Source organism: Pseudorasbora parva, chromosome 2, assembly GCF_024679245.1.
Source record: "Pseudorasbora parva isolate DD20220531a chromosome 2, ASM2467924v1, whole genome shotgun sequence".
Taxonomy (NCBI): domain Eukaryota; kingdom Metazoa; phylum Chordata; class Actinopteri; order Cypriniformes; family Gobionidae; genus Pseudorasbora; species Pseudorasbora parva.
Genome location: NC_090173.1, coordinates 635,001 through 747,500, shown reverse-complemented (window position 1 = coordinate 747,500; position 112,500 = coordinate 635,001). Strand labels below are relative to the sequence as shown.

The 112,500-nt window shown below is 42.6% G+C and overlaps 7 protein-coding genes and 2 pseudogenes across 10 annotated transcripts in view; 7 read left to right on the top strand and 2 right to left on the bottom strand.

The window, feature by feature from the left end:
• The window catches only part of LOC137089707 (uncharacterized), a 10,105-nt gene extending 6,431 nt beyond the window's left edge, over positions 1-3,674 (top strand). The window contains exons 5-7 of the mRNA XM_067453273.1: positions 2,269-2,316; positions 2,438-2,518; positions 2,636-3,674. Coding sequence (XP_067309374.1) covers positions 2,269-2,316; positions 2,438-2,518; positions 2,636-2,718 — 212 coding nt within the window. The 3' untranslated portion in view covers positions 2,719-3,674. The remainder of the gene's footprint in view (positions 1-2,268; positions 2,317-2,437; positions 2,519-2,635) is intronic.
• Positions 3,675-15,080: 11,406 nt separating this feature from the next.
• Positions 15,081-22,216, top strand: LOC137049735 (WW domain-binding protein 2-like). Its single transcript, XM_067428357.1, has 8 exons — positions 15,081-15,291; positions 17,123-17,231; positions 20,709-20,847; positions 20,929-21,021; positions 21,117-21,266; positions 21,361-21,441; positions 21,526-21,611; positions 21,753-22,216. The coding sequence occupies exons 1-8, from the start codon at positions 15,233-15,235 to the stop codon at positions 21,804-21,806; spliced, it is 771 nt and encodes a 256-aa protein (XP_067284458.1). The 5' UTR covers positions 15,081-15,232; the 3' UTR covers positions 21,807-22,216.
• Positions 22,217-22,360: 144 nt separating this feature from the next.
• On the bottom strand, positions 22,361-30,643 carry LOC137049725 (heme-binding protein 1-like). The gene is made up of 4 exons (XM_067428347.1): positions 30,398-30,643; positions 29,108-29,246; positions 24,484-24,664; positions 22,361-24,135 (listed from the first exon to the last, which is right to left on the bottom strand). The coding sequence occupies exons 1-4, from the start codon at positions 30,473-30,475 to the stop codon at positions 23,958-23,960; spliced, it is 576 nt and encodes a 191-aa protein (XP_067284448.1). The 5' UTR covers positions 30,476-30,643; the 3' UTR covers positions 22,361-23,957.
• Positions 30,644-35,839: 5,196 nt separating this feature from the next.
• LOC137089699 (protein FMC1 homolog) lies at positions 35,840-41,850 on the bottom strand (annotated as a pseudogene).
• LOC137090038 (zinc-binding protein A33-like) lies at positions 38,281-57,791 on the top strand (annotated as a pseudogene).
• A 1,560-nt stretch (positions 57,792-59,351) lies between these two features.
• LOC137049713 (zinc-binding protein A33-like) lies at positions 59,352-62,416 on the top strand. Its single transcript, XM_067428342.1, has 6 exons — positions 59,352-59,904; positions 60,437-60,532; positions 60,753-60,983; positions 61,061-61,083; positions 61,165-61,283; positions 61,914-62,416. The coding sequence occupies exons 1-6, from the start codon at positions 59,509-59,511 to the stop codon at positions 62,393-62,395; spliced, it is 1,347 nt and encodes a 448-aa protein (XP_067284443.1). The 5' UTR covers positions 59,352-59,508; the 3' UTR covers positions 62,396-62,416.
• A 7,054-nt stretch (positions 62,417-69,470) lies between these two features.
• Positions 69,471-79,547, top strand: LOC137090031 (nuclear factor 7, brain-like). Its single transcript, XM_067453708.1, has 6 exons — positions 69,471-70,120; positions 70,624-70,719; positions 77,366-77,596; positions 77,674-77,696; positions 77,778-77,896; positions 78,005-79,547. Exons 1-6 carry the CDS (start codon positions 69,725-69,727, stop codon positions 78,505-78,507), a joined length of 1,368 nt encoding a protein of 455 aa, XP_067309809.1. The 5' UTR covers positions 69,471-69,724; the 3' UTR covers positions 78,508-79,547.
• An 8,618-nt stretch (positions 79,548-88,165) lies between these two features.
• On the top strand, positions 88,166-91,194 carry LOC137049705 (macrophage mannose receptor 1-like). Its single transcript, XM_067428329.1, has 4 exons — positions 88,166-88,230; positions 88,578-88,952; positions 89,378-89,722; positions 90,471-91,194. Exons 1-4 carry the CDS (start codon positions 88,191-88,193, stop codon positions 90,830-90,832), a joined length of 1,122 nt encoding a protein of 373 aa, XP_067284430.1. The 5' UTR covers positions 88,166-88,190; the 3' UTR covers positions 90,833-91,194.
• An 11,274-nt stretch (positions 91,195-102,468) lies between these two features.
• Positions 102,469-112,500, top strand: part of grin2ba (glutamate receptor, ionotropic, N-methyl D-aspartate 2B, genome duplicate a) — a 72,166-nt gene continuing 62,134 nt past the window's right edge. For 2 of the 4 annotated variants that reach the window (XM_067453696.1, XM_067453676.1), the window contains exons 1-2: positions 102,469-102,973; positions 103,305-103,734. The gene's annotated coding sequence lies outside the window, so the exon portion shown is untranslated. The remainder of the gene's footprint in view (positions 102,974-103,304; positions 103,735-112,500) is intronic. The other 2 variants (XM_067453687.1, XM_067453679.1) reach the window with 2 other exon arrangements.

Sequence of the window (112,500 nt, the reverse complement as noted above, 5' to 3'; positions counted from 1 at the left end):
AGCTGGGCCCACAGGCTTTGGTGGTTGTGGGGCTTGATGCTTTTTGGTTGATATCTGGGGGCTCGCAGCAATTGAGTGTGATAGTCTAGTTCCAACAAATATCAGTTCCTCCATTTTCTCTGAGAAGCCCAGATGCAGGGATGCTGGAGAGAGGAATGACATGTCCGGTGAGAGGGGCTGTTGCTCTGGTGTTATCGGAAGCTGAAGTATGTTGTCCTGGCTTCCCTGTCCATTTTCAAGAAAGTCATCTTTGGGTGCTGAATCTTGGAGCAGTTCTTATCCATCATAGTCTGTCTGTGGTGAGCTCTGTAGGCAGGGCTCAGCTGGGAGTGTGTCCATGAGCAATTGTTGTGGCTGCATGGTGTTATCATTGTCCTTTTGGGGTGTGTCAACCGAGTGTCCATTCAGGAGCTGAAATGAAGTCCTGTGGTCATCCATACTCTGTATCAGGTTGAGTGGGTTAAAACACACAGCTGAAGGATGATGAAGGGAAAAATAAATATTGTCCTTTAACACTCTTGCACCAAGTTTGTTGGGATGGAGGCCATTTGATGTAAACAGTTGTCTCTGACTCCAGAAGAGATTGAAGTTATCAATGAAGTTCACTCCATTCATGTTACAGGTTTTTTGCAGCCATGTATTAAGCCCAAGCAACCGTGAGAATCTATTTGTTCCTCTTGCTGGCAGTGGTCCACTGATGAACGGCTGAACTTTCAGTTTGCTAAGTGTTTCAAAAAGTTCATTGAAGTCCGACTTCATGAGTTCTGACTGCTCTCTCTGAATATCGTTCTTCCCCACATGAATGATTAGTCGATTGGCAGTCTTATGTTTTATCAGGATGTTCTGAATTTCCCTGTGTACATCAGAAATGGTTGCTTGTGGAAGGCAGCATGTAGTTGTATCTCTGCTGCTAATGTTTCTGACTGTAGAGTCACCCACTATCAGAGTCCTTGGCTCGGCTGTGCTCTGAGGGCCTCTGTCTGCTCGACCTTGAGCGCCTGTTAGCATTAGTGTTAGCTGTGGGCTGATGCAATCTGTGTTCGATCACATTCATTACGTTTGGGGATTCATCACCCACATTCATTATCATTGATTAGTGTGTTGATCAGTTTCTTGTTTCTCTATCTGTTGAGTAGCACTAAACTTACGGGACTCACCGGCTGTGTGCAGAGGGCGTTCGTGATGAAGCTCTGCTGTGTGATTCGTCCGGTTTGGTGGTTCCGCAAATAACTTTGTTTCAAGAACTGCAATCCTTTATAAAAGTCTGTGGCAGTTTGTGCAGCAAGAAGATTCCTTAGCTAGAGGAGGCATTTTCTTATCCTTTCGATAGTAGGCAGCTGTGTTTTCCCTTCCGGAATGTAAGCTGATGGCAGCGAGAGGCTGGTCGGATGAAATATTCCACTTTTTTGTAGTAATCCAGTCAACAGAGTTTCTAGTTTTATCGTTGAAGTCAAGCTTTGTTGTTAGAGCACTGTGTTGATTTGCTGAAGTTAAAATTATGAGATAAAATATAGAAGCGATAGAGCAAAGCGCGGAGCAGTAAGCAAGAGCGTCCGAACAGTAGCTAAGCAGAAAGTAGCACCGTAACCCAGAAGTAGTGAGCGTTGCAGGAGTAGCAATGGATGAAGTAAAAAGTAAATAATAGATGACAGACTCGTGGAACAGAGGAAGTTCACACAGAGTCCAGCTCATATTCATCATTTCTGTGAAGATCAGCTATAATGTGATGAGAGCAGAGATCACAGCCCGCGCGCTGTGCAGACCGATCGCCGTATTACATCAAAGTACAGCGAGAGTAAACGGCTCCTTATGCTTTTGAATCGCTCATGCGGTATTTTGATATCATACGTGGATCGGTCTGCGTAGCGCAGCGCCGATGCTTCTGGAACAAGCCTGGAGTGTGTGTATTTACCGCTGCCTTTCTAGCATTGCTACACCGCTAGCGGGAAAGATGAGCCGTATACAGTGCCGTAAGACCTATAGCTCTGTGGTGGCTCTCTAGCCTGTGGAAAGCCAAACCAGTTCTTAAAGGCTCTCAAGTCGAACCAACTTAGAACTGACACTAGCACTGGCTCTGAACTAGCACCGCTTCATTCTGGTGGAAAAGGGGTAACAGAGACCAGTACCTATTCCTCATTTCTGTGAAGATCAACTATAATGTGATGATGATGATGATGGTGATGATGATGATGATGATGATGATGATGATGATGATGATGATGATGTGCTGCATTATGTTTGAGCTGAGCTAACACACATGATCCACAGATCCAGGAGAAACTGAAGTCAGTGTGACTGCTGCATTATTAATCAGAGGTACGACACGTTGATTTATTCTGACAGCTTTATATCACTGAAACTATCAGTCAGTCTGTGAATGTTCATAGTTGAATCCCCTTGACTTCAGTTTCTCCTCTTCCTCTCATGTTTCCTGCAGTGATTGTGAGTATTGTTGAGATGGCAGTGTTTGCTGCTCCTACTGTGATTCTTCTTCAGATCATCTGTGCAAGAAGAGCTGGTGAGTTTGAGCCGCACACAATCTGATCATTCACACTCATCTGATCTGGATCAATCTGCAGTCATGATAAAAACACACACCAGAGGTCAGAGGTCAGTCAATGGCTTTATTTTACAGGGAGGAAGGACTCGCAGCGGCCAGAGGAAATAGAGATGCCTACAATATTACAAGAAAATACTGCTGAGCTGGAGCGAGATTAACAGGCCAGATTTATTTTCATTTTATGGGTTTTATGGATATTTGCTTACAGTGTTGAATGTCATTTTCTTGTGCTTCATATGTAAACTGCTTTAAATATAATATTAAATACAGTAACAGACAGACTCAGACTGTGTGTAAAAGCTGATTGAGTGATTTTCATATCATGTCTGCTCATTCCTGTTTTTAGCCTTTTTTATTTTGCATGATTACTACTAGTTGTCTTGCATAACCATGTAAGAAGTGTTTTATCCTGACTAAATACCATGTAAGGAGTGTTCCCTTTCGATACGGTTCACTGTCATTGTGTAAGAGTTTTCTCTCTCTCGCTATGGGGAAACGGCTTTTTGTCCAAATACTGAAGCCTGATTGGTTCACATCTGTGAATTTACTGGTGCCGCCCCCACAAGCTCACCGCTGACTCAGCCAAAGCACAGAAGAGCATTTCTTCTAAAAGAACAGCGACATCGGATGCAACATTTCTGATTGTAGCTGTGCTGTCACTTGCCAGCCATGAACACGATCTCTGATCCAGGACACCTTCTACCAGGCGCCTCTATAGACAAAAGTGGGCCATATTTTCCGGCTGGTGAGCAGCCTGGCTTATAGACCCCATATCCTGTGAGATCGAGTCCATTTTCTCTTTTCTTCAGGAGCTGTTGGATGGCTAAAGTATACATGGTAGCTACTGCAGTGTACCACACACCTATCGCTGGCCAGTCATTTGGGAAACACGACCTGGAGGTCAGATTTCTCAAAGGGGCCAGAAGGCTAAACACGCCTCGTCCCAACTCAGTCCCTTCCTGGGACCTGTCCATTGCCTTGAGAGCACTCAGATGCCCTCGGTTTGAGCCACTCAGACAGCTGACCTTCGACCTCTGTCACTAAAGTCCAGTCTCCTGCTGGCTCTGACATCGGTCAAGTGAGACTGTGACTTTCAGGCTGTCTCAGTGGACTCTTCCTGCCTGCTCAGGGTGAACAGACCCCACTCTGTCCAGTACAGGCCCTTAGGGTGCTCATTGAGGGCTCTAGCCAAATCAGGTAACCAGAGCAGCTGTTTGTGTGCTTCAGAGGCCGTTCTAAAGGGCTGCCAGTTACAAAGCAGAGATTGGCCCATATTGGTTAGTGGATGCGATAGCGCTATCCTACAAGTCTCTGGACTTACAGTGCCCCATTAAAGTGAGGGCTCACTCCACCAGAGGAATGACCTCCTCTTGGGTCTGGTCTAGAGGAATATCCATGGCTGATACCTGTGCAGTGACCGGCTAGTCTTCGCTGTCCATCTTTATCAGGTTCTACAACATCGACATCTGGGTTTTTCTGTTTTCCTTTGGATATTCTGAGTCCTTGACTCTAGAAGCCTGTCCTCGTCACTGAGTGCTCCTGGGCTCCGGCTGCACAGCGTTTTGCAGTCGCTCCCCACAGCGAGAGAGAGAAAGTCTCTCATGTAATACGACTGAACCGTATCAAAGAGGAATGCTCCAGTTACTGACATAACCTTCGTCCTTAAGATAACAGGAACAAGCATATATATCTCACACAATGCTCGTTCAGCCTGAGGTTACGTCAGTAACCGGAGTGTTTTATCTTAACTAATACCATGTAAGGAGTGTTTTCTCTGATTATCAAGAAGCCCTCACCCATCCACTGAGGACGCTGGGCGGCCTATAAATATGAGACTGTGACTTCCCTTTCTTGTCTCATCTTGTACTGCAGATTATGTCTGTATGTCAGAGGGACATTATAGCAAGAATAAAGCGTTTTAAAGACACCTAGTTTGTTTTTCTGAATCAGCCTCATCATGACTTTAACACACTTCACCTTCACTCACAGCCGGGTTACAAGAGCACAGTTATTAGGTTTAGGCTTGTAAGTGCAATTAATTTTAAATGATTTTTAAATGCGTACAGATCTGAGGAAGTTAACAACTACAGGAGGAGCTGATGATGTTAAAGAAAGAGCTGTAACTATATGATAAAGAGAATGAATGACAAACAGAAAATGTCTGATAAGTGTGAGGACACAACAAGACAGAGACAGGCACCCTGTGCTAACTACACGCGACACAACGCCGCGACATGCGATAAAATGTATCTTTTCCATGTTCATTTCGAGTTTTTGTCCTAACCAGCCGCGACGGCGACGCAATGGATCTATTTTAGAAACGGTTTCAATTTTTGTCACACATCGCGGCTGGAACAACAACATAAAACAGGCAATGTTAATCTCAGGTAATGTTTATGTACTTTATTTAATGTTAAAAGTGTGTAATGTTACTTTGAATATCATGTAGCGCTCCCAGCTTTGTCATACTAAAAGCAGCCAAGGATAATTCACCTCAGATCTTGAAATTAAACACATTTGAGTGTTCAAACTGTGAACTAACTGTGAACAATAAAGTATATTCTATGACAACGATTGTTTTAGTAACTCAGTGTGTATTTTTGTAGTTTAAATTGTTTAATAATTGTGAATTTGATTATGTACTTATTAATTTCCTTGCAAAGGTGCCATCAAGATTAATCTCTGGTGCTCTTGCCGCATATAGTTACAGCTCTTTCTTTTAACATCATCAGCTCGTCCTGTGGTTGTGAACTTCCTCTGATCTGACCATCTGAGTGATTAAATCCAGCTAGAGTTGCTATAAAGTGACACTAAAAGTATCTACAGGATATTCTTTAGCCCATGAGAGCATTACTGTTAGTTTCACTTCTTTCTTTTAGCAATTTCCTGCATGCCATTCAAATCTAGAACTAAAATTGTTAAATTATTAGAGATAAAACATATTTGTTATTGAAAAGTTATCCACTGTCCATGACTCCTGAATTTTAACAGTTTTTAAAGGGTACAGTTTCTGCCAATCTCATGTTAATATCGTGCACCTAGAGCAGTATTGCACCAGCCAAAGTCCAATATTAGATGCCTCCTTCCTTCCGGGAACCCAAGGGTGCATTAATACACGAGAGACTCAGAAGTGAAGGTCTGAAGCAGTGTGTGTAGAGTCATTAAAGTCACAGCTAACAAAGACTGTACCGCTAATTGTTCGACATAAGCACTCAAGCCGTCAGCTGCTAATAGCTCAAAAGAGGCATTTAGGTTTAGGGGGGGGGGGGGGGGGGGGGCGCTAGGTACTAGTCCCAATCAGGGGCGGAGCCAGACGATGTAAACATTCGGGGCTTAGCCCAAACCTAGGGGGGTCCGGGGGTATACTCCCCCGGGGATAATTTTTTCCTATTTACATCAGCTAAATGCACTATTTTTCAGGCTGTTTGAGATAATAGAATGCCTAAAATCTATATACTATCTGGGAAAAAAAAAAAAAAAAATTCACCCAGTAGAGCCTACAACCTGTTTTGTATGTAACTGTTCTCCAGTTGTAGTGAATCCAAAACACCAAACATGTTAAAGATGACTCATTTTAACCCCTGGCAAATAAAAAAGCCAACCATTATCTGACTATGTTTAAGTTAGCCTGCATAGGTGAGATTAGGATTTGGTGTAAACATCATTATTAATCTTTAGAGTTCAGTTTGGTTTACTTTGTGCTTAGCTGACAGATTTGCCACATCAGAATCCATGACCAATCAGATGTTGTTTTCGGCTGCAAACTTTCGCGGTTGGTTAGTTCTTCAAAGGAAATGCCCGTATTTGGATTAGACAGCGGTGTGTGTGAGACTGAGAGCTTTATAATGACAACAGGCATGACATGTTTCTGTGAATGGAGACGGCACAGGAGCTCGCGTTAGAATAACTTTGGATGATTTCAGGTAGAAATCTAAAGGCGCACGGTGACAAAATATAATGAAATAACACCCTTAAATGTGTAATGTTGCCTTTTTTTATTGTGACATGAAAGCTTACATGTTAAGGGAGTAAACTGGCCCAAAATCTCAAAATTGACTTTGTTTTCACCTGTCGTGTCTCACCTTAATAAGTAACACCTAACTCTAGCTAGCCAGCAATACAGTCCTGTAACTCAAGTGTTACAACAGCGGATTCACAAACCTGTAACACGCTCGTCTGACGCATAATCTCTCTCTGGCCGGTGAGGTTTAGTGTTCCTTTTAGAAAATGTGTAGTGTCCATGTTAACTATAGTTCACTACGACGCCGGTGAAATACAAAAGCCCGCCAATCCCTGATGACAACAACGAAGAAGAAGATGAATATTCTGAGACTGAGAGGAAATGAAACAATTATTTATTTTTTTTTTTTTACTAAAAGATTCGGGGCTTTTGACAAAACATTCGGGGCTTAAGCCCCATTAATGGATAATATATTAATATAATATTCCATACATTATCAAAGCTTGGCAGACTTATTTTTCTAGATATTAGACCGGTTAATTAATAGATTATAGCCTAATTAATATTATTAATTTATAATTTAGCTATAGGCTATATTAATTATAAATAATCCTGTCATATAAAGTTTGACATTTAAAAAATATTTAGATAAAAATGGGACAAATAATTGCATAATAATATACTCATAATAGTAACTTATTAAAGAAAATTTAATTTAATTTTTGAATTTCAGAACATTTTTGTCAGTAAAGTGGTTACTGGTTCAAAATGACTGCTTAAAGAGACAGTGCACCAAAAAACTAAAAATCTGTCATTTTCCTTTTTAGACCTGTATACATTTCTTTGTTATGTTGTATTCCTACCATGGAAGGCAATGGTCCCCCCAAAGCAGCCTGGTTACAAACTTCCTTCAAAATATCTTCTTTTGTGTTCAGCAGAACAGAGAAACTCACACAGGTGTGGGACGTCATGATGGAGAGTAAATGATGACAGCATTTTTATTTTTGGGTGAGCCATCCCTTTAAAGTGCACCAATATAGGCTACTAAAGAGCTCTTCAGAAATAAATAAAATAATCAAATGTAAAATAATATAAAATGTGTTCTGTTGCAAGCTTGCATAGACCTGCTTGAGTCCATGTTTATTGTTGAGCTGTTGTCATTGTTTAATTGTCACTCTTATCAATACTATCACTCTTTAAATGCCAAGTTCATACATGATTTTCAAAAACTGATTCAAAACTGATTTGGAAAAAAAAACTTACACACAAAATAACTTATTTTCAATATAAAAAGTGATTGGGCATGATTATGTAGCATTATGGCTTTACAATCAGAAATTGTGGTTATAATGGAAGTCAATGGGGCAAAAACAGCCACGAACAGTAAATGAGGGAAAAACAAAAACTGATCCTGTACAAAAACTAACAATGCATCAAATCTAAAGTTGTTACTAATCTTTGACATGCTCAATAATGTGATAAGAGCGAGGTAAAAAAAATATCCAGTCCACAATCATTTTTTAGACTCAACTCCAGGCAGGCTCGGTGGTCCCTTTTTTTCGGACGTTTTGACTTTTCTCTTTCGTACCGCTCGGGTTCTAGGAAACCTGATGCTTTTGTCGTGCGTTTTTGACCGCTCCGAACGCCTGTCTACTCCCGGGTGCATTTTACCTTAGAGACTTAGTCTCCACACTCATATGGGAGGTCAAATCGAAGGTCAAGATGGCCTTAGAGGGGGTAACGCCTCCACCCGGTGGACCACCGAACCGATTATTCGTTCCGGAGGGAGTTCGGTCCGACGTGGTTCGATGGGGTCACTGCTCCAATGTCGCTTGTCATCCGGGGTGTAGGAGCCAAAATATGATGTTCTTGTGTTGACCACAGAGTGGCGCTGTTGGTACACGATTGCTGTGTATATAGGTATGCTTCCTTCATGATGGAGGCAGGTGTTTTGACCCGGAAGGGCAAGAAGGTTTTGACCGCAATAGCGGGGAACGTTTAAGGACACTTTTCTGTATTAAATGGACTGAGTACTCAACGAGACATTTATTCACGGTGTTTGGAGTTGGCGGGACCAATAAAGCGGTGATGTGATGCAACGAAAGAATGGCTTTTCTTGTGTTTATGGATGAACTATAAACAGCGTAACGCCAAGTGAGTCAACCTAGTTTCTCCGGGACCAAAACATCTCAGTAGCTTTAAGTATTAGATTTAGCTTCTACACAGGGGTTAATAGACTACATTTTTGGGTAAGCAATGATTCTGGTGGCCCGGTATGGCTCGTGACATCCGAGATTTTGTTTTGGCCTGTTCAGTCTGTGCCATGGGGAAGACATCTAACCGCCCTCCAGATGGGCTCCTTCAACCGCTGTCCGTCCCTTCGAGACCTTGGTCCCACATCGCTCTAGATTTAATTACCGCCCTCCAGATGGGCTCCTTCAACCGCTGTCCGTCCCTTCGCGACCTTGGTCCCACATCGCTCTAGATTTAATTACCGCCCTCCAGATGGGCTCCTTCAACCGCTGTCCGTCCCTTCGAGACCTTGGTCCCACATCGCTCTAGATTTAATTACCGCCCTCCCAGAGCAAGATGGTTGTTTTAACCGTCATGGACCAATTCTCGAAGGTAGTACATTTTATTCCCTTGGCCAAATTACCTTCTGCCGAGGAGACAGCGGTAACTGTCGTTGTTCACGTCTTGCGTTTACATGGCCTTTCGACAGACGTGGTCTCCGACAGGGGACCCCAATTCATGTCCAAATTTTGGCGAGAGTTTTGTAAATTATTAGGGGCGGCGGTTAGTTTGTCTTCGGGGGTTTCATCCTCAGATCAATGGCCAGACTGAGCGGGCCAACCAGGACCTTGAGAGAGGGTTACGATGTTTGGCCTCCAAGAATCCTTTTCTCCTGGAGCCAACTCATCTCATGGATTGAGTACGCACATAATTCATTAGCAGTGTCAGGTACGGGCCTTTCGCCTTCTGAATGTAGTTTAGAGTTCCAGCCATCTATCTTTCCCAGTCTTGTTTATTGTTGACGCTCTGTCGTCCCCTGAACAATAAACTTGTTATCCTTTCGCTGCTGGATCCTCCTGTCTCTTCTTACAGCCCTGACACACTCATCCCGCCATTTTTGGGAGTGACGAGGATGGTAATATTCCCCCTGTACCTAGGCCTGCTACTGACACTGCAGGGCCGTCTAAGCAAGGTATGCATTGTTTGAAATATAATTCAGATAAAGTCACAAGGTGTTGTTTGGACACTCTTTAGAGCGTTGGTGAGCAGTTTCAGTCTTCATCTAACTTTATGGAGATATGTCATCTGAATAATTATGTCACTTATACTTGCCAGCAACAAGTGTCCCTTGTGAGAGGATTTTTTCAAAGGTTGGAGAAATTATATGTAAAAAAAAGAAGTCGACTAAGTCCTTCAACAGCAGAGCAATTCATATTTCGGATAAAAATGTTATGTAACAACTGTGACACATTGTGGCTGTATTTAATTTATTAATCTTCATTTTTCATGAAAACAAAAACAAAAGTTATTCACAATAAGGAGACTACAGGGGCCTGTTGCACAAAAGTAGAATTAAGACATCCGGGATAAATGACTCAGCTGAGCTCAATAAAGCCAAAACATGTGCGTCCAGGCTTAATTGGTTGCACAAAGACCAAGCCAGGATGAGCAGACACGGATTCATTAAGCCAGGTGAAACCAATCCTGGATAGGTGCGCGCTCACGGCTCACTCAAATAGACCCCGCCACAGATCACAGATTAACTGATTTACCATGGCAACTAGAGCCGCGTACTTTTCCCCGTCGGAAGCACAAATCCTCATGGAGGCATACGAGGAGGTAAAAGATATAATTAAGAAGAAAGGCAACACCGCCACAGTGATAAAGCAAAGAGAAAAAGCGTGGACAAGTATTGCAGACCGCCTGAATGCGTAAGTAGTGCACAATTACACACTCACCGCTCCGCTGAAACATCACAATTACAAATCAAATATTTAATTCACATCTCCAAAAACGCAGTTGTACTGTAATTATGAAATGGTTAAATTTTTTATTGAAATGCACTGCATATATGAGTGAAATTGTGTAACGTAACTGCATCACACTGTATAAAGCTATGATATATTATTATTAAAGCCTTACATTATTATTTTACGTTACTACGCTCAGTATGGTTTAATCTTAGCCGTTGTACTCTGCTTATTATGTTGTCCACCGTTTTTTTGTGTGTTTCCCCTGCTTTTATTAATGTAAAGCAGCTTTGACAGAATGAAACAATTGTGAAAAGTGCTATATAAATACAATTTTCTTGAATACATAGATGAGCTATAATAATAATCACTTTAATTTATATAGCGCCTTTCAAAGGACCCAAGGTTGGTTGCTCACTGCAACCAACCTTGGGTCCTTTCTTACTTAGTATTTTTGTCTTGTTTTCAGTCAAAAAAAAAATATCTAACAAAAATCTTAAATATTTTCTAGAGCAAAATAACCTAGGAAAATCTATCTATCAGTGCCTATCACAAGGTAAGCCACACAACCCCTATTTATAACCATCATGGCTGTGTCCAGAATATCACTGTGTTTATGAGGTAGTAATGATGAGATTTTGTGTTGACAGGTGAATTCTCTGGTGTGTTGCTGGGAGACAGGGGGTATGGCTGCCAGCCTTTTCTCCTGACACCTTTCACAGACCCCCAGGAAGCACAGCAGGCCTACAACCATGCCCATGCCAGGACCAGGGCCAGAGTTGAAATGACCTTTGGCCTCCTGAAGGCACGCTTTCACTGCCTTCACAAATTAAGGGTCAACCCTGTTAGGGCATGTGATATTACTGTGGCTTGTGCTGTCCTCCACAATGTGGCCTGCCTGAGGAAGGAGAGGGCCCCCAGAGTGCCACCAGCCATGGACTGGGACAATCCGGCAATCTTCCCTGATGACGACAGTGGTCGGCTGCTGAGGGACCAATATGTGTTGAATTATTTTAGTTAGTATGTGTGCTTTCAATTTAGGTAAAAAATGTCCTGCTGTGGCAGAGGAAATAGGGTTTTTTTGGGTTGTCTTTTTTACGAATTTAACCTCTTATGATGATTGTGCGGTATACTGTGTGTAATACAAGGCTGCAGGGAGGCTACTGCATCCATTCATTTGTCTGTTCAGGTGATGTGTGTGGATTTGTCCTGCATTTATTTTAGTGTGCAGACATGCAGGGTGTGTTATATACAGACCTTTGAATGTGTATGTATCATTTTGTATAATATGCTTTGATTCTGTGCTTTCCATCTTGTAGAGTCACTGTGACTTCAGTTTCGAAAGGAGCTGATAGTTTACCTGCTTTGTTTTGTCCTTATTTAATAAAGGAACATAATGTTACACATTGTGTTTTTATATTCATATGGAATGTGTATTTGTTTATATGACAGAGTACTAGGGCCCCACTGAGGAAAAAGGATAAAGTCATAAATTTATGAGGCTGGTTCTTTCTGCAGAAAAGCAACAAATTCTTTTTACAGTTTTGATAGTTATGACAATGTGATCCTTCATATTCTGGCACATCAGCATGTCTTTGTTTATGAAACCATACTGAAGTACAATTTCACGAAATGCCCCACATCTGTCATTTTAACAACTGTCCTCCTTTAAAACAGCTGGTTACAATATTATGACTTGTCTTTTTTTCCCTCTGTGGCCCTAATATTCTATCATTTTTATATAGCCTTATAGTCTATTGGAAACTGTAAATTATCTAATGATAGCAACATCATCTAAAAATCATTATTTTTCCGAAATGAATGATCACAAACGTTTAAATAATGACAGTGGGTCTAGTTATATGTGATAACAATGTATAGTGAGCAGTGAAATAACTATTGGTTTCCATTTGTGGCGACTGCTGACTGACATTAGGGATGAGATTAAATAGATCCTGGAATTTAGCCTGGTCTGGAGCAGGCTAGCTCCACAGAATAAATCTCCATGGTAATTTATACCATAACATATCCTCCTGCCCCCTATCCAGCGTTAGTGCAACCGGATTAGGGATCAATTGAGCCAGGATCACCAAGATATCCTGGCTTAATCCCATATCCTACTTTTGTGCAACAGGCCCCAGGTTACAAAACCAAGTAGTTGTCAGACAGATATTAAAAATGTTTTCTTTTTTAACATAGATCACTGTCAAGCTTATTTCAGATCAATACACGCCAGTGTCCACTAGATGGGGTCATGGAGACAGGTGTCGGGTGTTGTTTCAAAGCTTCGGCACATTTGCTTCAGCTGTCTCAGCGCTTCACGAAGCCTCGGTCTGACCAACACTACCAGATTCTCTGAAGCTTTGGATAATATTCTGCACTGTAGATGATGATGACTTCAAACTCGGCATAAATGCTATTTAAATATGAATCCTGCATGTTTTATGCCTCTGTGTGAATGAATTGTGAAGGCGAGCGTTGCGTGTCTTCATTCCATGGACCTGAAGTAGCTGCAGCATTCACAATATACTCTTAATATACACAGTATTTCCTCAAATAACAGGTTCTCGTCCTCCTCAGACAAGGGTTGCAACTTACGGCGAACAAATCGCCCCATTGGGCTCAGTCCAGTTCTGCGTGGATTATTGCCATGTTGAAACGATGCAAAGCCAACGCCGAGAGTTGATGAGTTGCCGATCGTCTGGACACGACTCGCTTGTTAATCAACGCTGGATTTAGCAAAGGGATATAGGCAGATCCCCTTACCGCCTTTATCCAAAGAACAGTCAGCGTTTAGGACGCCACTGCCGTACCCGGGCTGACCTGTAGAAGTGTGGAGGTCCGGTATCTGGGCTTCCACTTGGGTCATGGGCAGGTGAGTCCTCAAACTGACAAAACCGCAGCAGTTGTGACCTGCCCGAGACCCAAGACCAAATAGAGCTGAGGCAGTTCTGTTCCTAATTATTCTGCCCTCGCTAAAGAGGCAGCACCAGACCCGGCCCAGTGCTTTAACCCAGCCCTTAATCGTCCCTCAATTAGGGTTCACGCTTGAGTCCCTTAGGGTCAGACAGACCCCATGAGCGATTGCATAACGCAATATAATTGCTTTACATGGGAAAACTATATATATATTACTGTTTTTATTTACTTTCCAATACATGTATGCTGTGTTGTTGTGGATATTGTGTAGTTTTTTAAAACCTTTTTACTGCACAATTACCTCATGACAAAATGTGCTGTTTTCCCTCTATTTCTGTGTGTGTGTGTGTGTGTGTGTGTGTGTGTGTGTGTGTGTGTGTGTGTGTGTGTGTGTGTGTGTGTGTGTGTGTGTGTGAACATGTTGAATTTGTGCTCTAGTATTAGTCCTTCATTTATGTATGGGCATTTTTCAGACTTATTCCAGTTTTGTTTATTCATTTGTTTGCCAATTTCTATAATAAATGTGGAGAGATCGGTTATAAGCCATGCAGGAGATGAGGACGAGAGAGAGAAGCTGGCGACACACACACACACACACACACACACACACACACACACACACACACACACACACTGCAGAGAGGAACTGCATTAGGAAACCGGAGCACACAGAGAAACTGAGTTTTGATTTGTGCACCTTGTCTTGTTAGTTATTGAGAAAGCCTGCCGACCGCTCGTGTTCGTCCTTAACCACACACACACTTTATTACAGTGGTCAACCAAAGAACACCTCGTCCTGCTCTCCCTCTCAATCAGTGGACCGGTCACTAATACTCACATTACAGATTGGGCAAGCGTAAGGATTTGAGCGAGTTTGGCCAGATTGTGACGGCTAGACGACTGGGTCAGAGCATCTCCAAAACTGCAGCTCTTGTGGGCTGTTCCCGGTCTGCAGTGGTCAGTATCTATCAAAAGTGCTCCAAGGAAGGACCAGTGGAGAACCGGCCACAGGGTCATGGGCGGCCAAGGCTCATTGATGACCGTGGGGAGCGAAGGCTGGCCCGTGGGGTCCGATCAAACAGACGAGCTACTGGAGCTCAAACTGCTCCAGAAGTTAATGCTGGTTCTGATAGAAAGCTGTCAGAATACACAGAGCAGCTCAGTTTCAACAATAATAATAATAATATAATCACATAGATACTCTAAACAATATTACATGTAAAATCTTATATGTGTAATATAAAATACAATCTTATGATCTACATATTTTGAATATATATTATAATGTTTATAGTTTTTTCATGTTTATTTCCATTTGTTTTTCTTGAGTATGTTACACGCATTTGTATCTTGAATAAAATGTATGGGTTATAAGCTGTTGTGTAGTTTATTTTTGATTCATAGCTGCATAAAATAATATTATATGGGATCTAATTATAACTATTCAGTTATGGATAAATCACAATATGACCCGTGGACGAACTAGGACTAAAAAGCACCAGATAAAATATATTATAATATCGCGTCAAAATATACGAATAAAAGGTTTAACGTCCAAACACAATAAAAGTGCCTTTGATGGCTGAGTTTGGTCGACTAGTGTGCGGTCTGGCGATTTAATGTTCCAGGCCTGACGCGTCACAGCAGCACAGGCCACGTGATCAGCGGAGAGGAGTCACGTGGTGCCGGAAATAAAGTGCGCAACTGTTTACCGAAGGGATCGTCAGCGATCGCGCATTAATAACACACTTCTATATCACAGACCATCGATAACTTCTGCTCCAGTGGAGTCCTGATCAGCGGGAGAACATGACACTAAACCAAAACCATCACCCCAACGGAGGAGTGCTGATCCAGGCCGGAGAGAGGTACGACACACACACTCACACACACACCGTCACAACAACACACTCATATCATTACAACAACATATGATCACAATAACACACACACACACACGCCATCACCCCAACGGAGGAGTGCTGATCCAGGCCGGGGAGAGGTACGGGACACACACACACACACACCGTCACAACAACACACTCATATCATTACAACAACATATGATCACAATAACACACACACACACACGCCATCACCCCAACGGAGGAGTGCTGATCCAGGCCGGAGAGAGGTACGGGACACACACACACACACACACCGTCACAACAACACACTCATATCATTACAACAACATATGATCACAATAACACACACACACACACGCCATCACCCCAACGGAGGAGTGCTGATCCAGGCCGGAGAGAGGTACGGGACACACACACACACACACACCGTCACAACAACACACTCATATCATTACAACAACATATGATCACAATAACACACACACACACACACACACACACACGCCATCACCCCAACGGAGGAGTGCTCATCCAGGCCGGAGAGAGGTACGGGACACACACACACACACACACACACCGTCACAACAACACACTCATATCATTACAACAACATATGATCACAATAACACACACACACACACACACACACACACACGCCATCACCCCAACGGAGGAGTGCTGATCCAGGCCGGAGAGAGGTACGGGACACACACACACACACCGTCACAACAACACACTCATATCATTACAACAACAACATATGATCACAATAACACACACACGCCATCACCCCAACGGAGGAGTGCTGATCCAGGCCGGAGAGAGGTACGGGACACACACACACACACACACCGTCACAACAACACACTCATATCATTACAACAACATATGATCACAATAACACACACACACACACACACGCCATCACCCCAACGGAGGAGTGCTGATCCAGGCCGGAGAGAGGTACGGGACACACACACACACACACACACACACACACACACCGTCACAACAACACACTCATACCATTACAACAACAACATATGATCAAAATAACACACACACACACACACACACCATCACCCCAACGGAGGAGTGCTCATCCAGGCCGGAGAGAGGTACGGGACACACACACACACACACACACACAAACAACAACAACACAAAAACAACAACAATAACACACTTCTATCATATCAACAACAACATATGATTACAATAACACACACAACATATCATCACAACAACGCACTCATACAACAACACATGATCACAGTAACACACACGCTCATATAATCAAAACAACACACACATGATCACAGTAACACACATCAACACAACAGCACACTCATATCATTACAACAACAACACATGATCACAACACACACAACAACACACTCATATGATCACAACAATACATTTCAAAACAATCACAGAAACACAGCTGATATAACACACACACCATGTCTGCTGATATAACACACTCGCTGAGGATTTATCTCGTATTGTCTTTTTGTTTGGACCCTAATCTGACTGACGCGCTTTCATAACACACAGATCGTATGAGACCTTCATTAGTTTGACTATTAGCCATGTGTTTGGCATCTGAGCTGTGTAATGGCATGGTCATATATGATTTAGTGTGTTTAAAGTTGACTAATGTCAGTTTAAGGTGTCAGAGTGGTTTAAGATCATCACAGCTAATGTGGCGGTGATTTCTGCAGGATCTGTAGTAATAGGGTTTGCTCATATCTGTTGAGAAACCTTGGCCTTTCTGTGTGCTCGAGTTCCCATTGTGACCTCACTTCCTGTTTTCATCCTGGTCTTTCAGCATCCTACGAGAATGCAAGAATGTCGAACTGTCCTTCAGTGACATCACACCCAAGAACGACCTTTTTAAGGGGACCAAGAAGGGCTCCGTCTACCTCACCCAGTACAGGGTAACTATAACCCACCTAAACACATCCTAACTAATCCATAACCCACCTAAACGCATCCTAACTCAATCCGTAACCCACCTAAACGCATCCTAACTCAATCCATAACCCACCTAAACGCATCTTAACTCAATCCATAACCCACCCAAACACATCCTAACTAATCCATAACCCACCTAAACACATCCTAACTAATCCATAACCCACCTAAACACATCCTAACTAATCCATAACCCACCTAAACACATCCTAACTCAATCCGTAACCCACCTAAACGCATCCTAACTCAATCCGTAACCCACCCAAACGCATCCTAACTAATCCATAACCCACCTAAACACATCCTAACTCAATCCATAACCCACCCAAACACATCCTAACTCAATCCATAACCCACCCAAACACATCCTAACTAATCCATAACCCACCTAAACACATCCTAACTAATCCATAACCCACCTAAACACATCCTAACTAATCCATAACCCACCTAAACACATCCTAACTAATCCATAACCCACCTAAACACATCCAAACTCAATCCATAACCCACCCAAACACATCCTAACTCAATCCGTAACCCACCTAAACACATCCAAACTAATCCATAACCCACCCAAACACATCCTAACTCAATCCGTAACCCACCCAAACACATCCTAACTCAATCCGTAACCCACCTAAACACATCCTAACTAATCCATAACCCACCTAAACACATCCTAACTAATCCATAACCCACCTAAACACATCCTAACTAATCCATAACCCACCTAAACACATCCTAACTCAATCCGTAACCCACCCAAACACATCCAAACTCAATCCATAACCCACCTAAACACATCCTAACTCAATCCATAACCCACCCAAACACATCCTAACTCAATCCGTAACCCACCTAAACACATCCTAACTCAATCCGTCACCCACTTAAACACATCCTAACTCAATCCATAACCCACCTAAACACATCCTAACTCAATCCGTAACCCACCTAAACACATCCTAACTCAATCCGTAACCCACCCAAACACATCCTAACTCAATCCATAACCCACCCAAACACATCCAAACTCAATCCGTAACCCACCTAAACACATCCTAACTCAATCCGTAACCCACCCAAACACATCCAAACTCAATCCATAACCCACCTAAACACATCCTAACTAATCCATAACCCACCTAAACACATCCTAACTAATCCATAACCCACCTAAACACATCCTAACTCAATCCGTAACCCACCTAAACACATCCTAACTCAATCCGTAACCCACCTAAACACATCCTAACTCAATCCGTAACCCACCCAAACACATCCTAACTCAATCCATAACCCACCCAAACACATCCAAACTCAATCCGTAACCCACCCAAACACATCCTAACTCAATCCGTAACCCACCTAAACACATCCTAACTCAATCCGTAACCCACCCAAACACATCCAAACTCAATCCATAACCCACCTAAACACATCCTAACTCAATCCATTACCCACCCAAACACATCCTAACTCAATCCATAACCCACCTAAACACATCCTAACTCAATCCGTAACCCACCCAAACACATCCTAACTCAATCCATAACCCACCCAAACACATCCTAACTCAATCCGTAACCCACCTAAACACATCCTAACTCAATCCATAACCCACCCAAACACATCCTAACTCAATCCGTAACCCACCCGAACACATCCTGACTCAATCCGTAACCCACCCGAACACATCCTAACTCAATCCGTAACCCACCCAAACACATCCTAACTCAATCCATAACCCACCCAAACACATCCTAACTCAATCCATAACCCACCCGAACACATCCTAACTCAATCCGTAACCCACCCAAACACATCCTAACTCAATCCATAACCCACCCAAACACATCCTAACTCAATCCGTAACCCACCCGAACACATCCTAACTCAATCCGTAACCGACCCGAACACATCCTAACTCAATCTGTAACCGACCCGAAGACATCCTAACTCAATCCGTAACCGACCCGAACACATCCTAACTCAATCCATAACCCACCCAAACACATCCTAACTCAATCCGTAACCCACCCAAACACATCCTAACTCAATCCGTAACCGACCCGAACACATCCTAACTCAATCCCTAACCCACCCAAACACATCCTGACTCAATCCGTAACCCACCCAAACACATCCTAACTCAATCCATAACCCACCTAAAAACATCCTAACTAATCCCTAACCCACCCAAACACATCCTGACTCAATCCATAACCCACCTAAACACATCCTAACACAATCCATAACCCAAACACTTCCAAACTAATCCGTAACCTTAACTACTCTATAACCCACCCAAACACATCCGAACTAATCCGCAACCCACCTAAACACTTCCAAACTAATCCATAACCCAACTAAACGCATAGGTTAACTAGGATAACTATCCTGTTACTTACCCAAACACAGGTTAACTAGTCTGTAACTTACCCAAACACAGGTTAACTCATCTATAACTCACCTAAATGCTGGTTAACTAGTCTGTAACTTACCCAAACACAGGTTAACTAGTCTGTAACTTACCCAAGCACAGGTTAACTAGTTTATAACCCAGCCAAACACAGGTTAACTAGTCTGTAACTCACCTAAACACAGGTTAACTAGTCTATAACTCAACCAAACACAGGTTAACTAGTCTATAACTCACCCAAACACAGGTTAACTAGTCTATAACCCACCCCGACACAGGTTAACTAGTCTATAACCCACCCAAACACAGGTTAACTAGTCTATAACTCACCCAAACACAGGTTAACTAGTCTTTATCTCACCCTAACACAGGTTAACTAGTATATAACCCACCCGACACATGTTAACTAGTCTATAACTCACCCCAACATAGGTTAACTAGTCTATAACCCACCCTGACACACGTTAACTAGTCTATAACCCACCCCAACACAGGTTAACTAGTCTATAACTCACCCAACACAGGTTAACTAGTCTATAACTCACCCAACACAGGTTAACTAGTCTATAACTCACCCTAACACAGGTTAACTAGTCTATAACCCACCCCAACACAGGTTAACTAGTCTATAACTCACCCTAACACAGGTTAACTAGTCTATAACCCACCCCAACACAGGTTAACTAGTCTATAACTCACCCAACACAGGTTAACTAGTCTATAACTCACCCAACACAGGTTAACTAGGCTATAACTCATCCTAGCACAGGTTAACTAGGCTATAACCCAACTTAACACAGGTTAACTAGTCTGTAACTCATCCTAGCACAGGTTAACTAGTCTATAACCCACCCTAACACAGGTTAACTAGTCTATAACCCACCCTAACACAGGTTAACTAGTCTATAACTCACCCTAACACAGGTTAACTAGTATTTAACTCACCCTAACACAGTTTAACTAACCCGCCTGCACATGTTAATCAGACGTGTGTGTGTGTGTGTGTGTGTTCCAGGTGGTGTTCGTGAGCAGTGTGATGAAAGATAAGTTCTGCTCCTTCATGTTCCCGTATTACCTGATGAAGAACTGCAGCATCGAGCAGCCGGTGTTCGCCGCAAACTACATCCAGGGTCTGATCAAAGCTGAGGCGGGAGGTAGAGCGCTTTACCCAGTATGCACCTGTGGTTATGATGCCGAGTTCGGCTCACGCTAACGTGTGTGTGTGTGTGTCTCAGGTGGCTGGGAAGGTCAGGCCAACTTTAAGATGTCTTTCCCCAGCGGCGGTGCCATCGAGCTGGGACAGCACCTCTTCAAGCTGGCCACTAACGGTGAGCTTTCACCTCTGAGGATGTGTGTGTGAAGATCCTGTGATTAAAGTGTGTTAATGTGTGTGTGTGTGTGTGTGTGTGTGTTTGTCGGGCAGCTTCTCGAGCTCCTCCGGCTCAGAACGGAGGTTTCGGATTGGCCGCAGGGATGAATGGATACGCCAGTCCAGCCATGCCTCAGCCGTACCCGTATCCCAGCATGCCTCAGGCCGCGTACAACCCCTACCCATACCCCCCCACTGCTGCAGGTACTGGTGTGTGTGTGTGTGTGTGTGTGTGTGTGTGTGTGTGTGTGTGTGTTCTGAGCTGCTCTCCGTGCTGACGATCTGTGTTATTGAACAGGTGTGTATCCCAGCGCTCCCATGTACATGGCTCCGCCTCCTCCATATCCCGGACCACCACAGGACTGGTGTCCTCCTCCAGGTACACACACACACACACACACACACACACACAGTATATTAGGGTCTTTAGTCACATGACCTGATCTCTTTCTGTCGTTCACAGTCGCTCCAGGAAATGCCAAAGCAGCAGAAGCGGCCAGCAGTGCATTTTACAATCCCAGCAACCCTCACAGCGTCTACATGCCCATGGTGAGACACACACACACACACACACACACACACACACACACACACACACATAAACACACTCACAAACACATATTCTCACACTTCTACAGGTGATTCATTGAGTCATTTCAAACGATTCCTCATGTATTTCCTGTTCATCAGGATCAGCCGCCTCCGTATTTTCCTCCTGAAAATCCCGATAAGAAGAACATGTGAAAAACACGGCCTGGATCACGGCCTGGATCACGGACTGGATCACGGACTGGATCACGGCCTGGATCACGGACTGGATCACGGACTGGATCCCAGCGACTCGTTTCCCGCTGACATGTTTTCATATACACATTCTGACTTTACTATTTAACCATCAAGAGTGATATTAACACCTGTATTACTTCTGCTCAGTTTTTAATCCTGATGGTGTGTGTGTGTGTGTGTGTGTGTGTGTGTGTGTGTGTGTGTGTGTGCGTGCGTGCGTGTGTGTGTGTGTGAGAGATTCTGGATGATTCTGTAAATTCCTTTTGATAATGTAATTAAAATACTCACAAATCATAATAATAGAGTAGGTGACGGTTGAAGTTGGTGTTTGGACGAGTGATGAATAAAACCTGTATTTTCTCCCATTATTCTAGTGTTTCTCTTCACACACACTCACACACACACACGCAAACACAGCCCCTAAACCTAGCCATCACAGCAAACATTGGGCAATTTTACATTTTCAAAAACAAATCATTTATCTCATAATGGATCTCAGCTTTATTTTACATTGTGGGGACATTTGGTCGATGTAATATAAACAAGTACACACACACACACACTCTCACAGACACACATAAACACTCAATGACAGATACACACACACTCACACATCAGTGTGTGTGTGTGTGTAAATCATGATCATCTGTTGTGCTCGTTAGCGTTAGCTGACTGGACTGGCCCTTTAGCAAGCATTAGCATTAGCGAGCTGATCGTGTGAGTAACGTCATCATAGTTACCCAGTGTTGATTCATGTGTTTCATGAGGACTTTTATTTAATATAGTTCCTGTTCAATTTTATTTCAAATGTAGTTATTTTAGTGGGTCGAGTTGGAGGTGAGTGTGTCTGTGAGAGAGTGTTGCAGTTTGATGGTTCATGGACAGAAGGACAGGCAGATAATACAACACACTTTAATAATAGAAACAGCTTTTCACAACAAGAAGTAGTCTCTGACCTGGGGCCTGTTGCACCAAACTAGGATAAGGGATTAAGCTGGATATCTCGGTGAGCTTGTCATCTGTGTGCAAAATATAGTACACCGCTGTCGTGTAAACGTAACCTGAAGGCACACTCACACCAAGATCAATAATGTTAAATAAGGGATAATGTTCACCCAGCCGGTTGTTATGCCAGAATAAACCCCGACAGAGTGATCAGGTCTAGATCTTGAGGGGTTTATTCTGCGATAACAACCGGCTGGGTGGACATTATCCCGCTTATTACACGGCTACCAGTCTCAAATAAATTACACACAATATTGTCTTGAGATTACAAGATTGTGACAACGACGGTAGAGTTAAGCCATACGCAAACAAAATGTTTTCTGTAAACTGTAGACTGATTCAATGGTTCGGTGAAGTTTGATATCTGGCAGTTTGGCCTGTGGCATGCTGCAGACTGTCTTTACATTAGCGCTTTCACTTTGACTACAGTAGACCGCGCTGCTTTTCTGACCCCATGCTGCGCGCGCAACTACGACGTTTACAAACATTGAAGGGGTCTATACAATCAGAGTTATGTTTAAAAAGTCCAGGCTAACGTTAATCCCAGCAGTAGTTGGAGCTGTTTCTGAAGTCCATTAAATGCAGCTGTCCGTCAAATAACGTGCTCCACACGACTCCGATGGGTTAATAGAGCCTTCTGATTCCAATCGATGCGTTTGTGTCAGAAAAAGATCCATATTTAAAACGTTATAAAGGAAACCTGCCTTGAAGTCTTCCATTGTAACCCACGGCTGTTTAAGCCACAAGATGGCGCCAGCGTTAAGCACAGAAGTAGAACCGGTCAAGATAACTCGCAGTACCCGGATGAGCGGTTGCTATCTGGGAATAACACACCGCTGGAATGTGCGATTGACCAATCAGAATCAAGTATTTCACAGAGCCGTGTAATAAGAGAACGGTATATTAGCAGATAAACTGAGCCAGGATCACAAAGATATCCCAGCTTAATCCCTGATCCCAGTTTTGTGCAATAGGCCCCTGATTCAAAGAGAATATCGTCGGCTCTCTATTCTACAGTAGAGCGGAGACTGAAGTCCTAATGGATGAACTGTGCAGCACGTGTGCTTTTATCGATGTGAATAATAGCTAATGTGTGTGAGGTCCTCAGGGCTCGTCCTGCAGGAACCAGACCTCGTTCCTTCGGCCGTAGGGTTTGATTGGCGGGTCGTAGACACAGCACAGGTATTGCTTACGCTGGAAGGGGGCGGAGTCTCCGAGCGTGCACGTCAGACGTGACGCTTCTGCGCGAAACTCGCTCTCGCCTGCGAACCCGCCGAACTGCCTGCAGGGGGAGACAGAGTTAGCAGTGTGTGTGTGTGTGTGTGTGTCACCACAGACTGAGGTTAAGCGTTAGTTCACCCAAAAATGTAAATTGTGTGATTAATTGTCAGACCTCCGTTCATCTTCACACACAGATGAAGATATTAGTGTTGAAATCCGATGGCTCGGAAAGGCCTTCATTGACACCAATGTCATTGGATTTCAACACTAATATCTTCATCTGTGTGTGAAGATGAACGGAGGTCTGACGGCTGGCCAACCACAGGAGGAAGTAATGACAGCGTTTACATTTTTGGGTGAACTAACCCTTCAAACACGTGTGTGTGTGTGTGTGTGTGTGTATACGCACAGGACGTATACGGTTATCCCGGGCCGGTCCTCGATCCGGATGGAAGTGTCTGTCGGGGTGGGTGGGCTGGTCTGGAAGCTCAATGGGATGCGCAGCGCGGCGACCAAACGCCGGTTCAACGTGCCGTCATCCCGCGGGAACACGGTGAAGACGACGGGGACGGGCGTGTTCATGACCTCACCTGAGACAAAAACACGTTAGATATGAACCTTTCACTACATTCAGCTCTGTATATCCATCATGAAAACGGTTTCCCTTTGGAAGTGGCCAGTGTCTGAAGCACGAGTAAAAACACAATATGCACTGCAGACGTCACACATGGCCAATGCGTACATAAGGGGTGCCTTTTGTTTTCAGCCTTTTGTCTTCAGGAGCCGTTTGGTTCGTTCCAGAACGCATGACTGGATTTGCGTCTATGACTAAACCCCCGGATCACTGCTTGTTGCACCATTTGAGCACTTTTCATGTGTGAGCTTGCCTTAAGAAGAATCTGACTTCTTGAGGGACTGGGAGGCTCTCGTGGCGGGAGGAAGCTCTGCTCTTGCTTGATTCTCTAACAGTAGCTCAAGTAGTGAGAATAATGAGGACAAAATCATATATGGATACCCGGAGCTGTACGCTACTTCTTTAATACTTTAAACACAGGTTTACTAGTCTATAACTCACCAAACACAGGTTAACTAGTCTATTACTCATCCAAACACTGCTTAACTAGTCTATAACTCATCCAAACACAGGTTTACTAGTCTATAACTCATCCAAACACAGGTTTACTAGTCTATAACTCATCCAAACACAGGTTAACTAGTCTATAACTCATCCAAACACAGGTTTACTAGTCTATAACTTATCCAAACACAGGTTAACTAGTCTATAACTCACCCAAACACAGGTTTACTAGTCTATAACTCATCCAAACACAGGTTTACTAGTCTATAACTCATCCAAACACAGGTTTACTAGTCTATAACTCATCCAAACACAGGTTTACTAGTCTATAACTTATCCAAACACAGGTTAACTAGTCTATAACTCACCCAAACACAGGTTTACTAGTCTATAACTCAAACACAGGTTAACTAGTCTTTAACTCAAACACAGGTTAACTAGTCTATAACTCAAACACAGGTTTACTAGTCTATAACTCAAACACAGGTTTACTAGTCTATAACTCACCCTAACACAGGTTAACTAGTCTATAACTCAAACACAGGTTTACTAGTTTATAACTCAAACACAGGTTTACTAGTCTATAACTCACCAAACACAGGTTAACTAGTCTATAACTCAAACACAGGTTTACTAGTCTATAACTCAAACACAGGTTTACTAGTCTATAACTCACCAAACACAGGTTAACTAGTCTATAACTCAAACACAGGTTTACTAGTCTATAACTCAAACACAGGTTTACTAGTCTATAACTCACCAAACACAGGTTAACTAGTCTATAACTCAAACACAGGTTAACTAGTCTATAACTCAAACACAGGTTTACTAGTCTATAACTCAAACACAGGTTTACTAGTCTATAACTCACCAAACACAGGTTAACTAGTCTATAACTCAAACACAGGTTTACTAGTCTATAACTCATCCAAACACAGGTTAACTAGTCTATAACTCACCCAAACACAGGTTTACTAGTCTATAACTCAAACACAGGTTAATTAGGTCTATAACTCAAACACAGGTTAACTAGTCTATAACTCAAACACAGGTTTACTAGTCTATAACTCACCCTAACACAGGTTAACTAGTCTATAACTCAAACACAGGTTTACTAGTCTATAACTCACCAAACACAGGTTAACTAGTCTATAACTCAAACACAGGTTTACTAGTCTATAACTCACCAAACACAGGTTAACTAGTCTATAACTCAGACACAGGTTTACTAGTCTATAACTCAAACACAGGTTTACTAGTCTATAACTCACCAAACACAGGTTAACTAGTCTATAACTCAAACACAGGTTTACTAGTCTATAACTTACCAAACACAGGTTAACAAGTCTATAACTCACCCTAACACAGGTTAACTAGTCTATAACTCAAACACAGGTTTACTAGTCTATAACTCACCCTAACACAGGTTAACTAGTCTATAACTCAAACACAGGTTAACTAGTCTATAACTCACCTAACACAGGTTAACTAGTCTATAACTCAAACACAGGTTTACTAGTCTATAACTTACCAAACACAGGTTAACTAGTCTATAACTCACCCAACACAGGTTAACTAGTCTATAACTCATCCAAACACAGGTTAACTAGTCTATACCTCACCCCAACACAGGTTATCTAGTCTATAACCAACCTTAACACATGTTAACTAGTCCATAACCAATCAGAGCCTCTCAGGTAATGTTGTCGAAGCACTAGTAAGGCCTATGAGGGCGTAGCCGAGGGGATGTTGTGTATCCCCCTCACAGCTCTACTCCCGGGGCTCTATGCTGAGGCCTTTGACCCTAGTGCCTGTGCAAGTCCCATAGGATGCATCCTTGGGGTTGGAACTGAAAACTACAGAAACTTGTTTCTGCCACGAAATACAAAAGATTTTATCTGACAAGAGTTTTTTTTTCTTGCAGAGCCAGGAAGCCGCTCTGAATGCATTCGCTGTGATGAGCCGTGGTGAAAGAACTCCCCTCCTGCTTGAAACGCCTTCGATCGTGGGGTTGCAGGTGGGTAGATGACTCTTTTGACTCTATGAGACCCTGAATCCCATGATATTCGGCCATTTAAAGGTTGATGTAGTTGCCATGGAAAAATCTTTGATGCTCCGATCTCACACTTTGACCTCTTTGGTCTGTAGAGTAGTTTACAGAGCCAAGAAACTATTTACACTCTCTTTCTCGTGGTAGCTACAGCAACTAGGCATAGAGCAAGTTAACAGGAAACCACTCTCTCTGCTGTCTGTTTCTTTGCACTTTGTGAGCAGTGCTTGATTGTGTAATGCAGACGGTGTATTTGTGTATTCGGCCAGGCACTTTGAGTTAAGGCATTGGAGAGTGATCCCTTCACCTGTCGCTCCAAGATTTGGACTGGTGTATCTAAGAGAGTCTGAGCTGAGGTAGATTGACTAGGCTGTGTTTGCCTTGGTCAGTCTGCAAAGCTCTAATCATTTAAAAGTATCTTTTTCTAGGGTAATGTTAGGATGGTAGGGTGCGAGAGCATCCCATTTTCATATTGTCCCCAATGAAAGGGTCTAAAGTAGAACTGTAACTGGATGGGTTGCTGGGAAGATGAGAGTTGTAATGGGCAGAACATTCTTATTACTCTCCAAATATTGGAGTTTTAAAGAGGGGTAAACGCTCGACTGGCACCTTCTTAGGGTTGATGCAGGGTAATATAAATGAAGGTGCGCAGTACTCAAGCATCCCTCTACTCTGTATACCTCCCTCCCCAACTATTAGATGGGTTTTGAAGTAGGGCTACATGCTTCCCCCTTCAATAAACCTGTTTTAGCATGATCCGTGTTCATAAGTGCTGACAGAAGAGGAAGATCACTCTTATATAATGATGTTTCATTAGACAAGCTCAGGGGGAGCAAGTTCAATCCAATCATGTCATTCCAACCAGCTGTCAGTAATCAGTAATCAACATGTCTACCCAATCAGCACGAGTGGAGGATTATATAAATGTTATAGCTAGCTATAGTGGGTCTCTGGAGAGTGCCTTTTCTCAGGGTATGAGCTTGGTACCATAAGTGTCCCTTTCTCTTCGTCGCCTCCCTTCCCAATTATTTATTGTGGTTTTAAGTAGGGCCTCAGCTTCCTTGGGCTAAAGAGCATGGTTAATGAGTTAATTTGGGCAAATACGCCCCTGTCTGAAGGATGTAGCGGGGGCAGAGTAGAGATGCACTGCATCATAGAGAAATGAGTAACTGTCCACTCTTCATCAAACGCCATCCACATGATGTAAAAGCACACGTGATTCCTCAGACCAGGCCACCTTCTTCCATTGCTCCGTGGTCCAGTTCTGATGCTCACGTGCCACTGTTGGTGCTTTCGGCGGGGTCAGGGGTCAGAGGTCACCCTATGCCGCCCCATACGCCTCAAACTGAGCTGCTCTGTGTATTCTGACAGCTTTCTATCAGAACCAGCATTAACTTCTGGAGCAGTTTGAGCTCCAGTAGCTCGTCTGTTTGATCGGACCCCACGGGCCAGCCTTCGCTCCCCACGGTCATCAATGAGCCTTGGCCGCCCATGACCCTGTGGCCGGTTCTCCACTGGTCCTTCCTTGGAGCACTTTTGATAGATACTGACCACTGCAGACCGGGAACAGCCCACAAGAGCTGCAGTTTTGGAGATGCTCTGACCCAGTCGTCTAGCCGTCACAATCTGGCCAAACTCGCTCAAATCCTTACGCTTGCCCATTTCTCCTGCTTCACACACATCAACTCTGAGGACTAAATGTTCACTTGCTGCCTAATATATCCCACCCACTAACAGGAGATGAAGATCATCAGTGTTATTCACCTCACCAGTCATAATGTATACTCACAGTGTCAGAATTGTAAAACAATTGTAATAAATAGTTTTTTGTTCAGTCTCGTAAACGAGCTCCCACAGAACTGACGCTTCATTTGCCGTGTGTTTTCAGGGCTCTGATTGGCTCACCTGGTTGGTTGCCGCCGCTCATGTAGGTGAGGAGCCTCCGCTGCAGCTCACCTGACACCTGATCGAAGCTCCGCCCCTCCAGACTCAAGCACACGTACTTACTGGCATCGTAGCGGCGCACCTCGTAACTCACACCATCCTGAGAGAGAGAGAGAGAGAGAGAGAGAGAGAGAGAGAGAGAGAGAGAGAGGTGAGTCAGTGTTCATGTGTTCCAGCAGAAGAAATGCCTTCAGCCACACAAACACACACACGCACACACACACACGTGACTCACACAGCCCATAGCATGGAATCCCATAGCAACAGTGATACGCCATCCCATAATAATCACAGTGTGTTAGCTGTAATTATGGTCTGTCTAGGTGTCAGTTGGACTCTGTAATTAATGCTGCTTTGCTAATATTAGCTGGTGTGTTTAATTATTCATATTTGACCGCGTGTAGCGCGTCTCACACACTGCCCTGTGTGTGTGTGTATTGTGTGTCGGCTGTAATTAAGAGTCTTTTAACGACTCTGATCTCACGGCTGTGTGACATTTCAGCCTAATCTCTGAGGTTAGTCCTGACGTGACGAGCTCACGCGTGTAAATGATCGCGTCTCACTGCAAACATCACATCTTTGAAGGAAGTCAACGTCAACTTTTTCTGTTATTTTCCTGAAAAATCGCCATTCAGACACTATGATGTTTACCATTTCACATGAATATATGCATTAAATATGTAAATTAGCCAAAAGTCATGGGAATGTTAATCACAGCAACAGTACTTTATCATTTCAATACATTAGTATTAATGTTTCATCATGTGACATCTCCTGTCACAAATATACAAATAACAATAATGAATTAGGTTTTATTTAATTCTATAAACTATAATCCTGATCTGCCAGCATTGTCTCTCTCTATGATAAATTAAAATAAGCTGATAACATCACTGTTTACTCCAGAACGACTGTACAGCCAAATCTAATTCTGCTGCAGTATTGTCCTGTTTAACACTGAAGCTGCTCTGACACAATCGCCGCTGGAGAAGAGCGATAGAAATAAAGATGATTGATCGATGGATGTGACAGTCAAGTTAAATTGACATGAATTTAAAATCACAACGAAAAACAATCAACAGGCTTGCTTTTCTAACTTCTTTGGGATGAAACAAGAGCCCGATCTCAGTTTTATAAGCTGACACTTATTACTAAAGCTATTTAATCCACAATGCAAACACACAAGCAGATGTTTGGTGTGTATCTGAGGATATAGACTAAACTAAAAGAGTGTGTGTGTGTGTGTGTTACCTTGGTCTCGGTGCTCAGGAGTTTGTACTCGCTCTCTTCAGTGGCTCCGAACAGCCAGTTTCTGATCATGCCGAACATGCTGAACACATTGGCTTCATCAGGTGTGTGTCGGTCTGTCTCTCCGTCTCTCTCTCTCTCTGCTGTGAGGGCTGAGCGTCTCCTCCTCCTTCTGCTGCATCTCTGCTTTCAGCTGAAAACAGCGCAGATTATTATTACTGTTATACGGCGAGGAGCGCAGTGACTCAGCCACACGAGACGGAGAGTTTAACGCCCAAAGACAAAACGCCACATTCAATCAATCAAACTATACAGAGAGAGAGAGAGAGAGAGAGAGAGAGAGAGAGAGAGAGAGAGAGAGAGAGAGAGAGAGAGAGAGAGAGAGAGAGAGAGAGAGAGAGAGAGAGGACACACAACAGGGTCATTCAGTGTCAGCTCAACCAGTGGTCCACAGATAATGCATTGTCATCTAGGAGGGTCAAAATGACCGTTTCCACCGGAGATCTGGAGCCGAATTAGAGGCGTGTAAAGATGACTTTAGAAAGATGGCAGCATCATTATTTTATTCCCACAAAGAGATTGGCAGATCTATTAGTGAAATCTGTTGACTTTATCAATCTGTACTGCATTATGTGCCAACGGTTAGCGCTCAAACATGGGGAATTAGCACTCCTTGCATGTCTTTGTCTCAAGTTTGCATGCCTGTAACTCAAGAAGTATTAAAGACATCTGAATATACTCTCAGATTCTGTTTCTAATCACACTTTTCTTCAGGTATGTTCATTTTTAAAGCTCTATATGATTAATTTCCAGAGATATAAAGATCCAAATGTAGCTCCGTTGTTGAATAGCATGGGAAATAAGCACTTCCTGCGTGTCTTTGTCTCAAGTTTGCTTGCCTGTAACTCCAGTATTTGTTAAAGATACCTGAATATCCTTTAAGATTATGTCTCTAAGCAAATGTTTCATCCGGTACGTTCATTTTTAAAGCCCTATGTGATTAATTTGAAGATCTAAACGTGGCTCCGTTTTTGAATAACATGGGGAATAAGCACTTCCTGCGTGTGTCTTTGTCTCAAGTTTGCATGCCTGTAACTCAAGAAGTGTTAAAGATGTTTAGATATCCTTTTAGATTCTGGTTCTAACCACACTTCTCTTCAGCTATGTTCATTTTTAAAGCCCTATGTGATTCATTTCCAGAGATACGAAGAGCTAAATGTGACTCCGTTGTTGAATATTACCCATTTTCAGTGATTGAAAACCAAATGTGGCTCACTTTGGACACGCCTGATACTGATTGTGTTGAAAGAGGAATGTCTGAATAACCAATCATGCTGAGACTAGAAATGCAAACACACTTTCCTAGGAGGCATTAAACCTTGGCTCGGGTTATAAATATAGCCCTGGTGCCCTTTCAAGGGAAGGAGACGTTGGGTCATCCTGACGCAATGGGAACGCGACTGGAGCCTGAAGCGTGTGTGTGTGTGTGTCACTGGCCCGCTGGCATGTACTATATTAGGGCCATCCGTACGTGACGTCATCAGCTTCAGAGTGTTGCACCATAGTGAGGTAAGATCATCTGACATTAACTTGACCATTTCAGTGGATTTATGGCACTCAGGGGAGTATGTTCTCTGTGTTTTCAGAGAAATAAACAAGAAACTCTTCTAGTATCAACATGATTTGTTCTTCAGACATTGCCCTTTTAATGCACTTAGCATCAGCTGTGTCCAAGGAGACACACATTTGGGTTTCAACCATTGAATATGGGCAATGTTCTGCATTTAGATCCCCACGGCTCTGGAAATGAACCATACAGGGCCTTAAAAATGAACATACCCAACCAGGAGTTTGTAAAAAAATAAAAAACAATGTAAAATTATATTTATAAATCTTTGATACTTCTTGAGTTACAGGATTGCAAACTTCGGGGGAAAAAAACAGCTTTTTCCCTTTTTTTGACCTTTGTCTAATGGCATATAATTCTACATAGATGGCTAAAGTCAGCAGCAGATTTAATGAATCATGGGTAATGTAGTTTTCCTCCAGGAATGTCACTGTTAATCATGATTCTTTGACATAATGTGAACAAATGGCTGTAAACAGAAGCATAAACCATGGGTTAACAAGCTCACAGCTCCCAGCAGGACTGTTTCCCTGTGGATGTTCCCCCCGTTACAGCTAATGCTGTGAGATCTTACATTAGTTTGATCTTAACCCTAACCTGAACCTGTTTGGGCTGTGCTGACCGGTCCAGTTTTTCATCTCGCATACGTCTGTACTTTGAACTCTAGAGTCGGGCTCTGTTTTAATGTCAAGTGTTTTAATATGCAGGTCTGGGGCTCTTAATTCTTTTCATTAAAGGGGGGGTGAAACACTCAGTTTCAGTCAGTGTCATGTCAATCTTGAGTACCTATAGAGTAGCATTGCATCCTGCATATCTCCGAAAAGTCTTTATTTTTTTTATAATTATATAAGAAAGATGCGCTGTTCCGAGTCTTTCCGAAAAAAGCCGAGCGGGTGGGGGCGTGTCGTGTGGGCGGAGCTAAATAATGACGTGTGCGCGCCGCTCCTATTGTGTTGAGTCGAGTGCGTCGTAAAGCTGTCTCATCCCTAACAGCGGGAAAAAACTTTATTCAGAATAAAAATATGTCTTTTAATCAGATACAGCCATACATCTATGATCCGGAATCAGACCCAGAGGCTGCAGTTGAACAGGAGCAGCAGCAAAAACGACTAGAGCAGGACGTCTCTATGTGGTACAAGTTATACACTAACTATATAATATGCTTAGCGGCTTGTGTTATTTACATATTTATACTTGAATTATATCGTCGTATTTTTGTCTTTGAAGGTGTACATGTGGGAAGTGCAGTTGTGCACGTGTGTGTGTGTGTGTGTGTTTACGCGTGGTTTGTGTAGACAGTAAGCGGACCGGTTTTGCACAGCAGGATTAGTTAGTGTTTACATAGAAAGACACGGAATAGTAGCGCATTTGAATGAAGAAGCGCGCTTATTTAGTTCAACATATTTCCCCCCTCTTTGTGTATTGTTGTTTGGAGTGCTTTTACAATACACAAACATAAAGTTACACATATAGTGGCCAGCTAAACAAATGTACACGCACTACACATCGCATGCTCCATTGATCAATTAACTATACGTGATCATGTTTGGGCTACTTGATGAGCATAGGCAAAGACACAGACATTTGAAGCAGTCTAACTCACCGCCTGCGGTTCTAACGTTGGGACCTTTATCGTTGGGACTGCTCCATCCTTCAGCATTAGGCGATCGGAAAATCCGGCGTCGAGCTGGGCCTTGTTTATGAAACAGTCGGCACCGAAATGCAGCGAACAGATATAAACATTCGCGCAACTCAGTTGCTGATCCGGAAAAGCAAATTCCATCCACTGTTGCCTTAACGCGGGTTTTGGGGAATCTGTGCAGGACTGTCTTGGTCTGGCAACCAAAAACCCACTTTTTTGGTGACATTGTAATTGTGCAAATCACCTGTGCAGCAGCCTACGAGCCAGCGCTTTGATGGGCATAGCCTGTTGCTTTCGCTCTCTCTCTCTCTCTCTCTCTCTCTCTCTCTCTCTCTCTCTCTCTCTCTCTCTCTCTCTCTCTCTCTCCCTCTCCCTCTCTCTCTCTCTCTCCCTCTCTCTCTCTCTCTCCCTCTCTCTCTCTCTCTCTCTCTTCTCTCTCTCTCTCTCTCTCTCTCTCCCTCTCCCTCTCTCTCTCTCTCTCCCTCTCTCTCTCTCTCTCTCTCTCTCTCCCTCTCTCTCTCTCTCTCTCTCCCTCTCTCTCTCTCTCTCTCTCTCTCTCTCTCTCTCTCCCTCTCCCTCTCCCTCTCTCTCTCTCTCTCTCTCTCTCTCTCTCTCTCTCTCTCTCTCTCTCTCTCTCTCTCCCTCTCTCTCTCTCTCTCTCTCTCTCTCCCTCTCTCTCTCTCTCTCTCTCTCTCTCTCTCTCTCTCCTCTCTCTCTCCTCTCTCTCTCTCTCTCTCTCTCTCTCTCTCACGCGCTTCCGGTAGAATTGTCCGTAAGGCCCATACAAGGAAATTCCGCCCCCATTAACGTCAAAGGGGGACCCATGATCGCAAAAAACTTGCCGAAACTTATGACTAACCGGAAGTAGTATTTTTGACAAAGAAATACTCCCATCAAACGTCCACCTTAACTTTTGAAACGTTGTCTATGTTTAGTATGGGATTCCAAGTCTTTAACAGTGTAAAAAGATCAGTATGCCATGAAACAGCATTTCACCCCCCTTTAATGAGCCATTCGTACTTAATTTGTATTAAATCTATATTCATCGAGTCAAATGGAGTCGAATGGGAACATGGGAATCGATACCCAGCCCTATGAAATAAATTATTTTTTTTAGGTTCCTTCCTTTTACATCCCATAATATTCTATTAATCTCTTTCATTATGGACATCAATAATCAGCACTAAACTCATAATATGCACATAAGCCGTCATGTGGAGTATTAAATAAGAATTTATCTATTAATATGTACCATTTCGTGACAGATTGTACTTTAAGTGCCAAATAAAAATACAGGTTTAACATTAATACCAATTTGTAACTAAATAAAGGATAACAGGAGGGGATTAACATTAATTTCTACTAGACTCTTTAGTCAAAGCAAATGACCAGTCAGTATCATAAACTCATCATATTTCTCAGTGTACTGAACAAACCTCCCAATGAGAACAGCATTTATCGAACAAATAAAACCACTGAAAACCAGTTAAAATATTCTATACACTCAAATCAATGAACTTCTGCTGCACTCATTCAGCCTTGTCCACATCACTTACACACACGCGTATACACCGAATGGGTGAGCTCCTGTTGCTAAATAATATGCTTATTTCATAGTTTCCACTTCCACTTGCAGAGCATAGTAATAGTTATTTTAATTAGGTACATAAACCTTTATACGTTTAACAGACCATTATTAAGTAACTGCACATATAAATATTACGTATCGGTGACAAATGCGAACGGTTTGATTTACTGAAGGACATTTAGTCAGCTTTACTTGTATTTATTTGGTTCACATAACTAAATTGTTGCTTGTTCAGTTGTGCGGAAGCACTTGGCGCTGTTTTAAAGTCATGTTTTAAATGTGCAGGCTGTAAAGCAGTGAAAGTGTGCAGCGTTAGGCGGTCATATTTACTAATCTAAAGCATCCTAACAGCGTGAGTTACAGATAACCCTTCTCTGACATGACCTCCACACGTCCTGCATCCAGGAGTGTGTGATCGGGAGTGAGTGTGTGTGTGTGTGTGTGTGATTAGTCTGCAGGATCCAGGATAGCCTCCAGATCCTTGGCTTGAGGAAGCTTCTCAGGTTAGCCAGAAACTCTGCATGGACCAACAGACGCAGGTGTTTATGATTATAAAGTGAGTCTTTATTAGAAGAGACAGCGCACACACACACACACACACACACACACACACACACACACACACACACACACACACACACACACACACACACACACACACACACTCAGTCAGGTCTTCAGGTCTCCCAGCCCTTGCCTCCGGGTTGTTTTGGGCAGCCGGAGCCCCACGAGTCTGCCGCCTGATGGTCTCGATCTCTCCGCGGGCGTGGTAAAGCTGGTGGAGCCGCAGGTGGAGGCGGGTGGAGCTCAGGAGGCAAGAGTACATCTGGGCGGAGTGTAAGCCTCCATCTGCGCTCGACAGAGCTGAGCCCCGGTCACCTGCACACACACACACACACACATCTGAGCCCGGTCACCTGAACACACACACTCATGTGGAAAAACACCCTCATGTGCGGAGGTCCTGTTTCACTGCTAGATGACACTGACCACACACACACACACACACACACACACACACACACACACACACACACACACTCATATTAAAGGGATAGTTCACCCAAAAATGAAAATTAACCACCCTCAAATGTTCTAACCCTGTATTAGACAACATGTGTAATGAGTTTCTTTGTTCTGCTGAACCCCTAAATATATAAAGTAGGGGAACCCCCATGGTAATCAATGGCTGCTCTCTCTGCTTTGTCACAAACATTCTTCCAAAGCATATTTAGTGTTGAGCAGAACAAAGACACTCATTAGACCTGCTGTCAGAGTAAAGAGTGAGCTTGTCCTCTCCCAGTGTTCAGTCAGCTTCGGCATATTGAAATCTGCATATTTGTGATATGGTTACCTTATCTAAAGAGCATTCCCCCTAAATCTACCTAAATACCGGCTATGCTTCAGCCTTCGTATTATATTCTTACACTTGATCTATTTAAATAAGACACTATAGGACTGTTACCATCTAATTAAATCATTTACACTGAAAAAATACAACTGCATTAACAAATAAAACATATTGGAAAGTGTGTTTAAACATGAAACTAAACCTCCAGTAGGTGGCAGCAGGTGAGTCTTCATGAGTGAGTCACTGAGTCGATTCATCCAAACGATTCATTCAAACGGATGATTCATTGATTTACAAACAGGTCATTGACACATTGATTCAACCGATTCATTCAAACACTGAATCATTCAGTAACACACACACACACACACACACACACACACACACACACACACACACACACACACACACACACACACACTGTTGCTTTGAGACGCATTATGATCTATTTTTGCTGCTGAAATTGAACACAAACGGTCCATATTGCCTCTATAATGTAGGCGACTAATGTTAATGAATAGTTTATGGATCTGCCGTATGAGATCAGTGTCGTTTTCAGCAGTGATGGGCTTCAGGAACACACACTCTTGCTCATGTGATGATGTTTAACGGGATCATATGTTATAAATATATAAACGTCACATGTTGAGTGTTTAGCTCAGTTTCTCGTGTGTTGTGATTTCTCCTCGAGAGGCTGCGGAGCGCCAACAGCGCCACCTTCAGCTCATCATATACTACACTATTATCCACTATCCATCGCCACTTACACTAAACTAATGATCATCCTTACACTCGCTAGTTATTGGCATTTTAATCAGTCAGTCATCTTTATTTCTATCGCTCTTCTTTTTTGTGTCAGTTTTCTTTTTCATAATTAAAATATAAATATATCATTGTTTGTGTTAATGCGAAAAAATAATACTTCATTATTTTATAATACTAAGTTCATTTATAATCATTCTATATATTATCAATTATACACACACACACACACACACACACACACACACACACACACACACACACACACACACACACAGAGGTTTGTTTCACTATATTAGTGAGGACATTACATAGACTTCCACTGATTTTATATCAGGTCAATGATATTTTCTATCCCCTAACCCAACCCCTATCCCTAAACCTACCCATCACACACACACACACACACACACACACACACACACACACACACACACACACACACACACACACACACTCACTCACTCACTCACTCACACATACGTACACACACGCACATACATACATACATACACACATACACACACATACTCTCTCTCTCTCTCTCTCTCTCTCTCTCTCTCTCTCTCTCTCTCTCTCTCTCTCTCTCTCTCTCTCTCTCTCTCTCTCTCTCTCTCTCTCTCTCTCTCTCTCTCTCTCTCTCTCTCTCACACACACACTCACACACACACACACACACACGTCGGCTCGGTTCTGTCACCTGGTTCCTCCTGAACTGCTGCATTATATATTTATAAATGAGAGTGTGTTTGTAGTCGGAGCCCTTCGCGATCCGGATCTCCTTCAGGATCCCGCGACACACACCGAGCGCCGCCATCATGACAGACAGAACGAGTCGAACACGCGCATGCGCGCACACACACACACACACACACAGCGGACAGACGCGACCAATCAAGCCCACAGGCCGTCGAGTGTGAATCTGAATCAGTGCGTTATTTGTTAAGGGAAATAAACAGCGCCAAACGACGAGCATTTCTATAATGCATTCTTTAGAAGCTGTGTTTTGTGATCTGTATCGCGGATTCTGTGTGAGGACATATTTATATGTTTCATTTTACAAATGTTTATAAATAGTCAAAATATTGTCACACGTATGTCTTGTCTGGCTAGATTGGTTGCCACCCTGGATTTCCCAAAAAAGCAAAAAAGAACATTTACATACTATCTTAACTGTACATTATGTAATGGCGAATGTCTTTTTCAAGCAGTTATATATATTTGTAATGATTTAGGTGTCTGATAAACATATTCCAGACTTTAAAATATTGTGCCATGTTTTTAATTTAGGTTTGAATTAATTTACTTGAGCACTACGAAACTTAGAGCAATAGTGTGGCCAGAAGTCAGTCATGAAGCCCAAAATATTAAAAAAGCTGCGTGGAGAAATCCAGTGCCGCTGTATCCCACATGGAAAGAACCTATATGAGGATATATGCACATATATGAACAGTGTTGCCACAGTTACTTTGAAAAAGTAATCTGATTACTGATTACTGATTACTCCTTTAAAAAGTAACTTAGTTACTTTACAGATTACTTGATTTTAAAAGTAACTAAGTTAGATTACAAGTTACTTTATTAGTTACATTCAGCAGTTGCCGACAACACCGCTGCCGCCTCAAAATAGAAATGACAACCGTTTTTGGCAACACACTTTATTGTATTTATGCCCGAGACTGACGGTCCCGACTTTTTTACGCCCCCTTTTTTAGGCTTCTCCTTCGTTTTATATTTATTTTAATAATTAAAATGAACAATAAGATGTGCTGGTGGAAACAACATGAGACCATGATAGCTTGCGCCACTGTCAAGATACGGCTCGCGTAGGGTTAAAGAGTCCGTCTCTTCAGAGCAGCTGCTAGAGTTATGGCCTTTTTACAACTGGTTCTTTCATTCATTTTCTCTGACCAGGTCTATCTGAATGCGAAATGACCAAGAGTAGGCCTAAATGCCTTCCGAGAGTCTTTCCAGACGTATTTAATTCCGATCACTCAAACAAACCAATTCAGAAGGTGCATGAAAGCATTTCAAACTAAACCGGACAAATGTAAATATCTGGTTGTTTAAACCACATGTGTCAATTTTACTCCTGGCAAATAATTAAAACATAAATGTGTGAGAGCGTGTTATGTTGTAGTCAGATAGATATGATGGTGCTACTGCAACATCGCTGCAAATGAGTAAAGCAAGCCAACGCAAATGGCCGTTAATGAAACTTTAAAATAAGTCACACAAAACACAATCATCTTCAGTATAAAATAATGAGACTAATGATCTGACCAGTGCTTCGGTCGCTCTCTCTCATATTGCGATCTTTGAATTTAAAATGGGCTGCTGAATAAAATGCTGGAATCTTTTGCTTTGATGTGAACTCCGTTAAATGAGCATATACTGCGGGAATTGAAGATCGGATTTATATTAATTTTGCTGAAGTGTAAGGTAGGCTATAAGACAACCTGCGTGTACTTTTTTTTGTTTGTTTAGATTGTGTAGCCCGTTTCGGGTTTTTTTGAGCGCCGTTGCGAGCAGTAGGCTAATCTATCAGCTGCCTCAGCTCGTCAGAAATGCCTTTGTGGTGGTATAATAACTAGCCTACTTTGTTTTTAATGTCAAAGTAGTTATATTTCGTTTCGTTTATTTTTTAAGTTCATTTAGAAAAATGTTTGGAGCAATTTTTAATTGTTAAATTAAAGTTTTAATTTTTTTATGTGACGACCCAGTGAGTTAACCGCATGAGTCTCTCAAACCAACTCTTGAATTGTCTTGCCTATATAAACTTTAATTTAACAAACAAAAAATTGCTCTGAACATTTTCTAAATTAGGATAATAAAAAACTAAACGAAAAATAACTACTTTGACATTAAAAACAAAACTGAACTATTTTAATGGCTGCAACAATGTAAAAAGTAAAATAAATAAATAAAAAACACGGGCTCCAGCCGGACTCGGGCTGAGAACTTTGATAAGCTGTCGGTTTTTACAAAGGAAAATGACTAAAATAGTAACTCACAGTGACCTGGATAAGTAACTTTAATCTGATTACTGGTTTGGAAATAGTAACGCGTTAGATTACTCGTTACTGGAAAAAAGTAGTCAGATTAGAGTAACGCGTTACTATGTAACGCGTTACTGGCATCACTGCATATGAAACATATATGCAGTTTATATGCACATATATGATAATATGTATGCTGCATATATTCCACATATAGGTAAAATTGAGGTGCATATATGTGCATATCCGGCCATATAGGTCTCCTGTATTGCTTCTTTATATCCACATATAAGCCATATAAGATATGTCTCAGCTCATGGCAGGATCCGGTCATAGCTCAATGTAATTTTACAGGTTATGGTCTGCATTATTTGTTTTGTTTTTTGTTTTTACAGAATTTTCCTGTTTTTTCATTATACAAGAAATGCCTGGTGTTTTACAGATAGTCGCTGTAATTTAAATGTACAGGAATTGCTTGTATTCTGGTAGCCTATTACATCTGTTGTTTTTTAAGAGGGATTTTTACAGAATAATATGTAATTTTACATAAAAGTGTGATTAATATTTTACAGATTTTTTTCTGTAAAATTAGAAAAAAGTAAACGAATGTTTAACTACAGAAATCAGCAGTCATTCAACATGTTTTACTTACCATTTAAGATAATGTGCTGGTTAGTGCGTTGTTTTAGGCTAAATAATAGTATTTGTACATTAGGCCTATACATATTAGTCAAACTATAAATTGGATTGTAGCTACTAATCTTTTAACCTTGTCTTGCAAACAAAAAAAGAAGCTAATTTTGATAATTTTTTGCACTGACTAATTCTCCCCTAAATTTCCTAACCACATCTATTCATGTACATTTGATGGGCTTCCAAATCCAGTTGCAAATGCAGCTGTGTGTGTGTGTGTGTGTGTGTGTGTGTGTGTGTGTGTGTGTGTGTGTGTGTGTGTGTGTGCGTGTGACGCAGTTTCAAATTTGCTGCCGGTTAATTTTCCGTTAGTCACGCCCACAGCAGTTTGCGGAGAGGTAGCGTTACAGTGATGTTAGAGCGGGTGATTTGATTTTATTTTAGGCTAAGCTACACTCGTGAAGTGAGTCGTGAGATTAACTGGATCGGAGCAGCCGTGAGCAGGATCTCGGAACTATGTGAGGAAAAATAACGCGCCATTTCAGCGAGAATGTCTCGGCAACTACAGCGACTTTTGACAAGCAGCGGCCATCATATCAACCGATCACTGGGCTGAGGTAAGAGTCTCATTCTATGATATTTATATCGTGTGGCTGCACATTGATGTTGTTGGTTGTTTTAAAGCTGTTGTTAACATTTCTAATCGTTGTTCAGTCACATAACTGGCGTTGAGAGTAAAACACTGAAAATTATAGCAGTTCAGGCCTCTTTCAATTTTCCATCTGTTTAACCAAGATTAACTTAGCTATTCATAAAGTTTGAGAGGTTGTATGTGGTAGTTATGTTACCGTCATTATATCTTTTGAAACAATGAACTAACGTTATCGGTTAACTATAGGCCTATATATAGCTGTGGAAAAATGAAAATATATTATATTATCATCGATCCAGATGATTGGACAGTTACACCCCTAGAGAGTTATATGATGCAGCTAACGTTAAGTCAAAGTAATATAATTTAACTTTAATTATAAATACTGTAAATTTAGCTCAGCTTCCAGATAACATTAGGTTGAGGTTTTTGGTCTCAGTAAAACATGCTGGCATGTTTTAATTAATGTAATAGTCCTATTTTTTTATTTGTATTATTTATTTATGCTCTTTTGTGTGATTTCAGGTCCTGTGGACAGACTGGAGGTCTACAGCAGGCGAGCATTGCAGGTGTGGAATAAGGGCACTGTTCTTCTCATCTTCGCTGTTTTGAATAGTATTTTGTTATAATTGCAACTAGAATCATTCAGAAACATGGCTTTTCCTATCACTGCTATCCTGACACATCTCTCTACTAGGGCTGTGTATTGCCAAGACTCTGGTACGATACGATACGTATCACGATACAGGGGTTACGATACGATATATTGCAATATATTGCGATATTTCTTTTTTGTGTGTTTTTGTTTTTTTATAATTTGAAAGAATAAAGAACACAACCATAAGCCTAAAACACGAGACAAAGTATTTTATTTAATTAATACAGTATAATTTATATCACTAATCATATGCAATGTGCAATCTAAGTTAAGGGAAATGTAAAGTGACTGCAGGATTCTTTATGTGTAAATGTTTTAAAGGTTCACAGTATAGCAGTGGCTATTTAACAACAGAAAGTGCAGTCCATTTCATGACTGAATGACCGTTTGTTTTATATTTAACACAGTAGCCCCGATCACACAGAACGTGTTTTTGCAGCGAGAGGCGCCTTTTCTGAAAGGATTTCGTTTGGCAGAGAGCGTTATGTGCCCTGGGCGCCTCGCGTTTAGACCGATTGCTGCGCCTCGCGTTTTTGAAAGAGCAAGTAGCCCCGATCACACAGAACGCGTTGAAAAAAATATGAAGTTGAAGTTGAAAAAAAGTCAACTCTGAGCGGAAAAGCGTGCAACATCATCGCGCTTATGTTCTGTTGTCCAGTCGAATGAATGAAGCGGCGGGCCTTCCGTTGTGTTGACCGTTACATTGATTTGACTGACAGTACAGGTGATTCGGGGGTTGCCTAGAAACATTAAAGTGCACTGCTCATTTCTGAATGAGAGAACGCCGACCACAAAAGGGAGTGCAGTGCGCCTCGCGTGTTCGAACCTGAAAAACGCGTTGTGTGTGATCGGGGCCTAAAGCTGTTTTCCAGAAAGCAGTCTATTGTATAAAGTGCTGTTTCAAGAACTGAGCTGCAGAGCTGGTCATCATATCCACATCGCTGTTATCTTTCGTTCTCCTGCCACCGCTGTCAGTTTTGGTGTGTGTTTATTTTGTTACTGAGAGGAAAGCGTGCAGGACATTCTATCGAAACGCTTCTCAGCAGCGCGGGTGACGTCAGGATGTTAAGCGAGCTCTCTGTTTCAATGTGTTTCCCGAGGATTAGATTATAACTTGGCCTATTTTGCAAACAAAAAGATTCTTGTGGATTTCCTTAGTGGCTTCTTTATAGCTGAAGCCAACATGAGTCCACACTTCAGCTCTGTGTACTGCAGGAGCGGAATAATGCTATCGTCTTCAGAGCTGGGTTTGCTAATCTAAACACTAGCGATGCACTTTTACCTTGCGCTTCTCCGGCTCCGCGTCCGTTATACGTTCTGAGATAACACTGCCATCTAGCGGTTGGGTGTTATACAGTCTGTGGTTTAAACCGAACACAAAGCCACGAATCTTGGATGTAAATAAATAAATATATAAATATCGATACAACGTTTTTGAGAATCGATACAGTATCGCCAAACATAATATCGCGATATTCACGTGTATCGATATTTTCTTACACCCCTACTCTCTACCCTTCATTCCAGCGGATGATCCGCCGGTAGCTGCTCGCATCTCAGCCTGCTCGATGGAAATTTCCGACCGTCACCTGGATGACCTTTACCTTCAACTCAACCTCGCCAAGACGGAAGTGCTCGTGGTTTCAGCCAGCCCTACCTTTGTGTTATGACTGATCAGTTAATCTTCACAGACCACATTGCTAGAACTGCCCGATCTTTAGATTTTCCTTGTACAGCATTGGGATGATCAGGCCATTCCTATTGAAACATGCTACACAACTCATCCAAGCTCATGTTCCAGCCACTGGCGTCAGTGTTTGCTGATGCACTGTGAAGACTTGCGCTGTGAAGGCAAATGGCGCATTGTGGTGCCATCCCAAAGAGGCACAAAATCACTTTCACAGACCTTTATCTGGACTGTTCCATGCTGGTGGAATAACCTGACTAACTCCAGCCATTTTCAGGAGACCACACATGACCCATTAAAACTAGCTCTTTTCTGTTTAACAAAACTGCTAGACTAACTAGAAATTGTCACTGCACTTATTGCTGCTTCCATACTCTTCATTTGTAAGTAAGTAAGTAAGCTTTATTTCTATTGCACTTTTCACAGACAAAAGGTCACAAAGTGCTTTACAAAATTAAAATGTACACATAAAAGATATACACATACACATAACATACAAATATACATAAATACACACAAACATACAAAACCATAATTGCTAATTAAATGCTTGTCTAAAAAGATGCGTCTTAAGGTGTTTTTTAAAAGCTTCCACAGAGTCCAAAGCTCTCAAGGCTAATGGAAGAGCGTTCCAGAGCCTTGGAGCCACTACACAGACGGCTCGGTCACCTCTCGCTTTAAAACGTGTTCTAGGAACAGTTAAAAGGTCTTGGCCTGAAGACCTCAAAGAGCGACCAGAATTGTATACATGCAGTATATCCTGGATATAAGAGGGAGCTTGATCATGCAAGGCTGTGTAAGTAAAGGTTAAAATTTTAAACTGTACTCTAAAACTAATTGGAAGCCAATGTAGAGCCTTAAGTAAAGGTGTAATATGTGTTCGCCTGTTGGTAATATGTGTTCGCCTGTTGGTAATATGCGTTCGCCTGTTGGTAATATGCGTTCGCCTGTTGGTAATATGTGTTCGCCTGTTGGTAATATGTGTTCGCCTGTTGGTAATATGCGTTCGCCTGTTGGTAATATGCGTTCGCCTGTTGGTAATATGCGTTCGCCTGTTGGTAATATGCGTTCGCCTGTTGGTAATATGCGTTCGCCTGTTGGTAATATGCGTTCGCCTGTTGGTAATATGCGTTCGCCTGTTGGTAATATGCGTTCGCCTGTTGGTAATATGCGTTCGCCTGTTGGTAATATGCGTTCGCCTGTTGGTAATATGCGTTCGCCTGTTGGTAATATGCGTTCGCCTGTTGGTTATATGCGTTCGCCTGTTGGTAATATGCGTTCGCCTGTTGGTAATATGCGTTCGCCTGTTGGTAATATGCGTTCGCCTGTTGGTAATATGCGTTCGCCTGTTGGTAATATGCGTTCGCCTGTTGGTAATATGCGTTCGCCTGTTGGTAATATGCGTTCGCCTGTTGGTAATATGCGTTCGCCTGTTGGTAATATGCGTTCGCCTGTTGGTAATATGCGTTCGTCTGTTGGTAATATGCGTTCGCCTGTTGGTAATATGCGTTCGCCTGTTGGTAATATGCGTTCGCCTGTTGGTAATATGCGTTCGCCTGTGTTCGCCTGTTGGTAATATGCGTTCGCCTGTTGGTAATATGCGTTCGCCTGTTGGTAATATGCGTTCGCCTGTTGGTAATATGCGTTCGCCTGTTGGTAATATGTGTTCGCCTGTTGGTAATATGTGTTCGCCTGTTGGTAATATGCGTTCGCCTGTTGGTAATATGCGTTCGCCTGTTGGTAATATGTGTTCGCCTGTTGGTAATATGTGTTCGCCTGTTGGTAATATGCGTTCGCCTGTTGGTAATATGCGTTCGCCTGTTGGTAATATGCGTTCGCCTGTTGGTAATATGTGTTCGCCTGTTGGTAATATGTGTTCGCCTGTTGGTAATATGCGTTCGCCTGTTGGTAATATGTGTTCGCCTGTTGGTAATATGCGTTCGCCTGTTGGTAATATGTGTTCGCCTGTTGGTAATATGTGTTCGCCTGTTGGTAATATGCGTTCGCCTGTTGGTAATATGTGTTCGCCTGTTGGTAATATGCGTTCGCCTGTTGGTAATATGCGTTCGCCTGTTGGTAATATGTGTTCGCCTGTTGGTAATATGTGTTCGCCTGTTGGTAATATGTGTTCGCCTGTTGGTAATATGTGTTCGCCTGTTGTAAGTTGCTTTGGATAAAATTTAATTGTACATGTATAAAATAATAACTGCAATGTGACAGTATAAAAAATAGAAAGATAATTGTCTTTTAATGTAGATATTTTTGCATATTCTAAATTATATACTAAGCTTGTATTTCCTACAACAGAAGTAACTTGACGTATTTGTTATGTAAAATGACTAATAATGTAAATGTGCAGTTTCTGTACAGTATTTTGTAAATTTAACAGAAATTGGCTGTAACGGTTGCTATTTATGTACAAGTAGGCCTACTTAATTTAGAGGTTGAAGTTGTGAGTGGTTCTGTTCAAATAAAGATTAATACTGTAAATATGCAAACATGTTTTTGAATTGATGTGCTTACTGCATTTTTATAAATAATATCTTCGTTATCGTACATAGAAAACCTATATTTTAAAAGTAAATTACTGTAGATGGACAGCAGGTTTGTAAAATAAATTTGATTGAAAATTTGATGTTTTATGTGTAATTTAACATAATTGATCCGTTTTTCCACAGTTTAATAAATTATAATTAACATTAATATACTGTAATTAATTTTTTTACAGTGTAGGTGAACATATAAGTGCATATATATAGGTATATGTATATATGTACATATATGTACATATAATATAGGAAAACGGCCAATTTTATATATGTCACATATATTAAAAACCTATATCAAATCCTATATTAAAACATGTATGTTTATATAGGTTCTTTCCATGTGGGATCCGGCGCATCTTCCCACATTCTCTGATGATGACAATCTGGGAAATGGAAAATAATTGATGATAATCTGGGAAATTAAAACTGATGCGTGCTAATCATCCTCGAGAAAGAGAAGGGAGTCTGCGTAATATAATCCTCTACCAAATTTGAAGCCGCCTTGAAGACATTAGGGGGAAAAGAAAGTCAACACTGCTATAGCTCTAATAGCTAATTGGCTAATTGGTGATCATTGCTAATCATGCCCATGCCAAAGAAACACACGGAAGAAAATGATAGTGAGTTTGAAGAGTGCAATCCTGCTACAAAGAAATCCAAGAGAGATGATGATATAAAGACCATGGTCCTGAAATGGTATTTTACATGGCTTTGATTTCACACCGCACAAGCTTTCCCCCAGAGTGTGTGGAAAGCTGGAGGTGAAAGTATTGGGAAAGACTGAACGATGCAGCTTCATGGAAACAGATTACGCCTCAAGCCTTTGAACTTGGTGCAAGGTGAGGACCTTTTTGCGAGAGAAGCAAATTACCATCAGTCATGTCGCAAGTCATTCAACCTGAAATATGCAAAGCGTATCACATAGCCTTTGCTACCAACCCTGTCAGAGACACAGAGCAGGCCGCCACATCAGATGTCATTTAATGCTAACCTTGATGTCACTCAAGATCAGGTGATAAGACAGGAGATTGTGTGGCTTGCATCACTGTGTCTAGTTTACACCCAGGAGTTGGAGAAATGGCTTCCCCAATCCCGAGTGCAGAAGCTTAAGTAGCATTTCTATGGTCACAGCAGATTTGAAGAGTGTTATCACCCATAGCTTGATATTCAGTGCTAGCTTATCTCAGATGCAGTGAGAAATGCATAAGATGGCGAGCACGGGCCAGTATGAAGAAGTGGCCCTTCTTCTTCGTGGAGGAATCAAGAAGACGTGCAGAGAGTCAGATACTCTTCCTTGGCCTCTCCCACAGCTGAAGATCTGCTCACGGTGTTGGACGCCTTGGGCTGTCTATAAGTCAGGTATGACAACTCTCCACTTTGATACATGCTTTGCCTTATTTAATATAATACATGTAATAAATTAAATGAAAGACAAATCCATATTTCATCTCTGGAAGCCAGGCTAAGTGAGTAAACACTGTTACTGCACTCCTGTCACGTAAGGGGTGTGTGATACCTCCACAATCTACACACACGACACCTTGTGGCTGTCAAGTGTTTAGAGACACACACACACACACACACCTCTAGGCCAGACCCTCAGTTTCTCCTCAGAGCCCCAATACACACACTTTAGAAAACAAGAAACAGTCAGCGGTTCTCTTAGGCAAAATAACTTGAAAGAATCATTATAACAATATAGGAGAATAAATATTGATTATTAGCCTGGATGCCAGCCGAACTTAGCCCCGCCCACAACATTTTTAGGCAGATGCATTTGTATCTGCATCACCTTCACTATTTCTCTCAGAAATGATGATCATGTTGGGTCAGTACTCTGTGTATCATTAAATTATTTTATTTTTTTACAACACCGGCAAAGATCGTTTATTCCAGCGCACGTGCAGACAGGGTTGCCAAGTTTTTACAACAAAACCGCCAACTATTAGCCCTAAACAATAGCTTCTCGGGGGGTTCTCGGGGGGAAAAATGGTGTTTGGGGGTAAAATGTGTGTTATTTTGGCAAGGTTGCTGCTAAAATTCGCACTCATGGGTATATATATTACATAATAGTCGCTCCAACCCGCGGACATTGAAAAAAACCCACAGAAAAAAAACGCGGACTTGGCAACACAGTGCAGTTGAGCTCTGTTGATGTCGCTTCGCTGCTCTGATTGGTTGTAGGTCTGTGTAATGGATGTCTTTCCTGGTTGGGTTGAAACACGCCCCATAATCACAGCTCAATAGAGCATCAGACTCATATTCTGACTAGAGTTGAGTATGACCACGTCAGGCTAATTGATTAAGGCTATGAATTCAGAATCCCCCTTTCACTGGGATGAACTACATGGGCATGGAGAAAGTCCACAAATGCAAGGGCTCAGGCTTGTCACTAGTGGCTGTCTCTGAGGTGTTGGGAAGGGGAAGACATATGCAGATGCACTCTTGACAGTCAGTGAAGCCCTGGAATGACTTTAACTTCAGAGATTCATTGAGGAGGAGAATGTGGAGATCACCAATCCCAAATTGATCACCAAATTGATCTAATCCAGTCCTGTAGTCGTGAGAACCCTTATCTTGCACTGAAGGATCCGGAACCAGTGTGGTCTTTTGGACCTATCCTCCCCACTAAACTCACTGACTTGGAAACAGTCGAGGAGATGGATGGATGGAGATGGTGAAGTAGACGAGGAGCAAGAGATCGATTATGAAGACCTGAGGAGATGGATGGAGATGGTGAAGAAGACGAGGAGCAAGAGATCGATTATGAAGACCTGAGGAGATGGATGGAGATGGTGAAGAAGACGAGGAGCAAGAGATCGATTATGAAGACCTGAGGAGATGGATGGAGATGATGAAGTAGACGAGGAGCAAGAGATCGATTATGAAGACCTGAGGAGATGGATGGAGATGGTGAAGTAGACGAGGAGCAAGAGATCGATTATGAAGACCTGAGGAGATGGATGGAGATGGTGAAGTAGACGAGGAGCAAAAGATTGATTATGAAGACCTGAGGAGATGGATGGAGATGGTGAAGAAGACGAGGAGCAAGAGATCGATTATGAAAACCTGAGGAGATGGATGGAGATAGTGAAGAAGACGAGGAGCAAGAGATCGATTATTAAGACCTGAGGAGATGGATGGAGATGGTGAAGTAGACGAGGAGCAAGAGATCGATTATGAAGACCTGAGGAGATGGATGGAGATGGTGAAGAAGACGAGGAGCAAGAGATCGATTATGAAGACCTGAGGAGATGGATGGAGATAGTGAAGTAGACGAGGAGCAAGAGATCGATTATGAAGACCTGAGGAGATGGATGGAGATGGTGAAGAAGATGAGGAGCAAGAGATCGATTATGAAGACCTGAGGAGATGGATGGAGATGGTGAAGTAGACGAGGAGCAAGAGATCGATTATGAAGACCTGAGGAGATGGATGGAGATGGTGAAGTAGACGAGGAGCAAGAGATCGATTATGAAGACCTGAGGAGATGGATGGAGATAGTGAAGTAGACGAGGAGCAAGAGATCGATTATGAAGACCTGAGGAGATGGATGGAGATAGTGAAGTAGACGAGGAGCAAGAGATCGATTATGAAGACCTGAGGAGATGGATGGAGATGGTGAAGTAGACGAGGAGCAAGAGATCGATTATGAAGACCTGAGGAGATGGATGGAGATGGTGAAGTAGACGAGGAGCAAGAGATCGATTATGAAGACCTGAGGAGATGGATGGAGATGATGAAGTAGACGAGGAGCAAGAGATCGATTATGAAGACCTGAGGAGATGGATGGAGATAGTGAAGTAGACGAGGAGCAAGAGATCGATTATGAAGACCTGAGGAGATGGATGGAGATAGTGAAGTAGACGAGGAGCAAGAGATCGATTATGAAGACCTGAGGAGATGGATGGAGATGGTGAAGTAGACGAGGAGCAAGAGATCGATTATGAAGACATGCTGTATGATGAATAGACATCATTGCCCTTGACCTTTTGACCTTTGATATCTTGATATCTAGAAGTACTTTTTTCTATTTCAGTTTATTCTAAGGAGGATTTGTTATACCCTATATATACACACATATTTGACTATATGAGTGATTTTCTTTTTTGTTTCAATAAATATAATACCAATATAATGGTTTAAATAGTAACTCCTTATTATGGGAGATGTTCATTTGGACCAATATGTGACTATTTCAGATGGGGATCATCAACATTTGCTTCTTAGATATGTTAAAGACTGTACAAAAATACAAAAGCTAGAAAACTTATATCAATAGGGTCCAAAGGGGAGGTGTTCCAGTGATCCAGAGTGTAATATATTTCTTTGCATTTATTTGAGTTTTTATGCACCATACATTTTGGTTTAATGCAAAATGCAACTTTGTTAAATTCGTATCAATTCATTTATATTGCTATTTCTATTTTATCTTAACCTCTTTCTCCATCTTGGTGGCAGGATCTGGGCACCGAGGACAGACGAGTGACCTTCTTTGGGTGGTGGCTTCCTTCACAGTGTGCCGTGCTCTTCACTGACATTAGTGTGTGTGTGTGTGTGTGTGTGTGTGTGTGTGTGTGTGTGTGCACTGTAAGCTGAGTGAGTTACATGATTTAAGGGTGATTACTCTATCTGAGACTGCCCCTGTTGGTAAGCCCAGTTCCTTTGCCAGAAATAATTGAGTCTTTAATGAGATGAGTGTGACTGTCTGTTAATGCTCCTTTTTATACTGTTAATAAAATACTTTTGTACAATTACTTATACTCTGGCTTACATAGCGACTCGAACCTGTGTGTGCCTTTAGAGGGCACACTAAATTCCTTGGGTGTAATTCCCAAGGTGGCGTAGTCAGAAAGTGAGCTCGATTTGAATTTGATGAGTAAGTGTATGATTAGTGCCGCCCCGCCTTATAACCCACACTTTGCCACACTAGGTTAAAAAACTTTGCCCCTCCATCAAACTCCTCCCTCACACACCACTTACCAGGAAGAGACTGACTTGTTATTTCTCCTTTCCTCTCTCTCTCTCTCTCTCTCTCTCTCTCTCTCTCTCTCTCTCTCTCTCTCTCTCTCTCTCTCTCTCTCTCTCTCGACAACAGCAATAAAGAATCAGCGATCAGTGGAGAACGAAGAGAAACACTTTACAGAAGGATTTTGTGAAGTTTGTTTCTACAACAGAAAGCAGATCTGTGTGATTCTCATTGTGTTTTATGTTGTAGCCGTCATTCAGGAAGTGAAAGTAAAGTTCAGATTGTTGGAGCTCAAACAGGGGAAATGGATTCACTGTCTGTAGAAGATCTTTCTTGTCCCGTGTGCTGTGAAATCTTCAAGGCTCCTGTTCTTTTATCCTGTAGTCACAGTTTCTGTAAAGAGTGTCTTCAGCAGTTCTGGAGAATCAAGGAAACTCAGGAGTGTCCCGTCTGCAGGGGAAGATCCTCATATCAAAATCCTCCAATCAATCTGGCATTAAAGAACTTGTGTGAGTCGTTCCTGAAGAAGAGAAAGGAGAGACGTTCATAAGGATCTGAGGAGATCTGCAGTTTACACAGTGAGAAACTCAAACTCTTCTGTCTGGAGGACAAACTGCCTGTGTGTTTAGTGTGCATTACTTCACAAAAACATGACAATCACAAATTCAGACCCATCAGTGAAGTGGTTTCATCATATAAGGTAAGACAACTCTCTTTTGTTTCTCATGCAAAGAACAATAATTAGTACTAAACACAGATTTCACAATCATGCACTAAATATTAATCATTTTACTCAACTTCATTAACATTTACTGTGCTGTAAAAACCTATTTACCTGATTCTTGTTTTTGTGTCGTAAAAAAAAAAAGAAAAGTAGATGTTCAAACAAAATACACCATAAAACTTAGGCAACCTCAGTAAACAGAATATCATTTTCAACACTAATCACCCCTTTATTAGTGATAACTGCTGTGAAGGCTTGAGCTGACTGGCGATCAGTCTTTCACAGCGCTCTGGTGGATTTGACTCACTTCTCTTTGCAGAACTGCTTTAGTTCAGACACATTTGAGGGTTTTCAAGCCTGAACTGCCTGTTTAAGGTCCTGCCAAGTGGATTTGTGGATTTGGGTATTCGCATACCCGAAACCCAACTCAATTGGGTTCAAGTCAAAACTTTAATTGAGCTTTTCTGGGCCGTTCAGATGTGGATTTACTCCTGTGCTTTGAATCATTGTCTTGATGCTTGAGCTTCAGCTGGATTTTTGTTCAACTCTAGGAGGAGCTCGATACAGCACTGAAGTCCTTACAGGAGAAACTTCAACACAATAAAAACATTAAAGGAGAGTTTGAGAAAACCGCTCAACACATCAAGGTGAGGAAACAGAGTCAAGAGTCATTTCATCACAGCTGTAGGATCTCTACATACAGTTATGATCTGATATATTTAAGTTGATTATTTCTGTAAATGACGAGCAGCGTCTGCTTCTGGATCCGTTATATGTCGGCTATGGGAGTTTCTCTCTGATATGAATGATGTGAAGTGTTGATGTGTGTGGCTCGAGATGACTGAAGTGAATGTGATGTGATTTCAGGCTCAAGCTGAGCACACAGAGCGTCAGATTAAACAGCAGTTTGAGAAGCTTCATCAGTTTCTCAGAGATGAAGAAGAAGCTACAATCACTGCACTGAGGGAGGAAGAGGAGCAGAAGAAGCAGATGACGAAGGAGAAGCTGGAGGAGATGAACACACACATCTCAGCTCTTTCACACACAATAAAAGACATGGAGGAGATGATGAGAGCCAGTGACGTCTGCTTTCTGAAGGTCTGATTTCAGATCATTGGTTGATCATTGGTTCATTGATTGAGTTCTTGATGATTAATGGTGTGTTTGTTCTGCAGGAGTTTCCAGTCTCAATGGAAAGGTGAGTGATCTGCTCCTGTCTCTGGTCTCTCTGGTTCTGATCCAAAGCCACTGCAGTTCTGACTCCTGAATGTTCTTCCAGAGTCCAGAGATCACAGCCGGATCCACGGATGGCTTCTGGAGCTTTGATTCATGTGCCACGGTACTTGGGCAACCTGCAGTTCAGAGTCTGGAAGAAGATGCAGGACATCGTCCACAACAGTGAGTCTGATGGCAGAAGATCTGATATAAATGGGTAGATGGGTAGATCATTCACTTGTTATGACCTCTAGGGGTCAGCCGTAACAGAAAACACCAGAAAGAATTCAAAATGATAACTGTTTATTTACAAAGAAAAACAAAATTTACAAAGCCCCTAGTGTAGCATGTCTGAAGCATGAATGAAACTAAGACCAATCCTAATTAGTACTACGTCATGCCCGAAATTAGTACTACGTCATACTACGAAACCCGAAACTATAATGGACGTCGTAAGAAGGACACTTCAGGGAACGAGTACCCATTATGCCACCACAAACTATGTTTGCCCTTGTGTGAAGCTGGAACCCAGGCACACTTAGGACCACAGCGCCTGGCGTCACAGGGAGATACAGACTGTAAAACCTGATGAAAGTGTGTGAGGTAGCACAGCCGGCTGCCTCACAGATCTCCGGAAACGGGATCCCCATTTGAAGGGCCCTAGAAGAGGCAAGGCCCTAGGTAAAGGCAAACCGTGCACCTGATAGGCCAAGGCAATCGCCTGGATGATACAGATACAGATGATACTGACCGTTTGCTTGGACGCGGGCAGCCCCCTCTTAAGAGACCCGAAACACACTTGGTCCGACCTTCTACACTGCAAAGACTTCCGCAGATAAATTTACAGTGCTCTGACCGGGCAGAGCAGATGAAGTCTTCCCTCTTCAGCCGACACATGAGGTGGAGGATAAAATGCCTGCAGGACCATAGGCCATGCCACACTAGATGGAACTTTGGGCACATAGCCTGGCCTCGGGTAAGGGATGGCCTTAACTCTGCCGGGGGCAAACTCCAGGCAAGTTGGCATTATAGCCAAGGCCTGGAGGTCCTCCACCCCCTTAAGCGAGGTGATAGCAAGGAGCAGCTCCACCTTAAATAGCATATTGCAGGTTAGAGACTCCAGTGAGTCAGTGTATAGAAAAATAATGTAGGACCTAGATTTTCTTTAAAATATACTTGTAAATACGCTAATAAGGCTTTTTGAGTCGTTTTTGTGAGAAAATTTTACTTCCGCATCTAAAAATGCGCAAACCGGAAGTGACATAACGAGAGGGAGTGCCGTGACTTTCAACCATAGGAAAACAATGGATCGCAATGACAGTTCGGACGCTGAGGAAATTATAAATGTTTATTAATACTCATATGGCAGACCACAGCCATGCAATTATGACACACAATAAGGGACAGGCCAGGATTAGACAGAACAACGGTCAGAGGAGAGGATTTGAGTTGTTGTGTGAGGAGAAACAGTGGAAAACACAGCAGATGAGAGAGTCGGCTCATAACATTATACGCTAACACTGTGCTCAGATTACAATACTTACAGATAATTATCATGTATCAGGCAATCGCAAAGCTGCTATTGGTCATCTAGGAGTATTGATACCAATAACAGAAACTAATAATAAGTTCAGTCACACTCACCGTCCACATTAGACGTTAAAGCCGGGCGCGGGGCGTAACGTTACCCGGTGCTGTTTTTGCTCTCATACGAGCTCGCAGACGATGTTTTTCTCTCGCGTGGACATTGTGGATGCTCGTATGGTCATGGCTCGCAGCATGAGGAAAAACACGACGAGCCGAGCACGTTTCTCGCACCTCCCTAACTCACAATATTTTTTAAACATACAAAATCAAAAAAATCGGGAGTCGGCTTGATTTTCACCAGCATGGCTGTCCCCTATTGCCAAATCATGCACAACAATGTCACAGGCTAGATCTATGAGTATTTTTATGCTATAGCTCAGTTGCTGCAACCATACAGTGCCTTTTTACACACACACACACACACTCACACACACACACATACATACGCACGGATGCTCTCACTCCCTCTCTGGTTGTTTCTGTTGAAAGGGCTGCTGTTCTATGCTTTTCAACAAACCATTTGGACACAAGTAATGTTTTCTATCTAAAGCTAGCAGCAACATTGAGTGTCTGTGTCACAATGTAGAAAGGACCCAAAAGCGAATGCTGGTAAATTAGTAATTTATTGAAGCGGGAAAAGGGAAAATAAGGCTGACTGCCAGTTACCAGCCGTATAGGCGGACGCAGGTCAGGAGAGATAAACTAAAGAGTCCATATAAGGAGCTGGCGGGTAGCCTGGTAACGGGTACTGCTGGCCAGGGAGCGCACGCAGGACGCGTCGGAACGCACACCTCACTCGGCTGATACGGCGGTGCTGAAGAGCAGACTGGGAAGCCGCAGAACCCAGGGGAAAATCCTCTTGAACCACACACACACGGCGAAACAGGACTAGGGGAGCATAAGAGGACAAGACGTTAGTTGCCGACATGAAAGAACAAACAATAACCCGACAAAGAGGGGAGAAGAGCATGAGAGTTAAATAGCAAGGTGACCAGGACAAAGGAGGGACAGGTGTGAGATGCACAGAGCGCGGCCGCTAATTAATATAGCGAGCAGCTGAGAGAAAGCGTACAGAGAAGAGTAAAGCCAGAGAAGTCAAACCAAACTCCTGACAGTCTGTTTTGAGTCTCCAGTCTCTGTTTATCGCGAACGCTTGTGTTCGCCCGGATCGCTTCAGTTTAACACACACAACAGAGGGCTGCTGAATAGCGAAAAAGCTAGCGCTGTTGTGAACCGGTGTTCCTTTATACTTTCGAGTATGCTTTCACATACTACGTCATGACATAGCACCAATCAGGATTGGTCTTAGTGTAATTCATGCTTCAGACGCACTACGCTGGGGGCGTTCCACGAAGTGTCATTCTTACGTCGCAATTCGAGTTCCCTCGAAAGGGAACTAGACAATCAAACAAAGGCTCACAAATAAACTAAAATACTATCACACTCTCTCTGATAAGACTCTCTGATTTACACAAAAGCCAAAAAGGCATGACGCACAACAGCACACAAAATGGCATGAAGCCCTGAATGAGTGTTTGGGGCAGTCCTTATATCCGAATCTGGTGCTGGACCGGACCAATCACAGTCTCAAAGTGATTAACAAGAAACACCAATCTGCAACACACAGCTTACACACACAGAGAGAGAGAGAGAGAGAGAGAGAGAGAGAGAGAGAGAGAGAGAGAGAGAGAGAGAGAGAGAGAGAGAGTATCCACAAAACAGATGATAAATAAAAAATAAAAAATGAAGGAACTTTCAAAATCATAACACACTCTTGCTCATGGTATGAAGATCAGAATAAAAGCATCTGTTGATTGTGTCTCATCAGCTCCTGTGATTCTGGATCCAAACACGGCGAATCCATGGCTCGTCCTGTCTGATGATCTGACCAGTGTGAGATACACTGGGAACGATCAACCTGTTCCTGATAATCCAGAGAGATTTGACTGGTGTCGCTGTGTTCTGGGTTCAGAGGGTTTTAACTCAGGAACACACTGCTGGGATGTGGAGGTTAAAGAGAATTACTGGTGGATTCTTGGAGTAATTACAGCATCAAACCAGAGGAAGGGATGGGGTTTCTTTAAGACTGATGTTTGGTGTGTGGATTATGGTGAGGATGTACTGTCTGAACGATATGGCTTTCGTGTTAGACAGAAGCTTGATCGTGTCAGAGTGCGTCTGGACTATGACAGAGGAACGGTGTCATTCTCTGATCCTGTAACTAAAAAACGTCTTCACTCTTTCACAACCTCCTTCACTCACACACTCTTTCCATTTTTCAATTGTTCTGGCTCTCTGAGGATCTTAGCGGTCAATAGTCAGTAAAGTCACTCCTGTAGGTCTGGATCTTCCTGCTTTCATCATCTTTCCAATATTTAATCCATATATCATGAGTGAGAGTTGATCTGAATATCAGTCCAGTGGCTGTGATTGGGCCGTGATGATCACATGACTGATATCCAGCACTACAGCCACACTCACACTCTCATATTGCTTTCATACAACAAAAAATATTCATTTATATTATACTTCACACAATTACACCGAATAGAGACACACCGGCTTTAGCATTCATGTTTTCAGGGTAATGGACATTTACCACATTAATGCTCTCTAATTTAGTTAATTATATAGTCACTGAACCAGTTCATTTTAAACATGCAAAAATGTGTTGTAAATGAATAATTATTTCAGTTATAAAGGTTATGATAATTTGTTTGTTGAAATAATCTCGTTAATGAAATATAAAAGCTATGTATAACACTTCTCAGAAATGCTCTTCACAATAAAGACTTAAGCTTTGACTTCAGTGTCATGAATCCATTATTTCAGACTCAAGTTGAACATTGATGCTGTGAATGCTTTACTACTGCTGTGTGTACAATGATATGGACATGAGTGTCATCGATACTCCACAGGAAGCCCACAGTCCTCATAAAGCGCTTGCTTCTGCTGAACATGTTGACGATCAGCTGAGAAGTCATGAGCTGTCTGACTATGTGTGGTTTGGTTAGAGGATCTGTTCAAGAGCTGCTCACTGTGGACCGATGTGCCATTATTACTGTCATTCCTGCAGTTTAAGCCTTGTGTCGTAGAGCGGGAGAAGTTAGAAACCTGTATGAATGAGTCTTAAGGCTGCAACATACTCCGCAAGAACAGAGAAAAAAGTTCTCGCTCCCAGGGCTGCGACAACAAAATGACATAATTTAGTTCTCGCAGCCCTGGTTTAGGAGTTCTCGCAGCTTGTTCTCGACACATCGTCTGAGCAGAACTTCTTTCTTGTAGGTGTCCGGGAACTATTGTGTGATTGGTCAGACATTTAAAGTGGGCGTGGTTAATGCGGAGAAACTGAGATGATCAACACCTGCTGTTCTGAAGTATGGAATGAACTGGCCATAGCGAACTTTATTCTTGTTCTTGCCACCTCGAGAAAACGAACACATTTCTTTGTTTTTGCAGAGTATGCTCCAAGCTTTAAGAAACTCTTCACTTGCTGATGTGAAATCAGTCCTCAGCCGCTGTGAGCAGAGAGACTTCAGTGCGGCTTCACTGACATCTAGAGGTCAGACTGAGGGCTATCGTTTTTACTACAGAATGGTGTAAAAATCATTTGACAACTCATTCACAACAATATAATGATTTAAGTTTTGTAAGTCAGTTTTTGTGTCAGCACTGGTGTATGCATGACCACAAAACTTTATACCATCGGGAAATATCTGTCTGTGCAATTAAGAATTTTTTTTTTTTTTTTTTGTGTTGTTAGGGGTTGACAGTTTTGACCCATAGACCAGATATGCGAAATGAAGACCAGGAGTCAGGATGTTCAATCATCTGAGAGAATTTTACTGAAGAATAGTTTGCAGTTTCATCAGTAGAGTCAGCTTCAGAGTCTCTCAGGGCGGTGTCAGGCCAGACTCTACTCTACCTTACATAATATTACCACACCAGTTATACCAATTTCAAGGGCATGATTTACATCATTATGGACACGTGGAATATTACTGATTGGCATAAAGTCTAAACAATGTGTCATCAAACAATGATGCATATGATGAAGATGCATATGATGAAGAGGCAAGGGTGTCGGCCCACTCCCCCTTCAGTGTTTTATACAATGTTTTTATATTTTAACATTTCAATGCAAGGTAACTTTCAATACATTTAACCTGAAGAAATCCTGCCATTCCCGTGTGACCTGTTTGAACACACCCAAATGTGTTCATAAACTACTCTTACTTACCAGGAAGAGACTAACTTATTTCTCCTTTCTATCATTCCGACTCTCTCTCGACAACAGCAATAAAGAATCAGTGATCAGTGGAGAACGAAGAGAAACGCTTTACAGGAGGATTTTGTGAAGTTTTTTTCTGAACAGAAAGCAGATCTGTGTGATTCTCATTGTGTTTTATGTTGTAGCCGTCATTCAGGAAGTGAAAGTAAAGTTCAGATTGCTGGAGCTCAAACAGGGGAAATGGATTCACTGTCTGTAGAAGAGCTTTCTTGTCCCGTGTGCTGTGAAATCTTCAAGGCTCCTGTTCTTTTATCCTGTAGTCACAGTTTCTGTAAAGAGTGTCTTCAACAGTCCTGGAGAACCGGCGGAACTCAGGAGTGTCCCGTCTGCAGGAGAAGATCCTCAAGAGATGAACCTCCAAATAATCTTGTGTTAAAGAACTTGTGTGAGTCGTTCCTGAAGGAGAGAAAGGAGAGACGTTCATCAGGATCTGAGGAGATCTGCAGTTTACACAGTGAGAAACTCAAACTCTTCTGTCTGGAGGACAAACAGCCTGTGTGTTTAGTGTGTATTACTTCACAAAAACACGACAATCACAAATTCAGACCCATCAGTGAAGTGGTTTCATCATATAAGGTAAGTCAACTGTCTTTTGTTTCTCATGTAAAGAACAATAATTAGTAATTAACAGATTTCACATTCATGCACTCAATATTTCTCATTTTACTCAACTTCAGTAACATTTACTGTGCTGTGAAAACCTATTTACCCTCAGTCTTCTGTTTCTGTGTCTCATACTAAATAGTAGATGTTCAAACAAAATACACCATAAAACTTAGGCAACCTCAGTAAACAGAATACAGTTTTCAACACTAATCACCCCTTTATTATTGATAACTGCAGCAAATGCTTGAGCTGACTGGAGATCAGTCTTTCACAGCGCTTTTCTTTGCAGAACTTCTTTAGTTCAGACACACTGGAGCGTTTTCAAGCATGAACTGCCTGTTTAAGGTCCTGCCACATCATCTCAACAGGGTTCAAGTCAGGACTCCTAAACTTTAATTGAGCTTTTCTGGGCCGTTCAGATGTGGATTTACTCCTGTGCTTTGAATCATTTGAATCATTGTCTTGATGCTTGAGCTTCAGCTGGATTTTTGTTCAACTCTAGGAGGAGCTCGATACAGCACTGAAGTCCTTACAGGAGAAACTTCAACACAATAAAAACATTAAAGGAGAGTTTGAGAAAACCGCTCAACACATCAAGGTGAGGAAACAGAGTCAAGAGTCATTTCATCACAGCTGTAGGATCTCTACATACAGTTATGATCTGATATATTTAAGTTGATTATTTCTGTAAATGACGAGCAGCGTCTGCTTCTGGATCCGTTATATGTCGGCTATGGGAGTTTCTCTCTGATATGAATGATGTGAAATGTTGATGTGTGTGGCTCGAGATGACTGAAGGGAATGTGATGTGATTTCAGACTCAAGCTGAGCACACAGAGCGTCAGATTAAACAGCAGTTTGAGAAGCTTCATCAGTTTCTCAGAGATGAAGAAGAAGCTACAATCACTGCACTGAGGGAGGAAGAGGAGCAGAAGAAGCAGATGATGAAGAAGAAGCTGGAGGAGATGAACACACACATCTCAGCTCTTTCACACACAATCAAAGACATGGAGGAGATGATGAGAGCCAGTGACGTCTGCTTTCTGAAGGTCTGATTTCAGATCATTGGTTGATCATTGGTTCATTGATTGAGTCCTTGATGATTAATGGTGTGTTTGTTCTGCAGGAGATTCCAGTCTCAATGGAAAGGTGAGTGATCTGCTTCTGTCTCTGGTCTCTCTGGTTCTGATCCAAAGCCACTGCAGTTCTGACTCCTGAATGTTCTTCCAGAGTCCAGAGATCACAGCCGGATCCACGGATGGCTTCTGGAGCTTTGATTCATGTGCCACGGTACTTGGGCAACCTGCAGTTCAGAGTCTGGAAGAAGATGCAGGACATCGTCCACAACAGTGAGTCTGATGAAAGAAAATATAAGCTCACACAGGTGGTTGTTAGGAGGAGTTACAATTAGAAAAACACGTAACATCTAAAGAAATATTTGTCTTTATGGCCTTCCATATGGATGAGACACCTGCAAGATCATAGGCGGATATCACAGGATTCACACTCATGCGCTGTGTTGCTAATAAACTGGATGTTTTTGTCAGTGCTGAGGTTAGTTCTTGATAAATTGGGACCTTTTAGACTCCAAAAAAGTCTTTTTGCCTTACTTTGGTTTTATAACATTATCTTTTGAACCCGACATGATGAATTATTGGGGTGAAAAATACTTCCAAAAGAAGTGCAGATTACACAGAGCCTTAGTTATGCTCTTTCAAACACAAGATTGATTCTTTTATTAAGAGCTTTCCTTAAAAATTACACCAGATGTATTATTATATATTAACTGTATGTGAGTAAGGGAAGAGTTGAAGGAGTTAAACACTGATGATGAAGATGATTGTGAAACTAATAACAGCACTGACAAAGATCAGAAGAAAATGTGCTTGATCAACAGATCATAATTCATAATAATCTGTGTTCATTCTTGGTCATGGTATGAAGATCAGAATAAAAGCATACGTTGATTGTCTCATCAGCTCCTGTGATTCTGGATCCAAACACGGCGAATCCATGGCTCGTCCTGTCTGATGATCTGACCAGTGTGAGATACACTGGGAACAAACATCCTGTTCCTGATAATCCAGAGAGATTTGACTGGTGTCGCTGTGTTCTGGGTTCAGAAGGTTTTAACTCAGGAACACACTGCTGGGATGTGGAGGTTAAAGAGAATTACTGGTGGACTCTTGGAGTAACTACAGCATTAAACCAGAGGAAGGGAGAAAGTTTCTTCAACCCTGATGATGTCTGGAGTGTGGAGTATCATCAGGGTGGACTCTCTTTAGGTTTTGGTTTTCCTGTTAATCAGAAGCTTGATCATGTGAGAGTGTGTCTGGGCTATGACAGAGGAACGGTGTCATTCTCTGATCCTGTAACTAACACACATATACACACATACACAACCTCCTTCCATCACACACTCTTTCCATTCTTCAGTTGTTCTGACTCTCTGAGGATCTGAGGATCGGTCAATAGTCAGTAGAGTCACTCCTGTAGGTCTGGATCTTCCTGCTTTCATCATCTTTCCAATATTTAATCCATATATCATGAGTGAGAGTTGATCTGAATATCAGTCCGGTGGCTACAGCCACACTCACACTCTCATATTGCTTTAATATAACAGATCAATAATCAAGAAGTTGTCATTGATATTCTACATTTTCATAAATTACATTTACATTTATGCATTTAGCAGACGCTTTTATCCAAAGCGACTTACAACTCAGGAGTAGGAATAAATAATACAAATTATTTATTATTTCAGTTACAGAGGTTATGATCATTTGTTTAAATTAATTGAAATATTAAAGCTTAGTATAGATATACTTGATTCAGCAGAGTACCGATCACATCTGTATGTACACTCACCTAAAGGATTATTAGGAGCACACACTAATACTGTGTTTGACCCTTTGGCCTTCAGAACTGCCTTAATTCTCCGTGGCATTGATCAACAAGCTGCTGAAAGCATTCTTTAGAAATGTTGGCCCATATTGATAGGAGAGCATCTTGCAGTTGATGGAGATTTGTGGGATGCACATCCAGGGCATGAAGCTCTCATCCCCCACAACATTACACCACCGCCACCAGTCTGCACAGTGTTCACGTTCAAGAGTTTTATTTGTCACATACACAGTTATATACAGAATACAACCGGCAGTGAAATGTAAACAGGTCCGCTCCATGGACAGCAAATAACAATTAACAAAAAAGAGCACATTAAATTATAAAATAGGAATAGGATAAAGGTGCTATATATATATATACATATGTAGAATTATGAATAAATCAAGTAACAGAAATAAGAGATGTGGAATAAAATAAGTGAGATAAAGTAAACTGGAGACTATAAAAATAAATACGCGGATAACAGAAGTGCAGGAGTGTAATGTGCAAACAGCATTATAATGAGTAGTTACATGAACACAAGAATAAAGTGCAGTGCAATATCAGTATGTGAGTTTGTTAATACTGAAGTGAGGTGAAGTCACATGTAGTTAAGTGACAGCGTTCAGGAGTCTGATGGCCTGTGGGAAGAAACTCCTCCTGAGTCTCTCAGTTTTGGCCATCAGGCTACGGAAGCGCTTACCAGAAGGCAGCCGGGTGAAGTGGGGGTTGGCCGGGTGATTAATGTCCTTGATGATTTTTGTAGCTCTGCCTCTGCATCGTTTGATGTAGATGTCCTGCAGAGACGGGAGAGCTGACCCTGAGATGCGCTCGGACAAGCGCACCACTCTTTGCAGGGCTTTGCAGTCGTGACTGGTGCTGTTACCATACCACGCTGTGATGCACTGAGTCAGTAAACTTTCTATCGCCCCTGAATAGAAAGTTTTCAGGATAGCTGGTGAGACCCAGAATTTCCTCAGCTGGCGCAGGTGGTACAGTCTTTGCCTGGCCTTTTTCACCTGAGACTGGATATGTGCAGTCCAGGTCAGGTCCTCGGAGATGTTCACACCCAGGTATTTGAAGCTGCTCACTCTCTCTACTGGTGTCCCGCTGATCATGAGAGGGGAATATGACCATTGCTGTCTCTTCCTGAAGTCCACAATCAGTTTGGTCTTGTTCACATTCAGAAGGAGACAGTTGTCTTGGCACCATGATGTCAGTTGCTCCACCTCGTCCAAGTATGCGGTCTCATTGTTGTTGGAAATGAGGCCCAGGACAACAGTTTCATCCGCAAACTTGATGACAGAGGTGGAGCTGTGTGTGGACAAACAGTCATGCGTGTAGAGAGAGTAGAGCAGGGGACTGAGGACACAGCCCTGTGGAGCTCCCACACTCACGGTGATGGAGGTGGAGGTGAACTGTCCTACTCTCTGTTTATGCCAAATTCTGACTCTACCATCTGAATGTCTCAACAGAAATCGAGACTCATCAGACCAGGCAACATTTTTCCAGTCTTCAGCTGTCCAATTTTGGTGAGCTCGTGCAAATTGTCGCCTCTTTTTCCTATTTGTAGTGGAGATGAGTGGTACCCGTTGGGGTCTTCTGCTGTTGTAGCCCATCCGCCTCAAGGTTGTGTGTGTTGTGGCTTCACAAATGCTTTGCTGCATACCTCGGTTGTAACGAGTGGTTATTTCAGTCAAAGTTGCTCTTCTATCAGCTTGAATCAGTCGGCCCATTCTCCTCTGACCTCGAGCATCAACAAGGCATTTTACATTACTTACAGTCCTGACCCTCTGTGCCTGAGATCCAAAACACAACGTCAGATCCACACATTTCTCCATATCCACATGTAAATAGCCACAAACACTAGGGCAAAAGAATGTAGCTGGAACAATTATTATTATTAATCATTATTAATTAAATGTCAGTATAATCTCCCCCTCCCCTTCTTCCCTCTTCTATCTTTTTTTTCTTCCCTGTAACTTTTCTCCACCCCCCCCCCCACCCCACCCCCCCTCTCTCTACTCATCTCTTTTCTGCCTGGGCCCCATGGATGGCTTGGACTGAACGGTCCTGTCGGGTTGCCATGTTGGTTTGGTGTTGGTCAATCCGGTGGCGTGTCTGTGAAGCGCCCTCCTCACTCGGACATGCACACGCCTCACCCTGGTAGCACTCAACACGCCTTACTCTCTTTTAAATGCTCTACACATTAGGCTGCACACATCATACTTCCACCAATAACAAGAACAACAAAACAGACTAGGGTATGTGAGATGTGCATGTAGATGCCTTAGCAGGTATTTCACTGCACACCTCACTTCTTTTAATGCATAAATTCCAGAGAAAGCATATATCCACTAATACATGGGGGGAGTGCGTTGTGCAGGGGGGAATCTGGGTAGATACTCACCCTTCATATCCACTTCTTTTAATTCATTCCATCTGAGAAAGCCCACAATTTAGCCATTCACACTCATACATAGGACGAAAGTGGTGGGTTGAGAATTGGCCCTGGGGTCAGGGCGTGGTAGGTCATGGGGTGGGGGGTGGGGGAGTTGTGTGCTGGGGGCCGGATGGCCTTCCCTCTGCCGCCTCACCATTGTATACCTTCTGCGCCCCCCCCCCAGGAGATTGTCTTGACCAGGACCACACCCATAAATGCATTGAGTCAATTGCCATGTGATTGGCTGATTAGATAATGCTTCTCAGAAATTCTCTTCAGAAATAAACACTTAAGCTTTGACTTTTGCTGTGTGTCTGTCTGCTCATTTACTGTTGGCTCAATGATATGGACATGAGTGTCATCGATACTCTGCAGGAAGCCCACAGATAGGGATGGCCAAATGAGGCTTCCTGAACCACGGAGGCTTTCCAGCCCATTGGTTCACCAAAAGGTTAATTTACCTGAAGCCTCATGAAACTGTGCTCCTTAGTGACACCTGCTGTGCAAAGCAATGTATCGCACACAAATCTATTCACTCTGAGCAACCAAATTGTCATAGTGTGGACACACCCTTTTTCTATTGCCTGTGTTTTAAATAAAGTATTTTACTCTGCTTGAATTAGGACACATTTTACTCTGCTTGTATTAAAACACATCTCTTTACTATGGCATACACACAGAACATTTTTAACTTTCATTATTCAAATCAATTGACTGATTGTTAGGCTGCATTAACTAGGTCAGCCGGAACCGGGAACACTTCCCATAACACCTGATGTACTCGTTACATCATAAAAAGAGTGACATCTACGCTAATGTTAGTCTCTCTGTTTATCCCGAGGTTTATCCCGGATCTGGGCCCTGTCCGGATCGGAGGGTGGACCTGCCTGGACATGACCAACGCATCCTGGATTGTCTGCTGAGCCGTGTCAAATGGTGTCTCCTCTGAATTTGCCTCACCGGCACGTCATGCTCAATAAATTCAATCAATATTCATACATATTCATATTCTTGTGTAATCGACGCCCCATCCTAAATAAACCTGTCTCCGGCGCAATAATTCAGATCTTTCATGTATTCATACTCTTGTGTAATCTCTTCCGGGATACCCTGACATTTTGAATATTTCAATCTAATATGATTTCCGACCTGTAAGGTTGCCAGAATAATAATCTTACACGGTGTGTTAATAGGCCAGAGGAGAACTGGCACCCCGACTGAGTCTGGTTTCTCCCAAGGTTTATTTTTCTCCATCACGCCCTGATGGAGTTTTGGTTCCTTGCCACTGTCGCCTTTGGCTTGACTTGCTCAGTTGGGGACACTAAAAATATGATTAAAGTTATTCAACTTATTATACAAATAAAATGTATGAATTAGGTCTTATTTAATTCTATAAACTATAATCCTGATCTGCCAACATTGTCGCTATATGATAAATTAAAATAAGCTGATAACATCACTGTTTACTCCAGAACGACTGTACAGCCAAATCTAATTTTGTCGCAATATTATCCTGTTTGACACTGTGAAGCTGCTTTGACACAATCGTGATTGTAAAAGCGCTATATAAATAAAGTTGATTGATATTAACCTATGAACACACATCTCACACAAACAGACAACTTTTTGTTCAACTATTCAGTAGTTATTTAGAGGACAAAAAAACCTCTAGGTTTGTCTATAACGTTTGCACTAGACCAACTTTCTAAGCTTTCCCTAATGCAGTCTAGTCTTATAGCATAATAATAATAGCAATAATTTATATAATAATAACACTACTACTAATATAGGCTATACATATAATTTATAATTATTACGTATTATAGGTATTACAACTAGATATAGGCTAATTTACTCTATTAATCTACTGAACTATGTATAATTTACTCTAATAATCTACTAAACTAAGTATAATGTAATATATATGATATATAATGATAACTATGCTACGAGGCGCGAGGTTTCAAACCACTTTTATCCGGAAGCGAACTCAGACTGAAGCAATGATGTATTCAAAAGAAACCGAGGCCTCGTTTGTTATCGTCACGTGATTTTCATGGAAACGATACAAGCATCGAATCGGGGCTTTAACTAGAACACCCCTTTTTGCCCGACACAAGCTCCGGAGCCTCGCTTTAGATATCCCATCACTACCCACAACTCCTGCAGGACTTCAGATGACCATCCCCTGTGAAGAGTCGACTCAACTCCTGGAGGACTTCAGATGACCATCACCTGTGAAGAGACGACTCAACTCCTGGAGGACTTCAGATGACCATCACCTGTGAAGAGACGACTCAACTCCTGGAGGACTTCAGATGACCATCACCTGTGAAGAGACGAGTCAACTCCTGGAGGACTTCAGATGACCATCACCTGTGAAGAGACGACTCAACTCCTGGAGGACTTCAGATGACCATCACCTGTGAAGAGACAACTCAACTCCTGGAGGACTTCAGATGACCATCACCTGTGAAGAGACGACTCAACTCCTGGAGGACTTCAGATGACCATCACCTGTGAAGAGACGACTCAACTCCTGGAGGACTTCAGATGACCATCACCTGTGAAGAGACGACTCAACTCCTGGAGGACTTCAGATGACTATCACCTGTGAAGAGACGACTCAACTCCTGGAGGACTTCAGATGACCATCACCTGTGAAGAGACGACTCAACTCCTGGAGGACTTCAGATGACCATCACCTGTGAAGAGACGACTCAACTCCTGGAGGACTTCAGATGACCATCACCTGTGAAGAGACGACTCAACTCCTGGAGGACTTCAGATGACCATCACCTGTGAAGAGACGACTCAACTCCTGGAGGACTTCAGATGACCATCACCTGTGAAGAGACGACTCAACTCCTGGAGGACTTCAGATGACCATCACCTGTGAAGAGACGACTCAACTCCTGGAGGACTTCAGATGACCATCACCTGTGAAGAGACGACTCAACTCCTGGAGGACTTCAGATGACCATCACCTGTGAAGAGACGAGTCAACTCCTGGAGGACTTCAGATGACCATCACCTGTGAAGAGACGACTCAACTCCTGGAGGACTTCAGATGACCATCACCTGTGAAGAGACGACTCAACTCCTGGAGGACTTCAGATGACCATCACCTGTGAAGAGACGACTCAACTCCTGGAGGACTTCAGATGACCATCACCTGTGAAGAGACGACTCAACTCCTGGAGGACTTCAGATGACCATCACCTGTGAAGAGACGACTCAACTCCTGGAGGACTTCAGATGACCATCACCTGTGAAGAGACGACTCAACTCCTGGAGGACTTCAGATGACTATCACCTGTGAAGAGACGACTCAACTCCTGGAGGACTTCAGATGACCATCAGCTGTGAAGAGACGACTCAACTCCTGGAGGACTTCAGATGACTATCACCTGTGAAGAGACGACTCAACTCCTGGAGGACTTCAGATGACCATCACCTGTGAAGAGAAGACTCAACTCCTGGAGGACTTCAGATGACCATCCCCTGTGAAGAGATCACTCAACTCCTGGAGGACTTCAGATGACCATCACCTGTGAAGAGACGACTCAACTCCTGGAGGACTTCAGATGACCATCACCTGTGAAGAGACGACTCAACTCCTGGAGGACTTCAGATGACCATCAGCTGTGAAGAGATGACTCAACTACTGGAGGACTTCAGATGACCATCACCTGTGAAGAGTCGACTCAACACCTGGAGAACTTCAGATGACTATCACCTGTAAAGAGATGACTCAACTCCTGGAGGACTTCAGATGACCATCACCTGTGAAGAGACGACTCAACTCCTGGAGAACTTCAGATGACCATCACCTGTGTAGAGACGACTCAACTCCTGGAGGACTTCAGATGACCATCACCTGTGAAGAGACGACTCAACTCCTGGAGGACTTCAGACGACCATCACCTGTGTAGAGATGACTCCAGGAATGTGAATGCACTGATTCAGAGAGAGAGGGGATGAGCAAGGACGACATATTCTTTGTTGAGCACAAAACTATATACCATTATGATTAATGAAATAGTCTATACAAATATTTATTTTATCTTCATTCTTCTTTTGTGTTTTATACAATGTTTTAATATTGTAACGTTTCAATCCAAGTTAATTTTAAATACATTTAACCTGAAGATATTCTGGCGTTCCTATTTGAACTGAATGAACACACCCAAAGATGATCATAGACTCCTCTTACAACACTTAACAGGAAGAGACTAACTTGTTATTTCTCCTTTCTGTCATATGACTCTCTCTCTCAACAACAGCAATAAAGAATCAGCGATCAGTGGAGAATGAAGAGAAACGCTTTACAGAACGATTTTGTGAAATTTGTTTTTTGAACAGAAAGCAGATCTGTGTGATTCTCATTGTGATTCATTTTGAAGCCGTCAGTGAGGAGGGGAAAGTAAAGTTCAGATTGCTGGAGCTCAAACAGGGGAAATGGATTCACTGTCTGTAGAAGAGCTTTCTTGTCCCGTGTGCTGTGAAATCTTCAAGGCTCCTGTTCTTTTATCCTGTAGTCACAGTTTCTGTAAAGAGTGTCTTCAACAGTCCTGGAGAACCGGCGGAACTCAGGAGTGTCCCGTCTGCAGGAGAAGATCCTCAAGAGATGAACCTCCAAATAATCTTGTGTTAAAGAACTTGTGTGAGTCGTTCCTGAAGGAGAGAAAGGAGAGACGTTCATCAGGATCTGAGGAGATCTGCAGTTTACACAGTGAGAAACTCAAACTCTTCTGTCTGGAGGACAAACAGCCTGTGTGTTTAGTGTGCAGAGATTCAAAACAACATGACAATCACAAATTCAGACCCATCAGTGAAGTGGTTTCATCATATAAGGTAAGACAAATGTCTCTTGTTTCTCATGTAAAGAACAATAAGTGAAGTTTTTATTAACAAAATTTCGGGAGGAGCACGTGCAGATACGCATAATCTTTATTCTATTTAATTTCATGTAAGTGTGAACTAGTGAATTAGTCATAAACACAGATTTTGCATTCATGCAGTATTTCTCATTTTACTCAACTTTATAAGACATTTACTGGGCTGTGAAAATCTATTTGCCTGATTGCTTGTTTTTGTGTCTCATACTTAAATATTTATTTATTTAATATTATATTAAGTATATTTAAATATTTTTAAGGTAAATCTTAAAACGTGAGTTAACACAGAATACAGTTTTTAACCTATATCACTCATATAAACTAATAACCCTTTATCAGCCTTATGCCTGTTTAATGTCCTGCCACATCAACTCAGTTGGGTTCAAGTCAGGACTCCAAAACTCTCGTGCCTTAAATCATTGTTGCTTGAGTTTCAGCTGTATTTTTGTTCAATTCTAGGAAAATCTCAATACAGCACTAAATTTCTTAAAAAAGAAACTTCAACACAAAGAGGAAATGAAAGGAGAGTTTGAGAAAACTGATCAACACATCAAGGTAAAGAAAACAGAATTGAGAGTAATTTTCATCACAGCTATAGGATCTCTATATACAGTAATGATTTGGTATATTTACAAACCCGATTCCAAAAAAGTTGGGACACTGTACAAATTGTGAATAAAAAAAGGAATGCAAAAATTTACAAATCTCAAAAACCTATATTTTATTCACAATAGAATATAGATATCAAATTTTAAAAGTGAGACATTTTGAAATGTCATGCAACATGTTGGCTCATTTTGGATTTCATAAGAGCTACACAGTTGGGACAGGCAGCAATAAGGGCGGGGGGAGTTAAATGTTCATATAAGGAACAGCTGGAGGGCCAATCTGCAGCTTATTAGGTCCATTGGCAACATGATTGGGTATAAAAGAGCCTCTCAGAGTGGCAGTGTCTCTCAGAAGATGGGCAGATGATCACCAATTCCCCCAATGCTGCGGTGGACAATAGTGGAGCAATATCAGAAAGGAGTTTCTCAGAGAGAAACTCTGAAAAATTACAAAGGTTTGAAGTTATCATCTATAGTGCATATTTTCATTCAAAGATTCAGATAATCTGGACCAATCTCTGAGCGTAAAGGTGAAGGGTCAAAACCAAACTGGATGGCCGTGATCTTCATCCCTGAGACGGCACTGCATCCCACACAGGAATGCTCCTGTAATGGACATCACAACATGGGCTCAGGAATACTTCCAGAAAACATTGGTGAGGCAAATTCAGAGGAGACACCATTTGACACGGCTCAGCAGACACTCCAGGATGCATTGGTCATATCCAGGCAGGTCCACCATCCGATCCAGACACGGCCCAGATCCGGGATAAACCTCGGGATAAACAGAGAGACTAACATTAGCGTGGATGCCACTCTTTTTAAGATGTAACGAGTACATCAGGTGTTATGGGAAGTGTTCCCGGTTCCGGCTGACCTAGTTAATGCAGCCTAACAATCAGTCAATTGATCTGAATAATGAGAGTTAAAAATGTTCTGTGTGTATGCCATAGTAAAGAGATGTGTTTTTAGTCTAGATTTAAACTGACAGAGTGTGTCTGCTTCCCGAACAATGCTAGGAAGACTATTCCACAGTTTAGGAGCTAAACAGGAAAATGATCGACCGCCTGCAGTTGATTTAGATATTCTAGGTATGATCAACTGGCCAGAGTTTAGAGACCGCAATAGACGTGATGGAGAATAATGTGTTCAGAGCTCGCTTAAAGGGGGGGTGAAACACTCAGTTTCAGTCAATCTCATGTCAATCTTGAGTACCTATAGAGTAGTATTGCATCCTTCATATCTCCAAAAAGTCTTTAGTTTTATTATATTTATAAAAGAAATATGGGCTGTACCGAGTCTTTCCAGAAAAAAACGAGTGCTTGGAGGCGTATCGAGTGGGCGTATGGACTGTATTTAGTGGCCTGTCAACATTTGTGTGTGTCTCTACTCGCAGTTTATGAGGACATGATTCGGTTTATGGACTATTGTATGCGACTAGACCTTAGCAGTAGCAAGCAAAACGGTTTTGCATGTCAGACTAGTGTAACGTTACACAGAGAACAGCAATGGAGTCCGTTAGCGCATTTGACTGACGAAGCACGCGATCCTGTCGTTTACTGATGTTTACTCACGCGACGATAGCCGACAGCACAGACATCTGAAGCAGTTTAACTCACCGGCTGCTTCCAAAGCAGGACCGAACCTTTATCGCTGGGACCGCTCCGTCAAAAACACACTTCTTTGGTATGATTTGGTGAAGTCCTGACAGCAGTGACCGTGGAGATCCACTTTGAGACGCGACTGAAGCGATGTTGTGAAGCTTCCCGTCATTTAGAGACACTTAATTTACCTAAGGCTGCAAAGCCATCCCCTCGCTTCAAATATGGCAGGACGATAACCGCTGCGACTAAAGATTGCTTTGTACATAATCTTCCTCATCAGTTCCATCTCCTCAGCATTCAATCAATCAATCAATCAACTTTATTTATATAGCGCTTTTACAATCAGGATTGTGTCAAAGCAGCTTCACAGTGTCAAACAGGGTAATATTGCGACAAAATTAGATTTTGTTTAGATTTAGATCCACCATCCGATCCGGACAGGGCCCAGATCCGGGATAAACCTCGGGATAAACAGAGAGACTAACATAGCTCAAGGCTAGATTATTGTAATGCTCTACTGGGTGGTTGCCCTGCTCGCTTAATAAACAAACTCCAGCTGGTCCATGATAGATAGATAGATAGATAGATAGATAGATAGATAGATAGATAGATAGATAGATAGATAGATAGATAGATAGATAGATAGATAGATAGATAGATAGATAGATAGATAGATTATTGTAATGCTCTACTGGGTGGTTGCCCTGCTCGCTTAATAAACAAACTCCAGCTAGTCCAAACCGCAGCAGCTCGAGTTCTTCTAGAACCAGGAAGTATGATCATATTAGTCCAGTTCTGTCAACACTGCACTGGCTCCCTATTAAACATCGCATACATTTTAAAATCTTGCTTATTACTTACAAAGCACTAAATAGCTTAGCTCCCCGGTACTTAAGCGAGCTCTTAACGCATTATACCCCATCACGTCGATTGCGGTCTCAAAACTCTGGCCAGTTGATCATACCTAGAATATCTAAATCAACTGCAGGCGGTCGATCATTTTCCTATTTAGCTCCTAAACTGTGGAATAGTCTTCCTAGCATTGTTCGGGAAGCAGACACACTCTGTCAGTTTAAATCTAGACTAAAAACACATCTCTTTACTATGGCATCAATCAATCAATCAATCAACTTTATTTATATAGCGCTTTTACAATCACGATTGTGTCAAAGCAGCTTCACAGTGTCAAACAGGATAATATTGCGACAAAATTAGATTTGGCTGTACAGCCGTACTGGAGAAAACAGTGATGTTATCAGCTTATTTTAATTTATCATATAGCGACAATGTTGGCAGATCAGTATTATAGTTTATAGAATTAAATAAGACCTAATTCATATATTTTATTTGTATAATAAGTTGAATAACTTTAATCATATTTTTAGTGTCCCCAACTGAGCAAGCCAAGCCAAAGGCGACAGTGGCAAGGAACCAAAACTCCATCGGGGCATGATGGAGAAAAATAAACCTTGGCATACACATAGAACATTTGTAACTTTTTATTATTCAATTCAATTGACTGATTGTTAGGCTGCATTAACTAGGTCAGCCGGAACCGGGAACACTTCCCATAACACCTGATGTACTCGTTACATCATAAAAAGAGTGACATCTACGCTAATGTTAGTCTCTCTGTTTATCCCGAGGTTTATCCCGGATCTGGGCCCTGCCTGGATCGGATGGTGGACCTGCCTGGACATGACCAACGCATCCTGAAGTGTCTGCTGAGCCGTGTCAAATGGTGTCTCCTCCGAATTTGCCTCACTGGCACGACATGCTCAAAACCCGTCTTCGGCGCAATAATTCCGATCTTTCATGTATTCATACTCTTGTGTAATTGACGCCCCATCCTAAATAAATCTGTCTCTTCCGTGATACCCTGAAAATTTTGAATAATCTGATCTAATATGATTTCCGACCTGTAAGGTTGCCAGAATAATAATCTTACACGGTGTGTTAATAGGCCAGAGGAGAACTGGCACCCCGACTGAGTCTGGTTTCTCCCAAGGTTTATTTTTCTCCATCATGCCCTGATGGAGTTTTGGTTCCTTGCCACTGTCGCCTTTGGCTTGGCTTGCTCAGTTGGGGACACTAAAAATATGATTAAAGTTATTCAACTTATTATACAAATAAAATGTATGAATTAGGTCTTATTTAATTCTATAAACTATAATACTGATCTGCCAACATTGTTGCTATATGATAAATTAAAATAAGCTGATAACATCACTGTTTACTCCAGAACGACTGTACAGCCAAATCTAATTTTGTCGCAATATTATCCTGTTTGACACTGTGAAGCTGCTTTGACACAATCGTGATTGTAAAAGCGCTATATAAATAAAGTTGATTGAAAGTTGATTTCTGCGTTCAAATCGGTTCAAATGCAGCGCTGCCTTCCCAGAATGCTGTGCTGAAGCGTTGAAGTCGCTCGACGTCACCCAGAGGAATAAAGTGGAGCGCGGCGCGTCAGAAGTGTTCATGGACGACTGGATCTGCAGCTGAGAGTGTGTATGGGCGTGCGTTTCCTCTCTCGCTCTAGTCACGCGCGCGCACCCTACCGGGAGAAGAGCCCGTACGGCCCATACAAGGACCTTCCGCTCTATTAACGTCAAGCCGACCCATACTCGAAAAAAACTCTCCGAAACTTGTGAGAAACCGGAAGGAGTATTTTTGACACAGAAATACTCCATCAAACGTCCAACATTAGTTTTTGAAACTTTGTCTATGTTTAGGATGGGAATCCAAGTCTTTAACAGTGGAAAGCTCAGTACGCATGAAACAGCATTTCACCGCCCCTTAAGTACTGGAGCTAAACCATTCAGTGCTTTGTAAGTAATAAGCAAGATTTTAAAATGTCTGCAATGTTTAATAGGGAGCCAGTGTGCAGTGTTGACAGAACTGGACTAATATGATCATACTTCCTGGTTCTAGTAAGAACTCGAGCTGCTGCATTTTGGACTAGCTGGAGTTTGTTTATTAAGCGAGCAGGGCAACCACCCAGTAGAGCATTACAATAATCTAGCCTTGAGCTCATGAACGCACGCACACACACACGCACACACACACACACACACACACACACACACACACACACACACACACACACACTTATATAGTGCTTTTTACTGGTTTTGGACCAGCTGGAGTTTGTTTATTAAGCGAGCAGGGCAACCACCCAGTAGAGCATTACAATAATCTAGCCTTGAGCTCATGAACGCACGCACACACACACGCACACACACACACACACACACACACACACACACACACACACACACACACACACACTTATATAGTGCTTTTTACTGGTTTTGGACCAGCTGGAGTTTGTTTATTAAGCGAGCAGGGCAACCACCCAGTAGAGCATTACAGTAATCTAGCCTTGAGCTCATGAACTTATCAACTGTTCAGCATTTTGCATTGAAAGCATGTGCCGTAAAGATCTGTGCCACTGTACATCCAACTGATTCCACCTTATCTTATATTTGCATCATCTTCTTATTCTTTTTAAAACTGTTTTAGTGCACCCGTTCTTATCTTTAGTGAAAACTGGGTTTAATGGAAGTAAAAAATAAACTTGCCTTGCCTTGCCTAGAAGAAGGACCTGGATACTGAAATGACCTGCCTGCAGTCCAGATCTTTCACCCATAGGTGTCAGACACAGACGAGGACACAGATGGATAAGTTAGTGCAAAGTTTATTAACAGAGGTGCAGACACAGGTGATACTTAGATAAGGTGGTGACACTCAGACGATGGAAGTGGATGGTGAAGACGATGATGATGAAGACGAAGAGGAAGGATGATGAGGGCTTCTAGGAAGGACAGGTAGTCAATCAATCAATCAACTTTATTTATATAGCGCTTTTACAATCACGATTGTGTCAAAGCAGCTTCACAGTGTCAAACAGGATAATATTGGGACAAAATTAGATTTGGCTGTACAGTCGTTCTGGAGTAAACAGTGATGTTATCAGCTTATTTTAATTTATCATAGAGAGACAATGTTGGCAGATCAGTATTATAGTTTATAGAATTAAATAAGACCTAATTCATACATTTTATTTGTATAATAAGTTGAATAACTTAGATCATAATTTTAGTGTCCCCAAAACCTGTAGTCGTGGGTAGATCGGTGCAAGACCAGACGGTAAATGGGAAGGTGAGGACATTTATATTTACATTTACATTTACGCATTTGGCAGACGCTTTTATCCAAAGCGTCTTACATTGCATTCAAGGTACACTTTTTTACATTATTGTCAGTTCTTGCTCTCCCTGGGAATCGAACCCATGACCTTGGCGTTGCTAGCGCCATGCTGTAAGGAGTGTTTATATAGTGTGGCTGGTGATGGTTCCCAGGTGTTTAGAATTCGGGTGATGGTGAACGAGTGGGCGTGGCTGTGTCCGATGGCTGTGAGGGCGTGACAATAGAAAATATTTGGCGCATCATAAAGAGGAAGATGTGACAAAGAAGACTTTAGACAGTTGAGCAAATAGAAGTCTGTATTAGATAAGAATGGGACAATATTCCTATTCCTAAACTTTAGCAACTTGTCACCTCAGTGCCCAGACGTTTGCAGACGGTTATAAAAAGAAGAGGGGATGACACACAGGGATAAACATGGCCTTGGCACAACTTTTTTGAGGTGTTGATGCCATGAAATTTAAAATCAACTTATTTTTCCCTTAAAATTATACATTTTCTCAGTTTAAACATTTGATATTTCATCTATGTTGTATTCTGAATAAAATATTGGCATTTGAAACTTCCACATAATTGCATTCTGTTTTTATTCACAATTTGTACAGTGTCACAACTTTTTTGGAATCAGGTTTGCAAGTTGATTATTTCTGTAAATGACGAGCAGCGTCTGCTACTGGATCCGTTATATGTCGGGTATGGGAGTTTCTCTCTGATATGAATGATGTGAAGTGTTGATGTGTGTGGTTTAAGATGACTGAAGGGAATGTGATGTGATTTCAGGCTCAAGCTGAGCACACAGAGCGTCAAATTAAACAGCAGTTTGAGAAGCTTCATCAGTTTCTCAGAGATGAAGAAGAAGCTACAATCACTGCACTGAGGGAGGAAGAGGAGCAGAAGAAGCAGATGATGAAGGAAAAGCTGGAGGTGATGAACACACACATCTCAGCTCTTTCACACACAATCAAAGACATGGAGGAGATGATGAGAGCCAGTGACGTCTGCTTTCTGAAGGTCTGATTTCAGATCATTGGTTGATCATTGGTTCATTGATTGAGTTCTTGATGATTAATGGTGTGTTTGTTCTGCAGGAGTTTCCAGTCTCAATGGAAAGGTGAGTGATCTGCTCCTGTCTCTGGTCTCTCTGGTTCTGATCCAAAGCCACTGCAGTTCTGACTCCTGAATGTTCTTCCAGAGTCCAGAGATCACAGCCGGATCCACGGATGGTTTCTGGAGCTTTGATTCATGTGCCATGGCACTTGGGCAACCTGCAGTTCAGAGTCTGGAAGAAGATGCAGGACATCGTCCACAACAGTGAGTCTGATGGCACAAGATCTGGGATGGATGGGTAGATGGGTAGATCATTGACTCTTGGTCATGGTATGAAGATCAGAATCTGATCTGTTGATTGTGTCTCATCAGCTCCTGTGATTCTGGATCCAAACACAGCTCATCCACGTCTTGTCCTGTCTGATGATCTGACCAGTGTGAGAAATAGTGGGAACGATCAACCTGTTCCTGATAATCCAGCGAGATTTGACTATTATCCCTGTGTTCTAGGTTCAGAAGGTTTTAACTCAGGAACACACTGCTGGGATGTGGAGGTTAAAGAGAATTACTGGTGGACTGTTGGAGTAACTACAGCATTAAACCAGAGGAAGGGACGGAGTTTTTTCAACCCTGATGATGTCTGGTGTGTGGAGTATCATCAGGGTGGACTCTCTTTAGGTTTTGGTTTTCCTGTTGATAAGAAGCTTGAGCATGTGAGAGTGTGTCTGGACTATAACAGAGGAATGATGGTGTCATTCTCTGATCCTGTAACTAACACACATCTACACACATACACAACCTCCTTCCATCACAGACTCTTTCCATTCTTCTATTGTTCTGACTCTCTGAGGATCTTAGCAGTCAATAGTCAGTAGAGTCACTCCTGTAGGTCTGGATCTTCCTGCTTTCATCATCTTTCCAATATTTAATCCGTATATCATGAGTGAGAGTTGATCTGAATATCAGTCTGGTGGCTGTGATTGGGCCGTGATGATCACATGACTGATATCAAAAACTACAGCAACACTCACACTCTCATATTGCTTTTATACAACAGATTAATAATCAAGAAGTTTTCATTGATATCATTTTAGTATTCATGTTTTCAGAATAATGGACATTTGACCAGATTAATTCTTTCAAATTTTCACATGTTAATTATATAGTCAATGAACCAGATAATTCTACAGACACAAAAATGTCAAAAATTAGTAATTATTTCAGTTACAGAGGTTATGATCATTTGTTTAAATGAACTGAAATATAAAAGCTTAGTATAGATATACTTGATTCAGCAGAGTACAGATCGCATCTGTATGTACACTCACCTAAAGGATTATTAGGAGCACACACTAATACTGTGTTTGACCCTTTGGCCTTCAGAACTGCCTTAATTCTCCGTGGCATTGATCAACAAGCTGCTGAAAGCATTCTTTAGAAATGTCGGCCCATATTGATAGGAGAGCATCTTGCAGTTGATGGAGATTTGTGGGATGCACATCCAGGGCACGAAGCTCCCGTTCCACCACATCCCAAAGATGCTCTATTGGGTTGAGATCTGGTGACTGTGGCGGCCATTTTAGTACAGTCAACTCATTGTCATGTTCAAGAAAGCAGTTTGAAATGATGTGAGCTTTGTGACATGTTGCATTATCCTGCTGGAAGTAGCCATCAGAGGATGGGGACATGGTGGTCATAAAGGGATGGACATGGTCAGAACCAATGCTCAGGTAGTTCGTGGCATTTAAACGATGGCCAATTGGCACTAAGGGGCCTAAAGTGTGCCAAGAAAACATCCCCCACACCATTACACCACCACCACCAGCCTGCACAGTGGGAACAAGGCATGATGGGTCCATGTTCTCATTCTGTTTACGCCAAATTCTGACTCTACCATCTGAATGTCTCAACAGAAATCGAGACTCATCAGACCAGGCAACATTTCTCCAGTCTTCAACTGGCCAATTTTGGTGAGCTCGTGCAAATTGTCGCCTCTTTTTCCTATTTGTAGTGGAGATGAGTGGTGCCCGGTGGAGTCTTCTGCTGTTGTAGCCCATCCGCCTCAAGGTTGTGTGTGTTGTGGCTTCACAAATGCTTTGCTGCATACCTCGGTTGTAACGAGTGGTTATTTCAGTCAAAGTTGCTCTTCTATCAGCTTGAATCAGTCGGCCCATTCTCCTCTGACCTCGAGCATCAGCAAGGCATTTTCTCCCACAGGACTGCTGCAGACTGGATGCTCTTCCCTTTTCACACCATTCTTTGTAAACCCTAGAAATGGTTGTGTGTGTAAATCCCAGTAACTGAGCAGATTGTGAAATACTCAGACCGGCCCGTCTGGCACCAACAACCATGCCACGCTCAAAACGGATTAAATCACCTTTCTTTCCCATTCTGACATTCAGTTTGGAGTTCAGGAGATTGTCTTGACCAGGACCACACCCCTAAATAAATTGAAGCAACTGCCATGTGACTGGTTGATTAGATAATTGCATTAATGAGAAATTAAACACGTGTTCTTAATAATCCTCTAGGTGAGTGTATAACACTTCTCAGAAATGCTCTTCACAATAAACACTTAAAGGGGTACTTCAGCGCTGGGAAGATGAATCTGTATTTAAACTGGGTCATCAATGCAGTAGAAATGTGAAATTATTTATGAATTTGGTGACTTCTAGACTGAGAAAAGACAGAAAATGTATTTTTGTCCCATGGGGATGAAAGACTACAATTCCCAGAATGCTTCGCTGCCCTGTGAGGCCATTCCCAACGCCACCAACTTCATTACTGTGACTGAGTTAGAGACACTAAAATTAAAAACTGAACGTGTCTGTTCAATATAATGAGTGAGTCGCCGCGCGAGTGTCACAGCCCTGAGCACTAACTGCACGAGTGATGAGAGTTGAGGTAATCACGACTACATTCGCGGCATACATTCACAACGCGAGTTCAGTCTGGCACGTGTTTCAGTTCATGCCTTTGCAAGCTTAACTTTCATAGAAATGAATTTGAGATGTTAAAAGACTTACATTGCTCACCATAGCTCCGTTTAAATGAGTGCCTGTAGCTGAGCTGAGCTCTCCCTGCAAGCTGAGTGTGATCTCCATCCCCCAATGCTGGATTCAAAACATGCGGAAATGGCTCCCTCTGCTGGCTCTAGTCTTTAGCCTTTGGGCAAACATTCCTCCTATGATGCAAAAATCGTCATTTTGCATCATAGGAGGAATTTTTCCAGAAATAAAATGCATAAATCTCTGGTCTCAGGGAGATATGAGGGGGGAAAGCACAATAATTTGAATATTCTCGAGGGTTTCTACTGATACAAAGCCATATGCTAATCGCTGAAGTAACCCTTTAAGCTTTGACTTTTGCTGTGTGTCTGTCTGCTCATTTACTGTTGGCTCATTGATATGGACATGAGTGTCATCGATACTCCACAGGAAGCCCACAGTCCTCATAAAGCGCTTGCTTCTGCTGAACATGTTGACGATCAGCTGAGAAGTCATGAGCTGTCTGACTATGTGTGGTTTGGTTAGAGGATCTGTTCAAGAGCTGCTCACTGTGGACCGATGTGCCATTATTACTGTCATTCCTGCAGTTTAAGCCTTGTGTCGTAGAGCGGGAGAAGTTAGAAACCTGTATGAATGAGTCTCAAAAAACTCTTCACTTGCTGATGTGAAATCAGTCCTCAGCCGCTGTGAGCAGAGAGACTTCAGTGCAGCTTTACTGACATCTAGAGGTCAGACTGAGCAGCTGACTCTAAACCTTAATGGCTTCATTACAACATGACAGTGGAAAATAATGAACATGCCAGAGGCCACAGAGCATCACCATCGGGAGAGAATTATATCTCTAATAACTCAACGGCTCATCATGAATTATTCCTTACATATGATATCACTGCAGATATCACTGAGTCTTTTCAAATCTGACATTGTAAACTTCAGTTAAATAACATGTTTCCCAGAACATAACATCACAATCTGTGTAATGTTTTTTTTTTCACACAGTTTTCTAGCCTGAGGTTGTTTCGAGCTGTTTATTTCTGCTCCTATTGCATTAAAATCTTGCACCCGCTGACAGTGTCCGGTGTTTTCTGAGAGATTTACATCAGACAAAGGTAAGTGGAAATTCATGAAATCATTGTAACATGTTTACCATAACACAACATCAAAGTTTTTTTTTTTTTTTTTAGTTTTTTTTTATTGAGCAAAATTGAAAATTTACAAAATAATGACTTTTACAAGGTAGGGGATCAATGATATAGATACACTTACAGAAGAGGAGAAAGAGAGAGAGAGGGAAAGGGGGGGGGGGGGGGATAGAAATAGATCATCAAAGGTCAATGTCTAGGCCGGTTCTGGTTTCAGATATTGTGTGCGCTCCCAGCATCCTATCCTAGTAAACACACCAGTGCGGGTAAGTGTGTGTTTTCTGTTGGATGGTGTGTGTAAGTGTGTTTTTAGCCTATTCTGATATTCTAGGTATTATCAACTGGCCAGAGTTTTGAGACCGCAGTAGACGTGATGGGGTATAATGCGTTAAGAGCTCGCTTAAGTACCGGGGAGCTAAACTATTTAGTGCTTTGAGTAATAAGCAAGATTTTAAAATGTATGCGATGTTTAATAGGGAGCCAGTGCAGTGTTGACAGAACTGGACTAATATGATCATACTTCCTGGTTCTAGTAAGAACTCGAGCTGCTGCATTTTGGACTAGCTGGAGTTTGTTTATTAAGCGAGCAGGGCAACCACCCAGTAGAGCATTACAATAATCTAGCCTTGAGCTCATGAACGCATGTACTAACTGTTCAGCATTTTGCATTGAAAGCATGTGCCGTAATTTAGACATATTTTTAAGATGATAGAATGCGGTTTTACAGATGCTAGAACACAAGCAACGCAAGTATTCAACAAAAACTCTGCTACAATAATATTTGAGCAAAATGGATGTACATGTTTGCATTTTTTATGCGTGGTTTCTACATTTTGGCAAAGTAATAATAATAATGATCACAATATAGTCATAAAACATACTGAATAGTTGTTTAAAATACTTTGAGTTATACGTAGTGTTAATATTTTTACTACAGAATAGTGTACAAATAATTTTGACAACTCATTCACAAACAACAATACGATAATTTAAGTTGTGTAAGTCCGTTTTTGTGTCAGCACTGGTGTATGCATGGGAGTGTGTTTATGACCATGAATATTGGTAATTCACACCAGCCAAAAGATAAAGGACACTCCCCCAATGGCCAATGGCCCATCAAAGTGGAAATCTATGAGGAGATCTGAAGATCTTGATCTGTTGTATTGTGATTCCTCTGTGGGGAGGACCTAACGGGACCATAGTTCTACATATATAAACATATACAGGACCGGTCAAAAGATTACACACATTCCTTTTTTTTTTAAATATGTTTTTGAAGGAAATCTCTTCTGTTCAGCAAGCCTTGCATGTATTTGAGCAAAAAATTATAATAATATTGTATAAGCCATGCCATAGCAACCATATAGAGCCCCTTAGCAACAAGTTCCATTGACTTCCTTTGAAAGAGATCAACGGATATCATTGGATAGAAGTGTCATAGAAACATGAGGGTGGGGTTGTTTGACTCAGGGCATCAACAGCCAATCACAATTCAGTTTCAGCACTTTCCTATCCACTCTTATCATAACACCTGCCCATGAGTTACAACTGCAAATGACATGGCCAGGAACGCTGTGGACTCTTCTGGAATTCGTTCTCAGGTTTGGGTCCAGTATTTTGCATAAATGCTAAAGAGAGTAATTGGCCATATGACTAGCAATACATATTAGATTATCGTGTGTCCACCGAAGCATGTTTTAGCCAGCTAAACACCTGGTGCTCTTCTGAAAACGCCAGCGTTTGAGATACTTTGGTAGCTGTGATACAGAATGTCCATGACAGTAATGTGTTACTAGTATCTCATTTTGAAGAATATTACTGACTTTAGAAATGCAGTAAAACGCAGTATTAACTTCTCTATTATTGTTGTTCGGTTGGTGTACAAGTGGGATGATTGGTCGGTGTAGTTTTTGTCCCGCCCCTCCTCCACTGTGATTGGACGGCCTGGTAAAAGAGGACAGTGACGAGCGCTGCCTATTAGCCAACATTAAACAGTACAAACAAAACTAAACAAAAAAGAAGGGGCAAATCAGCTCCTGAAATATTATTATGCGAGGCGTGCCCTACATAGTGAATCAAAATGCAGTGTCATCAGTTTGCCTAAATTAGAAGAACACAGAACATTCAAATGTTTTACGCACCATTTACTCGTGGGAGGGAGCAGGTGTACATTTCTTTCGTACCAACTAAAATTTTGAAAATACGAACATTTTCGTGAATCCGAAAATTTACGTCAGAGCAGCTTTACGAACGATTTACACACAAATTGGTTCTGCTCGTGTTTCATGAATGAGGCCCATTGTGCGGTAAGATGGCTCCTTTAATGTAGGCTCGTGAATTGTTTTAATTTAACTTTATTTATTTAACTTTTTGTTATAGCTCTGTAGTCCTGGATGCTACAGTCAGATTTCCCAGGACATGTCCTGTTTTCAAGTCCTGTCCTGGCTGTTTTCATAAAGAGATAAAAATGAAAATGTCCTGGTTTTCATTATTTTTCATTGGGCCATTAAATTGACCGGCACTCGAGTGTCCGAGTGGTTTTCAGTAATCAAAATATGGTCATCCTAAAGTTGCTTCCATTGCTACAACAAATCTGCTCTGGAATGAAACTGTTGGTCACAGTTTTAATGCTGTTTCATGCATACTGAGGTTATTTTTACACTGTTAAAGACTTGGATTCCCATCCTAAACATGGACAAAGTAAAAAAAAAAAAATAATTGGACATTTGATGAATTATTTCTGTGCCAAACATTCCAGTTTCTCACAAGTCTCGGAAAGGTTTTTTATTTATTTATTTATTTTTTTTTTTTTGACTATGGGTCTGTGTGACGTCAAATGAGGTGGAATTTCCTTATACGGGTCCTAAAGGCACTTCTCCAGGTCACAGGACTTCACAAAATCAACAATGTCCCCACAGAAGTGTGTTTTTGTTTGCCAGGGTAAGACAACCCTGCACAGATTCCCACAAAGAGCCCAGCGTTAAAGGACCAGTGGATGGAGTTTGTTTTTATAAAGCATCAACGAGTTCTGAAAGTATTTTTGTTTGTTTCCTACATTTCAGCGACGATTGTTTTATAAACGAGGCCCAGTTCGACGCCGGATTTGCGGCTCATCTTTCGCTTAAAAAAGGAGCGGTCCTAACGATAAAGGTTCACAGTCATGCGTTGGAACCGCAGGGTGATGAGTAAAACTGCTTCAAATGTCTGTGTTGTGTGCTATCGGTGCATAATCAATCAATTAATCAACTTTATTTATTGCTAAAATGAGATGAGTGTTCAAAAAGACCTTTGACCTGCAGGGCCTCCCCTTTCTTGAGTCCGCTGCTTTACTGTCCGCTACCACAAGCAGAATGAAGCGAAGCACACTGCTCTCCTTTTCCAATCTCTTCCAGTCAGACAGCCCTAACCAAAATTATGAATCAACAAAAGCATAAGAAATAGTAATATACTGTTGTAAAGAAAATTAAAAAGAATAAAATTATATATATATGTAACCAACAAAAAGAACAAAGGTAAACTAAAACAGTTTTAAAGAGAATAAAAAGATGATGCACAGATTAGATAGGGTGCAATCATTTACATTTACATTTAATCATTTAGCAGACGCTTTTATCCAAAGTGACTTACAAAAAAGGGGAGAGTAATAGAAGCAACGGAACAGAGAAGGCCAACAACCTGTAAGAGCTGTAAGAAATCTCAATTAATTAGCACAGTACACAACATTTTTTTTTTTTTTTATAGCCAGCTACAACAAATACTCACTTACGGAAAATACAGAACACTGGATTTTGATAGCTATGATAACATCCCATTAGGACTAAGGCTGTTGTCCCAGCTGTTGTCGTTAATGCGGATTCAGTGGCCCAATGGGTTGGTTTTGTATTCTAGCTAAATGCGCAGCAATAGCCATCTACAACAAAAACTCACGTACGCAAAATACAGAACACTGGATTTTGGTAGCTATGATAACTATGTAACATACCCGCCTGAAGGCACAAATCCGGATGAGAGACGTAGATATGATCCAGGAGTGTGCGCTTTTGGTCGTTGCTGTTCTGTATTGGTCAAGTGCAAATGGAAAAGATGTGTCTTAAGATGTTTTTTAAGAATGGCTACAGACTCGGCAGCACGAATTGAGATCGGCAGGTCATTCCACCAGGTGGGAACGGTCGGAGAGCGGTCGGAGATGAGAGCGATTTCATGCCTCTTTGGGATGGAACCACGAGGCGCCGCTCATTCGCAGAACGCAAGCTTCTGGAGGGTGTGTAAGTCTGAGCAAGTGAGTTTAGGTATATTGGTGCAGAGCCAGTGGTTGTTTTGTAGGCAAGAACTAGTGCCTTGAATTTGATGCGAGCAGCCATTGGCAACCAGTGCAGTTTGATGAAGAGAGGCGTAACATGCGTTCTCTTCAGCTCATTAAAGACCACTCTCGCCGCTGCATTCTGGATCAGCTGCAAGGGTTTGATAGTGCATGCTGGAAGCCCAGCCAGAAGAGCATTACAATAATCCAGTCTGGAGAGAACAAGAGCTTGAACCAGGAGTTATGCAGCCTGTTCTGATAGGAAGGGTCTAATCTTTCTAATGTTGTATAAAGCAAATCTGCAGGACCGGGCTGTTGCAGTAATGTGGTCAGTGAAGTTTAACTGGTCATCAATCACAACTCCAAGGTTCCTGGCTGTCCTTGATGGAGTTATGGTCGATGAACCAAGCTGAATGGAGAAATTTTGATGAAGTGCTGGGTTGGTTGAGAAAACAAGTAATTCTGTCTTTGCAAGATTGAGTTTAAGATGATGCTCTTTCATCCAGTCAGAAATGTCTGTCAGACAGGCAGCGATACGAACACTGACTGTAGGATCATCTGGTTGAAATGAGAAGTAGAGTTGAGTGTCATCAGCATAGCAGTGATAGGAGAAGCCGTGTTTCTGAATGACAGAACCTAATGATGACATGTAGATGGAGAAGAGAAGTGGTCCAAGCACTGAGCCCTGGGGAACCCCAGTAGCTAGATGATGTGACTTAGACACTTCACCTCTCCATGACACCCTGTAGGACCTACCAGAGAGGTAAGACCTGAACCACTGGAGAGCAGATCCTGAGATCCCCGTCCTCTTAAGTGTCGACAGGAGGATCTGGTGGTTAACTGTGTCAAAAGCAGCAGACAGATCCAGCAGAATGAGCACTGAGGATTTGGAAGCTGCTTTTGCCAGTCTCAGTGCCTCAGTTACCGAGAGCAAGGCAGTCTCAGTCGAATGGCCGCTTTTGAAGCCGGATTGGTTGTTGTCTAGGAGGTTGTCCCGTTCAAGAAACATAGAGAGTTGATTGAACACAACTCGCTCAAGGGTCTTTCCGATGAAAGGCAGAAGGGATACCGGTCGGTAGTTTTCTAAAAGTGCTGGATTCAGAGAGGGTTTCTTAAGCAGTGGGGTTACCCGAGCCTGCTTAAATGCTGTGGGAAAGGTTCCCGTGTGAAGAGAAGTGTTGACAATGTGAGTGAGTGCAGGAGTGATTGAAGAAGAAATGGCCTGAAGGAGGTGCGTGGGAATAGGATCAAGTGGACAGGTAGTAGGGTGATTGGAAAGGATGAGTTTAGAAATATCTGCCTCGGAGAGCGGAGAGAAGGATGGAAACGCGTTCGTGTTAGTTGTTGAGATGTGCTTGTCAGTTTGTGATGAGGAGAACTGGTTGCTGATGAGGGATGTTTTGTTTGTGAAAAATGATGCAAAGTCATCAGCTGTAAGAGTTGATGAAGGAGGGGGAGGAGGAGGACAAAGGAGAGAGGAGAATGTTTTAAAGAGTTTGCGAGAGTCAGAGCATTTGTTGATTTTGTTGTGGTAGTATGTTGTTTTAGCAGTGGAGACAATCAGTCGGACATACAGTGCTCAGAGCTCATTCAGTAAACGCTCAGCTGAACAGATGTGTTTTGAGTCTGGATTTGAATGTGGCTACTGTTGGAGCACATCTGATCTGTTCAGGAAGCCGGTTCAGCTGCGGCTGGCATAATAGCTAAAGGCAGACTCTCCTTGCTTTGAGTGAACTCTTGGTATTTCTAACTGACTTGATCCTGCTGATCTGAGTGATCTGTTGGGTTTGTATTTAATCAGCATATCTGCGATGTATTGAGGTCCTAGGTCATTGAGTGATTTATAAACAAGTAGTAGTACTTTAAAATCGATCCTAAATGTAACTGGAAGCCAGTGTAAAGACCTGAGGACTGGTGTGATATAAAACAGAGATAGAGGTGGCAGTGAATAAAAACAGTCTAATGTGTGATTGGATGGTGTTTGATGGGTGGAGAGAGAGAGAGAGAGAGAGAGAGAGAGAGAGAGAGAGAGAGAGAGAGAGAGAGAGAGAGAGAGAGAGAGAGGGAGAGAGATCAGATCAGATCAGATTGACACACACTCCTCAGAAATGGACCTGTACGCTGCGTTGATCATGCTTCTGCTCTCAGGTATGAGCGACTCTTTCCTAATAAAAACACTTTAGTAAGTTTGAGGTCAGTGAGATCTGTTTGATGATAACTCCAGTAAAGCAGTGTAATATTCCTCCAGTGTAGATCATCTGTTCTCGATGTGAATATATAGTAAAGTGTGATTTATTCCTGTGATCAGAGCTGAATTTATCATCATTCCTCCAGTCTTCAGTGTCACATGATCCTTCACTAATCATTCTCAGATGAATAACTGCATGTTTTGATTGATTTAATGGGTCCTTGTATCAGTCTCACATGACCTCAAGCTTTTCAACGGGAGTGTGTGTTGTTGTCTGGACACTGAAATGAAAGCTTGCCCTTCGCAGGCGTCTTCAGCTCATCGGCTCTGCGTCAGTATGAGTTTGTGCAGATGTCCGTGAACTGCACTGAAGCTCAGCGATACTGCCGCCAGAACTACCGTGATCTGGCCACCGTCAGCAACAGCGGCGATGTGACCGAGCTGATGAGGATCACGAGTGGAGTTAGTAATTGGGGCTTCTGGATCGGGCTGTTGAAGAGCCTCAGCAGTGAGTGGAGGTGGTCTCTGGGCGATCCCGCCTTCTACGCCAAACGCGATTCTCTGTATCGCAACTGGGCTCCGAACCAGACCAGCGGAAGCCTGGACTGTGCTTTCATGAACCAGGACGGGCTGTGGCGTATCGATAGCTGTGTGGCACAAAGGTTTTTCATCTGCTACAACGGTGAGAGAATCACAGACATTATTTCTGAATGTTCTCTGAACGTTCAAAATGTGGAGATGTTTAAAGAACATTTAGAGAACATGCCATTTTATCATTCAATTAAACTCAATTTAATTTAATTTGGTCAATTAAACTCCCCCTGTAAATGCCGAATCGACACAACATCCTCAATAAACCCATCTCCGGCGTGACGACTCCAATCTTTCGAATAATCTTATGAATATCAATGTACCTAATATGACTTAGCTGTATAAATAAAGGTGATTTGATTTGATTTGTCAAACATCACTTTTAACGTCCTATGAACGTACTGGAACTAGTAGTAATGCTCCATGAATGATGTATAAATAACGCGTATGTGCTCATTTTTTAGGTATTTTCAGCACAGCACAATGTGACAATGTTGGTTTTCTCTTGGCATGCAGACACTAGTAAAGGGTTCATCCCTGTGCAGCAGATGATGAGCTGGAGATCCGCTCAGAGCTTCTGCAGAGCGAATCACATGGATCTGACCAGCGTGAGCAATCAGACCGAGAATCAGCAGATTCAGCAGCTCATGAACACCAGCGGGGCGAATTCAGCCTGGATCGGTCTGTTCAGAGACCCATGGGAATGGTCCGATAAGAGTCCCTCGTCGTTCAGAAACTGGGCACCCAGTGAACCCAATGGAGCCCTTGAAGACGCCACAGTGATGGTGATCAGTGGACCGAGAGGGAAACAGTGGGAGGACTGGCCCTGTAACTCCACTAATCCATTCGTCTGTTATGAAGGTGAGTCTATGTAAAACGAGAGAAAAAAGATATTGATTTTGATGAACTTTAAATATACTTATATCCTTAAATCTTTTAGATGCAGTTTTCAGTTGATGCTTGAACAAAACTTCACTAAACATTAATTATAACTCCTGTCATCCAATAATCAAAGTTGTGAGTTTTTATATGAAAGTCTCAGCTTTTAAATTCTGTCCATTTCATCACTAAGTTCAGTCAATAATGTGTGCTCATTGCACAAAATGTTCTTGTTTTCAGTCCAAATATCTAAAAAATTCTTAAATCGAGGTTTATTTTACTAGATATACGTAAAATGACATAAGATATTTTTGCTTGTTTTCTTGGGGGAATCTAAATGGGGTGAGAAAAATAATCGTATATCTGTTCGGGATAGAAACAAGTAACACCATGTCAATCAGAAACAAGATTATTTTTCTCGCCCCATTGGCAGATAATTTTAAGCAAAAACTTTCAAAATTTTGATTTTATTTGTAAGAAAACAAGGAAAATACCTCATTATGTCTTATGTCATTTAACTTATATAGTAAATGCATCTAGATTTAAGAATTTGTAGATATTTAGACTAGAAACAAGACGAAATTACTAAGTAAGAAGAGCATTTTTTTGCAGTGCTGACAGAACCCAATCATCTCTTTGTCTTTACTACTAGTTACAGTAGCAAATAAACGTACAGTACCTCCAAATGAGGCTGTATCAGATGATGAAATCTGTGTCAATGCCTCTTCAGATGAGTTCACCCTCATCAAGCAGAACCTGAGCTGGGCCGAAGCCTTGAGATACTGCAGACAGAATCACGTGGATCTGGTGTCGGTTACCAGCGAGCAGATCGAGAGGCGCGTGATGACCGTGGCCAGAAAGGCCTCGACTGCGGCCGTGTGGATGGGTTTGCATCACTACTGTGCCATGAACATGTGGCTGTGGCTGCGCGGCGAGGTGCTGTACTATCAGAACTGGGCGGCAGAAGAAGGCAACGGTCCCCCAGACTGCGGAGCGCGGAGAGTCGGAGCCATGCAGACGGCTGGAGATCAGCGCTGGATCAGCCTTCCTCCGACACGCACGCTCAACTTCGTCTGCTCCAACTATGATTGATGAACTTGATAGATAAAATAAGATGAGCTTAGAAATTACCAAATACAATTCAGTAGGCTATACGCAGATCACATCATAAGATCAGTGATATTGACACAGGTAATTTAGTAATTCAGTTTATTTGGATATTTAGTTGAAAACTTAGATCGAAATTTTAGTGTCCCTAACTGAGCAAGCCAAGCCAAAGGCGACAGTGGCAAGGAACCAAGACGTTGTGTGTTAGTGAGCTAGTCGTCTTGTGTTCATGTAGTTTAGTGTGGCAGTATCTCTTGTTTTCGTTCACCAGTTGTTCTGTTTTATTGGGGATATTTAGTGTGTTATCTGTGTGCTGACCCTTTTTAAAGAGTTTTGTGATGTGTACATCCATAATAAAATGATACACACAGAGTTTGTTGTGTTGAGTTTGATCCTAAAGAAAAGCTTTAGCGGTCACGGTTACGCTGATTTGACCGTCGGTGAAGAGCTCATGTTTATGCAAATGAGGGGCAGCATTATGCAATCGTATTTAATCATCGTGTGAGTTTATTTTGGTCTGCCAACACTTTTTGCTTTGACTGTAGCTAGTTCTACCAGAAAGACTCGGGAGATAGAATGATGAATGAAGCATACATTTATTGACAGCCCAGCAAGCATAATAAAGTTTTGGCATAGGCCCCGTCCATAGTTTATCAATCAATCAATCAATCAACTTTATTTATATAGCGCTTTTACAATCACGATTGTGTCAAAGCAGCTTCACAGTGTCAAACAGGACAATACTGCAGCAAAATTAGATTTGGCTGTACAGTCGTTCTGGAGTAAACAGTGATGTTATCAGCTTATTTTAATTCATCATATAGCAACAATGTTGGCAGATCAGTATTATAGTTTATAGAATTAAATAAGACCTAATTCATACATTTTATTTGTATAATAAGTTGAATAACTTTAATCATATTTTTAGTGTCCCCAACTGAGCAAGCCAAGCCAAAGGCGACAGTGGCAAGGAACCGAAACTCCATCGGGGCATGATGGAGAAAAATAAACCTTGGGAGAAACCAGACTCAGTCGGGGTGCCAGTTCTCCTCTGGCCTATTAACACACCGTGGAGGATTACTATTCTGGCAACCCTACAGGTCGGAAATCATATTAGATTGGAATATTCAAAATATCAGGGTATCCCGGAAGAGACTTCCGGGATTTATTTAGGATGGGGCGTCGATTACACAAGAGTATTAATACATCAAAGATCTGAATTATTGCGCCGAAGACGGGTTTTGAGCATGGTTTTGGATTTATAATCCGAGGGTAGCGGATCAGCATATTCCTGCCTGAAGATGAAGGCAGGGGCGCAGCCGACCCCCCTTTGGAGGTATGGACGGAACCATCCTGGTGGTGGTGGGGAGGATGGAGGTATTGTCGCATCGGCATCTGCGAACTCAAACATGTGTAAGTACGACCTTTATACAGAAAATATGAAGACGTGATTGGCCAGAGATTAGGTTAATAAGTGATGAAGTGATTAAGTCTTCCTGGCAGAACTTAAGCTGAAGCTTCCATTTCTGTACTGTTTGATGGGTCAAGGGTCAGTTCACCCACAAATGATCATTTATTCACCCTCGTGTCGTCCTAAACCCTTGACTTTCACATAAACCTGACGTTTTGAGAACATTATTAAATGGTTAGTTCACCCAAAAAATAAAATTCTGTCATGAATTACTCGTCCCACAACTGTAAGTCACTAAGACCAAATCACAAACTATACTAAAATGGCAATCTGCCCAAAGACACTGAACACCATCGAGGCAATGTGCGCTCTCAGGTCCGCATGACTGCTTTCACATCACCAGTTTTTCATACGAACTGTGCCCTGCTCTGAACTATCTCTGCTTATTCTGAACTTTTAAGCTAGGCTTAAGAGACTTGAACAAGTTCTTTGATAAACATCTATGACCTTTGATACATGTGTAGTCTTCGTGCTGTTTTATTGATTATTATTGAATAAGGATTATATGGTTTCACTATAATAAACGTACATTTGCATAAAGCATGCATATTTGTCCAAATACCCATGTTGATTAGAGGATTAAAAACTTAATTCAAACTTAATTTAAGATACATTTACAACAAATAAAAATCTGCGATTAATCACGAGTTAACTCGTGACAATCATGTGATTAATCGTGATTAAAAAATGTAACCGTTTGACAGCCCTAATTTAAACCCTTTATTTGAATATGACAACATGATGTCTTGTTCTTCAATATTTCTATGATTAAATCTTTTCTTTTTTTTTACTTTGTTTATATCGCGCTTTTACAATGATGATTGTGTCAAAGCAGCTTCACAGTGTTAAACAGGACAATATTGGATAATTTGGATAGTTTATAGAATTAAATATGACCAAATTAATACATTGTATTTGTATATTTAGTTGAATAACTCTGATCATAATGTTAGTGTCCCCAACTGAGCAAGCCAAGCCAAAGGCGACCAAAGGAACCGAAACTCCATCAGGGCATGATGGAGAAAAATAAACCTTAGAGAAACCAGACTCAGTTCTCCTCTGGCCTATTAACACACAGTGGAGGATTATTATTCTGGACACCGTACAGCTCAGAAATCATATTAGATCGGATTATTCAAAATTTTCAGTCAATTGATTTGAATAATGAAAGTTAAAAATGTTCTGTGTGTATGCCATAGTAAAGAGATGTGTTTTTAGTCTAGATTTAAACTGACAGAGTGTGTCTGCTTCCCGAACAATGCTAGGAAGACTATTCCAGAGTTTAGGAGCTAAATAGGAAAAGGATCGACCGCCTGCAGTTGATTTAGATATTCTAGGTATGATCAACTGGCCAGAGTTTAGAGACCGCAATCGACGTGATGGGGTATAATGCGTTAAGAGCTCGCTTAAGTACTTTGAGTAATAAAATACTTTTTAGTGCTTTGAGTAATAAGCAAGATTTTAAAATGTATGCGATGTTTAATAGGGAGCCAGTGCAGTGTTGACAGAACTGGACTAATATGATCATACTTCCTGGTTCTAGTAAGAACTATCTATCTATCTATCTATCTATCTATCTATCTATCTATCTATCTATCTATCTATCTATCTATCTATCTATCTATCTATCTATCTATCTATCTATCTATCTATCTATCTATCTATCTATCATGGACTAGCTGGAGTTTGTTTATTAAGCGAGCAGGGCAACCACCCAGTAGAGCATTACAATAATCTAGCCTTGAGCTCATGAACGCATCGACTAACTGTTCAGCATTTTGCATTGAGAGCATGTGCCGTAATTTAGATATATTTTTAAGATGATAGAATGCGGTTTTACAGATGCTAGAAACGTGGCTTTCAAATGAAAGATTGGTATCAAAGAGCACACCCAGGTTCCTCACTGACGACGAGGGCTTGACAGAGCAGTCATCAAGTGTTAGACAGTATTCTCGGTTACTACTTGTGGAGCTTTTCTGTCCAATAATTAAAAATTCAGTTTTATCTGAATTAAGTTGCAGGAAATTACTATTCATCCAGTGTTTTATATCAGCTATGCATTCTGTTAATCTTGTGAATTGGTAGGTTTCATCAGGGCGTGAGGAAATATAGAGCTGAGTATCGTCAGCATAACAATGAAAACTAACGCCATGCTTCCTAATGATATCTCCCAGTGGAGCAGATACAGGGTGAAGAGCAGCGGTCCTAACACTGAGCCTTGCGGTACCCCATACTGAACTTGTGATCGGTGTGACATCTCTTCATTTACTGCTACAAACTGATAACGGTCAGATAAGTACGATTTAAACCATGCCAAAGCAGTTCCACTAACGCCAACATAACTCGAGTCTATTCAGAAGAATATTGTGATCGATAGTATCAAATGCAGCGCTAAGATCGAGTAACACTAATAGAGAGATACAACCACGATCAGATGATAAGAGTAAATCATTTGTAACTCTAATTAGAGCAGTCTCAGTGCTATGATACGGTCTAAATCCTGACTGGAAATCCTCACATATACCATTTCTTTCTAAAAAGGAGCATAATTGTGAAGACACGGCCTTTTCTAGTATTTTTGATAGAGACGGTAGATTCGAGATTGGCCTGTAATTGACTAGCCTCACTAACACCATCACTATACTGGGGCGTTAGGACCCACACAGACCCCAGGGTGAGCGCCCCCTGCTAGCCTCACTAACACCATGACTATACTGGGGCGTTAGGACCCACACAGACCCCAGGGTGAGCGCCCCCTGCTGGCCTCACTAACACCATCACTATACTGGGGCGTTAGGACCCACACAGACCACAGGGTGAGCGCCCGCTGCCGGCCTCACTAACACCATCACTATACTGGGGCATTAGGACCCACACAGACCACAGGGTGAGCGCCCCCTACTGGCCTCACTAACACCATCACTATACTGGGGCGTTAGGACACACACAGACCACAGGGTGAGCGCCCCCTGCTGGCCTCACTAACACCATCTCTATACTGGGGCGTTAGGACACACACAGACCACAGGGTGAGCGCCCGCTGCTGGCCTCACTAACACCATCACTATACTGGGGCGTTAGGACCCACACAGACCAGAGGGTGAGCGCCCCCTACTGGCCTCACTAACACAATCACTATACTGGGGCGTTAGGACCCACACAGACCCCAGGGTGAGCGCCCCCTGCTGGCCTCACTAACACCATCACTATACTGGGGCGTTAGGACCCACACAGACCACAGGGTGAGCGCCCCCTGCTGGCCTCACTAACACCATCACTATACTGGGGCGTTAGGACCCACACAGACCTCAGGGTGAGCGCCCCCTGCTGGCCTCACTAACACCATCACTATACTGGGGCGTTAGGACCCACACAGACCCCAGGGTGAGCGCCCCCTGCTGGCCTCACTAACACCATCACTATACTGGGGCGTTAGGACCCACACAGACCCCAGGGTGAGCGCCCCCTGGTGGCCTCATTAACACCAACACTATACTGGGGCATTAGGACCCACACAGACCTCAGGGTGAGCGCCCCCTGCTGGCCTCACTAACACCATCACTATACTGGGGCGTTAGGACACACACAGACCACAGGGTGAGCGCCCCCTGCTGGCCTCACTAACACCATCACTATACTGGGGCGTTAGGACCCACACAGACCAGAGGGTGAGCGCCCCCTACTGGCCTCACTAACACCATCACTATACTGGGGCGTTAGGACCCAAACAGACCACAGGGTGAGCGCCCCCTACTGGCCTCACTAACACCATCACTATACTGGGGCGTTAGGACCCACACAGACCACAGGGTGAGCGCCCCCTACTGGCCTCACTAACACCATCACTATACTGGGGCGTTAGGACCCAAACAGACCACAGGGTGAGCGCCCCCTGCTGGCCTCACTAACACCATCACTATACTGGGGCGTTAGGACACACACAGACCAGAGGGTGAGCGCCCCCTACTGGCCTCACTAACACCATCACTATACTGGGGCGTTAGGACCCAAACAGACCACAGGGTGAGCGCCCCCTACTGGCCTCACTAACACCATCACTATACTGGGGCGTTAGGACCCACACAGACCACAGGGTGAGCGCCCCCTGCTGGCCTCACTAACACCATCACTATACTGGGGCGTTAGGACCCACACAGACCACAGGGTGAGCGCCCCCTGCTGGCCTCACTAACACCATCACTATACTGGGGCGTTAGGACCCACACAGACCCCAGGGTGAGCGCCCCCTGCTGGCCTCACTAACACCATCACTATACTGGGGCGTTAGGACCCACACAGACCACAGGGTGAGCGCCCTCTCCTGGCCTCACTAACACCATCACTATACTGGGGCTTTAGGACCCAAACAGACCACAGGGTGAGCGCCCCCTGCTGGCCTCACTAACACCATCACTATACTGGGGCGTTAGGACCCACACAGACCACAGGGTGAGCGCCCCCTGCTGGCCTCACTAACACCATCACTATACTGGGGCGTTAGGACCCACACAGACCACAGGGTGAGCGCCCCCTACTGGCCTCACTTACACCATCACTATACTGGGGGCGTTAGGACCCACACAGACCACAGGGTGAGCGCCCCCTGCTGGCCTCACTGACACCATCACTATACTGGGGCGTTAGGACCCACACAGACCACAGGGTGAGCGCCCCCTACTGGCCTCACTTACACCATCACTATACTGGGGGCGTTAGGACCCACACAGACCACAGGGTGAGCGCCCCCTGCTGGCCTCACTGACACCATCACTATACTGGGGCGTTAGGACCCACACAGACCACAGGGTGAGTGCCCCCTGCTGGCCTCACTAACACCATCACTATACTGGGGCATTAGGACACACACAGACCACAGGGTGAGCAATCCCTGCTGGCCTCACTAACACCATCACTATACTGGGGCATTAGGACACACACAGAGCACAGGGTGAGCGCCCCCTGCTGGCCTCACTAACACCATCACTATACTGGGGCGTTAGGACCCACACAGACCACAGGGTGAGCGCCCCCTGCTGGCCTCACTAACACCATCACTATACTGGGGCGTTAGGACCCAAACAGACCTCAGGGTGAGCGCCCCCTGCTGGCCTCACTAACACCAACACTATACTGGGGCATTAGGACCCACACAGACCTCAGGGTGAGCGCCCCCTGCTGGCCTCACTAAAACCATCACTATACTGGGGCGTTAGGACACACACAGACCACAGGGTGAGCGCCCCCTGCTGACCTCACTAACACCATCACTATACTGGGGCGTTAGGACCCACACAGACCACAGGGTGAGCGCCCCCTGCTGGCCTCACTAACACCATCACTATACTGGGGCGTTAGGACCCACACAGACCACAGGGTGAGCGCCCCCTGCTGGCCTCACTAACACCATCACTATACTGGGGCGTTAGGACACACATAGAGCACAGGGTGAGCGCCCCCTGCTGGCCTCACTAACACCATCACTATACTGGGGCGTTAGGACCCAAACAGACCACAGGGTGAGCGCCCCCTGCTGGCCTCACTAACACCATCACTATACTGGGGCGTTAGGACCCAAACAGACCACAGGGTGAGCGCCCCCTGCTGGCCTCACTAACACCATCACTATACTGGGGCGTTAGGACACACATAGAGCACAGGGTGAGCGCCCCCTGCTGGCCTCACTAACACCATCACTATACTGGGGCGTTAGGACACACACAGACCACCCCTGCTGGCCTCACTAACACCTCTACCAGCAGCTCCTGGTTTTCCCATTTGGTCTCCCATCCAGGTACTGACCAGCCTCAGCCCTGCTTAGTTTCAGTGAGAAACCAGTCTTGGGCTACAGGGTGATATGGCTGCTGGACACCCTGATGTTTTCTATTGATGATTTCTGGTTTAATTTCTGAATAGGGATAATGTTTGTTTGTAACTTTGAGAGAACCTTGACACAACATTAGAGCTAATATTCTCTGTTGAATCAGTAGGTAAACGACTTATTTCCTTGTGAAATGTTGTGCTATTTCTTATTCAGTGTCATGAATGTGCTGCACAGACTGGTGTTTGACTGTTAATATGATGGTGTTAAGATGTCCATTCAGTCCACCAAAAATCAGCACTTAAAGAAAGAAAACCTTTATTGTAGCTTGTCAAGGACGCATGAAATTTAAGAAGGCCTTCTTTCTTCAGTGGAGCACAAAAGAAGACATTTTGAAGAACATCTCTGTGTTTTTGTCCATATAATGAAAGTCAGGGTGTTTCAATGTTGTTTGGTTTCCTACGTTCTTCTACAAATCTTCTTTTATGTTAAAATAATGAGAGAAAAACACACAGGTTTGAAACGACATGAATGATGACAGAATGATGACTGAACTATGGTGTAATATTAAATCATCCACGATGGTTGTCCTGTGGTCAGAAGAGTGTGTAATGAGTTTCCCAGTGATCTTGTTTGACCAGCTCGGAGATAAACTACAAACCCCATTCCAAAAAAGCTGGGGCACTGTACAAATTGTGAATAAAAAAGGAATGCAATAATTTACAAATCTCTTAAACTTATATTTTATTCACAATAGAATATAGATAACATATCAAATGTTGAAAGTCAGATATTTAAAAATGTCATGCCGAATATGGGCTCATTTTTGAATTCATTAGCAAAAATGAATTAGAAAAACTTTCCAAAAAAGTTGGGACAGAAAGCAATAAGAGAACGGAAAAGTTGAATGTACATATAAGGAACAACTTGAGGACTAATTTGCAGCTTATTAGGTCAATTGGCAACATGAGTGGGTATAAAAGAGCCTCTCAGAGCGGCAGTGTCTCTCAGAAGATGGGCAGAGGATCACCAATTCCCCCAATGCTGCGGTGGAAAATAGTGGCGCAATATCAGAAAGGAGTTTCTCAGAGAAAAATTGCACAGAGTTTGAAGTTATCCTCTTCTACAGCGCATAATATCATCCAAAGACTGGAACAATCTTTGTGTGTAAGGGTCAAGGGTCAAAACCAAACTGGATGGCCGTGATCTTCAGCCCTTAGACGGCTCTGCATCACACACAGGAATGCTACTGTAATGGACATCACAACATGGGCTCAGGAATACTTCCAGAAAACATTGGTGAACACAATCCACCGCGCCATTGGATTTTAGCCGTCGTCGGCTAAAACTCTACAGGTCAAAGAAGAAGCCATATCTAAACATGATCCAGAAGCGCAGGCGTCTCCTCTGGGCCAAGGCTCGTTTAAAGAGGACTGTGGCAAAGTGGAAAACTGTTCTGTGGTCAGACGAATCAACATCTGAAGTTCTTTTGGGAAAACTAGGACGCCATCCGGACTAAAGAGGACAAGGACAACCCAAGCTGTTCTCAGCGCTCAGTTCAGAAGCTGATCTCGGATGGTCTGGGGTTCATGAGTGTGTGTGGCATGGGCAGCTTACACATTTGGAAAGGCCATCAATGCTGAAGGGTCTATCCAAGTTCTAGAGCAACATCTGCTCCATCCAGACGGCGTCTCTTTCAGGGAAGACCTTGCATTCTCCAACATGACAATGCCAGACCACAGACTGCATCAATTACAACATCATGGCTGAGCAGAAGAAGGATCCGGCACTGAAATGGCCAGCCTGCAGTCCAGATCTTTCACCATTAGAAAACATTTGGCGCATCATAAAGAGGAAGATGCGATAAAGAAGACCTAAGACAGTTGAGCAGCTAGGAGCCTGTATTAGACAAGAATGGACAACATTCCTATTCCTAAACTTGAGCAGCTCGTCTCCTCAGTGCCCAGACGTTTGCAGACTGATATAAAAAGAAGAGGGGATGACACACAGGGGGAAACACGGCCACGGCACAACTTTACTGAGATGTGTTGATGCCATGAAATTTAAAATCAACTTATTTTCCCTTAAAATGATTTTTTTTTCTCAGTTTAAACATTTGATATGTCAGCTATGTTGTATTCTGAATAAAATATTGAAATCTGCAAATTGTGTTTATTCACAATTTGTACAGTGTCCCAACTTTTTTGATTGATGGTTGTCTCTGTGCTTTGCTCTGTTTGGTGTAAACATAAATGTCTAGTGAAGATGAAGAGTCACACCGCAGGACTTTCCTGTAGCTCAACCAGTAGATTGTGGCGCTAGCAACGCCAAGGTCATGGGGTCGATTCCCAGGGAAAGCAAGAATTTCAATTCAGCAGAAATTAGTTCAGGTTGTTCCAAAGAAACGGAGGACATTTACATGCATACATGTTTGCTTTCATGCCTATTCTGTGACACAAAATACTGTGTGCTGATATCATCGTTTGCATATTTCTCCTTTACATCAGATGAATGAGCCTTTGTTAGCGGTTTTACTTTGGCTTGTGAATGATGGTGAAACTACAGTTTTTGACTAGCATAGAAATGTATCATAAGCTTATCTACAAAACCTCAGCTTGTATGCAAAAGAAAACAACCTCATATTGTGTGTGGTGTCATATTACTCCAAATGACTTTTCCTTAGTTAAAAGAACATGGTTGCCTTCATATCAGAAGCATAACATTTTGTCAGTTTACATTATGTATTACATTGTCTACATTATGTCTAAACAAACACACACACACACACACACACACACACACACACACCAAACCTGGGCTTGATTCGGCTATTCTTAAGGTCACACTCACGGTGTTTGAGGTCAAACATTTGTTTGTTTTTCCCATGTTTAAATCCAGGAAAAATCTGAAAATTGTCACACATGGTGCCAAAAGTATTGTGCCGCTCCTCCAGATCTCTGAGTTCAGGTGTTCAGTCTCTTCATGGCCACAGGTGTATAACTCCAGCTCTCGGCCTGCAGACGCTTCTACACACATTAGTGAAAGAATGGGTCGCTCTCAGGAGCTCAGTGAACTCAAGCGTGGGGCCGTGATAGGCTGACACCTGTGCAATAAGGCCATTCCTGACATTTCCTCACTACTAAATATTCCACACTCAACTGTTAGTGGGATTAGAACAAAGAGGAAGCCATTGGGAACAACAGCAACTCAGCCACGAAGTGTTAAATCCCAGAGCGGGGTAAGCGCATGCTGAGGGTCACAGTGTGCAGAACAAGGTTATTTTCGTAAACGAAAACTGAAACTAAGACTAAAACTATTGGTCAAAAAACATTTTAAATAAAAACATGTTTTGGCTGAGACCCAACTTTATGCATGTTTTGTAAGACCGTCCTGGGTTTAAACAATAATGCTCGTTTATCAAGTTATTTCACTTAAGGATGTTTAGTAAGATTAAACTCTAATCTGTGCAAACATTAAACTTTGCTGAAATTAAAAACCTTGATTTGGTCTCTACACTTCATTATGGTAACTCTGCTAAACTATAATTACTAAAACTAAAACTGAAACTAAATAAATAAAAACTAAATAGAAATGTATTTGCAAAATAAAAACTAAACTAAAACTAGCAAAACCATTTGTAAAACGAACTAAAACTAAACTGAAATTTGTAGCAAAATTGAAAACGATAATAAAATAAAAACTAATTTCAAAAAGCAAAACTATAATAACCTTTTGTCCGCAGAAGTCTCCAACTTTCTGCAGAGTCAAAAGCTCCAGACCTCCAGACTTCAGTGGCCTTCAGATGAGCTCAGATGAGCTGAGGAGTTTGGTGTGGAGGAACTGGACTGGCCTGCACAGAGTCCTGAGCTCAACCCGATAGAACAGCTTTGGGATGAATTAGAGCGGAGACTGAGAGCCAGGCCTTCTCGTCCAACATCAGTGCCTGACCTCACAAATGAGCTTCTAGAAGAATGGGCAAAAATCCCCATAAACACACTCCTAAACCTTGAGGAAAGCCTTCCCAGAAGAGCTGGAGCTGTTAGAGAGGGTGGGCCGACTCCAGATTAAACCCCACGGGTTAACAATGGGACATGAATGTGTGTGTGTAGCCATATAGTGTGTCTTCACAAAAGCTGTAATATGTAACATGAATGTGTCTGCTGGAGAGACATATAATTGAGTTTCATTATTTTAACTGTAGCGGCTAGTGAACGTTGAGTTTGTGTGTGTGTGTGTGTGTGCTACACTGGTCTGCCAGCAGAGGGAGACACACTAGGGCTAATCTCTCGTCTCACCTCAGTCTCTGATACCAGTGAATACTGCTGAACAAACGCTGAGGGAGCGCGGGCGCGGGCGCGTGTCTGCGCTCTTACCGGCAGCGATCGAGTGCGCGCGCGCGCGTGTGTGTATGTGTGTGTGTGTGTGTGTTTGGCGCAGTCATACAGATGCAGCGTGTGTGTCCTGACAGCAGCATGTGAGCGCGCACGCGTGTGTGTGTGTGAGTGTGTGTGTGTGTTGCGCGAGCAGGTGTTTCGCGAGGCGTCAGGAGGAGGGACACACACCCTCCAGAAGAGCTCCATCACGGAGGCGGTCGGAGTATTCGCGTTTTTCTTTCGTTTTTTGTTCTTCTTCTTCCTCATCGTGATCGTGGGAGGTGCTTTTTCTTTTCATCTGCTCGCTCTGTCCATCATCTGCCTGCTCGTCTATTTCTCCATCTATCTCTTTTATAATTTCTTTTGGCTGTGAGAGTTTTCGGAGGGACGGTGTGTGTGTTCTTACCTTCTTCTTTTTCTCCTCCTCTTCCTCATCCCCCCGCGGCTGGTGTGTGTGAGAGTAGGTAGGTTGATTTGTGTTCACTGTAGTGTGTGTGTGTGTTTGTGTGTGTGTGTGTTCGCAAACCACACACATGAACACACACATGCAGAATGTGACGTAGAGAGAGAGAAGTGTCTTACCTCAGTCAGCTGTGTGTGTGTGTGTGTGTGTGTGTGTCATCAGAAACACACACTATAGACCGAATACACTCACCTGTCTCTCTCTCTCTCTCTCTCTCTCTCTCTCTCTCTCTCTCTCTCTCTCTCTCTCTCTCTCTCTCTCTCTCTCTCTCTCTCTACATTCTACTGGTCTCTCACCTGTGTGTGTATATGTGTGTGTGTGTGTGTGTGCAGTCCGTCATAATCCCACATTACCCTTCCGTTCTACACCTTTATCTGTCTGTCGTCCATTGATCTGCTGCTCTCTCTGATATTACGCGGTTATTCGCGCACCAGCGCTCATCGCCATCAGTGTGTGTGATGGAGAGTAATTAATCTGGTCATTAATAGAGAGAGAGAGAGCCCGTGTGTGTGTGTGTGTGTGTGTCACCCCTCCATCATCAGCCGTCTCTGAGGCTGCTCGAGCCCTTTGGATGCAGCTCTTCTCTTCTGTTTCTCCTGAGGAGACTCGCTTCATTCATGAGTCTGGATTGCGACGCTTTTCCAGATGAGCAGACACACGCGCCTCTTCCTGCTCATTTACAATTGGACTAAATGCGGAGTGAAGCCGTTTCAGCGGAGGTGAATGTGAACGGGACGCCGGAGGACGCGAGCGCACTGTTCGGTGAGTGTGTGTGTGTGTGTGTGTGCACTAAAAAATGCTGGGTTAAAAACCCCCCATGTTGGGTTGAAAATGGACTTCATTTTCAAAATGGCAATTGGGTTGTTTTAACCCATTGGTTGGGTTAAATGTTGCTTAAGACAACCCAATTGCTGGGTTAAAACAACCCAATTGCTGGCTTTGTCCATTTTAACCCAACTTAGGTTGTTTTAACCCATTGGTTAGGTTAAATGTTGCTTAAGACAACCCAATTGCTGGGCTAGTCCATTTTTAACCCAACTTGGGTTGTTTTTAGTCCAGCATTTTTTAGAGTGTGTGTTGAGCCAATCTGTTCTAGGCTTCTCTCAATCTGCAGATGTGTGTTTGTTTTGTAATTGGTCTTTTTGTTGCACATCTGCTATGATGGAGCCACGCTCAGGGTTTTGGACACTGTGCAAATATACGATCATCAGTAAATCATGGCAGCATATGTTTTCCCAATACTTCACCATAATCAAAACAATGTGACCAGCCTGTTAACTGTCACATATTTCATAAATCAGGTCAAAAAAATAATTTCTTAAAACACAACATTCTGCGAAAACGGTGCTGCGAAGTAGTGCTGCAATGAAAACGGTCCTTTAAGTACGTTTACCAGCTTGATCTGTGTCAGATCAACTTCACATTTGGAACACAAGTTGGTTAAATCTTTAATTTTACAGCAGTTCAAAATATTTTGTCAAATATATATTTTGCATTAAATCTTTTTTTTTTCTCAGTACATTTGCTTCAACAGTAGGTCTCTATAGCCATCCAGATATATATGCATTCATTTAAGACATTTCTCCTTATACAGAACCCTTTTTTGAGAACCTTTAGAGTTCTATTTTGTTAAATCTAGAAGATGATGTTAAATTACTCAAATGAAGTCAGAAATGCAGGTTAAAGGAAAGCAGTGATGCCGAGCCTAACCCTGATGTGTCTGTTTGTGGTTGATCAAGACTACATATGGCTAGAATTGCCTTTTGCTGTAGCAAAGATATACAAATCCGCAGAAATCTGAACCGTTTTCAATCATCATAAATGTGTGCTGAGCATCAGATCCTCATATGAGAATGATTAGTGAAGGATCGTGTGACACTGAAGACTGGAGTAATGATGATAAATCAGGTTTGATCCCAGGAATAAATTACACTTCACTATATGTTGATATATACTGAATAAATATACAATTTTACTGGATTTATGAGCAAATTAATGAGCAGAAAGACTCTCAGAAACATTGAAAATCACATGTTGTACAGTACAGCAGGCTACAGTAGTACTGACACACAACAGAAAACTGATATTAATCAAACTAGAATTACAAATTAACCTGATTGTTAACGACACTCGCTCTTAGAAAAAAAGCTTCACTCATTTTTAAAGAACCGTTAATGCCAAACGGGTTTTATTTATGGAGAAATGTCTTAAATTAGGGTTACTAGTGAACAATAACTCCTTAAAGGTTTCTTATCTACTAAGAGCATTTTTCTCTGTGTTGGGTGAAACGATTGTCTTGTGGAACGTCTGTCCGGTGAAACGTCATTTGAATGAAACGTCTGTCAAGTGGAACATCTGCGTAACGTTTGTCAATTTTTTTAGTTTCCTTTGTGGAATGTCTTTGCAAAATGTTTGTTGAATGAACTGTCTGTTGAGTGGAATGTCTGTCTTGCAGAATGTTTGGCGCATTTAACGTTTGTTGTGTGGAACGTCAGTCATGTTGAGCATCTTTCATTTAGAACAGCTGTCTTCGAACATCAGTCATTTTGGAACATTAGTCATGTGGAACGGCTGTCTTGAAACACCTGTCAAGGAACATATGTACGGTTGGGCATCGAGAACCGGTTCTAACTTGGAAACCATTTAAAAAATAACGATTCCATTGGAATCGTTTAGAAAATGTATTTTCGGTTCCGATCATCGGTTCCAAACACGCTAGTTTTGGTTTCCATGGCCTCCTGATTTCCGGTGCTTGCGTGCCCGCTTGTTCTTTTAGCCATGGAAGCCCAGTAAGCGGCGCTCTGAAGAGTGGATTTATTTCACTTTTAAAAAGCCTGGGTCGGCACAGTGCAACTAGTGTTGTCAAAAATATCGATACTGAAATATCTGAAAAGATACGATAGCCTGCTCAGTTTCTAAAAACAATGCCCGACCCTAAACATATGTCCCGTAAAACATCTATCTAGGAACATCTGTCATTTGGAACATCTTTCTTAGAACTTCAGCCATTTTGGAACAGCTGTCTTGGAACATCATTCATGTGGAACACCTGTCTTGGAACTTTGGTCATGTAAAATGTATGTCTTGGAACCTCAGTTGTGTGGAACCTCAGTTGTGTGGAACCTCAGTTGTGTGGAACATCAGTTGTGTGGAATGTGTGTCGTATGGAATATCTGTCTTGGAACATCAGTGGTGTGGAACATCAGTCATGTGGAACGTCAGTCATGTGGAATGCCAGTCATGTGGAGCGTCTGTCATGTGGAACATCAGTCGCGTGGAATGTCTGTTATGGAACATCAGTCGTGTGGAACATCAGTCGTGTGGAACATCGGTTGTGTGGAACATCAGTCGTGTGGAACAGCTGCTTTGCAACATAAGTCGTGGGGAAGAGCTGTTTTGCAACACCAGTCGTGTGGAAAATCTGTCGTGCAGAACGCATTTTTTGGAACATCAGTCGTGTGGAACATCTGTTCTGTGGAATGAATGTCTTGGAACATCAGTCGTGTGGAAAATCTATCTTGTGTAACGTCAGTCATGTGGAACATGGTAAATGGTAAATGGACTGCATTTATATAGCGCTTTTAACAGACCCTATGGCCATCCAAAGTGCTTGACATTTTGCCTCACACTCACCCATTCATACACTGATGGCGGTGTCAGCTATGCAAGGCACCATCCAGCTCGTCGGGTGCAGCTGGGGTTAGGTGTCTTGCTCATGGACACTGCGACACTTGGTCAGTTGGAACTGGGGATATAACCACCAACCTTTCGGTTTGTAGACAACCTACATAAACTACTGTATGTCATGTGTAACGTCTGTCATGTGCAACCTCTGTCATGTGGAATGTCTGTCATGTGGAACGTCAGTCATGTGGAACGTCTCGTGGAACGTCAGTCATGTGGAACGTCTGTCATGTGTAACGTATGTCATGTGCAACCTCTGTCATGTGTAACGTCTGTCATGTGGAACGTCAGTCATGTGGAACGTCTCGTGGAACGTCAGTCATGTGGAATGTCAGTCATGTGGAACGTCATGTGGAACATCAGTCATTTGGAACATCAGTCATGTGGAACGTCTCATGTGGAACATCAGTCATGTGGAACGTCAGTCATGTGGAACATCTGTCGTGTGGAACATCAGTCATGTGGAACATCTGTCGTGTGGAACATCAGTCATGTGGAATGTCTTGTCGTGTGGAACATCTGTTGTGTGGAACATCAGTTGTGTGGAACGTCTGTCATGTGGAACATCAGTCATGTGGAACGTCAGTCATGTGGAACGTCAGTCATGTGAAACATCAGTAATGTGGAACGTCTGTTGTGTGGGACATCTGTCATGTGGAACATCTGTCGTGTGGAACATCAGTCATGTGGAACATCTGTCGTGTGGAACATCTGTTGTGTGGAACATCAGTCATGTGGGGAACATCAGTCATGTGGAACATCAGTCATGTGGAACGTCTGTTGTGTGGGACATCTGTCATGTGGAACATCTGTCGTGTGGAACATCAGTCATGTGGAACATCTGTCGTGTGGAACATCTGTTGTGTGGAACATCAGTCATGTGGAACGTCAGTCATGTGGAACGTCAGTCATGTGGAACGTCAGTCATGTGGAACGTCAGTCATGTGGAACGTCAGTCATGTGAAACATCAGTAATGTGAAACCCATCACATGATCAAAACATAATTATTGTACCATCTCAGTGAGTTCATTTATTTCAAAGGTACTAGAAAAGGCTGTATTATGTCAACTTCAGGCATTTCTAAATTCATCAAAGACTTGACATTTTTCAGTCTGGTTTTAAGTCCACTCACATCACTGAATCCACTTTACTGAGAGTGCTAAATGATATTTTAGTTGTACAGATTCTGGAGACCCTGAGGTTTTAGTTCTTTAGGACTTAACTACAGCTTTTGACATTGTCAATCATTTGCTTCTCTTATCTAGATTAAATGAAGTGGGTCTGGAAGGCTCAATCTTACAATGGTTTAAATCCTACTTAAGTGATAGATATTTCTCAGTTAGAATTGGCCATTTGACTTCATCTGCTGCTCTCTAGCTTAAACTTGTACAGCACTTTGGTCAGTCTGGTGACTGTTTTTAAATGTGCTTTATAAATAAACAAACTGAAACTGAAACTAAAACATCAGTCATGTGGAACATCAGTCATGCGGAACGCATGTCATGTGGAACATCAGTTGTGTGGAACATCAGTTGTGTGGAACATCAGTCGTGTGGAACTTCTGTCATGTGGAACATCAGTCATGTGTAACTTCTGTCATGTGGAACGTCTGTCATTTGAAACATCAGTCATGTGGAACGTCAGTCATGTGGAACGTCTGTCATGTGGAACGTATGTCATGTGGAACATCTGTTGTGTGGAACATCAGTCGTGTGGAACTTCTGTCATGTGGAACGTTTGTCATGTGGAACGTCAGTCATTTGGAACATCAGTCATGTGGAACATCTGTCATGTGGAACGCCAGTCATGTGGAACGCCAGTCATGTGGAACGTCAGTCATGTGGAACGTCAGTCATTTTGGAACGTCAGTCATTTTGGAACATCAGTCATGTGGAACATCAGTCATGTGGAACGCCAGTCATGTGGAACGCCAGTCATGTGGAACACCAGTCATGTGGAACGTCAGTCATGTGGAACATCTGTCATGTGTAACTTTTGTCATGTGGAACATCAGTCATTTGGAACATCAGTCATGTGGAACGTCAGTCATGTGGAACATCAGTCATGTGTAACTTTTGTCATGTGAAACGTCAGTCATGTGGAACGTCAGTCATTTGGAACATCAGTCATGTGGAACGCCAGTCATGTGGAACGCCAGTCATGTGGAACGCCAGTCATGTGGAACATCAGTCATGTGGAACGCCAGTCATGTGGAACGCCAGTCATGTGGAACGCCAGTCATGTGGAACGTCAGTCATGTGGAACGTCTGTCATGTGGAACATCAGTCATGTGGAACATCAGTCATGTGGAACATCTGTCATGTGGAACATCAGTTGTGTGGAACATCTGTCATGTGGAACATCAGTTGTGTGGAACATCAGTCATGTGGAACATCAGTTGTGTGGAACATCAGTCATGTGGAACATCAGTTGTGTGGAACATCTGTCATGTGGAACATCAGTTGTGTGGAACATCTGTCATGTGGAACGTCTGTCATGTCTGTCATGTGGAACATCAGTTGTGTGGAACGTCTGTCATGTGGAACGTCTGTCATGTGGAACATCAGTTCTGCCAGAAAGACTCGGGAGAATAAATACTGTGACAATAATCCATTTATTAACAATCCAGCAAGCAATAAAGTACTTTGGCATAGGCCCCGTCCGTAGCTCGCAATCAGAGGGTATGGACTCTGCATATCCTGCCTGAAGACGAAGGCAGAGGCGCAGCCGACCCCCCCGTGAGGTATGGAAGGGACCATCCTGGTGGTGGTGGTGGGGTGGAGTAGGGAAGGATTTGACTTGGAGGTGGTGGGGAGGATGGCGGTGAATTGGTGCGTCAGCATCTGCGAACTCAAACATGAGTAAGTACCGATCTTTTATACCCAAGTATTAGCATGTGATTGGATAGATAGAAGTTGAAGTGACGTAACAATTAAGTCTTCCTGGCAGAACTTATGCTAAAGCTTTCATTTGTGTGGAACGTCTGTCATGTGGAACGTCTGTCATGTGGAACATCAGTTGTGTGGAACATCAGTTGTGTGGAACGTCTGTCATGTGGAACGTCTGTCATGTGGAACATCAGTTGTGTGGAACGTCTGTCATGTGGAACGTCTGTCATGTGGAATGTCTGTCATGTGGAACATCAGTTGTGTGGAACATCTGTCATGTGGAATGTCTGTCATGTGGAACGTCTGTCATGTGGAATGTCTGTCATGTGGAACATCAGTTGTGTGGAACGTCTGTCATGTGGAACGTCTGTCATGTGGAACGTCTGTCATGTGGAACATCAGTTGTGTGGAACGTCTGTCATGTGGAACATCAGTTGTGTGGAACATCTGTCATGTGGAACGTCTGTCATGTGGAATGTCTGTCATGTGGAATGTCTGTCATGTGGAACGTCTGTCATGTGGAACGTCTGTCATGTGGAACATCAGTCATGTGGAACATCAGTTGTGTGGAACGTCTGTCATGTGGAACATCAGTCATGTGGAACATCAGTTGTGTGGAACATCAGTCATGTGGAACGTCTGTCATGTGGAATGTCTGTCATGTGGAATGTCTGTCATGTGGAACGTCTGTCATGTGGAATGTCTGTCATGTGGAACATCAGTTGTGTGGAACGTCTGTCATGTGGAACGTCTGTCATGTGGAACGTCTGTCATGTGGAACATCAGTTGTGTGGAACGTCTGTCATGTGGAACATCAGTTGTGTGGAACATCTGTCATGTGGAACGTCTGTCATGTGGAACGTCTGTCATGTGGAATGTCAGTCATGTGGAACGTCTGTCATGTGGAACGTCTGTCATGTGGAACATCAGTCATGTGGAACATCAGTTGTGTGGAACGTCTGTCATGTGGAACATCAGTCATGTGGAACATCAGTTGTGTGGAACGTTTTTTGTAAGTGATAGCTTTTGAAGACAGCAGATTATAAAACGCGTTCTCAGTTAATATGTTGAATGCAGAAATGTTTCACATGGTTGCGTCTCTCACACACGCACACGCGTGTCTCTCAGAGGAGAGCTCAGGTAGTGCAGCACAGTCCCACTTTAAGAAACTGGGCCGACCTAAATGGGCAGAACTCTTGCCTCTGGTCTCTGTTGTACCCCACAAACTCCGGATCCTCCAACCTACATATGACTGCCCACACACACACACACACACACACTCGCTCTGAATAACCCACTTCAGCGTCTCACACTCTCTGCCTTCTCTTAATAGCTCCTCAGATGAGTGGCTCTGCTCTTAAATTGATTGAAGTAATTAGAGATTACAGCAGCTCGTCAGTCATCCAGCTGTAATGGGCTCAAGCTGATGTCTGACCGCCTCCTCATCATCCTCTTGGTTAACACTCACTGATCCAGTGTCCAATCCGAGATCCTCGCAGAAGTTCTCACTAACCAGCCAGCACTATTTCAGAGCGGCACAATCGTTCATTTGCAGCTACGATTGCACCAATTAAAATCATGCATTTAAGCGACTTACTATAGGAGAGCAATTAATGTTGTGCATTTTTATTTACGAGAAACCAGTGTGCATGTTTGTCAGGTTTAGTTTAGTTTGCGTTCAGTGGAAATTCTGCCTGTGTGCATTTGATTTGAAATTGTGAGTTGGATCTCAGTGACCTGGATTTGTCACAGGTACACCTAATTTAGGCAAGAACCTCCTTTAACTCATTTCAAACCCGCAGCAGGTTAGTTCAGAAACAGTGGAAGAATGTCAAGGCCACACCGCCTCCTGCTGGCCACCACACTGTCACATTCACACCTGTTTATACCTGCCAGACACTCCGAGAGCGAGGCTAGACACCTGAGACGCCGCCGACATAAACAAACACACACACACACACATCCTTACGGCCGCCCTCATGCTGGCCCTGACTCAACGCGACGAGTCTGTGCCAAACACACAGCTGAAATGTTATATATATGTGTCCCTCCTGAAATATGTTTAATAAATTCAACCATCTCTGGTTTTATTGAAGGCTGTGGAGAGGTTTATATCGAAGGACTATTTTTAATATTTCATTATGATTCAACTACAGCTTTTTGATTTGATTTTTATTAGATTTTTGTACAAACCTGAATCCCAAAAAAAGTTGTGACACTGTACAAATAGTGAACACAAACAGAATTTCAAACTTTCATTCAGAATACAACAGAGATGACATATCAAAGGTTTAAACTGAGAAAATGGATCATTTTAAGGGCAAAATAAGTTGATTTTAAAATTCATGGCATCAAATAAATTGTGCCGTGGCCATGTTTCCCGCTGTGTGTCATCCCCTCTTCTTTTTATATCAGTCTGCAAACGTCTGGGCACTGAGGAGACGAGCTGCTCAAGTTTAGGAATAGGAATGTTGGCCATTCTTGTCTAATACAGGCTTCTAGCTGCTCAACTGTCTCAGGTCTTCTTTATCGCATCTTCCTCTTTATGATGCGCCAAATGTTTTCTAGTGGTGAAAGATCTGGACTGCAGGCTGGCCATTTCAGTGCCGGATCCTTCTTCTGCTCAGCCATGATGCTGTAATTGATGCAGTGTGTGCTCTGGCATTGTCATGCTGGAGAAGGCAAGGTCTTCCCTGAAAGAGACGCCGTCTGGATGGAGCAGATGAATCTTAGGAATTAGGAAATTGAATCTTAACGAATTAGGAATCGGGTTTGCGATTGCATTGTTTTAAATAAAATGTTTAAGACTGTGCTCATATTATAATCAGTTTATTTGTGACCCTAGAAAACAAATCAAAGGGGCAAACAATTGAACAGAGATCACTGATGAAAATGATTTTCCAACTCTGTTCATTTGAATGTCTATGTTTTAAGTTCAGTCTGAAGATGAAGGTC

What these genes read in the sequence shown, in the direction of transcription:
- LOC137090031 (XM_067453708.1), top strand. Translation starts at nt 69,725, where the DNA reads ATGGATTCACTGTCTGTAGAAGAGCTTTCTTGTCCCGTGTGCTGTGAA. An exon ending in TTTCCAGTCTCAATGGAAAG is followed by an intron (nt 77,697 to 77,777) that starts GTGAGTGATCTG and finishes ATGTTCTTCCAG; the next exon opens with AGTCCAGAGATCACAGCCGG. An exon ending in GCAGGACATCGTCCACAACA is followed by an intron (nt 77,897 to 78,004) that starts GTGAGTCTGATG and finishes GTGTCTCATCAG; the next exon opens with CTCCTGTGATTCTGGATCCA.
- LOC137049735 (XM_067428357.1), top strand. Translation starts at nt 15,233, where the DNA reads ATGACACTAAACCAAAACCATCACCCCAACGGAGGAGTGCTGATCCAG. An exon ending in GATCAAAGCTGAGGCGGGAG is followed by an intron (nt 20,848 to 20,928) that starts GTAGAGCGCTTT and finishes TGTGTGTCTCAG; the next exon opens with GTGGCTGGGAAGGTCAGGCC. An exon ending in ATACCCCCCCACTGCTGCAG is followed by an intron (nt 21,267 to 21,360) that starts GTACTGGTGTGT and finishes GTTATTGAACAG; the next exon opens with GTGTGTATCCCAGCGCTCCC.
- LOC137049725 (XM_067428347.1), bottom strand. Translation starts at nt 30,475, where the DNA reads ATGTTCGGCATGATCAGAAACTGGCTGTTCGGAGCCACTGAAGAGAGC. An exon ending in TCCTGAGCACCGAGACCAAG is followed by an intron (nt 29,247 to 30,397) that starts GTAACACACACA and finishes TCTCTCTCTCAG; the next exon opens with GATGGTGTGAGTTACGAGGT. An exon ending in GGGATAACCGTATACGTCCT is followed by an intron (nt 24,136 to 24,483) that starts GTGCGTATACAC and finishes CTCCCCCTGCAG; the next exon opens with GCAGTTCGGCGGGTTCGCAG.
- LOC137049705 (XM_067428329.1), top strand. Translation starts at nt 88,191, where the DNA reads ATGGACCTGTACGCTGCGTTGATCATGCTTCTGCTCTCAG. An exon ending in GATCATGCTTCTGCTCTCAG is followed by an intron (nt 88,231 to 88,577) that starts GTATGAGCGACT and finishes TGCCCTTCGCAG; the next exon opens with GCGTCTTCAGCTCATCGGCT. An exon ending in GTTTTTCATCTGCTACAACG is followed by an intron (nt 88,953 to 89,377) that starts GTGAGAGAATCA and finishes CTTGGCATGCAG; the next exon opens with ACACTAGTAAAGGGTTCATC.
- LOC137049713 (XM_067428342.1), top strand. Translation starts at nt 59,509, where the DNA reads ATGGATTCACTGTCTGTAGAAGAGCTTTCTTGTCCCGTGTGCTGTGAA. An exon ending in GTGACGTCTGCTTTCTGAAG is followed by an intron (nt 60,984 to 61,060) that starts GTCTGATTTCAG and finishes TTTGTTCTGCAG; the next exon opens with GAGATTCCAGTCTCAATGGA. An exon ending in ATTCCAGTCTCAATGGAAAG is followed by an intron (nt 61,084 to 61,164) that starts GTGAGTGATCTG and finishes ATGTTCTTCCAG; the next exon opens with AGTCCAGAGATCACAGCCGG.